The sequence below is a fragment of the Cervus canadensis genome, chromosome 30 (genome assembly GCF_019320065.1).
Source record: "Cervus canadensis isolate Bull #8, Minnesota chromosome 30, ASM1932006v1, whole genome shotgun sequence".
Taxonomy (NCBI): domain Eukaryota; kingdom Metazoa; phylum Chordata; class Mammalia; order Artiodactyla; family Cervidae; genus Cervus; species Cervus canadensis.
Genome location: NC_057415.1, coordinates 9,761,350 through 9,905,528, shown reverse-complemented (window position 1 = coordinate 9,905,528; position 144,179 = coordinate 9,761,350). Strand labels below are relative to the sequence as shown.

At 40.8% G+C, this 144,179-nt stretch overlaps 1 protein-coding gene across 2 annotated transcripts; it reads left to right on the top strand.

Moving 5' to 3' along the window:
* The first annotated feature begins 30,870 nt into the window (after nucleotides 1–30,870).
* RASEF (RAS and EF-hand domain containing) lies at nucleotides 30,871–124,755 on the top strand. Of its 2 annotated transcripts, XM_043453768.1 has the most exons (17): nucleotides 30,871–31,444; nucleotides 65,137–65,283; nucleotides 68,003–68,093; nucleotides 73,238–73,333; nucleotides 84,711–84,788; nucleotides 86,889–87,004; nucleotides 89,284–89,352; nucleotides 92,421–92,505; nucleotides 93,795–93,883; nucleotides 103,666–103,900; nucleotides 104,222–104,359; nucleotides 104,476–104,623; nucleotides 106,069–106,150; nucleotides 107,601–107,715; nucleotides 111,530–111,649; nucleotides 114,768–114,844; nucleotides 121,422–124,755. In XM_043453768.1, the coding sequence occupies exons 1-17, from the start codon at nucleotides 31,014–31,016 to the stop codon at nucleotides 121,525–121,527; spliced, it is 2,223 nt and encodes a 740-aa protein (XP_043309703.1). In that variant the 5' UTR covers nucleotides 30,871–31,013; the 3' UTR covers nucleotides 121,528–124,755. The 2 variants fall into 2 exon arrangements, with proteins under 2 accessions (XP_043309703.1, XP_043309704.1); XM_043453769.1 differs by lacking the exon at nucleotides 114,768–114,844 and having other exon boundaries at nucleotides 121,422–121,592.
* The last annotated feature ends 19,424 nt before the right edge of the window (nucleotides 124,756–144,179 follow it).

The window sequence follows — 144,179 nt, the reverse complement described above, 5'->3', positions numbered from 1 at the left end:
CTTTCCTTTTCAAGTACTTTTATTATGTTTTGGTCACATTAACTATCAAGATTCTTTAAAAAGAAATCTCAGTATTAAGGAAATATAATGACTCACTATTTTCCTTTTATACTGTCTATATCTAACTTTAACAGCTAAAATAAACCTGTAACTTCCCAGACTGATAAACAAGCTCAGTTTGATCACTCAGTTGTGTCTGACTCTGCGACCCCATGAACTCCAGCACGCCAGGCCTCCCTGTCCATCACCAACTCCTGGAGTCCACCCAAACCCATGTCCAGTGAATCGGTGATGCCATCCAACCATCTCACCCTCTGTCGTCCCCTTCTCCTCCTGCCCTCAATCTTTCCCAGCATCAGGGTCTTTTCTAATGAGTCAGCTCTTCGCATCAGGTGGCCAAAGTATTGGAGTTTCAGCTTCAACATCAGTCCTTCCAATGAACACCCAGGACTGATCTCCTTCAGGATGGACTGGGTGGATTCTCCTTGCAGTCCAAGGGGACTCTCAAGAGTCTTCTCCAGCACCACAGTTCAAAAGCATCAATTCTTCTGCACTCAGCTTTCTTTACAGCCCACTTTCACATCCATCCACGTGATCCCTGGAAAAACCATAGCCTTGACTAGATGAACCTTTTTGACAAAGTAATGTCTCTGTTTTTTTATGCTGTCTAGGTTGGTCATAACTTTCCTTCCAAGGAGTAAGTGTCTTTAATTTCATGGCTGCAGTCACCATCTGCAGTGATTTTGGAGCCCCGAAAAATAAAAGGTCTGCACTTTGTCACTTCCCCAATCTATTTGCCAGATAGGACCAGATGCCATGATCTTACCTTTCTGAATGTTGAGCTTTAAGCCAACTTTTTCACTCTCCTCTTTCACTTTCATCAAGAGGCTCTTTAGTCCTTCTTCACTTTCTGCCATAAGGGTGGTGTCATCTGCATATCTGAGGTTATTGATATTTCTCCCAGCAATCTTGATTCCAGCTTGTGCTTCTTCCGGCCCAGCATTTCTCATGATGTACTCTACATATAAGTTAGATAAAGGTTTATAAACTGGTTTCAGATAATGACATTTCTAGGAAGGGTCTAGATGCTTTCCAACAGATTTAGAAACCAATTCACATGTATAATTTTTAATTTTCTAGTAGCTGCATTAAAAAAGTATAACTAAATAGGTAAAATAATTTAATATTAATTTTATTTAAAGTAAATATATTCAAAATATTATATAAGCACATAATCAATTATAATACTTTTATTCTGTCTTTAAAATCCAGTATTTTATACTTACAGCACATTTTAATTCAGACCAGCCACATTTTAAGTGATTAAGAGCCACATATGGCTAATGCCTGTGATATTGCATGCTCAGTCACTCTATCGCATCTGACTCTTTGCGACCCTATGGACTGTACTCACCAGGATCCTTCTGTCCATGGGATTATCCTGGCAAGAATTTTGGAGTGGTTGCCATTTCCTCTCCCAGGGGATGTTCCCGACCCAGGGATCGAAAATGTGTCTCCTGCAGCTCCTGCATTAGCAGGCAGTTCTTTATCACTGAGCCACCTGGAAAGCCTGCCTGTGATAGTAAATGATACAAATCTAGACTACAGAATCTTAGAGGACAGGACTAACATCTCAGACAGTGTGTTTTAATTCTTCTTTGGAACTCTAGTCCCACAAAGCACCTGTGGGGAAAATACTTTATTTTTAAGCACATTCAAAAAATGTAGCACATTATCTTCTGCATAGAGATTTATGATAAATGACTTGCATATCCCTGAGATGTTCTACAGTGAGGATATTTACTAAATATTGCCCAACCTAGGGTTATACAACTTACTTGATTATGAGACTTTTGGGGGTAAAACATCAGTTAACATTCATGGAGTTATCAGCATGTAGATGTGCTTTCAAAATGCCATCTCATGCTAGTAACATCTTATTATCTGGCATTTTGAGGGAAATAGTTTGTTCCACATTTGAAGATTTTCATAACTTGAGTTTCCAAGATGTACAAGTGAAAATGACAGAGTAAAGACCTTCAAATGTGCCCCTCCATCAAGGCAAGGAAAAAAACTGGCAACAACTGTCAGAATCAACTTTTTCAGAACTCTAACTTGAAGCAACCCTGGACACATTTATACAAAACAAAACAGCTGAATCTCTATAGGAACAGTGAGCTTTGTAGTGTTTTTTAACCTACCCAAGTCTAATTCCCCACCCCCAGCCTAGTGATCACCTGGAAAATAACAGTCCACATTCCTGATACTAGAAAGAGCAGACATGAGTTTATTACCAAAGAATTGTCATTATTTCACCTATCCAGTGATTCCCTGTAAGACCTCAATCAAAAGTTTTGTTTTTATTTGGCCTCATTCAAACTTGGGTACCAAAAGCATCTCCTGAGAGAGCATTTGGTAAATATTTTTATAGTACAGCTGCTTGAGGCAGTGGAGAACAGCTGACACAAATAATACACTAACCAAAAAGCTCAAAATGAAAGAGATGTACATGTGCAAAGCTATGTTAATACTCAAAAAATACCTGAGAAGGCCCATAATACAGACCTTGAGGCTCTGTGAAAATATGAAGTAAAAGCTAAGGCAGAGTTACCTACCTGACTGAATATTGAAGGCATGCTTCAACACACACAGGGAGTCCCCTGGAGAATGTAACGGCTCCAGACGTTTGGGAAACATTCTGTGAGGTCATAGGCTAACCACTAAACTAACTGAGCAGAGATTTCAGCAGCTGCAAATGATAAAGAATACAGAATTTAAAAAATTATTTCATAGAAGTCACTAAACAACAAACACCAACAAGAATTATAAATAGCAACAACAACAGACTCTGGGGAGGGGGAGAATCTGAATTTTAAAGTTGCCTTATTATATTATTTTAAATGTCCAGTTGTTAACCAAAATTATGTGACATGTAAAGAAACAAAAAAGTAATTCCCATACAAAGGGAATTAAATCAACTAGTAAAAACTGTTCTGGAGGAATCTCAGCCATTGGGTTTCCTAGACAAAGACTTTAAATCAGCCATTTTAAATATACTCAAAGACCATGCCTAAAGAATTAAGGGAACAGTCTGATGACAATGTGTATATCAATAGAAAATATTCATATCAATTAGAAAATACCAAGGGAAGTATAAAAAGAAACCAAATAGAAACTATGCAATAGATAAGTATAATAATTGAAATGCAAAATTAACAGCATATTTGACCAGGCAGAAGAAAGGATCAATGAATATGAAGATAGGTTAACTAATAGTATCTAGTCTGAGGAAAACAGTGAAAAGAGAATGAAGGAAAATGAACAGAGCCTGAGAAACCTGAGGGGAATCTTAAAGCAGATCAATATGCACATAATGGGGGTTACAGAAGGAAAGGAACAGAAAGTATATTTGAAGAACTAATGTCCCATAATTTCTAAAATGTGATGAAAAATATTAATCTATACATCCAAGAAACTCAATAAATTCCAGTAAGTATAAACTCAAACAGATCCATATCTGGATAAATCATCATTCAGTTCTTTAAAGACTAGGACAAAGAGAAATGCTTGAAGCCAACAAGAGAGAAACTCATGATCTATAAATGATGTTCCTTAAGTTTAAATGAGCATCAGAGCTGATTTTGCACCAAAAACTCTGAAGGCCAGAAGTTAGTAGGGTGACATATTCAAAGTAATGACACACACAAAACTCAACCAAAAATTCTAAATCCAGTAAAAACTATCCTTCAAAAATGAAGGCAAAATTAGAAATTATTACTTTACAAGAAATAATAAAAGAGTTCTTTGAGCTAAATGAAAAGACAATAAAGAGTAATGTGAATCAACAGAAACAAATAAAGAGCACTGGTAGTTAAGTAAATATTTACTACTAGGTAAATTTAATGGGGTTTCCCTGGTGGCTCAGAAGGCCAATGGGTACATGAAAAGGAGTTCAGCACACTAATTATTAGAGAAATGCAAATCAAAACCACAATGAGATATATCTCACACTTGTCAGAATGGCTATCATCAAAAGACCATAAATAACAAATGTTGGTGAGGATGTGGAGAAAAGGGAACCCTCATACACGGTTGGGAAAGTAAACTGCGCAGCCACTTTTGAAAACAGTATGGAGGTTCCCCAAAACCTAAAACTAGAGCTATCATATGATCCAGCAATTCCACTCCTGAATATACATCCAGAAAAAATGAAAACACTAATTCAGAAAGATATATGCACTTCAGTGTTCACAGCACTGTCATTTACTATAGCCAAGATATAGAAGCAACATAATTGTTCATAAACACATGGATGCGTGGTTGAGGCCTTGCAGGATATAAAGGTGCACAGGGTTCTTTGCCCCTTTATAAAATGACATAGCTGTGCATTTAGATTTAAACTTCCTTTTTTTGTATCTTCTTGGTAAACTATCATTTCTTATCACAGAAGAATGCCTCCTCTACAAACATGATGTTTTTATTCAGACACTGACTGGTGAAAGTGAAAGTGGCTCAGCCGTGTCTGACTCCTTGTGACCCCATGGACTATACAGTCCATGGAACTCTCCAGGCCAGAATACTGGAGCAGAAGGATCCCCTGGATCCTTCATCCAGGGGATCTTCCCAACCCAGGGATCAAACCCAGGTCTCCCGCATTGCAGGTGGATTCTTTACCAGCTGAGCCACAGGGGAAGCCCAAGAATACTGAAGTGGGTAGACTTTCCCTTCTCCAGCGGGTCTTCCCCATGAAGTAAAATCTTAATGTCCCCAACATTCTGCTAGCTCGTGTCTCCTGGGGAAGTTTACTTTAACTGACTGCCCCTGAATCTGCCAGATTTGTAATTCCCACTAGCCAAGTGGCTGCACTCCCACCCTTCTGTAGTTTGTGTCTCTCAAAGAAGACCCAGTGACGTGTCCGTCTGTCTGCAGAGTCCAGCAGCTGCCCTTGTCTCTGCTGTCTCTTTGCTCTGGCCGCTTACACCATTCCTCTGCTTTTCTCTCCTAGTTTCCACTTGCAATGGTGGTGGGACCACCACCCTGTCTCTTTGGACTCCCAAACTGTGAAGCTGAACTATTCCTGATTTCAGCCACTTTGCTATTCCTTGATACTATCTTTGGGGCCTCGGTCACTTGCTTCTTTCTCTAGGAGTTAGGGAAAGCCTTCTATTTCTTGGGCATAGCTTTTAAAAAGTCATTCCAAAAAAAAAAAAAAAAGTCATTCCATTTGGTTTCTTGAACTCCTAATGATATAGCTCTTTCAATTTTACCATCTCTTAGAGTTTCTAGAAATATATTCTTTTTGTTTTATTTCAAACCCTTCTCACCTCCAGAAAGCATATATCCAGAACCACTGCTCCCTGGCCTTATAACACAGAATGTGAATACTCTGCTCAGGCTGCTATAGCAAAATAGACTCAGTACAAGAAAATGATGAAATGTATTTCTCACAGTTTTAGAAGCTGGGAAGTTCAAGATCAGGGTGTCAGCAGTGTTGTGTTCCAGTGAGAGCTCTCTTTCTGGCTTGCAGATCGTTGCCTTTGTGCTACATTCTTAAAGGGGGTGTGAGAGGATAGGGGGACTGCAATGCTCTGGTGTCTCTTTTTATAAGGGCACCAATCCTATCAGGATGGTCCCACCTTCATGACCTCATCTAATGTTTATTACCCAAAGACCCCATCTTCAAATACTGTCTCATTGGGAATTAGGGCTTCAACATATGAATTTTCAGTTCAGTTCAGTCACTCAGTCATTTCCAATTCTCTGCGACCCCATGGACTGCAGCACACCAGGCTTCCCTGTTCATCACCAACTCCCAGAGCTTGCTCAAACTCATGTCCATCGAGTCAGTGATGCCATCCAACCATCTCATCCTCTGTCGTCCCCTTCTCCTCCTGCCTTCAACCTTCCCCAGCATCAGGGTCTTTTCCAATGAGTCAGCTCTTTGCATCAGGTGGCCAAAGTATAGAAGCTTCAGCATCAGTCCTTCTAATGAATATTCAGGACTGATTTCCTTTATGATGGACTGGTTGGATCTCCTTGTAGTCCAAGGGACTCTTCAAGTCTTCTCCAACATCAGAGTTCAAAAGCATCAATTCTTCAGTGCTCAGCTTTCTTTATAGTCCAACTCTCACATCCATACATGACTACTGTAAAAACCATAGCTTTGATTAGACAGACCTTTGCCAGCAAAGGTCTTTTTAATATGCTGTCTAGGTTTGTCATAACTTTTCTTCCAAGAGCAAGCATCTTTTAATTTCATGGCTGCAGTCAACATCTACAGTGATTTTGGAGCCCAAGAAAAGTCTGTCACTGTTTCCATTGTTTCCTCACCTATTTGCCATGAAGTGATGGGACCAGGTGCCATGATGTTAGTTTTTTGAATACTGAGTTTTAAGCCAGCTTTTTCACTCTCTTTCACTTTCATCAAGAGGCTCTTTAGTTCTTCTTCGCTTTCTGCCATAAGGGTGGTGTCATCTGCATATCTGAGGTTATTGATATTTCCAGGCAATCTTGATTCCAACTTGTGCTTCATCCAGCCCAGCATTTCGCATGATGTACTCTGCATATAAATTAAGTAAGCAGGGTGACAATATACAGCCTTGACATACTCCTTTCCCAATTTTGAACCAGTCCATTGTTCCATGTCCGGTTCTAACTGTTGCTTCTTGACCACATACAAGTTTCTCAGGAGGCAGGTAAGGTGGTCTGGTACTCCCATCTCTTTAAGAATTGTCCACAGTTTGTTGTGATCCACACAATCAAAGGCTTTAGCATAGTCAGGAAGCAGAAGTCTGTCTACTAATGTCTAGTAATGAAATAAGAAACATAGAAGAGGTGTTGGTTTGGAATGTGTGCAGTGTGAAGCGTCTCATGCACATTATTAATTACTGTTTGATGTTTTGCAGCTTCTTTTTAATGGTGCTTCAGTGATTTCATCTTGTGAAAATGGAGATTTTATATCTGTAAATGATACTAGTTTAGAATAGCTAAATATAGACAATCAACTCCATATAATTAAAAGAAGTCCATGGACTCCCTGGATTCCAGGTATTATCACAATTACTACTTTTTAGTTTTCAGTGAAGTAGGAGGGCAAGGTGGTAGCTGTGAGTTACTGGAGGCAGTTTTGCTCTCTGGAAAGTTAAATGATGTTCTTGTATCTATTTGTTGTTACAATTTTTAAAATTTCAAATAAAAGACTGCATTTGTGGAATCACAAAGCTGAGTATGCTGAAACAGATGCAATAGTACAGTTCCTGTCATTTCATTTAACTGATATGTTTTAAATATATAATAAATTCAAAATAATTATGATGAGCTATTTGTAGTGAGGGATAGAAAACAACATCCAAGACAAGTCCTTCCCTCAAGGTACTTGTCATCTAATTTGAGAAAAAAAAATCACACACACCTACAGAAATCTAAATGGCATGCACATCCTTTGAAGAAAAAAAGAGATTGTTAGAGCTTCAGGAGTGGAGGTGGCTTTTTGGGAAAGGGTTTAACCTTAAAGTACTGGCAGGATTTAGGTAGGCAGAAAAAAGGAAAAGAAACTCCAGAAGAGAGAAAATTCTTCTACACACACACACACACACACACACACAAAAGTGTGTGTATTAGAGTTTACATTTGCCAAAAGCTTCCCTATACATCAGATTCTTGGCACAGTCCTACGAAGTGCATCGCGCAGGTATTAATATTCCCACCTACTGAATAGGACATTTTAAACCAGAAAGCAACTTGAGAGCTTACCAAGTTAGTTACTAATGGATAGGAATGGAAAATTGTAGTCAGCTGCCTGTTATTTCACATGGCCTACAAGCTAAAAATGGTTTTTACAACTTTAAATGGTTGTAATTTAAATGGTTGTATAAAAGTATGAAAACCTCTATTGTACCTTTGCTGTTTTCCCTCTTAGCCTGTGATCAAATACAAATTAAATCCCACAAAGCCTAAACTATTTACAATGTGGCCTTTTAAGAAAGTGTGTCGACCACTGATTTAGGATTTTCATAATCAAATAAAACATTTTTAGGTTATTGTAATGAAATTAAGATATGGAATTATTACAATATACTTAAGTATGTGTCATGCTGTAAATACAGTTTTGTATCTCTCTCTTTCCATCTGAACTTGTGCCATGTTCTTATTATTTTTTCAAAAACATTGTTTTGATGCTTGCTTGCTATTCCATTATAGAAATTTGATATTATTTATTTAAATATTATCCTATTGTTGAACATAGAGAACATACAAATTGCTTCTGATTTCACTCATGAAAAATATAACAGTAAAAAATACCCTTGTACGTTTAAATTTTATTATTTAATTGGTAAAAAGCCCTAGAAACAAAATTACTAGTTCAAAAGTTACAAAATGAACAGCTTAAAGGATTTCAAATGAATATTACTATGTTGTCCTCAGAAAGGCTATACATTTTATTCTTCTTTTTAAAAAAAACTTCTTTAGTAAAATTTTTTATTAAAAACTTAACAAAAATTTTAATTTTTAGAAGAACAGAAAAGTTGCAATACTCCCATACACTCTTCACAGTTTTACCTAACATTTTTACAATGCTAATAAATTTGCCAATTTGTTTTATTGCTGTCTATCAAAATACATAAAGATACTTTTTCTTTTGATGAACAGTTTCAGAGTAAGTTGCAGACATGGTGACTGTTTACCTCTTAACACTTCAGCATATATCTCCTGAGAACAAGGACTTAAAAAAACTACAATTTAATTACTGAATTCAGGAAACTTAACACTGAGATAATCTTATCTTCTATGCACAGTGCAATAATGTTCTTTATAAATTTTTTGTCCAGGAGCCAGTCCAATATTATGTATCTCACTGAATTGTCGTGTTGCTTTAGTCTCCTTTACTATGAAACAGGTCCTTAATCTTTGCCTTTCTTGATATTGATCTGTTTTGAAAAGCACAACCCCATTGTTTATAGAATTTTTCTCAGTTTAGGTTTGTCTGATGCTTCCCCATAACCCAAGTTAGGTTATGCATTTGGGGCAGGAATACTACACAGGTGACCATATTTCCTTTTCAAGGCCCCACATCGGGGAGCAAGTGATATCAGTTTCTCTCTTTACTGGTACGTTGATCACTTGGTCAAGGTGCTGTCCACCAGATTTCTCCATGTAGAGATCTTTTTCCCTTTTGTAATTAATAGGTAATCTGTGGGGAGAGACTTTGAAATTTGTAAATATTCTGCCTTCATCAGACCTTTATTCAGCAGTTTTAATGTATCTATTGATGATTCTTCCCTGAATTAGTTATTATTACTCTGGGTTCAAAATGGTGATTTTTCAGATTTCTGTATTTACTAGCTGGCATTCTACTTTAAGGATGAGTTTTGTCCAGGATTTTTTCCCTTTATTTAATATCAGTCTAGATTTATGGATTATTAGTAAATGTTTTATTTATTTATTTTTGGCTGTGCTGGCTCTTCGCCACTACACTCAGGCTTTCTCTAGTTGCAGCGAGCAGGGGCTTCTCTCCCTTATGGAGCACAGGCTCCAAGGTGCACAGGCTTCAGCAGCTGCACACACAGATTTAGGTGGTCCATAGCGACAGGTGGGATCTTGCTGGACCACAGGTCAAGCCCACATCCCCTGTATTGGCAGATGGATTCTTAACCACTGTACCACCAGGGAAGTCCTCCCTTAAGAAATTTTAATGTAATTGTTAGCAACTTATCTATATTTGGAATCCATCCCTTAGATAAATTACTTTTCCATTTTTTAGGTCAACCTAATTGCCAGCGGATCTCTTTTTTATGCGAACTTGAACATTTAATCTACACCCCAATATCCGCAAAGGTGAACAGGAAGTAGAAAACGTTTATGGCACTTTTAAGCTTAAACACATAGGTGACTGAAGTGTTTTGAATAGCTGTCTGGGAGGCCTTTTTGAAAAAAGAAGGAAAGGGGTTCCACAGATAGGTGAGAGAAGGCATAATCAATGTCTTTCAGGCTAGACACAGAGAAAGGGACTCCGCAGAAATGTTGAGGATGGGGGAAGGGCAGGGAAAGAACCCCAGGTGGAATTAATATGACCAGTCTGTGGGTAGAGTGTGCAGAAGAGCAAGGGAGGTCAAGGGAGTAAGGTGGAAAGGTATGTGAAGTAGTTAAGAGTTCTATTCGATGACTTTGGGTAAGAATACTGAGCAGCAGGGAATGACAGATTCCCGAAATCCCCACGAGGAAGATGTTAATGGTTTCATTTTATTTATAAGAAAACTAAGTTACAGAGAATTTAATTTTCCCAATGTCCCCAAAATACTAAGTTTAAAGCCAAGATTTAAACACAAATCTATCTAACTTCAAAGCCCACACTGTCAAAAGAAAGAGACACATCTGTAGTGGAAGAACAGTGATAGAATTAGGGCTCTCTATATAAAAACAGATAGGTTCCTATGTGCCAGTCATAACATATTCTTCTAATAGTGATGCATGAAAGTGCTGAGTTTGCCACACCTTTGGACTTCAGTGCTGTCAAATATTTAGCCAACATTATGTCAAGAGTGTCTTATTTTAATTTGTTTTGCTGATGATTCTTGACATTAATTTTTTAATATTGTTATTGGCCCTTTGTATTTCTTGATTTGTTTTTAATTTGTGTGTGTATATGGATGGATTTTTTTTGGCCCCTTTAACTATTCAAACATATACCTTATTTCATAGATTTGTATTTTTCAAAAAATATTAGGCAAACTGGTATATATAATAGAGTGGACAAACAATAAGGTCCTACTGAATAGCACAGGAAACTAGATCCAATATCCTGTGATAAACTATTTATGGAAAAGAATATGAAAAAGAATGAGTCACTTTGCTATACACTAGAGGTTAACATATTGTAAGTCAACTGTACTTCAATAAAATAATTTTTAAAAAAAAATGTTAGAGTATTACTGCTTGGTCTTTAAAATATTTTGTAGGTATTTGTCCATGTATATCATTTATGAAAAGCTTTTCAGCTAATTCTCTTGGGTTTTCTTTATATATTGAGTGTATTTTAAGGTAGAATATATGAGTATAAAGTATACATGCTTTTAGATATGTCAAAATGATAAAAACATAAAGCTCTTAAACTTGAAAATCTCTAATTAAAGATAATATGTGAGATAATCATTTATCAATTCAAGAGTCACAGACAAAGCTCTTACAGAACTCACCTGCTCTAAGATGGCATTTAAGTTGTGACCCACTGATGTTCCGGAAGAAAGAAAATGATTGTACTTAGTTTCTTCCTGTGGAACTGTGTTTAATTAGATATAGGGTCCAGGAATGGATCTGAATGGGGAAAAAAATTGGGCCATATTGGAGAGGCATGAACAAACTACTCAGGTATTTTTCACTCATTTACCATAGATGCATTTACTGTACACACATAGCACTGTACTTGCTCAATAGTATGCCCACAATACCCTGCTGGGTTTACAAAATTGATATGCTTCCCCTGCTGTTTACAGGGCTAATGCTGGTGTTAGTCACTCAGTCATGTCCAACCCTTTGTGACCCCATGGACTGCAGCCCGCAAGGCTTCTCTCTGTCCATGAAATTCTCCAGGCAAAAATACTGGAGTGGGTAGCCATGCCCTTCTCCAGGGGATCTTTCTGAACCAGGGATTGAACCCCAGTCTCCCACACTGCAGGCAGATTCTTTACTCTCTGAGCCACCAGGGAAGCCCTTCTTTCTAGTTATACTTCCATCCATGGTCTCCATCATTTATGCAGCAGGTGGTAGATGGAGTAAACTTCTGAGTCCTACAAACATTTATATGAGAAAAATCAAAGTAAATAGAAAGAAAGATATAGTAAATTTACTGTGGTTCAGTGGGTAAAGAGTCCGCCTGCAATGCAGAAGATTCCGAAGATGTGGGTTCGATTCCTGGGTCGGGAAGATCCCCTGGAGGACAGCATGGCAACTTGCTCCAGTATTCTTGCTTGGAGAATCCCATGGACAGAGGAGCCTGGTGGGCTTTAGTCCATAGGGTCGCAAAGAGTCAGACACGCTGAAGCGACTAAGCATGCATGCACACAATGATAGCTCTGAAGCCTCATTTTAATTTAGGCCCAACTTGTTATTTATGTTTAAGCCCTATTACAGATGGAAATTCTCTCTCTGCATTTCTTTTTGTCTTTCATCTGTGAATATCTGGATAAAGACTGCAGTTATGATCCCTTTGATGAACTTGTTATACATTCTTGCATTTCACTTATAAATATCTTATGAATATAATGAAGAAAAAAGCGAATATGGGGTATGCTGGGGCTAACGATAAGCCACTGTTAGATTTTTAACTACTGATTTTGTCTCTGAGATAAAGTAGCTTCCTTGGGTGATGGAGAACTAACAAAAGGGCAATTCAGCTAGAACCACAGTTTCCTGGGTTACAGACAGTGCTGAGCTTTGAAGCTCAGGTCAGTTCCCTCATTAGGAAATCATCTTCATTTTAGAAGGAGGTTGTGTCTCTCATTACACAGCAGAAGCTCCAAAGAGAGATTCATAAGGATAGAAGGTTGCCAACAGGCAGAATTAAAGACACTGTTTTTTGTTTTTTCATTATGGCTTTTCTCCAAAGGCCAAGATCACACTAATTAAAGGACAGAGGAGAGAATAACCCCTAACTTAAGAGCTCATTATGCCGCATTTTCAGTTTCCTTCTGACACTGAGATTTTAGGCAGTGTGTGTTTCCTGGAAACTATGGCAACATCCCCATTTTTGTTGGCTTTCCAGGCACTCTCTCAGAGTATTTCGGGCCTCCTTGTTATCTTGCATTTATATTGCCTTGGACAGAAAGTTCATTCGTGGTTTTCTGTCAGATGCAATGGAAAATTCCAAATGAACTTTCTGGCCAACCCAATATTTTACTCACATGTCTTATTCTGTTGATTCAAATGTTCATTCAAAACAAATACACTGTATTGTTTACTGCACCCAAGTCAGTACTTCAGTAGTTTAATTTACAGAGCGGTGACTGAGTAGATAAATGTATGCCAGGCACTCAGCAACATCAGTGTCTCATTGCTTTATTACAACTCTTGGAGCAATGATACCTCTTGAGCAGAGCCTGGCTAATTTTAGCAGGATTTACTCAGTGATGAGAGAAAAGAATGCTTTGTTCTAAAAGTGATAGTGATGGGAACTTCCAGTGGCCATTAAATAATGTGAGAAAAAGTGTTACAGCAGTATAAAACCTGTCCTTTCATTGCATTTCTCACATTAGCGAATTTGTTTTCCAGAAGCACCAGTCTTGTGCTCATGAAAACACTCAGCAGAAATCTGTCTGCACTCTGTGGGGGCAATAATGAGGTTTTATGTTAACATCTAGGTTAGGCCCAGATGAATAAGAACAGTTATACAAAAACAGAGTCATGTCTATTCATTTACTAATAGACTACCAGGAATGAGAGGCAGATTCAGTTCAGTTCAGTTCCGTTGCTCAGTCGTGTCCAACTCTTTCAACCCCATGAACCACAGCACGCCAGGCCTCCCTGTCCATCACCAACACCCGGAGTTCACCCAAATTCATGTCCATTGAGTCAGTGATGCCATCCGACCATCTCATTCTCTGTTGTCCCCTTCTCCTCCTGCCCTCAATCTTTCCCAGCATCAGGGTCTTTTCAAAAGAGTCAACTCTTCACATCAGGTGGCCAAAGTATTGGAGTTTCAGCTTCAACATCAGTCCTTCCAATGAACACCCAGGACTGATCTCCTTTAGGATGGACTGGGTGGATCTCCTTGCAGTCCAAGGGACTCTCAAGAGTCTTCTCCAACACCACAGTTCAAAAGCATCAATTCTTCGATGCTCAGCTTTCTTTATAGTCCAACTCTCACATCCATACATGACTACTGGAAAAACCATAGCCTTGACTAGACAGACCTTTGTTGACAAAGTAATATCTCTGCTTTCTAATATGCTGTCTAGGGTGGTCATAACTTTCCTTCCAAGGAGTGAGCGTCTTTTATGATTTCATGGCTGCAATCACCATCTGCAGTGATTTTGGAGCCCAAAAAAACAGTCTGACACTGTTTCCACTGTTTCCCCATCTATTTGCCATGAAGTGATGGGACCGGATGCCATGATCTTCGTTTTCTGAATGTTGAGCTTTAAGCCAACTTTTTCACTCTCCTCTTTCACTTTCATCCAGAAGCTCTTTAGTTCTTCTTCACTTTCTGCCATAAGGGTGGTGTCATCTGCATATCTGAGATTATTGATATTTCTCCCAGCAATCTTGATTCCAGCTTGTGCTTCATCCAGTCCAGCGTTTCTCATGATGTACTCTGCATATAAGTTAAATAAGCAGGGTGACAATATACAGCCTTGACATACTCCTTTTCCTATTTGGAACCAGTCTGTTTTTCCATGTCCAGTTCTAACTGGTGCTTCCTGACCTGCATACAGGTTTCTCAAGAGGCAGATCAGGTGGTCTGGTATTCCCATCTCTTTCAGAATGTTCCACAGCAGATTACTTGTAATCTTTTCTGTGAAGCAATATGATTTCTAGATAAAATGTTTAGGAAAGGATTCATTTCATTCTTGTGAAAATAATGTGAATCATTTGATCCATTTGAGAGGCAGGAAGTTGGTTTAGAGTGTGGACTCTGGAGTCCAATTCCCTGGTCCAAACCCCAGCTCTTGTATCAGCTGTGTGCCCTTGGGTAAGTCACTTAAATCTCTCTGTGATTTAGTTTCTTCATCAGTAACATGACGATGAAAATAACAGCAGCTACTTTAGGATCATTATAGGGATTAAGTGAGTTATCACCGATTTAGGGTCCTGGCACAAAGTCAGCACTCCGTATTAGGCATTATTACTTGTTTACAATAGTAAGTTTTCCTTCACTCCAAATAATAAGTATTATTCATTCACTGTACATAAAAGCTCAGGCTACTGGTTTAAGGAAAGGTATTAGTTCTTCTTTTAATAAGCATATTTTTGAAGAGAAAGAACAAACTTATCAGAATTATGCAGCTTGAGTAAACTCATTATGAAGAATTTTGGATTTCTTCAGTGGCACAAGTTTAATCCCTCACCGAAACCCAATGAGATTACAGAATTTCTGTATTTCTGGGTGTTACCTTGAAATTTAAGTAACTCAAATTTTTTTGTTGTTAATTTTTGAAATCAGAGAAAATGTGGATTTTAGAGAAGACAGAAATGAGTGTTTTGTGTATATATAATGTGTCTTAACATTGAAAGGCAAATATTTCTCACTATATACGTGTGCTCTCAGCATTATGGAACTTGGAGAATTATTTGAGGAAAAGTCTGTGGAAGCTTCTTCTTACCCTTGTTAACATTAAGAAGCACCTTCTATGGTGTTTGCATGTACATATGTGTTAAGCCGATTCAGTCGTGTCCAACTCTTTGAGACCCCATGGACTGTAGCCTGCCAGGCTCCTCTGTCCATGGGATTCTCCAGGCAAGAATACTGGTGTGGGCTACCATGCCCTCCTGCAGGGGACCTTCCCAACCCAGGGATCAGACCTGTGTCTCCTTCAACTCCTTCACTGCAGGCGGACTGTTTACCACTGAGCCACTGGAGAAGCCCCCCTCCGTGGTATGCTATGTGAAATGTTCAAAATCTCTAACCTGGATCATCTTTGATAAAGTGCATAGGCCACATATACTTAACTGGGTCTATCATCTGGAGAGCAAAAACGATAATATTTAGGATTTAAAATTGAAAGTTATTTTGCTTTTAATATTGGTATGGCCTTATCTCTATGGGACAGTCTTATGTTTCTGTTTACACTCTTCTGAGATTGGTGACTGTCCAGTTTATGCAGTAGTTCTGGGGAAGTTCATGGAAACATGTTTGCTGCAAGACTACTTCCTCTAATTTCTTTACTTTTTCTTTTTAAATAGACTTTTTAATTAATTATTTATTTGGCTGTGTCTTAGCTGTGGCATGTGGGATTATTTTTTTCAGCATGCAGGATCTTTAGCTGATTTAGTTCCCTGATCAGGGATAGAACCTAGGCTCCCTCCATTGGGAGTGTGGAGTCTTAGCCACTGGACCACCAGGGAAGTCCCTAATTTTTCCATCTTCTTGCTGTTCTCCTGTCTCACCTGTTTTCCTACAGCCCCCCAGTTTTTGTACTGAAACCTAACAACTAGCCTAACAGAAGAGTTTGAAATGGGCAGAAGAATTAAGGCTTTTGGAAGTGAAAGTGTTAGTCGCTCAGCTGTGTCCGACTCTTTGTGACCCCATGGACTGTAGCCTGCTAGGCTCCTCCATCCATGGAATTCTCCAGGCAAGAATATTGGAGTGGGTTGCCATTTCCTTCTCCAGAAGATCTTCCCAACCCAGCAACTGAACCCGGTTTTGGAGGGCATACATATAATATTGAACATGGGTTTTGCTAAGCCAAAATAGTTACTTTTAAGAAATCCAGCCAGAAAGCCAATTAAAAATGTTGCTTAGTAGAGATTTTTGATGTTTCTGCTGATAGACTTGTTTTCAGGAACTGTCTCTTTGAAGTGTAGTTTGTTTATATTGGTGGAATCATTGAGAATGGCTCTCTGGCATCAGCGTTTTTTTAATCAACATGTCACAGGTGAAACTAAGCTGTGGCCAAGCTGTGAACCATTTTTCTAGGTCAGCAGCACTCAGATTTTACATGCATTGGGCCCAGCTGGAATACTTCTTCGACTGGTGAGCCCCACCCCTGGAGTTGCTGATTGATGAGCCAGGGGTGAAGTTCTAACAGTTTCCCAGGTGATGCTGATGCTGCTGGTCTGGGAGCCATCCTTTGAGAACTAGTGATTTATGGGATACAGAGATTCCTGGTCCTGGAACAGGCTGTTTGCCTCCGGAGGTCTAGGTAAACATTTACTTAGGGAATACCAGACCACCTGACCTGCCTCTTGAGAAACCTGTATGCAGGTCAGGAAGCAACAGTTAGAACTGGACATGGAACAATAGACTGGTTCCAAATAGGAAAAGGAGTACATCAAGGCTGTATATTGTCACCCTGCTTATTTTTTTTTTCACCCTGCTTATTTAACTTATATGCAGAGTACATCATGAGAAACACTGGGCTGGAGGAAGCACAAGCTGGAATCAAGATTGCTGGGAGAAATATCAATAATCTCAGATATGCAGATGACACCACCCTTATGGTAGAAAGTGAAGAAGAACTAAAGAGCTTCTGGGTGAAAGTGAAAGAGGAGAGTGAAAAAGTTGGCTTAAAGCTCAACATTCAGAAAACTAAGATCATGGCATCTGATCCCATCACTTCATGGCAAATAGATGGGGAAACAGTGGAAACAGTAACAGACTTTATTTTGGGGGGCTCTAAAATCACTGCAGATGGTGACTGCAGCCATGAAATCATAAGACACTTACTCCTTGGAAGGAAAGTTATGACCAACCTAGACAGCATATTAAAAAGCAGAGACATTACTTTGTCAACAAAGGTCTGTCTAGTCAAGGCTATGGTTTTTCCAGTAGTCATGTATGGATGTGAGAGTTGGACTATAAAGAAAGCTGAGCACAGAAGAAGTGATGCTTTTGAACTGTGGTGTTGGAGAAGACTCTTGAGAGTCCCTTGGACTGCAAGGAGATCCACCCAGTCCATCCTCAAGGAGATCAGTCCTGGGTGTTCATTGGAAGGACTGATGTTGAAGCTGAAACTCCAATACTTTGGCCACCGGATGCAAAGAGCTGACTCATTAGAAAGGACCCTGATGCTGGGAAAGATTGAGGGCAGGCGGAGAAGGGGACGACAGAGGGTGAGATGGTTGGATGGCATCACCAACTCAATGGACATGGGTTTGGGTGGACTCCGGGTGTTGGTGATGGACAGGGAGGCCTGGCGTGCTGTGGTTCATGGGGTCGCAAAGAGTCAGACAGGACTGAGTGACTGAACTGAACTGAAGGTTGTCAAAATTCCATGCCCACAGTTTGGACAAAGTCTGGGGTGGGACTTAATGCTCTTGTATTCCCTCCTGTCTTCTCTTGTCTCCTGAGCTCCTATTCCCTCTCACACAGTCAATGTTAACTCAGCCTCTTCTACTAGTTTGTTTGCAAGCAAAATAAACTTCAGTAAAATGTTTCAGGGAACCCAAGGAAGGCCTTACAGCACTTTCACAAGTCCCGCCACTGCCTCCCCAATAGCCTTCAGTTTGCTGGCTCCAGCCTCTGTCCATTGTTCTATCTCTCTCCTCTTTGCTGTCTTCCTCATTCACCTATCAGAAGGAAGAAAAATCCATCTTTTTCCATGGAAAGTATCAGAACTATGTTATTCCACATATTATTCCACAGATTGTTTTCTCCTGCAAAAGTCTACCAAGGCTTTATCCCAAAAAAAGATGGTTCCCTTTTGGGGGTAAATTCTGATGCCAGATGTTAAGATAATGATCACTTTTACCTTGTTGTTATTAAATACACATACAATGATAACACTAAAATAATTACCTGGATTTATGTGCTACTACCATTTCTCAAAGAATCTCTGGATTCTTTGAGACTGGAACTTTGGCATCTTAGATCTTTGCCCCTGTCGCCCTTTTTTTGCTTGATTTTTATGGTCTGGAAATTTTATTAGGTATGTTCATTGTGTGTTTTGGGAAGTTCCATTGGCAGTTTCAGCCTGGTTATGGGGCAGGACACATAGGTGAGGAGGGATGGGGTGGGGTTAGTGGTTATGCAGGGCCAAGGTAAATTTAAGGGTATAATTTTTAAAAACTTTAAAAGAAGTATACATTTCACAACCTAGTCTAATAACTTTTTGTTCTTTTTCTCCTTTCCAGAATTTGTTCATTGGCTAATTATTGTCATATTAGTTTGGAATGTGTGAAATTCAGTACCTGCATGAATGTCACTCTACTGCTACTGCTGCTAAGTCACTTCAGTCATGTCCGACTCTGTGTGACCCCATCCCTGGGATTCTCCAGGCAAGAACACTGGAGTGGGTTGCCATTTCCTTCTCCAATGCATAAAAGTGAAAAGTGAAAGTGATGCCGCTCAGTCACATCCGACCCTTCGTGACCCCATGGACTACAGCCTACCAGGCCCCTCTGTCCATGGGATTTTCCAGGCAAGAGTACTGGAGTGGGGTGCCATTGCCTTCTCTAGAATGTCACTCTGGATGTGGTTAAAAAACTTCGTAAAAGCTGTGGATGGTAAGAGAATGTTGATGGTGCCCCACTTGTGTCTCTTTCAGTCTTAAATGCCATCATGAAATGAAGAGGAAACTTGATATTAGCTGTGCATTGGTTTGTGCTTCTTTATAAATCCTCAAGGTTGTTTCCATTTTATTAAGAGAGTTCTAACAATCATTCCTTGTAAAAACAAACGAAAAGACTAAATCAAGTTATTATGACCTCTCAAATAGCAGAAAATATATTAGTTCCTTTGTACTTTAGAATTCATTTTAAAAGTTCAGAAAAAATATTTGGAAAAACTTAAATGAAATACCTTTCAATTTTTTTGGCCTCTATCCTTGGAACATTTACTGGAATTATACAAGTTAAGGAAACAGAAACATTCCAGAATACCAAAGCTGAAGTTACCGCTTCAAGTTTTCCATATTTCAAGAATTATTTTATTAGTCCTGGGGGATATCTGAGCTCTTTGAATGAAATCTAAGATTTTGTAATAATCTTTCATGAAACGGGGGAATCCATAGAACAAATGGGGACTACAAATATTTCTCCATGGGTCCCTGGAGTTTTTTGGGTTTCAAAGCAACAAATATTGGAATAGTTTGTGGAAATTCCTTTTGCCAATGTAAATATTTTTGTAAGATATTTATAAATCATAGTTTGTTATAATTATTATTGTTAATATAATTGTTATTGTTCTAATAGTTATAAACTGATAATTTATTACTGGAAGAAACGAATTAAGAGCATAAAAGACATAATGAAATCTACATTGTTTTTAAAAATCGTCTCTAAAGCCATGGCATTCTCAACAAATGTGTTGATGGGCAAGAATTTTATCTCACTGTATAGTGCAAATGTGACCTATTACTTTTTAAAGCTAATTTTTCATTTTATTCACTTATCTTCTATAACATTAAAGATGTACAAATTAAGGAACACATGTGATAATATTAGAAATCCTGATTCTGTATTTCCAGTTACTACACTAGTAAAAACTGAGTGTCCTAATTCATTGTTATACTGAGGCTCTTGGTTATTGGTGAAAAGAGCCTTATTCGAATATCTCATCCTTTCAATATTGAATTATGTAATGCTTTTAGGTGGTGCTAGTTGTAAAGAGCCCACCTGCCAACACAGGAAACATAAGAGACATGAGTTCAATCCCTGGGTCAGGAATATCCCCTGGAGGAGGGCATGGCAACCCATTACAAATTTTTTGCCTGGGGAATCTCATGGACAGAGGAGCCTGGTGGGCTGCAGTCCATGGGGTCACAAAGAGTCAGACATGACTGAAGTAACTTATCACTGCATACTGCACTTCCAGAGGAATAGGAATGGTTTTAAAATTTTATAGATCTCTTTCTGACTGATCTGGTTTGTCTCATTTTGAACCTCTGGGAATAGGAGATTTAATCTTGTTTTGTTTTTGAAAAAAGGGATTCATATTTTAATATCACCTCATATTACAGAATTGGGAATGACTCTCATGCCACACAGAGATGTACATTTCTCCATTATTTTGGATGAGTAGAGTGTGATATGAAGCCAACAGCTGAGATGTGGTGACTATTTACTCTCCCCTTGAGCTGCACTGGCCTTGCTAACTAGCTTGACCAATGGAAGGTGGCTAACCTAACAGTGTGGGACTCAGGAAGGTAGGTTGTAAGAAGTCTTGTAGCTTTGACCTAAGACTTTTTGAACTTTCACTCTTGGAATCCTATCTTGAGGAACAGACCACGTGAAGAAGCTCTGAGACCACATGGAAAGTGAAACTTGGATTAAATTTTGAATATTCATCAACATAATTTACCACATTAACAGAATAAGGGAAGAAAAAAAACATCATCTAAATAAATGCTGGAAGCACCTAACAAACTGCAAAGTCCATCCATGTTAAATATTCTCCACAATGGAGGAACAGAGGAGAACTTCCTAAAACTAATAAAAGGCTTCTACAAAAACCTATAGTTTACATCAGAGGTAATGATGAAAGTAAATGACTTCCCTGTGTGATTAGGAACAAAGCAAGACATCTGTTCTTATCACTGTAATTCTATGTTATATTAGAAGTCCAAACCAATGCAATAAAGCAAGAAAATGTATATATAAATAGAGTTCTTTTTCTTGCTTTATTGAAATGATAAGTTAAACTATCCTTTATCCCCCCTTTATCCCCCCACAGACAATGACAGTATATAAAGAAAATCCCAAGAATTATATTGGTCACTAAAACTAATAAGTGAGTTTAGCAAGGTCTCAGGATACAAGTTAATCATAATACCAAAATTGATTGTATATGTTGGCAACAAATAAACAAGAGATATAACCTGTTCACTGATAGGCAGACTTTAAATATTAAAATAACAATTCTACCAAAATTGATTTATATAATTCAACACAATCACAGTGCCAGGATATTTTTTTATAAACTGAAATTGATCTTAAAATTTATATGGAAATACCCAGGACCAGGACTATCCAAAATAATTTTGAAAAAGAACAACAAAGTTGGAGGACTTAAACTACTTGATTTTGAGACTTATTACCAATGAAATCAAGACTATATTGTATTGGTGAAAGGACAGACATACAAATCAATAAGACAGAATAGAGAGTCCGGAAACAGACTTACACATATCTGGTCATTTGATTTCTGACAAAGGGTATTCAGTGGGAGAGGACTTTTATTTTATAAGTAGTGCTAGAAGTGGCTATGGGGCTTCCCCAATGGCTCAGTAGGTAAAGAATCCACCTGCAATGCAGGAGACACAGGAGACATTGCTTTGATCCCTGGGTGGGGAAGATCCCCTGGACTAGGAAATGGCAACCCGTTCCAGTATTCTTGCCTGAATAATTCCATGGACAGAAGAAACTGGTGGGCTACAATCCAAAGCACTGCAAAGAGTCAGACACTACCAAGTGACTAAGCACACACACACAGAAGTGGCTACAGAACAAATTAACTTCAACTTTTAAGTTACCCAACACATAAAATTAACTCAAAATGGATCATAGATACAATCAGTTCAGTTCAATTCAGTTGCTCAGTCATGTCCAACTCTTTACGACCCCATGAACCACAGCACGCCAGGCCTCCCTGTCCATCACTAACTCCTGGAGTTTACTCAAACTCATGTCCACTGAGTCAGTGATGCCATCCAACCATCTCACCCTCTGTCGTCCCCTTCTCCTCCTGAATTCAATCTTTCCCAGCACCAGGGTCTTTTCCAATGAGTCCACTCTTCACATCAGGTGGCCAAAGTATTGGAGTTTCAGCTTCAACATCAGTCCTTCCAATGAACACCCAGGACTGATCTCCTTTAGGATGGACCGGGTGGATCTCCTTGCAGTCCAAGGGACTCTCAAGAGTCTTCTCCAACACCACAGTTCAAAAGCATCAATTCTTCTGTGCTCAGCTTTCTTTATAGTCCAACTCTCACATCCATACATGACTACTGGAAAAACCATAGCCTTGGACTAGACGGACCTTTGTTGACAAAGTAATGTCTCTGCTTTTTAATATGTTGTCTAGGGTTTGGTCATAACTTTCCTTTCAAGGAAGAAAAGGGTCTTTTAATTTTTCATGGCTGCAGTCACCATCTGCAGTGATTTTGAGCCCAAAAAAATATAAGTTCTGACACTGTTTTTTCCAAACTGTTTCCCCATCTACTTTGCCTGAAGTTTGATGGGACCGGAATGCCATGATCTTTCGTTTTCTGAGCTGAGTTGGTTTTTTTTTTTTATTATTTTTTTTTATTTTATTAAGTTTGGAAGGTAATTACTTTAACAAATATTGTAGTTTGGTTTTTGTCATACATTAACATGAATCAGCCATGGATTTAAACATGTTTCCATCCCGATCCCCCCTCCCAGCTCCCTCTCCACCCGATTCCTCTGGGTCTTCCCAGTGCACCAGGCCCGAGCACTTGTCTCATGCATCCCACCTGGGCTGGTGACCTGTTTCACCATAGATAATATACATGCTGTTCTTTCGAAACATCCCTCCCTCACCTTCTCCCACAGAGTTCAAAAGTCTGTTCTGTACTTCTGTGTCTCTTTTTCTGTTTGCATATAGGGTTGTCATTACCATCTTTTCTAAATTCCATAATATATGTGTTAGTATACCTGTAATGGTCTTTATCTTTCTGGCTTACTTCACTCTGTATAAATGGGCTCCAGTTTTCCATCCACCTCATTCAGAACTGAATTCAAATTAATTCTTTTTAATGGCTGAGTAATATTCCATGGTGTGTATGTACCATAGCTTCTTTATCCATTCGTCTGGTGATGGGCATCTAGGTTGCTTCCATGTCCTGGCTATTATAAACAGTGCTGCGATGAACATTGGGGTGCACGTGTCTCTTTCAGATCTGGTTTCCTCAGTGTGTATGACCAGAAGTGGGATTGCTGGGTCATATGGCAGTTCTATTTCCATTTTTTTAAGAAATCTCCACACTGTTCTCCATAGTGGCTGTACTAGTTTGCATTCCCACCAACAGTGTAAGAGGGTTCCCTTTTCTCCACACCCTCTCCAGCATTTATTGCTTGTAGACTTTTGGATAGCAGTCATCCTGACTGGCATGTAATGGTACCTCATTGTGGTTTTGATTTGCATTTCTCTGATAATGAGTGATGTTGAGCATCTTTTCATGTGTTTTTTAGCCATCTGTGTGTCTTCTTTGGAGAAATGTCTGTTTAGTTCTTTGACCCATTTTTTGATTGGGTCATTTATTTTTCTGGAGTTGAGCTGCAGGAGTTGCTTGTATATTTTTGAGATTAATCCTTTGTCTGTTGCTTCGTTTGCTATTATTTTCTCCCAATCTGAGGGCTGTCTTTTCACCTTGCTTGTAGTTTCCTTTGTTGTGCAAAAGCTTTTAAGTTTCATTAGGTCCCATTTGTTGTTTATTTTTGCTTTTGTTTCTAATATTCTGGGAGGTGGGTCATAGAGGATCTTGCTGTGATTTATGTCAGATAGTGTTTTGCCTATGTTCTCCTCTAGGAGTTTTATAGTTTATGGTCTTACATTTAGATCTTTAATCCATTTTGAGTTTATTTTTGTGAATGCTCAGTTTTAAGCCAACTTTTTCACTCTCCTTTTTCACTTTGATCAAGAGGCTCTTTAGTTTTTCTTCACTTTCTGCCATAAGTGTGGTGTCATAGCAAATGACAAATCTTTATTTCTAGAAAAAAGAAAAAACAGAAGGAATATCTTTGCAACTCTGGGTAGACAGAGACTTCCTAGGTGGGTCACAAAAATATAAACCATAAAATAAAACATTAAGTTGGATTTCATCAAAACTAAATCCATGGGCTCTTCAAAAGACACCAGTAAGAAAAGAAAAAGGCAAAGTATAGAATGGGAGAAAAATTTCAAAGTATAGAGATGACAGAAGACCTATTTCTAGAATATATGAGGAATGCTCACAACTTATTAGGATGGCAGCTCAATAAAAAAATGGGCACATAATTTGAACAGACATTCCCTTCAAGAAGATACAAGAATAGGCTAAGCATATGAAAAGTGTACATCAGTAGCCATCAGGGAAATGCAAATTAAGACCACAGTGGGATATGAGTCCACACTTACTCTTTACACTTTGAGTAAATTTGAGTAAATCACTGTGTTGTAAACTTGCTGACACAGTCTTTGTAAACTTTTCAGAATTCCCTTATGACTTCCTTAGGAATAGGAAGCCTTGAGTAGATACTCATGTGAAAACAGAAGTTCTTGCAGGCCTATGTTTGTTTAGGAGAGTTCCTAAACCTACTAATTGGCCCCTCAATGGTATGCCATTACTTGGATATCTAGTTCCATCTTAATAGGCTTATCAGATCTTTCTGGGGCAGAGTAACTTCAGAGTTAAGTCAAGCTCTGAGGAAGGGTCTTGTACCCGCAAGGAGTTCTTGCAGGTCGATTACAACAGGCTTCCAACAAAAGCCTCTCCCATTTACTGGGTGAAAAAGAGGTTAAGGGGTAGTGCTCATTCCCTGTTATAGGAAGCTGGGTCTATTTAGGATGTAGTGGCAAAGGATAATTTCTCATGACTCATTATGCTTGCCATTGTCTATCATGAGATTTCCCAAAGTATGTTCTCAAGAGCACTAATTCTGTGGCTAGCCAACAGAAATTGAAAAAAAAAAAAAACCCAAACCTAAAAGCTTCCATAGTCAATACATTTAGGAAATATTAAACAAGTATAAACGGCATTCTTTATCTTAGAAGGGATATGGTAGGATTCTTTTCCAAATGTATTTGTGTTTTAGAAACGTATTTGATCACAATAGTATCTTTCACTCTTTTGAGAAACATGCTCTAACAAGATTATCTCTGATTTTTAAAATCCTTGAGCAGCCACAAAGCAAGATGATCTTTCTAAAAAGTCGTGCTGATAGCTACAAGCAAGCTCTCCTTACCTACCAATTCACTGGCTTTCAAAGGCTGCTCTGTTATCTCCAATTCCTCACTAGTGGTTTCTGGACACTAAAACTGAAAAGAAATACCTCCTATTTCTTTCTTCTCCTCTCTTTCCCCTAATTCTTAAAAAAAAAAAAAAAAAAGAGAGACAGATTATATAACCTTTGCCTTCCCCTGAGTATATTGCTAGAAATATTCAAAAGCATTCCTAAGTACCTCGTGAGGTACTTTAAACACTTAAAAATACAAAAGGCAACTCAATAGGGCTCCTTTAGGAATCTTTTTATAAGCTCAAGATGTGAATGATTCCTCAACAAATGGACTAGAAAGTCTAGAAACAAACTCCAATATGTACAGGAATTTAGTATATGCTAAAGATGGTATTTAAATCCATGAATAAGAGATTGTTAAATAAACAGTGTAGAAATAAACTAGGTAGAAAGTCAGGAAACAACCAAGTTGAACCTACAATTCACACCTGACACAAAATAAATTCCAGATGAATCAGTTTTAAAATGAAAAATAAAACTGTGAAAAAGACTAAAAAGAAAAGGAAAAAGCATTTCTGTGGCCTGAGCTGACATAATACATGCTCATCAGCGTCCTTATAAGTGACAGGTCACAATGATACTATAGAAACTCTGGTAGGAAAAGCAGGATCCAACCCTTCCCCTGAGGCTGAGATATGGTTTGATTTGGCGGAAGAGAAAAAAACTAAAAGGTGTTTGATATTTTCATTTTGTCATGACAATGAGAATCTATTAAGTTAATCTTATGATCAAGTGTGGCATATCTAGGGGACAGTAGGAGCCCTGATGGAGATTAAAGGGAAAGATGTTTGGCTATGTAAGGGGCCAGATTGTAGAGGATTTGGAATGTCCAGATGAAGAGATTACCTTGGATTCTCTTTTTATTGGGAGAACCCCTTCTAGGGGTTGATGAGCTAGGGTGCAGGCTTTCTCAACCTCAGGACTACTGATATTTTCAACCAGATTATTTTTTTGTTATGGGTGGCTGAGCCTGTGCATCCTAGGATGTTTAGCAGCATCCCTGGCCCCTACCTACTAGATACTAGCTGGATCTCCCACATTTTGAATTGCGACAACCAAAAATATCTCCAAATATTGCCAAATGTTTCCTGGAGAACAAAATTATCACTAATTCAGAACCAGTGAGCTCCAGAATACAGAATAACTGGCATTTTAGAAGGACTGTCCCTCTGTGTTTGTACTGGGTTGGCCAAAAAGGTCGTTTGGGTTTTTCCATAATATCTTACAAAAACCTGAACAAACTTTTTGGTCAACCCAATAGAATGAAGAGAGAGACCAGCAGGACAAGAGCCTGAGAGAATGTATCAGAGGCTGGGCATGGTATATTGTTATAGTAAGGCCCCTGATAAAGTACATCTCCCTGCCCCCATGACCTTGTATAATTTCCTCCTCTAATGACTTAGGGCTTGGCCATGTGACTAGTTTTGATCAATGGAATATCAACAAACATGATACAAGCTGAGGCTTGAAAAGCAGTTGTGCATTGGGACTTAACCCTCTTAAGACACTGCCACCATGTGACAAAGCTGGAGCCAGCCTCCTGCAGACGTATGTCCAGCTAATAGCCAGCACCAACTTCAGACATATGAATGAGGCACTCAAAGACCATGCAATCATGGTAAACCTACCAGGACTACATGATTCTAGGCAGGCCAGCAGTAAAACCACCTACACTGAAGCCCTGCTCAAGTTGAGGGCAATAAAATTATGAACAAATAAAATGGCTGATATTTTAAATTACTAGGTGTTTGTTGTGCTGTTATGTCGTGAGGGATAACTGTTATAGTAGGTCTGGAATAGATTTGAATCAGTGGAAATGAGACGATGTACACACTTGTAATAATCCCTGTTTCTTGATGACTTTTCAATGAAGGGGTTAACTGGAAGGACAGAACAGGACAAAGAATACAAGAATTCAGAACTGACTGCCAAGATCAGAGTGAGGTAAGGAAGGAAGTTGCATGAACAGTCTTTAAAAAAGACTTCTGCCTAAGCAGTAAAAAAGATCATTAACTTATCTATTTTGAAAAATACAGATATTTATTTAACAGGATAATGATAATATTTCAAACATTCAACTTAGGTATATTTATAAAGCTTTAAAGTCATTACCAAGCTAGCCATTTCTTAACAGGGAAAAAAATATCAACCTTTAGAATAAGCAAGAAAGCACATAAACTCAAAATCAATAACAATCTATATTGAACTAACAATAAAACTCATTTCAGTGTACTACCATATACTTGTATAGAACTATATTCACTTAGTGATTAGATTGCTAAGGCCAGGGCTTCTAATGGAACGCCTCTCAGGTGGCACTAGTGGTTAAGAATCTGCCTGCCAATGCAGGAGACTTAAGAGATGCAGGTTTGATCCCTGGGTCAGAAAGATCCCCTATAGGAGGGCATGGCCACCCACTCCAGTATTCTTGCCTGGAGAATCCCATGGACAGAGGAGCCTGGCGGGCTACAGTCTATAGGGTCGCACAGAGTCAGACACGACTGAAGCAATGCATGCACACGCAATTTACCAGTTAAATTTACAGATGGCAATTATCAGTGGTAATTACAGCTTGACAGATGTTGTGAGTTGACTTTATCTATTGTACTATTCAAGAAGAAACAGTTCCTCAGATGTTTAGCACTTAACTTTCTGTTTAAGAACATCTGCTTGAGGAAGTGTCAGTCAAATTCTCTATTTTTATTATATTGAAAACAATCAAAGTGATAAGAATAAAGAGAATCCAGAATGAAAAGAAAAGAAAATGAAAAGGCAGAAGAACCAGAGATCAAATTGCCAACATCTGCTGGATCATCGAAAAAGCAAGAGAATCCAGAAAAGCATCTACTTCTGCTTTATTGACTAAGCCAAAGCCTTTGACTATGTGGAATCACAACAAACTGTGGAAAATGCTTCAAAGGATGGGAATACCAGACCACCTGACCTGCCTCCTGAGAAATCTGTATGCAGGTCAAGAAGCAACAGTTAGAACTGGACATGGAACAACACTGGTTCCAAATCGGGAAAGGAGCATGTCAAGACTGTATATTGTCACCCTGCTTACTTAACTTATACTCAGAGTACATCATGAGAAACACTGGGTTGGAGGAAGCACGAGCTGGAATCAAGATTGCCAGGAGAAATATCAATAACCTCAGATATGCAGATGACACCACCCTTATGGCAGAAAGTGAAGAAGAACTAAAGAGCCTCTTGATCAAAGTGAAAGAGGAGAGTGAAAAAGTTGGCTTAAAACTCAGCATTCAGAAAACGAAGATCATGGCATCTGATCCCATCACTTCATGGCAAATTGATGGGGAAACAGTGGAAACAGTGACAGACTTTATTTTGGGGGGCTCCAAAATCACTGCAGATGGTGATTGCACCCATGAAATTAAAAGACACTTACTCCTTGGAAGAAAAGTTATGACCAACCTAGATAGCATATTAAAAAGCAGAGACATTACTTTGCCAACAAAGGTCTGTCTAGTCAAAGCTACGGTTTTTCCAGTAGCTCTCACATCCATGTATGGATGTGAGAGTTGGACTATAAAGAAAGCTGAGTGCCGAAGAATTGATGCTTTTGAACTGTGGTGTTGGAGAAGACTCTTGAGAGTCCCTTGTACTGCAACGAGATCCACCCAGTCCATCCTAAAGGAAATCAGTCCTGAATATTCATTGGAAGGACTGATGCTGAAGCTGAAACTCCAATATTTTGGCCACCTGATGCGAAGAACTGACTAATTGGAAAAGACACTGATGCTGGGAAAGATTGAAGGCAGGAGGAGAAAGGGATGACAGAGGATGAGATGGTTATAGCATCACTGACTCAGTGGACATGAGTTTGAGTAAACTCCGGGAGTTGGTGATGGACAGGGAAGCCTGGCATGCTGCAGTCCGTGGGGTCGCAAAGAGTTGGACACGAATGAGTGACTGAACTGAACTGAGAATGAAAAGAAATTAACTACAGAGTCATAACTAAAAGAAGTGAAAGTAAATAAAAGAAAGTCTTAAGAGTGGAGGGACTTTATATGAATAAAGTAAAAATTATCCAAATGCATTTTCACAGGCTGTGAGAAAACATACACATAAAGGAAACATACACATAAGTCATATGACAAAGTGAGGGTCTCTCAGAAATAAGACAAGATTTTTTTAAAAGGATAAAAATAGATGAGTTTTAAAGATCTGATACCCAGGAAGCAGCCAATATCAAAGACATAATAGTACTGTTGAAATAAATGTTTAAGATCAAAGGATAACATACAACTGCCTAATTTACATAAGATTTGTTTAAAGAAAAAAAAGCTATTAATAGCTCAGTCCTTGTTTAAATATTGCTGCCTGAAAGATTTTGGTTATTAATTTTCTCTCAGGTTGAGGAGACAAGGACTGAGAAAAATTACTTGGATTTGAGGATCTGGAAGATCTATGTGATTCCTAATGTGCATTAAGTTGGACCACAACGTTGGACCGACATGCATTAAAGAAAGGCCATGGGACTTCCCTGGTGGCCCGGTGGTTGAGAAGCCGCCTGCCAAGGCACGGGTTCCATGCCTGGTCCAGGAAGATCCCACATGCACAGGGCAACTAAGCCTCCATCCTAGAGCCCGTTCTCCGCAAGAAGAGCAGCCAGGGCAATGAGAAACCCCCATCTCCTGGCAAGAAAGCCAGCACACAGCAACGAAGACCCAGCGCAGTCAAAAATAAATGTTTTTTAAAAAGAAAGCCCGTAACATCAGAGAACGGGGTCTTCTGGTAAATCTCACACTTTGGTTTGGGATATGCAGATGTTTACCGATTTTCCAGAATCAGAAAATAGTAAGATACACATAACGTTAACTAATTTGCAATCCTACCCCTAACTTTCCTTTCCTCTTTCTATCCAGTAGTTAGCTCCTCATACCAGCGCTCCATTTACCCGAGCAAACACTGTTTACGCTAAGGGCCTGGCAACGCTACTGCCTCTCCCCAGTTCCAACCGGGTCCCCCAACTCCAAGAGCCCCAAACCCAGGCTCCAGAGCACCGCACACCAAAGCGTGGGAACTGGAGCCGGGCGCTCCTCCTCCCTGGCGGGGCGGAGCCGGGCGCTCTCGTGCCAGTGCGTGCGGCCGCGCAGGGCTCTCAGTCGCGGCAGGCGCTGCTGAGCGGGCCAAGAGTGGCCAGAGGCGCGTTCGCACAGCTCTGGGACTGGCAGAGCCGGCTCAGGTCGGCGCGCGAAGCCGCGTCGGAGCGCACAGTACCGACCCACTCAGGCGCTTCGCCCCGCCCCGACGTCCGCGCCAGTGGCCTAACCTGCCCGACTCGCCGAACTCGCCTCAGCTCCCGGCGGCAGCAGGTGGCCCCGGACTCCCCGCCGTTGCCGCAGCCGAGGTGGGCCACGGGCCCCGGAGCCCTCGCGAGCGGGATGGAGGCGGATGGGGACCTGGAGGAGCTGGCTCGGCTGCGCTCCGTCTTCGCCGCCTGCGACGCGAACCGCTCCGGGCGCCTGGAGCGTGAGGAGTTCCGCGCGTTGTGCGCGGAGTTGCGCGTGCGGCCGGCCGACGCCGAGGCCGTGTTCCAGCGGCTTGACGCCGATCGCGACGGTGCCATCACCTTCCAGGACTTCGCGCGCGGCTTTCGCGGGGCCCGCCGCGGGGGTCCGCCCCGGCGCTGGGGACCGCGGGAGCCCGCGCCCGCCGCGGCCCGGGTGGGGTCCGACCCCGGGTCAGGCGAGCAGGACGAGGGCGACGAGGTCGCGGCGGCGGCTCTGGCCCCTCCCTGGGACCCGGCGAGCTCCGGCCAGGCTTGGCAGGACTTCCAGGAGCGACTCGGGGACGAGGTCAAGTTCATCCCCAGGTAGAGTGTGGTTTGGAGGGCTGGAGGTGGTGGTGGTGTTTCCTGTCCTTCCCGGGACCCTGCCATCTCTCCCCGTTACCTTCGGAGTGTGCAGACCCCGTGGATCCTCAGGCTCTCTCTTGTCTCCATTTATTGATTCATTTTAACTTTTCCCAGATGAGACCCTTTAACGAACGAGAATCCGCTCAGCTGCAAAGGGCACTTTGTTAGTTACACAGGCCAGAGTGTAACCCACAGCGTCCGGAGATCTTCCGGGACACTGGTTTAGGAGTGCTCCCCAAACCTCAGCGACTTGATTATATCGTCTCCTACTCCTGGCATCCAGGTTGCACCCGCAAGGGCAACCCAGAGCGGTGACCCGGGCCGCTAGCCAATTTGGCATTCTCTATAATAGTTTTTGGTATTTTCTCCTGCTACGTAGAAAACAAAACCTTGGTGTGCATTTATTTTGATGCACACAAATATTCATCGCTGCTGCATGCTGAGCATTTTACAAGTTCATTCGTTTAATATTCAGAATAACTTTGGGTGTGGACTTTCTTATCTTTTAATTGATGGAGCAATTTCAACCTAAAGACGTTAAGGGACTTGTCCAGTTGCTGAAAGAGCAGTATTTGATCCCGGATGTTGTGAACTGAAAAACTCCCACTTTTTATACCACAGAATAAAATGATATAATCACACAATAAGCTACTCTTGTGGCTCTGACAGAAATTGCACAGGATCAAGTTACTTTTCAGGCAAAAGGGGGATGCCTGCAGATTCAGGACTTGGTGGGAAAGATACTCAGGTTTTATTGAGATTAATTTGCATCTGTCTCTGCTTGGAGTCATTGTATGTCTTGAGTCATTCTCACATCTTCCTCGGGCGCTACAAACATCTTACTACTATAAAATGTTTTTCTGCTTTCTGGATTTTCATTGAAATTGTATGGGTCTCTGGCTGTCATTGTTGGGAAGATCTGAAAGGCATCATTTTGGTTGGCAGTTCACATATCTGAGAAGAAGACAGAGAAAAGGAAATAGCCCTGGAAGGCAGCAGTGACCTGGCTCACCCGTTCACAGCTTACACCTGCAGGGCTAGGAGTTCTCACTTCCTCCCCCGCCCAGCTCCTTCTCCCTCCAGTTTGAAAAGTTCAGGCAATACTGGGCATGGAAAGTGACTCACTGCAGTATAAGAGGGATTGTGTAGAGAAAGTGGGTGTGATACCCATCTTTCCCATTATGTACAAATGAGTGAAAATGCAGTGTCTCCATTCAGGGAAGTTAAAAAAAATCTTTGAATTAAAAAAAAAAATATATATATATATATATATATATATATATACTTTGAATCAGCTTCCATCTGTAACTTGGTTTGGGTCCAGCTAGGTAAAAAAGGTAACAATATTAAGAATAAGAAAAGGTACACCCACACCATATTTTGTACACACACACGCACACACCAAACTACTTTTCAGAGTTGTCAAGTCTCAGCAGCAGATATTTGACTCAGCCTCTAAATGATCAAAATTATTTTGTTAAGGTCAGCATACAACCAGGACTTAATATTATTGGTGGCATTATTCTTATCACAGTGCCTTTCCAATTCTTGAGAACCTATTAAATTTAATGGCACCAGTGTCACCTGATAGTCTTGTGTCCTAAGCCCCACCCCCACCTTCTGTGAGATTAACAAGTACAATATTTGCCTTCCTGTACTTGTTGAAGAACTAAACTGAGTCGCTTCATCTGATTGTTTCTATGGCAGCCATTAGCTGTTTGGGTAAATTGGGTTCCTTCTATTCCACTTCCTCACATAGCTATTCACCTTCTCTTTCTCCCATCCAAACTTGATAAAAATCTATTGTTATTGACAATGCCATTGTCATTATTTTAGCCAAATTAATTCTGCAAACATTATTGAGTGCCTCCTTTGTGCCAACCACTGTCTTAGGTACTGTCCTAGGTCCTTGGAGACAAAGAGCAGGAGACTGTGGTTCATGCCCTCAGGAAGTTCATAGTGTGAGTAAAATGTTTCTCAAAAATTTCCTTAGAGGGCACGTAAAAGCGGAAAAATTATTTGCAGGAAACTCCATGTATTGTGGGCTTCCCCGGTGGCTCAGTGGTTAAGAATCCGTCTGCAGTGTAGGAGTTGCACAAGACTGGGGTTGGATCCCTGGGTCGGGAATATCTCCTGGAGGAGGGCATGGCAACCACTCAAGTATAACTGCCTAGAGAATCCCATGGACAGAGGAGCCTGGCAGGCTACAGTCCAAAGGGTTGCAAAGAGTCAGACGTGACTGAAGCGACTTAGCACGCTACGAATTGTGGGCATAGCCCAATAGACTGCCAGCAAGCAGGAACTTTCTTTGAAGTTTTGAATTTTTATATCAAAAGAGAAGTCATGCATTTGTTCATTTTACTGTATAATATCTTGGGACTTGGTTTAACATAAAATATTATATTTTCTTCCAGAGAAAAAACTGTCTCTGGGAAGGTGTGCCATTTCGCCTGGTGCTTTAATTTCCCTCCTGGCACTCCATCTTCCTCTGGATGGCACCCTGTCCCATGCTTGTCTTTGGGGAGTATTCATGTACAATTTGAGAACAGATATCAGATATAAGAATGTTTGGCTCCTATAGAGGCAAAGCTGGTGGTGGTGATTTCCATTTCAAAGATCATTCAAGCTCTTAGATCAAAATGTTAAGCAAATTTGGGTTAAACTCCTCAGTCATTGATAATTGTGATATTAGAGAAAAATAATTTGTACTGTGAAAGAATAAAAATGGTCTCTGGAATATGTGTTAATACCCTCATCAGTTGGTTTTCTCTTAGAAAACTGAGGGAGTCCTTGTCTTGAAGCCTGGGGAGGGAAGCGTCCTGAGTAGCCACGTGACCTGTTAACCTGAGATGGACATATGTCAATGGTCCAGAGGGTTGGGATGGGCCATTGCCACTTCCTGGTAAGCTGGGAGAAGGTCAGCCGGCAGGTGAAACCAGAATGGGCAAGGCAGTGTAGTTATGTAAGAGAATTCCAGAAGGAGGATTGCATCAGGCCAAGAAAAATTCATGAAGTGGGGAGAGAATGTCTGGGGAGAAATAGAGAGCAGACTTGTAACCACCTAGTGGAGCCAATTTCTGGGGCCACAGGCATTATCTTGGTGAAAGGAAGGTTTTTACACAGTGGGTACTCAATAAATATTTGTTCAGTGTTCTTTAATTCCTTGCTTCATATCCAGAGAATGCAGTTAGTTCATTTTGTATGCATTCTCTTCATTTCTTTTGTTGGTTCCCTCCCTGTATTTGCAAGTTCCTGATGAGAGCTCATATGTCCAGAGATTGGCAAGGGGAGAAGGATACAAGGTGCGCACACGTGTGTGTGTGTGTGCGTGCGTGCATGCATTGACCATTTGACCGAGGAGGGGGCATGGCAGGAATTCATCTCTCTTGTCTAGTCAGAGCCAGAACTTTTCAGAGTGTTCTCAGTTCCATCTGTAGAAATTTTGAGTGTCATTTGTGGACTGATTAACTTTAATAATTTAGAACCCCACATTCTCATAAACAGAAGCACGAGGGTTCAGCTGGCACCAGAACCACAGTGGACTTGTGTACAGGCACGAGTTTTGGCAGTTGTTTTGCAACTTGTTGGCACAAGTTTTGCCATAGTATTATTTTTTTTTCTATTTTTTTTCATTTATTTTTATTCGTTGGAGGCTAATTACTTTACAATATTGTAGTGGTTTTTGCCGTACATTGACATGAATCAGCCATGGATTTACATGTGTTCCCCATCCCGGTCCCCACTCCCGCCTCCCTCTCCATCCCATCCCTTTAGGTCTTCCCAGTGCACCAGCCCTGAGCACCTGTCCATGCATCCAACCTGGGCTGGTGATCTGTTTCACCCTTGATAGTATACTTGTTTCAATGCTGTTCTCTCAGAATATCCCACCCTTGTCTTCTCCCACAGAGTCTGAAAGTCTGTTGTGTACATCTGTGTCTCTTTTTCTGTTTTGCATATAGGGTTATCGTTACCATCTTTTTATTTTATTTTTATTTTTTAATCTTTTTTAATTAATTTATTTTTTAATTGAGGGATAATGGCTTTATAGAATTTTGCTGTTTTCTGTCAAACCTCAACATGAATCAGCCATCAGTAGAAGCATATCTTTAATGAAGCAGTAAGAATTTTTAATTTTATTTAACTCTCATTCAATTTAAGTGCATTTTACCTAAAATGCCTATAGACCAATGATTTTATTTTATTTTATTTTTTCTGTTTGTTTAAATCAAGTATTCTTTTTTTTTCATTTATTTTTATTTGTTAGAGGCTAATTACTTTACAATATTGTAGTGGTTTTTGCCATACAGTGACATGAATCAGCCATGGATTTACATGTGTTCCCCATCCCGATCCCCCCTCCCACCTCCCTCTCCATCCCATCCCCCTGGGTCTTCGCAGTGCACCAGCCCTGAGCACCTGTCTCATTCAACCAACCTGGGCTGGTGATCTGTTTCACCCTTGATAGTGTACTTGTTTCAATGCTGTTCTCTCTGAACATCCCACCCTCACCTTCTCCCACAGAGTCTAAAATCTGTTCTGTACATCTGTGTCTCTTTTTCTGTTTTGCATATAGGGTTATCGTTACCATCTTTTTAAATTCCACATATATGCGTTAGTATACTGTATTGGTCTTTATCTTTCTGGCTTACTTCACTCTGTATAATGGGCTCCAGTTTCATCCATCTCATTAGAACTGATTCAAATGAATTCTTTTTAATGGTTGAGTAATATTCCATGGTGTATATGTACCACAGCTTCCTTATCCATTCATCTGCTGATGGGCATCTAGGTTGCTTCCATGTCCTGGCTATTATAAACAGTGCTGCCATGAACATTGGGGTGCACGTGTCTCTTTCAGATCTGGTTTCCTCAGAGTGTATGCCCAGAAGTGGGATTGCTGGGTCATATGGCAGTTCTATTTCCAGTTTTTTAAGGAATCTCCACACTGTTCTCCATAGTGGCTGTACTAGTTTGCATTCCCACCAACAGTGTAAGAGGGTTCCCTTTTCTCCACACCCTCTCCAGCATTTATTGCTTGTAGACTTTTGGATAGCGGCCATCCTGACTGGCGTGTAATGGTACCTCATTGTGGTTTTGATTTGCATTTCTCTAATAATGAGTGATGTTGAGCATCTTTTCATGTGTTTGTTAACCATCTGTATGTCTTCTTTGGAGAAATGTCTGTTTAGTTCTTTGGCCCATTTTTTGATTGGGTCATTTATTTTTCTGGAATTGAGCTGCAGGAGTTGCTTGTATATTTTTGAGATTAATCCTTTGTCTGTTTCTTCATTTGCTATTATTTTCTCCCAATCTGAGGGCTGTCTTTTCACCTTACTTATAGTTTCCTTTGTAGTGCAAAAGCTTTTAAGTTTCATTAGGTCCCATTTGTTTAGTTTTGCTTTTATTTCCAATATTCTGGGAGGTGGGTCACAGAGGATCTTGCTGTGATTTATGTCGGAGAGTGTTTTGCCTATGTTCTCCTCTAGGAGTTTTATAGTTTCTGGTCTTATATTTAGATCTTTAATCCATTTTGAGTTTATTTTTGTGTATGGTGTTAGAAAGTGTTCTAGTTTCATTCTTCTACAAGTGGTTGACCAGTTTTCCCAGCACCACTTGTTAAAGAGGTTGTCTTTTTTCCATGGTATATCCTTGCCTCCTTTGTCAAAGATCATGTGTCCATAGGTACGTGGATTTATCTCTGGGCTTTCTGTTTTGTCCCACTGATCTATATTTCTGTCTTTGTGCCAGTACCATCTGTCTTGATGACTGTATTGCCACAGTATTTAGAGCAGACCCAGAGTGGGTGCCTCTGGTGTAATAGGGTTTTGCACAGCTGATGACCTGCCAGACAGGGTTAGGCTGGGATTTGTTCAGGCACCAAAATTATACCCACGTGGTCAGTTGTTTCACATGGTCTGTGCCCTTTCTACATGCACAGTGTTGAAGAAGTCTTTTGTCGAATGATTTAGAAACAAGAAATTTAATTGAGAAGAACCAAAACTACCCACATGTGAACTGTTACGTGGATCATCAAAACAGTTTGCTTCAGCATGTCTGTATAACTATGAGGATGACAACTAAAATGGAGTGGAAATACAACAGCTGACGCCAATCCCATTTGACTTGTAGGACAAAGCTACAGCAGGCAGAGGCATACTTTTCTTTATATTTCCCTTTCTTGGGGTCCACTTTAGGGCTGTGATCATCTTCTTTTGTAACAGTGCAGTTGCCTCCTAAGCCCACTTCACCACTTCATGATATGATGCTTGGCAAGATGGAAATGGGAGAGGAGAGAGGGATGCCCAGAGAGAGGTAAACCCAGGGAGAGGGCTGGAGACCCAGCATGAGGAGGGCAGGGTGACTGGAGGCAGGAGACCAGCAGACAGATGGAGAGACAGTTATTGATTAGATTGATTAGATGACTGATTAGAGAGTGCCTCAGTTTCCCCTCTCTTTCCACTCAGTGTGCTTCTGGCCCTGAGTCAGCTTGAGGTGCGAGAGTTAAATTAGCTCTTCTCTGCTTGAGCGCAGCTCTTAAAAGTATCTTCCATATGTGAGCATCTGGTGCTTTGGATGGCGTTTGTAGTGTTTAAAGATAAACATATTTGTCACTCATGTGACCAATCATGTCTGGTGTTCATCCAGAAGTAAAGATTTGCTCTAGCCTTGAGGTACCAGACTGGGTTGGACCTCAGTCCTGGAAGACGTTCAGAGATATTTTTGACTGTGTGTGATGCTTACCTTTGGCACTAACTTTGGGGACTGTCAGTGCTAGCCACAAGCTTTCCAGAGGTTTTCTGACTTTTCTTCATTCAGAACTGGGAGAGTGTGTGTGTGTGTGTGTGTGTGTGTGTGTGTGTGTGTGTGTGTGTGTGTGTGTGTGTGTGGTGTTGTTTCTGTTTAGACACTAAGTCATATCTGACTCTTCTGCGACCCCATAGTCTGTAGCCCTGCCAGGCTCCTCTGTCCATGGGGTTTCCCAGGCAAGAATACTGGGGTGAGTTTTCATTTCCTTCTCCAGGGGTCTTCCCAACTCAGGGATCAAACTGGCATCTCCTGCATTGGCAGGCAAATTCTTTACCACTGAGCCACCTGGGAAGCCCGTGTGTGTGTGTGTGTATAATACATATATTTTATATATTTTATGTGCCTGTATGTCTCTATATAGATTATATATGTCTTTATTTCTAACTGTTGCTTGTCTGTTGCTTTTTGTTTTTTCTCTTCACAATTATCTGTGTTATTACCCTACTACTGAGTGGGAGAAACCTGTCTGTTACAACCACAGCCCTTCATTGAACCTTCCAAACCTTACTCCTGGGCCCGGCAGGTGTCTCTGTGTGGCTTACCTTTTATGATCTCTGCTTGCTGGTGGTGGCCCCTTCTGGTTCTGATATTGGAATTTCATCTCAGGGTAGTTTCTTTTTGGCCTCCTGGCCCCAGAAAGGTATTCTGGCCTTCCCAGCCTTAGAGGACGGCCAGCTTTGGCCATATGGACAGGGGGCTGCTCTGAACCTCAGCTCTCACTGACTGTTCAAAGCACTACTGTCAGGTTTTGAGGAGAGATTGTTTGCTCTGCCCTTATGATGTAGGTACTAAGTAAAATGCCTGAGACGGGATACCATTGGAAGACTACTCTCCAAGAACTACAGACTCTCTCTAGCTTGTCTTTTAGCCTGAATTTTTCATTTACTCCTCTCCTAAATCATTGTTGAAATTCAGTCATGCTACTCCTATCACTTTGAATGTGTAAAACCTGTTTCTGGATTTCTTCCCAGGCTATATGATTTGATTTTATTTGTAAAACAGAAGTAGCCAAATTTGGCTAATCTTCCTGGAATGGAAGCATAGAGGCCGATGGCAGAGCCTTTAGATGATGGTGAGGTTAGGGTGCCAAGGTGATTCCGATGTCTGCATTTTTCTCCTAAGAGGATATACACAAGATACTTTCTTGCTTCCCGTATAGCTTGTTAAAGCTTAATTGTACCTGACTGCAGTCTATTGTTGGAGGGAAGAAATGGGAAGAGACGATTTATCATGGGTATTTGGGCTGCTCCTATCTAACTCTCTTTGTCTCATATCAGGTTTTAAAATGGGAAGTAAACACTGTTTCCCAGAGGAAAGTTGTAATGACGGAATGACATGTATGATTTCTTTGATATTAGTTCCTCAAAAAAAAAGTTTCATTGCTTCAACTGGTAAATATGTGGGGTCTTCAAAATTATAATTGCTTCTGTCAGAGTAATTATAAAAAGAGAAAGGTGAATTTTAACTCTTGAGGCCTTCGTCTATATGCCTTATAAAAGCAAGACATATAGATGCAGTAGCTCAGGCATGTTTCTTTCATTCTTTCTCTAATTCCCCCAGTATTCATGTGCTTGCCAGTGTCCCAGGCACTAGAGAGACTCCCTTGCAGACCTGACCCTGATCTTCAAGGAGCTTATTGTCTCACCTTTTTGAATACCTAGGAGTTTCTGACACCCAAAGGAGCTGAGATGCAGTATAATAAATGCAGAAAAATGCCTCTGGGCACATCTCCAAAATGTAGACATTTCATGGCAAGAGTGTTTCTCAAATTGGGGGCCCTTTGGGTCTTTACATGTGTGCTTGGAAATCTTAGAAGACTAAACAGTTTTGTTTTCATTTTATGTTATCATCATCTGATAATATAAAACAAATTAAGTTGAGCCGGTTTGGAATCACCTAGATGACTGTGACGTGACAGATTTGACTGTTTCAGAACCTGCCTCTGTGGCGTTTAGGGTTGTATGGCATCCACACCACTCTGTTCCTTGTCTTGGGCTGGTGAGGCAGGCACAGCTGTGGGCCTAGTGTAGATGATGTGTCCGTGTAAATTGAAAGTGACCAGCAACACAGAGGGCTGGGTTGTCTGCGTTCTCAGTCAAAAAGTGATTGGGGAACAGGGTTTTGATCCTGTGAGTGTGGCCGGAGAGTGCCCCACGCAGGCTTCCAGGGCCATAATGCTAGTGGCTTTGGGGCTGTGGTTTCAGTAGTGGAGTGTCCCTTGTCAGGTTAAATAAATGTTACTCATTCTTACTCCCTTGATTTTCCAAACATGTGTTGGTCACATAAATGCTTGGGAGCTGTAAGGATAAGGAGTTTATATCTGGTTCATGTTTGTTCATAGTTAAGTAACATGATATAAACAACATTTATGTCACCTATAGAATCCATAGGAGACATTTTCTTTAGTAAGGCCTACATGTTTATCAAGTGGGAGAAATACTGTTCCAAAAGGACTTGAAATCCTCAAGAACTTTACAAGGTGGAAAACATTAGCTTCCCTGGTTTTCATTGCATATCAATCTTGTCCGTCATTTAAATTGAAGGCATAATACAAACCAGCAATCCCACTGCTGGGCATACACACCGAGGAAACCAGAACTGAAAGAGACACGTGCACCCCAGTGTTCATCGCAGCACTGTTTACAATAGCCAGGGCATGGAAGCAACCTAGATGTCCATCAGCAGATGAATGGATAGGAAAGCTGTGGTACCTATACACAATGGAATATTACTCAGCCATTAGAAAGAATGCATTTGAATCAGTTCTAATGAGGTGGATGAAACTGGAGCCTATTATACAGACTGAAGTAAGTCAGCAAGAAAAACACCAATACAGTATACTAACGCATATATGTGGAATTTAGAAAGATGGTAACAATAACCCTATATGCGAGACAGAAAAAGAGACACAGATGTAAACAACAGGCTTTTGGACTCTATGGGAGAAGGCGAGGGTGGGATGATTTGAGAGAATAGCATTGAAACATGTATATTATCATGTGTGAAATAGATCGCCAGGTCAGGTTCAATGCATGAGACAGGGTGCTCAGGGCTGGTGCACTGGGATGACCCAGCGGGGTGGGATGGGGAGGGAGGTGGGAGGGGGGTTCAGGATGGGGCACACGTGTACACCCATGGCTGATTCATGTCAGTGTATGACAAAAACTACTACAATATTGTAATTAGCCTCCAATTAAAATAAATTAAATAATTAAAAAATAATAAATTGAAGGCATAATATCAGTACTGTGGAAGAAGTTCAACTTAAATTGCTCTCAGTCTTAAGGATCATCTTTGTTATTTGCCCAAAGAAGAAACTCTTCTTGCCTTTTTCCTATGTCATTCATTCACTGTTTCATTTAAAACACTTTTGTAATCCATGTGTGCCTGGGACTGCACTAGAAACTGGGTGCTTTAAAATTGTATCCAGTCAAAAAATCAGAGTTTCTTGGCCAGTTGCTCTCTCTCCAGAGGTGATGGCACCAGGGAATGTAATGAAGAGGGAAAATCACAAAGTCTGGGTCCAGCTCTCAGTGGGAGTCAGGAAACAAGCAGATGAACCAAATTCAGGGAGTTTATTCTTCTCTTTAGTAGAGCAGTTATCTTGTGTGTTAGTGTTACAGTTCCAACAAGAGAGACTCTCGGCTCTGATCAGATTATCTCCTCAGTCCCTCTGGTGGACTGTGGCTGATGTGATGGACTGGGAGCTCACAGACACCAAGGCCTCCGGGGTTAGGCAGGTAACATTGCCCCGTGGAATGGAGTTGGGGCCCAGTACCCACCTCTGCATCATCTGCCAGGAGTACAGACACACATGCTGCCATGCAGGAGATAGGCCTGGTGTTGTCACTGATGCCAACTTACAAAGGATGGTAAGATATCCAGATTTTATGTAGGAATTTCCAATTTTGTGTTCTCTGTGAAGGACAGAGCGCAAAAGTGGGGAAGATACTTTTCCTAGTTTGCAGCCCCTGTTTCCTACCTGAGAACGTGCACTGGTAAGTTCAAGTGTCAGATGTCATCTTTGCTTTGAAGGTCGTGTTGACGTGAACGTGTGGTTCCATGGCGTTCTAACTTAGAACCTTAGCCATGGCTACTTCTTCCCTGTCCAAGTTTGTGGGATAGTGTTTTGACCCAAAGGTAGCCTATCTTTATTCTCTTTTTTGTTCTTGCGTGTTCTTGTACTTTCCTGAGTTACCAGGTTCAGGCTTATCAGATGTTACTGTGCAGTATTTTCTATCTCCTGATTATGCTGCTCTGTAAGTGTGTCCCTGGGGGAGGAGGGCTGAGCTCTAAAAGCACTGAGATGTCCAAAACACCTTTTACCCTGATGTCTTTCCTTCTCGTCATTTGAAGCTGAAAGTGTTTGTCACAAATTTAAGACATGAAAAAAAATCAATTGGCATGGAATAAAAATAAGGGAATTTAGTGATAAGAGGTTATATTTTCTAGTAACACAGTGGTATTTCCTTTCATTATTGGAATATTTTGTCCTTCAGTCAAAAAAGATTTTTGTGAGGATGAAAAGGTGCTCATCACTAATCATCAGAGAAATGCAGATCAAAACTGCAATAGATCATGTTGATGTTTGATAGAAACCAGCACAGTACTGTAAATCAATTATCCATCAATTAAAAATAAGTTTTTTTTAATTGTAATGGAATATTGCCACTTATTGGCTGTTATCAAAAAAACAAAATTATAAGTGCTAGTGAGAATGTAGAGAAATTGCGACCCTTGTATATTGTTGGTGGGAATGTAAATTGGTGCAGCCACTATGGAAAATGGTATGAAGGTTCCTCAGAAAAGTACAAATAGAACTGCCATATGGTCCAGCAATCTCATTTCTGCATGTATATCCAAAAAAATTGAAATCAGAATCTTGACGAGATATCCGCACTCCTGTGATCATTGCAGCACTAGTGACAATAGCCAGCAGGTGCAAATAGCTCACATGCCCATTGACAGATGAATGAATAAAGAAAATGTGGTGTATACTTACAATGGAAAATTACTCAGCTATACATAAAGAAGGAATTTCTGCAGTATGTGATAATCCAGATGGACCTGAGGACACTATGCTGAGTGAAGTAAGCCAGTCACAGAAGGACAAATAATGTACAGTTCCACTTATCTGAGGTATCTAAAGTAGACAACTTTTAGAAAGTAGAATGGTGATTGCCAGGGGCTGGGGGATTAGGAAATGAAGAGCTGCTGTTCAGTGGGTTATGGAACTTCAGTCCTTCAACATGGAAAAGGCTCTACAGATCTGCATGAAAATAGGCATGTAGGCAACAACACTGTACACTTAAAGTTTGTGAAGAACGTAGATTTATGTTATATGCTTCTTAACCACAAGAAAAGCAAACATGTAGAATGTAAAACTTCTTTTTTTACAGAGGTAAGAGATCTGGATAGCTACAAAGGCTCTATGTCTCATATCTACTTGGATCAGTCCTGAATATAGTCTCCCTCAAGGGTTGCCCCTTAAATGTACTCACACCTGTCATTTTTAGGTAACCGAGCAGAAACATTTGTGATAATGATGCATTCTGAGTGCTCCTTCCCACCACACATACTGAAAGCAACCACTCTCTTCAATTTTAGTTTTGGGGGACATTTTATGGGAATGTTAAGCCATGATACCCCTTCGTGAGCATTACAATTATGGAGCATGCTCAAGCGACCATTTTCTTATAATGGTGCCTCTAACCTAGAGTGTTTTTTTGTTTTTTTGTTTTTTTTTTAATGTCTGGTTAGAAAACAAACAAGCATAAATCAGTTCTTTATTCTGAATCCAGATGCAGTGGTGGAAGTCTCACCTGCTATAAGCCTCCTGTGACTGCCTGGTCCCAAAGTGGAGGAGTGGTGGGAGGTTGTGGCAGGAGGTGCCGGCCTGTTGCTCATCTCCTTGGGCATGATGGCTGTGGTTTTGTCTCCTGGTGTGACCTCATACTTCTTGCTTCTGTAGAACAGAGTGACATTCTGCCCTGGCTGAGGTGGAAGACTTCTTGAGGAGTCAACCAACGTTTGCTTAGAAACTCCATGTTTTTATGATTCAGCAATCCCACTGCTGGGTATACACACCAAGGAAACCAGAATTGAAAGAGACACATGTACGCTAGTGTTCATCACAGTACTGTTTACAATAGCTAGGACATGGAAGCAACCTAGATGTCCATCAGCAGACGAATGGATAAGAAAGTTGTGATGCATATACACAGTGGAATATTACTCAGATATTAAAAAGAATGCATTTGAATCAGTTCTAATGAGGTGGATGAAACTGGAGCCTATTATACAGAGTGAAGTAAGTCAGAAAGAAAAACACCAATACAGTGTACTAAAGCATATATATGGAATTTAGAAAGATGGTAACAACGACCCTATATGCAAGACAGGAAAAGAGACACAGATATAAAGAACAGAGTTTTGAACTCTGGGGGAAGGCAAGGTGGGATGATTTGATAGAATAGCATTGAAACACATATGTTACCATATGTGACATAGGTGACCAGTCCAAGTTCTATGCATGAAACGGGGCACTCAAAGCCAGTGCTCTGGGATGGCCCAGAAGGATGGGATAGGGAAGGAGGTGGGAGGGGGGTTCAGGATGGGAGACACATGTACACCTGAGGCTGATTCTTGTCATTGTATGGCAAAAATTACCACAATATTGTAAAGTAATTAGCCTCCAATTAAATAAATTAATTAAAAAAAATACAGATTCCTGGATCTCCTCTCAGACTTGACAATATAAATATCTAAAGACAAAAAAAAAAGAAAATCCATGTTTTAAGACATTCGTATGCCATGTTTTGTAACGGACTTGCCATAAACTAGTGTTCATGTTTGTGATCCAGATATGTTTTCTTTTCCTCCTTGGCAATCTGTTGGCATGGCATGTACTTCAGTCTGGCATATATAGTTAGATTGGGGATGTTAATGAATGAAGTATAGTCACGCATTTCTGCTCTAGCAGAGTATCTGTATTTCAGAAGAACCTGATGTTCTGCAAACACACAAAGGATGTGTGAGGGAGAAAATAGGGTTGGGGCCAGTCTCTCCTTATCTATACAGATTTGCATCCATAAAACTCAAAAAAATAAAATAATAGCACAATTTTTAAAAGTCACAGTAGATGCCTAGTAGAAACATGCAACAGTCCAGAATATCAATACAGAAAAACTGTTAATGTTTTAAACAATGAAAGTATAGCATTTTGCAGTTTATTTTTTTAGGTGAAGGTAGCTTCATTGATGGAGGTATATGGGTTGTGGTTGCTGAGTTATGGGGACAAGACAAAATGCAGAAAGCAAGTGGACAGTTTGTGCCAAGAAGACCCCAGGGAGTGGGCATCGTGTCTAACACCATGTCCACTTGCAGCCAGCTGCCTTCAGCTGCGGTAATGGGCTTGCATTGGGTGGCTGTTACCCGGGCACAGAGCATTGACGTGCTGGGAAATGCAACTTCCGGTTCTGCATCATTCACCTACTAATGTAGGGGAGAGCTAATTGATGCTGTAGGAACATGCACTGTGTCTGAGCAGTCCTAGTCGTGAGTACAACTTCATGGGAGACTAAAGCAAGGCACCAAGCCAAAAATGGGGGTTAGATTGATTCTGTGTGTATGAGTCCAGAGGTTTTACATTGGTCTAAAAGGATTCGACTGAGCAACTGAACTGAACTGAACTGAAAAGGATAATGCATTGCCTGTCTGCCGAAAGGTTACAGTGAATAAGCTGTCATCAGGCGAATAGATATCAGTCCACAAAAGTCCACAGATCTATTAGATAGGCTGTTACAATCCTAATGAACCCTGATGAGAATTTTTGTAATATTATGTTGTAGGTGAGCATTTGGATCATTAAAAAGTGACCTATTCTGTTGAGTAATATTTAAAATTAAGGTTCTTATTCAACAACTGAATAATAATTCAGTTCTTATTGAATTCAATTTTGATTCAACTGTTTTAAGCAATGCTAGCATATATTCACTGTGAAGCTGGTACATTTGTTTATGTGATTAACCCCAGTGAAAGTACAGTGGTATAAGCCACTGTGTTAGTAGGCTTCACCAAAGGAATAGAGCCAATAAGATGTAGTGGCTAGGGGACAGTATGGGGAGTGTGGGGGGAGCAAGAGGGGCAGGGTTGGATTTGTTTTGAGGAATTGGCTCACACCAGTGTGGAGGCTGGCAGGTCTATAATCTGCAGGGTAGACCAGCAGACGGGAGCCCTAGAGACAAGCTGATACAACAGCCCAAGGCAGTGGGCTGGCAGAGTTACCTCTTCCTTGGGGGTACTCAGTCTTCATTTAAAGGTCTTCAACTCATTGGATGAAGCCTGCCCACATTCTGGAGGGTAATCTACTGTACTCAAAGTCTTAACAGATTGAAATGTTAATCTCGTGTACAAAACACCTTCATGAAGCAATTATCCTTCAATTAAAAATAAATTTAATTTAAAAAGGACCTTCATAGCAACATCCAGACATGTATAACCAAGTATTTAAGCACTGCAGCCTAACCAAGTTGCCACATAAAATTAACCATTGTAGCTACTAAAAAAAAGTTCTCCGGATACTCTGTTTTTGCGATCCCCTGTTTTATGGGAATCACCTCTGGAGAGATCAGAGAGCCTTTTTTATTGCTTCCAACTTATAAAATGTGCGAAATTTTCAAATATTTGTTTAAATCTGAAAAAAAATCCCACATACATTATATTCCCCTCGTACTGTTTCCAAATGCCTAAACACTTCCAATTTTCTGGGGCAGCTTTAAAATTTATTAACATTTTTCTATCTGCCAAGGAAAGGCTTTGCCTCCTTGTGTTCATGGCTCCCAGATGACCCCCTGGGAGAAGAGGGTTTATTCACCCTGGTGTCTACCCCTCCATGCTCACCCTCCAGTCTCACTCATTAAAATGTCCGTAACCTCACTGAGCCCCTCATGGAAGACACATCTTGAATTTAAGCAGCCTCAGTCGTCTGGCAAGTCACAGCAGCACTTCCCATTGCTACACTTCCCCAGGCAAATGAACTGCCTGCTCCCTTCCTTTATTCCCTTCCCTCCTCCCTCCCTTCTGCATAAACTGTGGGAAAAGCACTGTGCTCCAAAGTCCAAAGATGATGTTTGAATGAGTAACAGTACAAAACTCTGTAGGGTAGGAGCAGTTCTTACTTTACTGTCCCCAACTACTAGTTCATGTCCCTGAGTTGGTAGCTTAATAACAGGGGTGCAATCCGAGAGGCATAGGGAAGCCCAGAATGTTCCACCAGATCTAGGTCCTAAAATTCAACCATAAGAAAGCGATGAGCTCCATGCTCAGATTCCCAGGACCAGGCACTATTCCACTCCCAGGAGCTTGGCAGACACTGATTTTTAAATCATGTCTTTTCTCTGCAGCTTGAGGCCTCAGACCAGGGGCATTGGCCACCCCTGGGAGCTTCTCTAGCAATGCAGACACTAGGTCCCACCACAGACTTACTGAAGCATCTGTGCTTTAACAAGGTCCCTGGGTGATCGGTATGTCTTAAACTCTGATAAAGAAATGAGAAGTGAGAGTGTGGAATTTGGTCAAGAATTCCTGTTAAAAAGATAAAGGGGCTTCCCTGGTGGTCCAGTTAAGAGTCCACTTTCAATACAGGGGACATTGGTTTGATCCCTGGTCTGGGAGGATCCCCGATGCCATGGAGCAACTAAGCCCATGTGCCACAACTACTGAGCCCATGCTTTAGTGCCATTAGATGCAACTACTGAAACCTGCATGCCCTAGAGCCTGTGCTCCACAACAATGAGAAACCCATGCATCACAGCTAGAGGGTAGCACCCACTCTCTGCAACTTGAGAAAGCCTGCATGCAGCAGTGAAGACCCAGCACAACCCCAGAAAAGTAAAAATAATTAAAAAAAACAAAAAACAAAAAAACAGAAAAGCCCCAGAAAGAGAATGTGGAACTGAGGTAGAAAAGATAAACATCACCTGCTTCAAAATATTTGCCTTGGGTTGCCTCTGAACTTGAAATCTGAATTGTGACATGGTAGTGATTGAATTCCCCATGAAGGTAAGAAATTTATACTTCATCAAGTCTGTTGTGTATTATTTTGGCAATGGGTTCTTGAGAGACAAATAAACCTACAGAAAAGTGCACGGAGCTTGGTGTACAGCTTGCTGACTGCATGCTGACAGCATCCAGATCAAGAAACAGCATGTTGTAACAACAGCGTGAATCAGTTTTATGTATACATACATCGCCTCCCTCCAGAAAGTAACACACCATTGTAGCGCAATTATACTCCAATTAAAAATAAATAATAATGTTTAAAAAGAACTTTAAAAAGAAGCAGCATGTTACCTAGAAGCCTCTGTGCTCCCTTCCAATCACTACGGTCCCTCCCTGACCTCCAGGCCTGATTCCCTGTGTGTTTTTTCCCTACTACATGGTTCGGCTTCTTGCACTCAACATTATGCTTGTAGCTGTGTCATTTCCCCTGCTGTAGAGTATTCATTGTGTGAAGATACAACTTATTTATCCACTTCACAGCTCATGGCCGTTTGAGTCATTTCTACTTTGTAGCTATTACATATCGTGCTGCAATGGGCCAGCTGTCACGCATCTTTTGGTCAGCATATGGGCTCACCCAATGCCTTGCTTTCTTTTTTCCTTTTTTAAAAAGACATTTATTTTTTATTTTGGCTGTGGTTAGTCTTCACTACTGCACGTGGGCCTTCTCTAGTTGCAGAGAGTGGGGTCCACTCTCTAGTTATGGTGCGGTGGCTTCTCTTGTGGTGGAGCACAGGCTCTCGGGCACGTGGGCTCTGTCATTGCAGCTCACGGGTTTAGAGCAACAGGCTGAGTGGCTGTGGTGCATCACTTGAGTTGCTCCATGGCATGTGGGATCTTCCCAGACCAGGGATCAAGCCAGCGTCCCTTGCGGATTCTTAACCACTGGATCACCAGGGAAACCCCACCCAATGCCTTGCTTTTAATAACTGTTTACAAAATAACTTCAGCTTTCCTTGCTAACTCAGGGTCATCATTATGCAGTCGAGTTTCATCCTGGACTATGGTGTAGCGCATCCCCAGCATTTGTGGGGATGGTAGTCCAGCTTGGCTTTTTGAGTTCCTGGGTGCATTTTCTGTTCTTGCTGTCAGGCTGCCAGGTTACAGTTTACTATTATCAGTTCCTCCTTCCTCCCTCCCTCCCTCCCTCCCACCTACCTACCTACCTACCTTAGTATGCTGAAGATGCAGAAATCAAAATGATCAGATATACTAGAATTGTGTTTTTAAACCCCCTTTTGAATTCAGGTTATTCCTGTGCCCAGGCGAGGTGGCTCACAGGCTGCTGTTCATGGTTTCTTGATTTTCAGTCTTGTTTTGAATTCTTTATGGTGCCAGATACCTGAGTTTCAGATAGCTGGAATGCTGCCCTTGTTTTAAAATTATTATTTGCAGTGTTCCTTTTCCATTTTTATTTATATTTTAACTACTTGCCCCCTTTTGTTCATTCTAAAAGTTCCCCACGGTAGACACTGCAATTCTAAATTGTCTTTGTAAAAGTTATACCATCTAGAAAAGTAAGCACAAAATGTGCATTTATATTATTATGAATACATGTGAGAGCTGAGATGAATCCACAGGAGTCTGACAGGATGTGAGCTTGCACCTGGATCTTGGGCCCCTAGCCCGAAGGTTGGTTATTGAAATTATTTTTAATGTTTTTTTTTGAGTGTTGAGAAATGCTACAGAAACTGTACATGGAGGTAAACAGATACTACTGCTGTCTGAGTTCCTCTTGGCCACTCGTGGATTACCGTAATAACCTTTTTACAGCTCCTTCTTTAGTACCACTTGTATTTAAAGCAAACATTCGGCATTTATTTCCATTTTGTTTCATAGCTATTAGGCCATTTGTACTGCTCAGAAGGGATGTTGCCCACGTAGGTGAGAGAGGGTAGCTCATACCTCAGGAACAAGACCTGGAAAACAGGGAAGGATAAAAGTTTGGGGTGAAAAATGTAAACTGAAATAAATGTAAATGCACAACTGACTGATATTGCTTTTTATGATCTAATGAACCAGTGAATTAAGATGATGACTCAGTTAAGACTGGTTTTTCTTTGCATGGCTCTCCTGAGTGGTTGAGGTCAGATTCCATCAGGAGACAGGATTTGTAGATCTGCAGGACATTTGCTCTTTTCATGGGCTGTGGCTCTGGGAGCACAAAAGTGGACTCTTTTTAGCATAACCGATCCTGTTATAATGTGAGAAAGTCACACTTCAACAGGATTTTGGGCTACCATTTTTTTAAATCACATTTCAGAAAATCACCCTATAGTTCTTCAGAAAACCAGCTGGAAAGTAATTAAACTTTCCTGCAGTTTGCTAGGGAAGGAATAAAGGGCAAAGTTGATGAGCAGTGGACTCTTTTATCTCAGGAAACTTCCACCTTGTGGAGAATACACCCCAGGCATTGTTGAATGAGACCAGGAGTCTCTCAAAGGGTTTTAACTGTTGGAATGTTGAAATTGAAGATGTCAGCATTTTATGTTAAGGTTTTTTGATGTGGACAATTTTTAGAGTCTGTTGAATTTGTTGCGTTACTTCTGTCTTATGTTTTGGTTTTTTGGCTGCAAGGCATGTGAGATCTTAGCTCCCCAACCAGGGATTGAACCTATACCCCCTGCGTTGAAAGAGGGAGTCTTAACCACTGGAGCACCAGGGAAGTCCCAACAACATTTTATTTTAAAGGGGAAGTGTGTTCAAGAAGATTTGTAAGAAAATCTCTACAACTGATTTTGTTTTAGTTTAATATTTCTTGGTCCATCTCTGCACAGAGAGACTGAAAGACCATTATTGGTTTATCTTTGTGTTTGATGGTTAGGTAACAAGGTAGGTAGGTAAAGGCAATGATTTTAAAAGTTGGTTAAAAATTCTTCTGTGATATTTTTATGCAACTAAAAAAATACTAAATGTTTACAAATAGTTTTAAGATAGTTCAAAGATGCCATGTTAATAGAAAAGAAATTCTCATTTAATTACATGATTTTCAGAGCAAATTCTTATAACCTGTGAGAAAAACTTTAAAGAAGGCCAGAGCAGTTCGTGTGTAATCTCCAACAGATCTTCTTGCCAGTATGATGTATACTCAAGCCTAAGGTCGAGATTTAACTGTTGAAGAAAATGTGACTATAGCTTATGCACCTAACTGGTGCATATCAGTAATATGCACAATATAAGTAATAATTTAGAGTGAAATGCCACTCATTCAGTAGTTAGTAGGAGGTATTCAATGTATGTTAAAGTACAAATTCAAGAAATAAATTTACTTCTGAGGTAACAGAATACACTTATATCCCAGAAAATGCCAATTTTAGGAGAGAAAATGAGTTCTTTCTTGGAACTCATGATTCTGGAGTATGTTAAAAAGTTTGGGAGATTTTAGAAAGACAAGCAAATCCTTATCTTCTATAGAAGCTGGTGATGAGTTCTCTATGTAATACAATATTTTAAGTCTGTGTTGATCTTCATTAAATTATGTGATTTAATACGTGTTTTTTTGAAATTCACATATATATGTAATAGTATTTATAAACTTAAGTATAAATATTACTTTGTTTAAGATGCATCCTAGTTTAATTTCTTGAAATATATTTGGAATTCACAGCATTGTTGTAGCCAACCCAGCTTGGAGTTGTGATTTCAGCATCCTCAACCCACAAAAACACAAGTCCAAGGTGGAGGAAAATGAAGGGGCCTGTATATCAGAAATATTAGAAATCCTCCCAGGACAGTTTCTCCAGATGGCCTTTTCTGACTCTTTTCAGCTTTCTTAATAAATGTTACATAGCAAATATTGGACACTTTCCCTGCTAGAAACAATGTGAAAAGAAAAAGGTGAAAATCAAATCAAGGCAAAAGGCAGCCAGCAGGTTGAAAAGGAGTGTAGATTTTGAAATCTCTCGCCTGTAGATTTCGGATGCAGTCTGGTGTGTTTTCTAGAATCTCTCCTTTCTCACCGTGTTCAGAAGGGGATTGACCTGTTTCAGCTTGGCAGTCAGATTCGCCACAGTGTGTCTCCTCCCTGATCCTGTGCCCGAAGTCCCTTCCGATCCCTCCTCACCACTGTCTTCTTTTACCCTCCGTGAGACAGAGTCCTTCCCCTGCCTCAGATCCAAACAAAGCTCCGCCTTCTTCACTTCACCTTCCACTGTGTCTGCCTTCCCCAGGCTCCAGCCTCATTCACTCATTCACACAGGATCTGTTGCTGGTCAGATCTTTGAGTGCTTCAAGAGATATGGAAAGATATAAGACTTCCACAAAAAACTCAGTACATAGAGTTTCAGATGAAATGTGGCAGGGGAAGAGTATTCTTGTGGTTGAATCAGTCAGGGCATGCTTCATGGAAGAGGTGACTTTTGGGAGAGCCTTGACTGATAAGCAGGGTTTGGTTTCTAGGCAGGAAATGCAAAAAGTTTGGGTTTTGGTCAGAGAGTAATATTAAAAGATAAAGCTGTTTCCCAACTCTTTTCAGTCTCAAAAATTGAAAAAAAAAAATTAGTTAAGGGACGGGATGATGTGAAATCAACCTAGATAATGTATTTGTCTCCTTTGTTGAAAATTTATGTATTGCGTGTTGGACATAGTGCAAAATACTTGGGACTGTGAGCACCTAAGAGTGTTTAGAAAATGGGAAAGTTGAAGGAGATGAGATAGGCAAGTGGAGTGGCCATAAAATGAGTTTCCAAACCAGAATTTTCCTATGAATAAAATGAGAAGGACTAATATACTTAAAATTATCTAATATTATCTAAATATTATATTATTGTCTGACAAATTGTTTTTATTATATATGTTGTCCTTTAAAAGAGTACTGTATAAAAAGTTTTTTAAATAAATAAAAAATAAAGTTATTTCTAAAACATAAAAGAAAATCTTTTGTTAATTCCATGAATATTTTAAAATTACATAAGCAGAATAGTTAGTTTTGGAAAATAAGTAAGTGTGTTAATCAGTTACTTTTTCATGTGTACCTTTAATACTTTTTTTTCACTGTGACCTTATTATGCTTTTTCCCCCCGTAAAATTGCTTGTAATCTTTTTTAGAGTTATATTTTATGATTATTAAACTTGAAATTGTTGGAATCAGCAACTGACTCTTCTCTATAGGTCATAATAGTTTAAGAAAATTATTCTCTGTACAAGGACTGGAGAGCACTTTAAGAGCAAATTATGTGATAAGCTTAGAGCAAATTCTACAAAATAGAAGATATTCTCAATTCTATTTTTCTTTTGATATTGACATGTATAAATATTGACTTCTGTAAATATTTCAGCTCTTGATTGTCGCAAATTCTATTTTTGCCTCCCTTCAAAGTACTGTCTTTGACAAATATCTTGACAAGTTTCTTAGCTTTTATGAGACAAGACTTATCAAATAAGTTGTCTCCGTTGAAGACCCTTGAATGTTTTCCCATACGTAGATGCTTCAAAATTATAGGCCTTTTCAAATTCATTTTGTTTTGATACACGATGTAAGTTTAAAAGAGGTTGATGTTGATGCTTCTTCAGATTTGTGTCTCCTGGTTCAGATGGAGAATAAGTGTTGACAGACTTTTTTATAAGCTTATTTTTTTCATGTTTTATCTAGTTTTGGTTGTGCTGGGTCTTTGTTATTGCACAGGCTTTTCTGTAGTTGAGGCAAGCGAGGGCTGCTCTCTAGCTGCGTTGTGTAGACGTCTCATTGTGTGGCTTGTCTTGTAGAGCACAGGCTCGCGGGTGCTCAGGCTTCAGTAGTTACACCGTGCAGGCTCAGTAGTTACGGCCACGGGCTTAGTTGCCCTGTGGCATGTGGGATCTTCCCGAATCGGGGATCAAACCTGCGTCTCCTGCATTGACAAGTGGATTCTTTACCACTGCACCATCAGGGAAGCCCCTATAAGCTTATTTTTAAGCTTGCTGCTGCTGGTGCTGCTGCTGCTAAATCACTTCAGTCGTGTCTGCCTCTGTGCGACCCCATAGAGGGCAGCCCACCAGGCTCCCCTGTCCCCGGGATTCTCCAGGCAAGAATACTGGAGTGGGTTGCCATTCCCTTCTCCATTTTTTTTTAAGCTTATAGAATCTTAAAGAAGCTTATAAGAATCTTTTCAGATTTACAGAAAAATTGTGAAGACAGTACAGAGAGTTCGTATGTAACCTGTACCCACGTTCCCCCATAATTAACATCTTGCATTGGTGTAGTACGTTTGTTAAAGTTCTTGAAATGTTATTGACACATCATTAGCAAATAAAGTCCATACTTTATCCAGATTTCCTCACTTTTTCCCTGGTGTCCTTTTTTAGTTCCATCATTCCATCCAGGGCACCACATTATACTTAGTTATCATATCTCCTTGGGCCCCTCTTGGCCATCTCGGACAGTTAAATATTTCAAGCAGATTACACATTTATCACCATCTTTATGAAGGACAGGAAATTTGGTGCATGCACTTTTGTTTTCTGAAGTCGTTGCTTCTAAAAGGATTTATTTCCAAACATAAAAAGCATTACCAATACAATTCAGCCATGCTAAAAATGGTTAAATCACAGTAGCAAGGACACTCTAGTTACTCTCTATTGCTCTGTAGCAGGACTCTCCACCTTCTGTTTGCTATACCCGTTTCACATACACTGTGCCTGTAATTTCCTAATTTCCCGTCAGTTTGGCTGAAAGGCAGCCCTGCAGCACGGTGCATCTGCAGGGAGCAGCACAACCGGCGGGTTCTCGCGGTGGCCTGCAGGGCAACCCTGCATCGTTCTCCGTCAGCATCGAGACCAACAGGAGTGATCTGTCTCCAGCTTCTCTTGCCTATGCTTAATTTGTTTTATCAGTGAGTATTCCTGTTTCCCCATTCCTAAAAGGAAAACCTTAGTTATATTGTGTCTGGAGAGAGTCATGAAAGGAGAGATGAGTCATCACTAATTGTCTTCTGATTTGGCTGCACGTTAATGAGAATGTTTCCAACCGCACGGATGTCTCACTACCAGCTGAATGCCAAAGGTGAAAAGCACACATCCACCAACTCATCTTGGCTTATTTTAACACAGCTGTTAATGCCTTTAACGCACAGTATAATAACAGTTACTGTTAATGTAATTTTTTGATTACCGTAAAGAAAAAATGATAAATGCTAAAGCGGACTGAATACAGGACCACAGGCTTAAACTGGAATTGTTCCTGGCAAACTTGAGAAGGTGATAGATGTCATCTGAAGGAAAAATTAAGCATAGAAAATGACATGACACTCTTTAGTTTCTTCCCAATCCCTCTCTTTCTTGCCAAAATAGACATTTTCAGTGAAAAACAACTATAATACACCTAATTGCACTAACATTACTAAATTATGCCTACATTTGACTTGACTTGAAGTAAATTGATAGAAGAGAAATATTGGGAGAGTGGATGTGCATTATAAGTTAAGAATTCTGAAATAAAGAGGTGCATATTCCCACATATACCTATTTACTGTCTGCATATATAAGCACATTGATAATGTGATGCCCATAAATGAAAAAATTTGGTATGGACCTAGGGGCAAGATGTGAGCAAAGGGTTATTTTCCTGGGCATTGCCCCATTCCCATTCCTGTGCTCAGGGCCTTATGCTAATAGACTATAACAGGAATCAAAGTAAGGCCTATTTGGCCCTTTGCCTGTTAGTATAAATAAAGTTTTATTGGTGCACAACCAAGCTCATTCATTGATTGTTGTTTATGGCTGCTTTCATGCTACAATGGCAGTTAAGTAGTAACAATAGAGATGGTAATGTTTTAGATCTGGTGCTGTGAAGAAAAGGTTTAATGCCCCCTGGACTATATACGCTTTGCAGACTGACCTCAAGTGTGACCCAGTTCTCATTTGTCAGTTTCCCTTGCACTGGTCCCAGAAGACATTTCTGTCCAAGGGGCTTTCATACCACACAACTTTATTCCCTTCAGCCTTTTTCCAAAACACAATGTATTGATAGAAGCAGACAGGAAATTACCACCTACTTCTGTCTAACTTATTTGAATAGAAGAGTCAAAAAGAATAACAGATTGTGACAATGGCTAACATTTATCAATTACCTACAGCATGCCTTGTGTTGTTGAGCGTACTTCAGTACAGTTAATCCTCGTTTTCGTGGTAGGTTCCAGTACTATACCCACATTGTACCTGAGGACACTGGAGCTCAAGAGATTAAGTGTTTGCCCTGGGTCAAGAAGCCAGGACGTGCTGAGGAAGCATTTGAGTTTAGCCAGGCTGTCAGGCATACCCCATGCGCTTTTCCTTGCTGATTTCAGAAGCCCTCAGCTGTTGGATGTGGGCCGTTTCTAATCCTTCAGCACAGTGCCTCTTGCTGGCTCCGTCTTCCTCCCTCCATTGGCAAACTCCCAGTGAAACTAAATTTCAGTGATTTTAAATAGAAAGCAATTTTCAATTTGAAATGTTTCTAGACTTTTAGTACACCTCGTTAACATGCTCATCTTCCAGGAAGTTTCCATTTTAAGCCTTTATGAGGAATTGTTACCCAAATAAGTACTTGTGAATGCATGCTCACTCGCTTCAGTGTCCAACTCTGTGTGACCCCATGGACTGTAGCCCGCAAGTCTCCTCTGTCCATGGGATTCTCCAGGCAAGAATACTGGAGTGGGTTGCTATGCCCTCCTCCAGGGACCTTCCACTGCCCATAAGTACTTTGGCAAGTAAGATATTTTGAGGGTGGCATGAACCCAGGAGGAATTTTACCTGCAGGAGGGTATTTGGACTGGGGGAACTGGGGGATTCAACAGTGGTTGAATACCTGGACCAGGTCATGCTCTGACTCCGCAGCATCAAAACAGCTGGAAAAAGCCCAGGCCAGTGGACTGGATGTCTTTCCCAGTCTGGGGGGAGCAGCACCAGGTTGAATAGACCATTGTTCGTTTTCTGTAGAAGGAAGAACCAGTCACAGTTCTGTAACTGAGTTAATGAAGATCCAAACCTATTGTGAGAACATAGACTCAAATCACTTCCAGTTACAGGCGGCCAGCCTGAGCCTATTAGCAGGCAGAGGCACATCCTGTCTGGAAAGCAAGCCTTGAACTAATGCTGCCCTGTTCTAGCAGTGCTGCTGGGGAGTTTGGCTGTTGGAATCTGTTTTCCACTTAGTTGGGACTTAGTCTGAAAGTATGTGTACTATGTAATGAAAATACATTTTGAAATCATTCATTTTCATTTAACTTTTATTTCATTTAACTCAATTGACATATGACAGTCTGGTTTGTTCAAGGCAACTAAAAACATCTGCTGGTGTTACCTGAATAGGAATATATTTATTATTCTTATTCCCAAAGAGAAATAGCAATCAGATTTTTTTTAAGTCTTTATTTTAGAGCAGTTCTAAGTTCACAGCAAAATTAAGAGGAAGGTACAGAGATCTCCTGTATATTCCACTGCTCCCACACATACACAGCCTCCCCCATTAGCAACAACTCCCACCAGAGTGGTACAGTTGTTATAGTTGATGAACCTATATTTATACATCATCACCCAGTTCCTTATTTTAGATTAGGGTTCAGTCTTGCTGTTGTACATTCTGTGTCTTTGGACAAATGTACGATGATATGTAACCTTCTTTATGGTCTTATACAAAGTATCTTCAATGCCTTAAAAATCCTTTGTGCTTCACCTATTCATCTACCTCCCTGCTCTCCAACCACTGACAACCACTGATACTTTTACTGCCTCGAAATGCTCCCTTTTTGACAATGTCTGTAGTTGAACTTTGACCACCTGATGCAAAGAACTGACTCATTGGAAAAGACACTGATGCTGGGAAAGATTAAGAGTAGGAGGAGAAGGGGGCGACCAAGGGTGAGATGGTTGGATGGCATCACTGACTCAATGGACATGAGTTTGAGCAAGCTCTGGGAGATGGTGAAGGACAGGGAAGCTTGGCATGCTGCAGTCCATGGGGTCACAAAGAGTTGGACACAACTTAGGAACTGAACAACAATAATTTAGTAATATATATTTAAAGTTCCTCCATGTCTTTTCATGACTTGATAGCTTATTTATTTTTGATGCTGAAAAATACTCTGTTGTCTGGCTGCTGAATAATATTCCATTGTCTGGATGTACAACAGTTTATTAATTCATTCACCTACTAAGGGACATCTTGGTCACTTCTAAATTTTTACAATTATGAATAAATCTGCTGTAAGAATAAACCTGTGTGGACATATGTTTTCATCTCCTTTGGATAAAAACCAAGGAAATCGATTGCTGGATTATATGATAAAAGAGTATTTAGTTTTATCACAATTTGCCAAATTGTCTTCATAATGGCTATACCATTTTGCATGCCCAGTAGCAGCAAATGAGAGTTCCTGTTGCTCCACATCCTCGGTAACATTTAGTGCTGTCAGTGATCTGGATTTTGGCCATTGTAATATATGTATAGTTATAGTTGATTGTTATCATTTGTATTTCCCTGATGACATATGATGTGGAGTATCTTTTTCATATTCATTAGTCTTCTGTATATCTTCTTTGATGAGGTATCAACTAAGGTATTTGACCAATTTTATAATCAGGTCGTTTTTCTTATTATTGAGTTTTAAGAATTCTTTTTATATATTGGATAACAGTCCTTTATCAGATGTTTCTTTTACAAATATATTCTCCCAGCTTTTGACTTATCCTCTTATTCTCTTGACTTTGTCTTTTGCAGAGCAGTTTATTTTAATGAAGGCTAGGTCATTGATTACATCTTCTTGACTCATGCCTTTGGTGTTAATCTAAAATGGCATCGCTATGTCCAAGCCTATTCTGATTTTCTCCTAGGCTTCTCTTCTAAGAGTATGATAACTTTGCAGTTTACATTCAGATCTGTGATCCACTTTAAGCTAGTTTTTATGAAGATTATAAAATCTGTGTCTAGGTTCATGATTTTTCATGTGGATGTCCAGTTTTGCCAGCATGATTTGTTGAAAGACTATCTTTGCTTCTTTGCGTTTTCCTTGCTCCTTTGTTAAAGTTCAGCTGACTGTACTTACGTGGGTCTACTATCTGGGCTGTCTCTTCTGTTCCATTGATGTGTTTGTCTATACAATCAGATTTTAGTTGTCTATAATTTTACATGTTCTATTAGAAGCTCATGAAAATTCTTGAGGCCCCACATTGCTGGATAAAATTACAGTAGGCTGAGGTTTACCTTTATATCTGTAAACTTGTTTCACAATCCTTTGCTTAATTCTCTGCTTCAGCCAGAACTTTGTGAAGATGGGAATAATTAAGATGTAAACTTGATCATGTCATCTCTTCCTTTAAACCTTCCAGCGTCTTACCACCCTCTCAGGATAATTGCCCCCTTGCATTTCTTATCTTTATCATGCTTTCAGGCTCTGTACAGTCATCTTGCTCCTGTTAATACCTCTCCCAATATAATGCTGCTGGCCCCTCCCCCACTCCAAGCTCTCCAGCCTGTTCCATTTATAAGAACTTCTGCTGGCCCTTCCCTTGCTTCCAGACCCCTCAGCCTATGGTTATCGGTTCCTGGGAGAGGTCACCCGTACCCCACTTCTGCCTCATTTGCATCTAATCATGTTTCAGGTCATCATCCCCCAAGGCTTGATCTCGTTCACCTGCTCTGGGCTGTCAGAGCATCTTATACTTAATCTTCATGGTGAGCCCCATAAGGAAAGGTACTCAGTCTGTTTCTTAGTATTTTATTTCCAGGATCTAATATAGTGCCCTTTGGATTGTGTGGGTATTTCATTTCCCATGCTCAGATGTTAAGGTCATAGCATCAGTCTTCTGGCCATCCCTAATGTAGAATGATGTAGACATTGCCATTGAATACTCTTTGCTTTTGTCTACAGAAAGTCATTTAAAGTTTTAAATATATATAACTTATAGTTTAAATAAGTAGTTTAGCTCTGTATTTCAATGCTTAAAACAGCAAGATGTGGAATCTAAGGGCCAGCTTTTCCTACCAACCTTACTGGTTCACCATGTTCTTTAGGCTGGAGTGGTGTTGCCTGTACTTGACTATTTCCCAGGGTTGTCCTGAGGCTAGAGAGGTCCAGGCATTCTAAATACTGGCCTTACTACATTGTGTGTTAGTCTCTCAGTCTTGTCCAACTCTGTGTGACCCCATGGACTGTGTGTAGTCCACCAGGCTCCTCTGTCCATGGGATTCTCCAGGCAAGAATACTGGAGTGGGTTGCCGTGCCCTTCTCTAGGGGATCTTCCCAAGCCAGGAATCAAACCCAGGTCTCCTGCATTGCAAGCAGATTCTTCACCGTCTGAGGCCTTACTACATTACCAGTATATAAACATAGACAAATATGTGCTCTTCTAAGTAAAATGTTAATCCTGTGGAAGTGTGTGACCTTTAAATTTTTTTTACCCATCTTAATGATACCTATTTTTTTCTCCTAAATTCAGATAATTTCCCTCTCAGCTTTAATGGAAATATTTACAATTTGCAATGTCTATTTCCCAGGGATAATTTTACATTTTTAAGTTGTGACTTTTTCACCAGCAGTTTGCCTCTAGCATTGTCTTTCATACAAAGTCTTGTAATTTATCAAACAAGAAGATGAAAAGGCTCAGATTTTAGACATCTAAAACCAGTTGGTAATCCAGGGCGTGTTTTTCTCACTTCATCTGATCTCTTTCCTTAACATACAAATTAGATAATTTTTAGTGTGAGTAACTCTCTCTGAACAGAAGGAAAAACTGTTTTTCGTCTTGGCTGACTAACACATACAACCCAACCCTGAATTTTTACCCAGTATTTGTCCAGTACACCTGTAAACAGGTCTACATGGTGTTTGTGAACCCAAGCCCAGTTATCTTATGTGAGACCCTGGATTTAATTAATTCAGAATGTTCAGAGCCTTGTCACTACCGGGCACCCTTCTTAGCACCCAGAGGTACCAACCACCCTGGGTCAGGGCCAGGAGAAAACAAGAGCTATGTGTACACTGTCGTGCAGTCTGCTTGTCTAACCTTTGACAAGGAGTGGGGACACTGGGAGAGGCCGGTGACTCCTGTTCTCTTGGGAGCAGAACAAAAGACTGTCTTGGCACCAAGTAATGGCACCCAGCCTGTTGAGCTGAAGAATCCATAGGTGTTTAGCTGCCTGTACAGGGTCTTACATAGAGGGACCAGGTATCATCTTTTGTTCAGGTAGAGTATTTTTTGGTTTTTGTCTTCCTTTTTGCATCAGGTGTGAAAATCTCCAACTGCACTGCGTTCCGGTCTCTTGGCATAATGCCAGTGGTTCTCTAGTTTCACAGATACGGACTAGATGAAGCAAGTGGGCAGAAGGAGTACAGTACAGTAGTGCTTTCCCAAATAGCTTTAGGTAAATAAGAATTGATAAGGTTATCTCAGCTTAGTCTTAGTCATGCCTTCATTCTTTAAAGGAGTCCCTTTGTGATATAGATGGTCCTTATAGTAGTAATACCTATCCTCCTCTAAAATAATTTTCAAAACATCTTGGTACATCAGGTTTTTTTTTTTTTATTGGAAGTATGCCCTTCGGACCCTTGAACAGCACATTAGTGCTTACTCTAGGCCTAGAGATAGTTCTTCCTGAGAGCTAGACTCTGGAGCCAGATGGGGTGAATTGGAATCCTGGCTCTGAGACCAGGATGGTACTTAGCTCCTTTCCTCTGTGGTGAATAGCATACAAGTGATAATGTCTTCATAGAGTTGTCATGAATGTTAAGTGACTAGTACATGTAAATGCTGAGATCACCCCTGGGACTACATATGCTTAATAAATGTCTGCTTCACTATATAAATGCTTCAAATAGTCTTTTATTCCCTTGAAAGAGAGTAGATGGTGGCAGTAAAGATTTACCTTCGTCATAGAAGTTTTATTGTCTAGTTAATATGAAGCTATCAAGGAAGGAAGAAAGTAATTTAATCTGGAAGATGATGACTAGAAAAACAAAATAGGAAAGTGTAATGCCAACTTTTTAAGTCCAAGTTGACCTTTTCAAAGAACTTCCAAGTCTTAAGCTCTACAAAATACTAACTTCTTTCTCTCATGTTGGGAAGATTGATGTGGTCAGGCAGTGTCTTTCAGTGTGGTGATCCAAACACATTTCATCATGTGTTTAGCCATGCTAGAGATTTTCACTTCAGCTGCGAGGGTGAGGAAAGGAGGAGAGAAGGCAGAAGAGGAGACAGGTAGTGGCAGGGGTGGGGAGGAGAGAGAGCAGGGGTGTGAGAGTGTGAGCAAAACAGATACAAGAAAGAGATAATGAGAATGAATATCAGCTAGCTTCGAGCTAGCATCTTACAAAGGATTTTAGCAGCCAAGCACAGAAGTGGCAAACACATCATTTCTGTTCCCATTCCATGGGCCACAACTGGTCACATGGCTCCAGCCTACCTGCCCAGGGTTCTGAAGAGTCAGTTCTCCCCTATAAAAAGAAGCAGGGTCATCATTACCATCTTTCTAAATTCTATATATATGCATTAATATACTGTATTGGTGTTTTTCTTTCTGACTTACTTCACTCTGTAAAATAGACTCCAGTTTCATCCACCTCATTAGAACTGAAATAGATCACCAGTCCAGGTTCGATGCATGAGACAAGGTGCTCGGGGCTGGTGCACTGGGATGACTCAGAGGGATGGGATGGGGAGGGAGGTGGGAGGGGGGTTCAGGATGGGGAACACATGTACACCCATGGTGGATTCATATCAATGTATGGCAAAAACCACTACAATATTGTAAAGTAATTAGCCTCCAATTAAAATAAATAAATTAATTTTTTTAAAAAAGACCAAAAAAAAAAAGAAGAAGAAGCAGGATAGATCCCAGCTAGTCCCTGATACAACAGTTAACCATGTAACATATTTCCTGCTGATGGCAGACATTTCCTACAATTAACCTATTTGTATGCTTCACTGTAAACTATTCCTGACATTCTGTATAATACCAGGACCAGCGAAGGACACAAGAGAATGTGCATACATTATGCTTCTTTCTTATTTTAGAAATTTTCAGAAATTCAGGGAATCTTCTGAGACATCTACTTCTGAACATTTTATTGCTGTGCAGTTAGCCAAGAGGTAAGGACTCTTGGTGACTATCTATTTTTTTATTTTATTTTTAATTGGAGAATAATTACAATATTGTGATGGTTTCTGCCATACATCAACATGAATCAGCCATAGGTATACATATGTCCCCTCCCTCTTGAACCTCCTTCTCCATCCCAACCCTCTAAGGTTGTCACAGAGCACCGTCTTAATGGCCATCCTTGACAGGCAGTTTCCTATTAACAAGAAAGTTGTTATGCTTTGTATACCACTGGTAGTCAGTAAATGACAAAAGGTAAAGAAGTTAGTGATCCATTGAAGTTACACGGGACAATCCAAAAGTAGACTTTTTTTTTTTTACTGCCTTTTAATATAAGGCTTACTACTGTGGGCAGTGTTTGTACTCAGCTCTGATAGGAGGAATGGGTACCTTGTATCACCAAATAAACTGACATATTCCTGCAGATTTATTAATAATACTTCACATGAGCCATTCTTTTGGATCTACACACATTCTTTTGGATCCACATCTTTTGGATTTAATTGGCCTCTATACACACCAAGCAGTTTATTTTTAAGAGCAAACCCTGGGAGAGTTTATAGCTACATGGACACACCTCAGGGCCATGCTTAACTAAGCTTTGGGTTAATGTGTACCTGACACTTTGCAGTGTTTCATAGTTATGTGGAGCGAGCTTGAACCCATTTCTTCTGCCAAGTTTCAGGTATTTGACACCACTAGGAAGCAATATAATGTAATGGTTGGCCATGTGATCTACAGTATCAAATTTAGTTTGAATCCCAACTCCACCTCAGTCAGTATATGACCTTGGAAACTTTCACTGTTTGCTATGGTTGCCTAGGTATTTCTGATAGCAAATATCTGACTGGGTGGCCTCAACAAGAAAGATTTATTTTCTCACACTTCTGAAGCCTGGAAGTTTAAGATCAAAGCATTGGAGGGTTGGAGGTGAGAGCCTCTCCCCTTGGCTGGTCACTGGCTGTCTAACCGTGTCTTCACACGGTCTTCCCTCAGTATCACTCAGCATGTGAGCGCCCAGACGTGGGTCAAGGACACCACTAGCCTCACTGACTCAGGCCTCTGTCCCCTAGCAGGTCAGCTGCCCAGTCTTGCCAGTTTTTCTTTTGAAATGACCCCGAAATATTTGTCTGTTACAAATAATAACAAGTATGAGGATTGTCACATATAAATAAATGAAATAATTTTTAACTGACTATAAAATGATCGGTATATGTACTTTTATGATCATAAAGTCTGAAATATGTCTTGTAGGGGTTGGTGGAACATGTTATAAGTAATTAGTTGGTTGCCTGATTTTTTTCTACAAATCTCTGTACCTTTCTGTGAAAGAAAGGAAATACCCAGCAGTGACAAAAAATATCCTTCCCTATCAGACCTTCCCTGGGAAGAAGGCCTCCATCTTCTAATATTAAATCACCACTTTGTATACATTGTACGTCTTTTATAATCATATTGTACAACCTAAATATATACAATTTTTATTTGTCAATCATATCTCAATAAAGCCAGAAAAAAATGAAGTTGCTGTTCACTGTTAAAAAATAATAATAATATGTAGAATAATGCATTAGCATCTCTGACTTCTGTTTTCCCTCCATTCTGGCCATTCTGTTGTTACATCTTTCTTCCTTGGTTCTTATATATCTCTCTTTCTGAAACATATTCTGAAAATTTGAATTTTTTTATTACTTGGCTTTATTTAGTTTTTAATTTAATTTTTTTTGGACAGAAAAGAGCAAGTTAGTACCTTATATCAAAACATCAACCTCGTGGAGCCACGACTGATTCAACCATATGAACATGTTATAAAGAACTTTATCCGTGAGATCAAACTTCAGAGCACAGAAATGGAAAACCTGGCCTTTGCAGTGAAGAGGTACTGAAGTCTTTCCTCTCTCCATGGCAGAAGGGGTCCTTTAAGTGGCTCTCTAACTGAATGGCACAAAGATGAAACACATTATCACATTATGATATGGGGGGACTGCCCAAATCTGAGGAATCTGGAGCCTTCTGAACTAAGCCAGCACAAGGGAAGCCGAGTCTGGCAGTACTTTGTAGGGTCAGCCAGCAGTCCATCAGCGTGTCCCCATGATCCTATCGTATAAACCTTTCAAGGGCTGTGATCCATACAGAACTGTTCAGAGAGTTTCATTATCTTATATCCAGCCACTTGAAACCTACAGGAAACTTTTCATCCAGAGAGAGGCAGGCAGAGACTCCATTTGAAGCCTGACCTTGTCACTGACAGAAAATGACTCTGGGTGGGTTACTTACTCTCCCTGAGTCTCAGGTTCTGCATCTGCAAAGTGAGGCTATAAATTTTCACATCCTCAGGGTGTGGAGACTTCATGGGTGAGTCATGGGTGATGCCCTTGGCACTGGGCTTACCACATGGTGAGTGCTCAGTGGGGCTCTTTTCCCTCTCTCTAGCCCTCCTCACCAGCTTAAACTGAAAGTCTGAAAACCTCTAGTCCCTGAATCTCATCAGACAGTTTATGAAAGCCACAGCTGGCTCACACAGACTTTCTTAATAGTTTTAACAGCAATGCAGTGCCAAAGAAAAATTTATATTTGCAATGTAAATATAATTTATATGTTACAATCCAAACATCAGTGAAAACACACTCACTCCCTGAATACACATGGACCCACACAGATACATGGGACACACATAGATATACACACATTCACACAGGTGACCTGTAAGGACAGTCCTGTATAAACCCATCGGGAAGAAAGAATGGCGTTCTCTCCACTCTGTTCTCCTTCCCAGCCAGGCTGCTCTCCGCTGTGGAGGGAATGGAACTCTTGGTGCATCTCTCCCCTCTACTTCTGTGGGTGGGATCCAAAGTCAGGCTCTGGTATAAGCACAAGGCCTCTTAAAGGCCACTTCTCTGAGCTGACAGAAACCTCACTGAGGTGTTTAGGCGATTCCTGTAAACATTCTCTTACCTTCTTGACTAAGGACCATCCATCCTCATGTGTTTTGGGTTGGGGGAGAGCCTCAGTCTTTTCACTCCACTCTTGCATCTGAATAAGGGATTCCCACTGTCCTAGTAGGAGCCCTGGACTAAGGTTAAAGTGGGCATTCCCAACATGCTGGACACATCACTGGGAGCTGAGTCTTACTGCCATGGTGTCGCAAAGAGTCGGACATGACTGAGCAACTAAACTGACTGACTAACTAAGTCTTCCTGGGGCAAACAATGTGTCATTATAGACTACCCTGATTTAACCCTCCAAAACAAAAAAATGAAAGAAAGAAAAAAAGAGTTGTTCAGAAGTGAAGAAGGCAGAGAGGACACATTTGGGAGCAGTCCTGAATGCCCAGATGTTTGGCGCTGGATGTCTAGAAGGAATGGCTGAGGAAAATGAACATATAAAGGGAGAAACAAATGTGTAGCTTAGCTACTTATAGTCCCAGAGCTGACCAATAAAACCTGAAAATTTCTGTGGAGATACATGGTGCCTGCATTTGAAATAGCAAGTGTTTGCAAACAGACTAAAACTAGATGACAGTCAGACGTGGTTAACATAACCTCAGCAGGCTGTAAGGTGAGAAGGAAGTTAACGGGAGCAGAAAACAGTGATAAGTCACCCAGAATTTTACTTTGGGGTCTTCCCTCCACCCATCAATGCTTGTTTGGAACCTTATGTAGAAATTAAACTAATGAGCAAATTGTATGAGAGGGAGTAAATGAATTAAAAGCAGGTAGGATGGTGTGGTGGAAACCATTAGACTGGAAGATGAAGGCCTTCTACTGAATCCTGTTTCTCATCAACACCATATCACTGGGGCAAGTAAATTGACTCTAAGTCTCATGGTGGCTGCTTTCAAGTCACAGTCTGATTGAGTAGGCAAGACACATGCATGTGAAAATTTAGATAATTGGATACCGAGCTGAGATTGAACAAAAAGAGATTTTAGGGCTTAATCTGAAGCCTCAATTATTGTAAAGTGACAGATGTCTTCATACTGGACAATTATTAAATAAAACTATCTGAACATCATCTCAAAGAAATTTCCTGTTTCTAACTTTTTGGCAATTCAGTATGCTCTGCCCCCATAAAAATATGATTTATTGATTATATTCATAAAAGAAACAGGAGTTTTTCTAAAGGGCAACAATATCTACATTGCAAAACTTTAGGAAACTGACTAGAAATAATTTTTGAGATCTTTTTTCCCATTTAACTATAACATATAGCATTGTGTGTTTCATGTAATAAAATTTCAGAGTTGTATCTATCCATGGAGGTTTTTTTGTTTTAATCCAGTGCTGTAGCTCAGCAGCAAAAAAGATTTTCAGAATTTACTGAGAGCCTCTCAGTAACCTGGTATCTTTCTCTGTTCTTTGCTACAGTGTAGTTTAATACTATTTAATCTATTCTGTTCCATTTATTTAATATCTAGTTTCAATGTCCCTTTACACCCAGCTGGTCAAATTGCCAGTCTGGGGAATGGGGAATATTATTTTAAATGGTATCTTTCTCCTCTTCTATAAAATAGCTTGAAATAGCTGAGGTCAGAATTTTCTCTTCATGCTACAAGGCCAAGAGTATAATGAAAAGGTGTGTACCCTCTGGAATTTCAGAGCCCAGGACAAGGCAGCCATGCAGCTGAGTGAGCTGGAAGAGGAAATGGATCAGAGGATTCAGGCTGCAGAACAGAAGACACGGAAAGACGTGAGTTTGTGGGACTGGCCTGTTTATGCGATGCATCCTTGGACTACCTTTTATGTACAGGGCACAGGGCATTCTCTGGGTACCGCACGTCCAGGTTGCCACAGGCACTCTCAACAAGGGCTTTGTCAGTGGTGGTTTTGAGGGGGATAGATTAAGGAGAAAGAGACAGAGAGACAATAAGCAGTCAAATAAAGGGGCTAATTTCAGATGGCAACAAGCTCAGTAAAGAAGCATCATGTGTGGTAGACAGGCTGCTTCAGACTTGGAGGTCAGGGGCCTCCTTGAAGAGGGGACAGGAGAGCTGAGGCCTAAAGGAGAAGGCCAAACCCATCTTCGTAGAGGAGGTTGGCTTCACCCTTAATACCACTGTCTCTCAGCCCATGGCCACTACTGCTTTAAATCTAGATTACAAGGACTTCCTGGGGTCCAGTGACTAAGGCTACAAGCTTCCAATACAGAGGGCCCAGGTTCGATCCCTAGTGAGGGAACTAGATCCCACATGCTGCAACTAAGACCCGGGGAAGTCAAATAAATAAAGAATATAAAGTAAAGAAATCTAGATTACAGTGAAGTTAAAACACTCTGTTATGGTGGGATATGCTTTTACTTATCAATACAGGAACTCTCATAGTTGGAAGTTGGGTGTTACCTTTAGTGACTTCCATAGGAGAAATAATTGTCTTTCTTCCTTATAAAATATATTTGAATGATTACTATTTACTGAAAACAGAAAAGAGACATATTTCTTTGAGAAGCTAATGTTAGGTTGAACGTTCTCTTTTTTCTTTTCATTTTCCCCATTAACTCTGAGAAGGAGAAAATTGAGTGAGAAGGGCCTGGGTATTATGGGCCTCTGACAGACGTGCAATAGAGGAGACCTGGGTTCAATTCCTAAGCTGGGAAGATCCCCTGGAGGAATGCATGGCAACCCACTCCAGTATTCTTGCTTGGAGAATCCCATGGACAGAGAAACCTGGCGGGCTACAGTCCAGGAGTCATGAGAGTCAGACAGGACTTAGCAACTAAGCTGCAGGCCTTGGTGTGCCTCCTGGCTCTGGCGCTGGAAAACTCACCTAACCTCTGAGCCTTTGTTGTTCCAACTTTAGACAGGATAAGCCACCAACCTGCTTTAAGGAGGGTGGAGGCTGATGGTCTATATGCATGCCTAGCCCAGTGCTGAGGAGTGGTAGGGGCACCATGGCCGTTACCATTCTCCTCTTTCCCATTGCTCTGTGTACCTTATGACCCTTCAGATTCTTCACCCTGCTTTGCTTTACCACATATATGCCTTCAGGCCTCTTTGTTCTCCTATCTCTTAATAACATGTTTAATAACTGTTTGGATATCATGCAGATGGCTCAGAGTCTATGGTCCAGGGTTAATGTAATGGTTATCCCATTCTTTTGTTAGCCCTTTATCTTTCTAGTCTAAAAACAATAACATCCTAATTTTTCTGCCTTTCCCCTCTCCAGCCATTTAATCTGCACTCACTCATTCATCGCCCATATCAAGCACATGTTTTGTTCTGCAATAAATCTCTGCCTCATCCAGCTAAGCATTTCCCAGATTGGTTGTTGGTAATAGATACCCAAGCTTCCCAGGTGGCACAGTGGTAAAGAATCCTCCTGCCAGTGCAGGAGACAGAAGGGACGCTGGTTCGATCCCTGGGTGGGAATCGACAGAAGGGACGCTGGTTCGATTCCTGGGTGGGGAAGCTCCCCTGGAGTAGGAAATGGCAACCTGCTCCAGTATTCCTGTCTGGAAAATTCTATGGACAGAGGAGCTTGGTGGGCTACAGTCCATAGGGTCGCAAACAGTCAGACATGACTGAGCACACACTCTCACACCTGACCACAGACCGCCCCTTATAACTTCATGGTTTGTTCATTATAACATCTTCCTTGCTTTCCTTGGCTCTGGTATAGGGGTGGTGCATACGCGGCATCCACAGCAGCATTGCTGTGTTCCACAGAAATGGTATAAGCCTGTGAGTCACTGCACAGACACAGTCTCTGAAAACCTCAGCACACGCTGCCAACAGAGCACCTTTGACCCTGGGATGACCCCTGTTTGTCCCAGTCTCCTGGTCTGTCTGGAATAACATGTCTAGGCTGACTGAAGACTTTCCGTAACTTACCTCTACTAAGCAAGTCTCGCCTGGCTCTCCACGGCTCATTGCTCTGCTTTCACTCCAGCTGTTTTCTTGGCCTTGATGACTCCTTTCCACTTTCCTAAACTTTGCGAAGCTCAGAGAAAGCCTTCCGTTCTCCCCAGTGCCCTGCTGTAGTCCTCCAGCCACGTTCACCTCCTCCTGACCTTGACTCCTCTTGCACAGGTAGTGTTTATCCCATTGTGTCAGTTAGGGTTTTTAAAAAATTATGCTTTAACAGCTTTATGAAGGTTTAATGGGCAGGCAATAAACTGTATATATTCAAGGAGTAGAATGTGATGAGATTTATGTGTATACTGAGGAACCACCGTCACAGTCAAGGTAATGGCTGCATTCATATCCTACTGATTTCCATGCCCCTGTGGCATGCCTCCCTCTCGGCCCCTCCTTATTGGAACCATTTGGTGTCTTCTCCAGTGAAGCATCTGTCAGAATCTTTTGTTCATTTTTAAAACTCCGTTTGGTTGTCTTCTTTTTTTTTTTCACCACACCACAGGGCAAAATGTGTGGGTTCTTAAATCTCCAACCAGGGATCAAATCTGTGCCCCTTGCAGTGGAAGCATGAAGTGCTAACCACTGGGAACCAGGGAAGTCCCTGGTTGTTTTCTTATTATTGAGTTTTAGGAGTTGTTTATATATTCTTATCTGTAAATATTTCCTCCCAGACTGTTACTTATCTTTGCATTCTCTTAAACGTGTCTCTAAAAGAGTAGACTTTTTTTGTTTCTTTTTAGTCCAATGTGTCAGTTTTTTCTTTCATGTATCCTGCTTTTGATATTTAAGAAATTTTTGCCTAACCCAAGGTTGCAATGATTTTTCTCCCATGTTCCTTCTATGAGTTTTATTGTTTTAGGTTTCACATTTAGGATCCATTTTACAATGTATGAATCAAAGTTCGTACTTTTTTGCATGTGCATATCTAATTGTTCCAGCCCATTTGCTGAAAATACTATCTGTTCTCTGTTGAACTACCTTTGCACTTTGTCCAAAATCATTTTTCTTTATCTGTGTTGGGTTTATTTCTGGGCTTTCCATTCTGTTCCATGGGGTCGCAAAGAGTTGGACACGACTCGGCGACTGAACAACAATGGCAACAATGCTGGTATTGCGTTGTCTTGATGACTGTTGCTTCATATTAATAATTCTTTAAATCAAGTAAAATTAATTCTTCAACTTTGTTCTTTTTCAAAGTTTCTATTTTAGGTCCTCAATTTCCATAGAATCAGGTTGTTGTTTGTTGTTTAGTCCCTAAGTTGTGTCCAACTCTTTGCAACCCCACGGACCATAGCCTTCAAGGCTCCTCTGTTGATAGAATTCTCCAAGTAAGAATATTGGAGCGGGTTGCCATTTCCTTCTCCAAGACTCAGGTTGTCAATTTCTTAAAAAAAAAAAATAAAAAAACTCTCCTGGGGTTCAGCCGGACTTCATTGCGTCCATAGATTAATTGGAGGAGAATTGGCATCTTAATAATAATGAATGATCTGAAAACTTGATATATTCTCTGTTTATTTAGGTCTTACTACACTCAATTTTACGTTATAAACTTAAAACTTTATTTGAATACAGAACACAGGATATAAACTTCCATAATATGTTAAGAGAAAAAGGAAATTAAGAGATATTTAGGCTCATGAGTAGAGCAGGAAATGGCAACCCACTCCAATATTCTTGCCTGGAGAGTCCCAGGGACAGAGGAGCCTGGTGGACTGCCGGCTATGGGGTTGCACAGAGTCGGACATGACTGAAGCGACTTAGCAGCAGCAGCAGCAGCAGGCTCATGAGAGCTACAGCCCCTGACCTGCAAGGGTGCCCTTTTGTTATTCTCTGCACCAGGGGCAACACATATGAGAAGTACCAGCCTGTGAGCAGCACTTTGCAGGGAAATTTACAGTTGGTGTGGTTTGTATTTAGGTAAGGTATAGTAGTAGTGTTAGTCACTCAGCCGTATCCAGCTCTTTGTGACCCCATAGACTGTAGCCCACCAGGCTCCTCTGTCCATGGGATTCTCCAGGCAAGAATACTGGAGTGGGTAGCCATGCCCTCCTCCAGAGGATCTTCCCAACCCAGGGATCAAACCCGGGTCTCCTGCATTGCAGGTGGATTCTTTACCATCTGAGCCACCAGGGAAGCCCAGATAAGGTGTAAGCTCTCGAAAAAACAGTGAACCCACCAGGTCTTCCTGAGTCCTGATAACATGATGGGACTCAGGCAAGTGATGGGGCCCTTGGCTGAGCCAGAGCTTTTCATTAAACATAGCAGTGTTTAATCAGCTAGTTAATCGATGTACTATAGCCCTCTATCCCAATCAAGTAGTGGCCTTAGAGGTGTCACCCCAGGTAATGTGTGTATATAGGTTGTGGGATTCCGCAGTTCCTTTGCTCTTGTAGGTTTCCATTCTGGAAGTGCTGGGCATCTAAAGTTTGGTTACTTCCCTTATGCTTTCTCACCATCTCTGTGTAGAAGATTTGGGATCAGCCTTCAGTTCAGTTGCTCAGTCATGTCTGACTCTTTGCAACCCCATGGACTATAGCACACCAGGCCTCCCTGTCTATCACCAACTCCCAGAGTCCACCCAAACCCATGTCCATTGAGTCAGTGATGCCATCCAACCATCTCATCCTCTGTCGTCCCCTTTCTCCTTCCTTCAGTCTTTCCCAGCATCAGGGTCTTTTCCAATGAGTCAGCTCTTTGCATCAGCTGGCCAAAGTGTTGGAGTTTCAGCTTCAACATCAGTCCTTCCAATGAACATTCAGGACTGATTTCCTTTAGAATGGACTGGTTAGATCTCCTTGCAGTCCAAGGGACTCTCAAGAGTCTTCTCCAACACCACAAGTTCAAAAGCATCAATTCTTCAGCGCTCAGCTTTCTTTATAGTCCAACTGTCTCGGTTTGACACAAAGTGTTTCTCACCTATGGTATTTTAAAGAGCCTATTTAAATCAATAAGTTGGTTTCATTGTGTTTTTTTCCCCTAGGAAAAACGCAAAGCTGAGGAAGCCCTCAGTGACCTCAGGCGTCAATATGAAACAGAAGTGGGAGACCTACAGGTGACGATAAAGAAACTCAAGAAGGTAGGTATACGGCAGCTGACTGAGGGATAGCTTCGGTACCTCAGTGTGTCTAAATTTTTAGCAACTGAAAACATAGGGAATCATATTGAAGCTGTGGATGGATCAGATTTCAGAATCAAATTGGACTCCTTGGCAAGAATTTTTTTAAAGGCCTCAATTTCTTTTTCTAAGGGCAGCATATCTTTTGCATAGATCTAATGGATATTTCTGATCCCTTGAACAGTTGTCCATCAAGCCTCAGTTTTCTTTCCATGTCTTTAGCAAGTGCCCTCAAGTCCCACATGTCTGGTGGACTGTCTTCTCATGACAGCAGCAACAGTCTTTCCTGGTCTTGTAGTCCTTTACCCAGCTTACTACAGGTTACATGTGTTCACTGAATATTTATTAAATGAAATGAATATTTCTCTTCTCTGTAGCAAGTTCCAGATCTAGAGGACCCCTGATCAGAGGACAGGGTGGGAGAGAACCTGTTGAAGTGAAAGCAAAGGTGTGATTGGTTTTGGCACTTGTTTTATTTGTTTTCTAAAGATCAGGGTCCATTTTACTGTGTGGTGTGCTGGTAGGTGTTTAACAACAGACTCTGGAGGAATTCCCCTGTCGTCCAGTGGTTAGGACTCTGAGCTTCCACTGCAGGGGTCGTGGGTTAGATCCCTGATGGGGGTAAGATCCCACGTGCCACACCTGGCACAGCCTAAAAAAAAAAAAAAGCAAGCTCTGGAAAGGGGAGGAAAGAAGGAGGATTTCTGATATTTGCCAATTTCCATAATATAAATATTTCCACCATTACCAATTTCAAGCTGCCAAGTTGACATCACTGAATACAGGTTGGGAAGAGATGCTTAAAATAAATAGGCTCTCACCTGCTGATACACATTGTCTCCAGCACAGTATTGGATTCACTTCCTGCATGTGGATTGTCTCCATAACTAATAGAAATATCTTAGCTAAAATGAAAGTAGGTACTTAAAAAATAATCATCCCTGCAAGTGGCACTGTGAATGTGGGCACATCACTTTGCTTCTCTGATCAGTCATACTATAACCTTTAAATGCTCCTTTCAGTGTTCATACTGAATGACATTAAGTGACAACTGTATTTTGTGGATTATTGCAATTTAAACCTCTGACATATTAAGAATTCTCCCCAGCATTCTTCTTGGAAAAGTATTATCAATGTCAACCTTATATGTGATTTCCAGAGGTCATTAGAGCATAATACAATGCTTGTATTACAGAATTTGGATGGAACAATCCTTTGCTTTATGCCAGAGTCATTGGAGAAGGAAATGGCAACCCACTCCAGTATTCTTGCCTGGAGAATCCCAGGGACAGGGGAGCCTGGTGGGCTGCCGTCTGTGGGGTCGCACAGAGTCGGACATGACTGAAGCAACTTAGCAGCAGCAGCAGCAGAGTCATAGATTCTCCTAGTCCCTGTCCTTACTTATTTCCATGTCATCACAAATCATTATACTAAGATAATGCTTGCAAGAGGAGACACAGAGGGACTTCACTGGTGGTCCAGTGGTTAAGAATCTGTCTGCCATTGCAGGGGACACATGTTCAGTCCCTGGTCAGGGAACTAAGATCCCACATGCCATGAGGCAACTAAGCTTGCAGGCTGCAGCTGCTGAGCCCAAGCACTCTGGAGCCTACCCACCACAACAGAGATCCCACATGCACAGCTAAGACCTGACGCAGCCAAAAATAAATAAATAAATATTTTAATAAAAAAGAGGAGACACAAGAATTTCTTGCCCTCATAGAACATATGATGAAGACCAAAAAGGCACTGAACAGTAAGAATCAGGAGTGGTGAGACCTGAGTCTTTATCGAGGCTGTGCCAATTCCTTCCTGTAACACCTAGGACAATTGGCTTCATGATTCTGATGGTTAGCGTCTCATCTGTAAAATGGGATTAATAGTAAACTGTCTTGTCTAACCATAATAACTAACATTTTATTGACTGTGTAGCTTATTAACCTCTTCTTCATTATTTAAGAAAATCGAATTCTCAAATTTTCTCTGAGGAAAGTATAAGTTTCCCACTTTTACAGCTGAGGACGCTGAGTTCCAGGTTTAATGGCTTGTTCAAAGCCTAACCACAACTGCCAGTGGAGAAGTAGCCCAGACACCTGCGTCCACCACCAGTGAGCAGGGCACTGGTCAGGGAGATGCGGGCTGCCTCATCAGTGCTTAGAGTAGGAACTGGGCCTGAATGCTGTGAGGGCAATCTGAGGAAGCTAACGTGAGGCAGCAACCCGAACTGTGGGATCACCAGAGAGAAAAAAAAAAGAGCTTTCCCGCAAAAGCTCTAACGTTCGGCCTGGCCCACTCACAAAACAATGGATTGAACAAATACCAAAGGAGAGCTAGCTGGCCTGCACACAGGTCCCTTCCCCCCCACCCTCCTGGAGGTAGAGAGGCAGGCATGTGACAGCCAGAGCTGGAAGGCAAGGGGCTGCTGCAATCTCCGCCCCAGAGACCGCATCTTCCACCAAACTGAGCAGGCTTCCAGTTTCTAACCATGTCTTCCTGGGATCCTGGATGGTTGACATCCGCCAGGAGGGTCACAGCCTGAGATCAGCTCCCTAGAGGAGACACATGGCACACCTGAGATGCTGCTCTCACAGAGCCCCCTGAATGGCTGGGGCCAGGGAGGTGATTAAGATGCACGGTCCCCCGGGACAGTGAGCTCATCAAGCACCTGGTCACCTGAATTGCTCAGACCTGGGAAGGGCGCAGAACACGCACCAGTCTGTGTCTATGCCCTTGCAGAGTACATGAGAATCTGACTGACTTAGACCTGGGAAGTGCACGAAACGTAGGGCCCACTTCAGACAGTGCCCTTGCAGAGCACCCTGGAGCCTGAGCAGTGCAGACCTGGGAAGCACATGCCGCCTTGAGCTGTGGCAGACCCAGTGTGGTCCATACACTGCAAGCACTTCCCACACACGCCAGCTATATTTGTTTGCAGTGTCCCTCCCTCCCCACAAGACAACTGAACAAGTGAGCCTAAATAAGTGACCCCCTTTCCCACCTTGTGTCAGGGCGGAAATTAGACACTGAAGAGACTTGCAAACAGAGGAAGCCAAAATAAACAAACAAGAGGGAACTGCTCTGGAAGTGACAGGTGCAACAGATTAAAACCCTGTAGTTAACATTGACTGTGCATTGGAGGGGGCCTATAGACCTTGAGAACAAGTAAAAGCTGGAACAAGGAACTATCTTAAACTGAACTGACCCCACACTGCCCATAACAGCTCCAGAGAAATTTCTAGATATATTTTTACTGTTATCACTTTTTAATTTTTTTTAATTTAAGTTCTTTTTTTTTAATCCTCACAACTGTTTTATTGCTTATTTTTCTCAACATTTATTAAATAACCCCAATGTGTTAAGCTTTGTTTTTTGAGATTTTCTATGTAAGGGATCATATCATCTGCAAAATAATGAAAGTTTTTGTTTCTTTTTTCCTAGTCCTTTAACTTTCCTTTTTCTTGTTTTTTTATGTTTTTTTTTTCCATTTATTTTTATTAGTTGGAGGCTAATTACTTTACAATATTGTAGTGGTTTTTTGTCATACATTGACATGAATCAGCCATGGATTTACATGTATTGCCCATCCTGATCCCCCCTCCCACCTCCCTCTCTACCCAATCTCTCTGGGTCTTCCCAGTGCACCAGGCCTGAGCACTTGTCTCATGCATCCAACCTGGGCTGGTGATCTGTTTCACCCTAGATAATATACATGTTTCGATGCTGTTCTCTCGAAACATCCCACCCTCGCCTTCTCCCACAGAGTCCAAAAGTCTGTTCTGTACCTCTGTGTCTCTTTTTCTGTTTTGCATATAGGGTTATCATTACCATCTTTCTTTTTTTTTTTTTTCTCCTTTATTTATTTATTTTTTCTTTCAGTGGGTTTTGTCATACATTGATATGAATCAGCCATAGATTTACACGTATTCCCCATCCCGATACCCCCTCCCACCTCCCTCTCCACCCAATTCCTCTGGGTCTTCCCAGTGCACCAGGCCCGAGCACTTGTCTCAGGCATCTCACCTGGGCTAGTGATCTGTTTCACCCTAGATAATATACACATGCTGTTCTTCGAAACTTCCCACCCTCACCTTCTCCCACAGAGTCCAAAAGTCTGTTCTGTACATCTGTGTCTCTTTTTCTGTTTTGCATATAGGGTTATCATTACCATCTTTCTAAATTCCATATATATGTGTTAGTATACTGTAATGGTCTTTATTTTTCTGGCTTACTTCACTCTGTATAATGGGCTCCAGTTTCATCCATCTCATTAGAACTGATTCAAATGAATTCTTTTTTAATGGCTGAGTAATATTCCATGGTGTATATGTACCACAGCTTCCTTATCCATTCGTCTGCTGATGGGCATCTAGGTTGCTTCCATGTCCTGGCTATTATAAACAGTGCTTCGATGAACATTGGGGTGCACGTGTCTCTTTCAGATCTGGTTTCCTCAGTGTGTATGCCCAGAAGTGGGATTGCTGGGTCATATGGCAGTTCTATTTCCAGTTTTTTAAGGAATCTCCACACTGTTCTCCATAGCGGCTGTACTAGTTTGCATTCCCACCAACAGTGTAAGAGGGTTCCCTTTTCTCCACACCCTCTCCAGCATTTATTGCTTGTAGACTTTTGGAGAGTAGTCATCCTGACTGGAGTGTAATGGTACCTCATTGTGGTTTTGATTTGCATTTCTCTGATAATGAGTGATGCAATTCCTGCAGCTCAATTCCAGAAAAATAAATGACCCAATCAAAAAATGGGCCAAAGAACTAAACAGACATTTCTCCAAAGAAAACATACTGATGGCTAATTTAAGTTCTTTTATTATTCCTTTAATTTTCATCTTTATAACCTATTATTATTACCTTGCAAAAAAAAGACCCTATTTTCAAAGCAAATTTCATATATATATTTTTTATTTTTGGATTGATTTTCTTTTGTATTTTTTATATTGTATTTTTGAGAGTCTAACCTCTATTCTAGATTTTTAATCTTTGTGTTTTGGTTATGTGTTATCAATTTTATACCTTTAAGAATCTAATCTTCAGTATCCATTTTCACTTAGGGGTGTGATTACTGGCTTGATTGCCCTCTCCCCTTTTGACACTCCTTTTTCTCCCCAGGTCACCTCTAGCTCCTTCCTCCCTCTTCTCTTCTATACTTAACTCTATGAATCTCTCTGGGTGTTCTGGGCTGTGGAGAACACTTAGGGAACTGATTACTGACTAGATTGCTCTCTCCCCTTTTGATGCCCCCTTCTCCTCCTGGTCACCTCTATTTCCCTCCTCCCTCTTCTCTTCTCCATGTAATTCTGTGAGTCTCCCTAGATGTTCCTCGCTGTGTAGAATTGTTTCACTATTAACCTAGGTGTTTTATCATCTGTGCTGTATGGATGGAGAAGTCTTGAGGTTACTGTAAGAGAAGGACTGAAAGCCAGAGGCAGGAGGCTTAACTCGAAAATTGAGAACATCAGAGAACTCCTGATTCCAGGGAACATTAATAGACAAGAGCTCACCTGAAAGTCTCCATACCTGCACTGAAAACCAAGCTCCACCCAAGAGCCAACAAGTTCCAGTGCAAGACATACCATTCTGATTCTCCAGCAAAGCAGGAACATAGCCCTGAGCATTAAAAGACAGGCTGCCCAAAGCCATGCCAAACCCATAGACACCTCAAAACTCACTACTGGACACTTCATTGCACTCCAGAGATAAGAGACCCAGCTTCACCCACCAGAACATAGACGCAAGCTTCCCCAACCAGGAAACTTTGACAAGGCACTAGTCCAACCCCACCCACAGGGAGCAGGCTCCACAATAAAGAAGAACCACGAACTTCCAGCCTACGGAAAGGGCACCTGAAACACAGAAATCGAAACACCTGAAACACAGAAATCTAAACAAAATGAAAAGGCAGAGAAATATCCAGCAGGTAAAGGAACATGATAAATACCCACTAAACCAAACAAAAGAGGAGGAGATAGGGAGTCTACCTGAAAAAGAATTCAGAATAAAGATGATCCAAAATCTTGAAAACAAAATGGAGTTACAGATTATAGACTAGAGACAAGGATTGAAAAGATGCAAGAAATGTTTAACAAGGACCTAGAAGAAATAAAGAAGAGACAATAAAAAATGAATAATAAAATAACTGAGATCAAAAGCAGTCTGGAGGGAACCAATAGTAGAATAACTGAAGCAGAAGCTAGGATAAGTGAGGTGGAAGATAGAATGGTGGAAACAAATGAAGCAGAGAGGAAAAAAGAAAAAAATTAAAAGAAATGAGGACAACCTCAGAGACCTCTGGGACAATGTTAAATGCCCCAGCATTTGAATCACAAGTGTCCTAGAAGAAGAAGATAGAAAGGGCATGAGAAAATACTTGAGGAGATAACAGTTGAAAACTTCCCTAAAATGAGGAAGGAAATAGCCACCCAAGTCCAAGGAACCCAGAGAGTCCCAAAGAGGATAAACCCAAGGCAAAACACCTCAAGACACATATCAGTCAAACTAACGAAGATCAAACACAAAGAGCAAATATTAACAGCAGCAAGGGAAAAGTAACAAGTTAACACACAAGGGGATCCCCATAAGGATAACAACTGATCTTTCAATAGGAACTCTACAGGCCAGAAGGGAATGGCAGGACATACTTAAAGTGATGAAAGAGAAAAACCTACTATACTATAGTAATTACTACTATATAGTATAGCAGTACTATACTGTATGTAGTACTATATATAGTACTATAGTATATACAGTAGATTACTATACCCAGCAAGGATCTCATTAGATATGAAGAAGAATCAAAAGCTTTACAGACAAGCAAAAGCTGAGAGAATTCAGCACCACCAAACCAGCTCTCCAACAAATGGTAAAGGATCTTCTCTAGACAGGAAACACAGAAAAGGTTTATAAAATCGAACTCAAAACAACAAAGTAAATGACAGCAGGATCATACTTATCAGTAATTACCTTGAATGTAAATGGATTGAATGCCCCAACCAAAAGACAAAGACTGGCGGAGTGGATACAAAAATAAGACCCCTATATATGCTGTCTACAAGAGACCCACCTCAAACCAAGGGACACATACAGACTGAAAGGGAAGGGCTAGAAAAAGATATTTCATGGAAATGGAGACCAAAAGAAAGCAGGAGTAGCAATACTCATATCAGATTAAATAGACTTTGAAATAAAGACCATGAAAAGAAACAAGGGCACTACATAATGATCAAAGGATCAATCCAAGAAGAAGATATAACAATTATAAATATATATGCACCCAACGTAGGAGCACCTCAATATGTAAGGCAAATGCTAACAAGTATGAAAGGGGAAATTAACAGTAACGCACTAATAGTGGGAGACTTAAATGCCCCACTCACACCTATGGATGGATCAACCAAACATAAAATTAACAAGGAAACACAAGCTTTAAATGATACAGTGGGCCAGTTAGGCATAATTGATATCTATAGGACATTTCCCCCCAAAACAGTGAATTTCACCTTTTTCTCAAGTGCACACGGAACATTCTTCAAGATAGATTACACCCTGGGCCATAAATCTAGCCTTGGTAAATTCAAAAAAATGGAAATCATTTCAAGGAATCTTTTCTGATCACAATGTGGTAAGATTAGATGTCAAAGACAGGGAAAAAAATGTTAAAAATACAAACATAATGGAGGCTAAATACCATGCTCCTGAATAACCAAAAAATCATGAAACAAATCAAAAAGGAAATCAAAATATGCACAGAAAAAAATGAAAATGAAAACAAGACAACCCAAAACCTATGGGATTCAGTAAAAGCAGTGCTAAGAGGAAGATTCATAGCGATACAAGCTTACCTTAAGAAGCAAGAGAAAAGTCAAATAAATAACCTAACTTTACACCTAAAGCAGCTAGAAAAGGAAGAAATGAAGAACCTCAAAGTTAGTAGAAGGAAAGAAATCATAAAAATCATAGCAGAAATAAATGAAAAAGAAAGGAGACTATAGCAAAAATCAAAAAAACTAAAACCTGGTTCTTTGAGAAGATAAATAAAATAGACAAACCATTAGCCAGACTCATCAAGAAAAAAAGGGAAAAGAATCAAATCAATAAAATTCGGAATGAAACTGGAGAAATCAAAACAGAAAACACAGAAATGCAAGGATCGTAATAGACTACTATCCGCAACTATTTGCCAATAAAATGGACAACTTGGAAGAAATAGATGAATTCTTAGATAAGTATAACCTTCCATAACTGAACCAGGAAGAAATAGAAAATCTTAACAGACCCATCACATCCACAGAAATTGAAACTGTAATTAAAAATCTTCCAACAAACAAAAGCCCAGGACCAGATGGCTTCACAGCTGAATTCTACCAAAAATTTAGAGAAGAGCTAACACCTACCCTACTCAAACTCTTCCAGAAAATTGCAGAGGAAGGTAAACTCCCCAACTCATTCTATGAGGCCACCATCACCCTAAAACCAAAACCAGACAAAGATGCCACCAAAAAATGAAAACTACAGGCCAATATCACTGATGAACACAGATGCAGAAATCCTCAACAAAGTTCTAGCAAACAGAATCCAACACCATATTAAAAAGATCATACATCATGACCAAGTGGGATTTATCCCAGGTATGCAAGGATTCTTCAATATCTGCAAATCAATCAATGTGATACACCACATTAACAAATTGAAAGATAAAAGCCATATGATTATCTCAATAGATGCAGAGAAAGCCTTTGAAAAAATTCAACACCCATTTATGGTTTAAAAAAAAAAAAAAAAAAAAAACTCTCCAGAAAGCAGGCATAGAAGGAACATACCTCAAAATAATAAAAGCCATATATGATAAACCCACAGCATACATTATCCTCAGTGGTGAAAAAATTGAAAGCATTTCAAGACAAGCATGCCCACTCTCACAACTACTATTCAACATAGTTTTGGAAGTTTTAGCCACAGCAATTAGAGAAAAAAATGAAAAGGAATCCAGATTGGAAAAGAAGAAATAAAACTCTCACTGTTTGCAGATGACATGATCCTCTATGTAGAAAACCCTAAAGACATAACCAGAAAATTACTAGAGCTAATCAATGAATATGGTAAAGTCTCAGGATATAAAATTAATACACAGAAATCCCTTGCATTCCTATACACTAACAATGAGAAAACAGAAAGAGAAGAAAACAATCTCATTCACCATTGCAATGAAAAGAATAAAATACTTAGAAATAAATTTACCTAGAGAAACAAAAGACTTACATATAGAAAACTATAAAACACTGATGAAAGAAATCAAAGAGGACACAAATAGATGGGGAAACAGCATGTTCATGGATCAGAAGAATCAATATAGTGAAAATGAGTATACTACCCAAAGCAATCTATAGATTCAGTGCAATCCCTATCAAGCTACCAATGGTATTTTTCACAGAACTAGAACAAATAATTTCACAATTTGTAATTAAACAGAAAAAAACCTTGAATAGCCAAAGCGATCTTGAGAAAGAAGAATGGCACTGGAGGAATCAACCTGCCTGACTTCAGGCTCTACTGCAAAGCTACAGTCATCAAGATAGTGTGGTACTGGCACGAAGACAGAAATATAGATCAATGGAACAAAATAGAAAGCCCAGAGATAAATCCACAAACCTATGGACACCTTTTTTTTTTTTTTAACAAAAGAGGCAAAAATGTACAATGGAGAAAAGACAATTTCTTTAACAAGTGGTGCTGAGAAAACTGGTCATCCACTTATAAAAGAATGAAACTAGAACACTTTCTAACACCATCCGCAAAAATAAACTCAAAATGGATTAAAGATCTAAATGTAAGACCAGAAACTATAAAACTCCTAGAAGAAAACAAGCAGGACACTCTCTGACATAAATCACAGCAAGATCCTCTATGGCCCACCTCCCAGAATAATGGAAATAAAAGCAAAAATAAACAAATGGGACCCAATTAAACTTAAAAGCTTATGCACAATGAAGGAAACTATAAGCAAGGTGAAAAGACAGCCTTCAGAATGGGAGAAAATAATAGCAAATGAAGCAACTGATAGAGAATTAACCTCAAAAATATACAAGCAGCTCAATAAAAGAAGAATAAATGACCCAGTCAAAAAGTGGGCCAAAGAACTAAACAGACATTTCTCCAAAGAAGACATACAGATGGCTAACAAACGCATCAAAAAATGCTCAACATCACTCATTATCAGAGAAATGCAAATCAAAACCACAATGAGGTACCATTACACGCCAGTCAGAAGGGCTGCTATCCAGAAGTCTACAAGCAATAAATGCTGGAGAGGGTGTGGAGAAAAGGGAACCCTCTTACACTGTTGGTGGGAATGCAAACTAGTACAGCCACTATGGAGAACAGTGTGGAGATTCCTTAAAAAACTGGAAGTAGAACTGCCATACAACCCAGCAATCCCACTGCTGGGCATATACACCAAGGAGACCAGAGTTGAAAGAGACATATGCACCCCAGTGTTCACTGCAGCACTGTTTACAATAGCTAGGACATGGAAGCAACTTAGATGTCCATCAGCAGATGAATGGATAAGACAGTTGTGGTACATATACACAATGAAATATTACTCAGCTATTAAAAGAATGCATTTGAGTCATTTCTAATGAGGCAGATGAAACTGGAGCCTACTATACAGAGTGAAGTAAGTCAGAAAGAAAAACACCAATGCAGTATATTAATGCATATATATGGAATTTAGAAAGATGGTAACGACAACCCTATATGCAAGACAGCAAGAGAGACACAGATATAAAGAACAGAGTTTTGAACTCTGCGGGCGAAGGTGAGGGTGAGATGATTTGAGAGAATAGTATTGAAACACATATTACCATATATGAAATAGATGACCAGTCCAAGTTCGATGAGTGAAACAGGGCACTCAAAGCCAGTGCACTGGGACAACCCAGAGGGATGGGATGAGGAGGGAGGTGGGAGGGGGATTCGGAACAGGGGGACACGTGTACACCCATGGCTGATTCCTGTCAATGTATGGCAAAAACTACCGCAAAATTGTAAAGTAGTTAGCCTCCAATTAAAATAAATAAATAAAATTTTTTAAAGTAGGACCTGGACAAAAAAATAAATAAATAAACCCCCGTTTCAAACATTTTAATTAATTTAAAGCAAATTTTCAAATTCTTATGGATTACACCTAATTTAATGATTTATGTGGTTGTATAATGTTTAAAATTGAAGACATTTAGAATTCCCATATCTGAACATGAATATATTCCTGAATTTAGTGGAACCAACTGAAAGTGAGTTTGTAAATGCTCAATTTTAACTTGCTCTTTCAGCTAGAAGAACAATCAAAACACATAAGTCAGAAACAAGATGTGGCTGCATTAAAGAAACAAATTTATGACTTATCAATGGTAAGAATTACCTTTTCATTTTCAGTAATGTATTTCCTGTTAGACTTCTGTTTCTTAAATAAAATCATGCTATGGTTTCAGTGTTCCAGGAATAAAAACTTAAAGAGAAATTAATACTACAGTTAGAGAGTCTTTGAAATACCTCTGACTAAAGGTGTTACATTTTTGGCAGACTTTTCCCTTGGTCTATTACCTAATACCTATTGTAAATGCTTTGTTTATTTTTTACTCAGAGCAACGATTTTGTGGCCTTTAAACATTTATTAGTTAACCCCTGCATTCATATAACATCAACTCAGATCTGTTTCCCTAGCTTTGTAAGATGAGGTCTTATTGCCCTATCCTTCGTCTTGCTGTCCCTTTCCATCTTCTGCTGACAATATCTCTAGTATTTCTGTTGCCAGAACTGATAATATCTATATCTGTTTCATCATTGTCATTTTCTTTAGTTTCCAGGTTGACTCAAACACTGAAAGCCAATAATGAACATTTCCTTTATTATGAATCTAAATATTCTCCCCTGCAGAGCCAAGAAGTGAGCATGAATGATACTAGAATTGCATTTATTTCTCTCCAGTTCTTATCTCTGTGCCACTCAAAAAGAGAAGGTCCCCCGGCTTTGTGGTTAGGATCCACGTATTCACTACCAGTTCCAGGTTTTGCTACCTCTTGGTTGGTTTTGTGCTTGAATCATGACTTTAAAGAGTTGCTTACTTCTCTTGGATTCTCTTGGTGGGGTTTTTGGTTACTTATAAAAAGAAATTCTGCCATCTTCATATCCCTGATACTCTGCAACTTCTATCTATTCTTTCCAGTACATGGAATTTGTTTTTTCTTCTCCTGAAAATATTGGAGACGTTTTGGAGTCCAGGAGATTTCAGTTCTTATTGGATTGATTGCTTTTTAAGCTTGCTACCCAGATGTCACCTTGGAATTTCTGACCATTTCAGGTAGCCAATGTATGATTCCTGTGCAGCTAGGCAAATAGATGTGGTTACCTCAGGGCCTCTCTTCTGAAAGTCTCCTTGGAGCTCTGTGTGTGAAGCTGGCTGTCAGACATGGAACCCCAGTTACCATATGCATGAGGCATGGATATGTACAAAGAGAAGCCTTAGCTTTCCTTTGGGGAATCATTCAGTTATTTTTAAATAACTTGTTGCCTTTGGAATCAGTTTTGGCTTTCTGCTCTTTCCTAGAGTAAGAGCAGATATGGGCTTGAGAGGCAGCATGACTTAATATATAATTTTAATCTCTGGTTTCATCCCTCTTCTCACTCTCTGGGCTTCTGCCTGACCAGTTGCCTCTGCTCTGCACTACAGCAGAACCTTCAACACCTATCATCTGGACCTCCTTTTCCCCTTCTTGCTTCCCTTTGTCAGCACATTGCCATCCAGTTTCCTTTTTCCAGCAATGTTTTTAGATCACTTGACTGTTGACTGGCCCCTCTTCCATTCTTTTAACTTTTATTAGTTTATTTCCTTTGGTATTTCATGTTAATAGGGTCTCAAAAGGGAAAGAAGACTAATTCATGTGCCCAGTCTACCATATTTAACCAGAAACTTCCAGTGATCTTTTTTTGTTCTTTCTCTTTTGTTTTTAAGAAAAATATAGAAATTTTCTAACCACACAGGTGCATTTTTAAGTGTAAAACTTAACAATGTTAGGTGATAGGATTTATTATGAAAAGTAGCCAATCTACCTGGTAGTAGATACTGTCAATTCCACAGACTATCGGTAATTCCACAACTCTCATTAAGTAAAACAGATGTTTAAATGTTTGGTCTCCATTGTTTTACCAATAACATGTTAAAGTATCATAATGATAAACTCTTACTGTTGTAGTTTTGCACCAAATGCCCAAGTATTTAAAAAAGAAGAACAACAACAACAACAACATCAACTTAAATTTAATTTTGACATTTTAATACTTTATTAAAATTTAAAATTACCTTGAATTGGTAATTAGTTCTTTGAACACCAAGGTTTGAAGACTGTGGAGGGGTGAGAGTGACATGTGGGAAAGTTACACTGTACTTGACTTCACATCTCCCTGTGGAAGAAACTCTGAGTCTAATGACCTGCACTGTTCCTTTCCTCTAGGAAAATCAGAAAGTTAAGAAAGATCTTTTAGAAGCACAGACAAACATAGCCTTTCTTCAGAGTGAACTAGATTCTTTGAAAAGTGATTATGCTGATCAGAGTCTGAATTCTGAAAGGTATGAAACTTCACATTTTACTTTGTAGTTTGAATGGAATGTTTATTTGGGTGACATCCATGTGAATGAAGCTTAGCTATGTAGTAATAAGGGGTTATTTATTAACTTTGCTAATATTTTCTTTGTTTTCTAAAAATTTTATGTTTAATGTCAGATCTAGTGATTTTTGTGTTTTTAATTTTTAAAAACAAACTGATTAGCTAGTTTAATTATTGACTGCTCAGAACAGTGCAGAGCTTAGAAATGTTTGAATTAAATGGGAGCAGAAGAATATACCTAAAGTATCAAGAGGCAGTGCTAACTGAGGTGCTTTGAAGGTAGAAATTCCAGCCCAGCAACATAAAAATAATAGAAGACTAAACATCTTAGGCAAGTCATTTTATTTTACTATGCTTTAGTTTTGCAATATGGTGTTAATACAGGATCTAACACACACATGTACACACAAAGGCATGTAATTATACATAAGGAAGATACACATAGATATTTATATAGGAGTATTGTAAATATGAAAATGCATCTATATACATGACTATATGCATGTATCCCCTAGTACATGTACACTTGAGAAAAATACCTTGTGTTTTGTTTGTTGTTTCACCAACCTTATTCAGAATTAAGATCGCGTAATGAAAAGCTTCCTCAGGTGGCTCAGTGGTAAAAAATCCACCTGCCAATGCAGGAGATCTGAGTTCGGTCCCTGGGTCAGGAGGAGCCCCTGGAGTAGGAAATGGCAACCCACTTCAGTATTCTTGCCTGGGAAATTCCGTGGATAGAGGAGCCTGGTGAGCTACAGTCTATGAGGTTGCAAAGAATCGAACATGACTGAGCATGCACACGCACAGTGAAAAGCAGTCATACATTTATTAAGTGCTTACTATATACAGGTCCCTGAGCTAGATAAGGAGTTATGAGTGTGGAGTACATTTTAAAAAAAGAAAAGATGTGGCCTCTGCTCTTTGAGAACTTCAAATTTAGTTGGGAGACTTAAAAGCTAAAAGGTTACTGAGTTAAACAGCATAAGAACTCAACAATGTCAGAAACAATACCACCAGCAGTGTCACATGTTGGGTTTATTGCCATGAGATGGTAGACAAAGTGTTCTTTTAGTTCAGAAAGGTGGAGACTTTATTAAAGAAGAGACACTTGAGTTAGCTTGTCAACAAGTAACACAGGTCCCACCGACAACTGCCTGACACTGTCTTTAGTACTTCATTAACATTAACTCAGTCACAGTTTCCTATGCAATAGGAACTTTACTTATCCCCATTTTACAGATGGAAAAAGAGTCTCAGAGACATTCCGTATGTGGCAAAACCCAAAGCAGAGGCAAGGACATAAGGAGGGATATGACTGGTTTGGGGAACAGTGGTCAGGCCAGTGGACAGAAAAAGATATTTTGAATGGAAAGGCAAAAGTTTAAAAAAATTAAAAAGTTTTAAAACTAGTTTAAGGCTGTAATATAAGGTCCCAGAATTTTTGGCTAAGGAACTTAAATTCCTAGAGACAATTGGGAAACTTGTAGCCTTACCAAGAGTACAAATGGGCAAGTTAGTTGTTATGGACAAAATCTGACAGCCTGAGGGTCTGGGGAAGATAGTGATGGGGATTGTCTGCTTAGAAATGGGGCTGGGGTGGGATAGGGGCTGGAAGGAAGTGGCTGATGTTCTAAATGGACATTTTAAGGAGAAGGCCAGGACTGCTTTGTAATAAAGCAACAGAGGACTTGCTGAGCGTGAGTTTATAGTGAACAGAGAAAGCCCGGTTCTGTGGATCCCTCCGTGGCTTAGGGTGCAGAAGGGAGGGTCAGCAGGACTTGGAGCACAGAGATAAGAAAGGAGTATTAATATAGCTGGGATTGGGGTTGTGTAAGCCTTGGAATGAGCAGAGAAGAGTCAGAGGTGAGAGAGTGGGTTGGGCTGAATGGGTAATGTGAGCGCCTGTGGCGAGCAGGCTTAGTAGAAGGCCAGGGATTCAGTCCCAGTAAGGAACAGAGCCAGGGCAGTGGGCTGGGGTGGAGGAGCTGTGGATGCTTCAAGGGGGAATGGAGGAAGCAGAGCCTTGCAGGAGGAAGCAGAGGTGTGGGTATGCTTGTGGCTCACAGGGGAGAAGAGTCTGCTACTGGGCTCAGAGGACCTGAGCAGGAGCATGGAGAGATAGAAACCATGGTCAAGGACACAGGACTTTGGAAGAGGTGGAAAGGAATCTGGGAGAGTAGGTATAGGTAAGGCAGGACTGAACACCTAATGCTCATTCAAACATAAAATGTAATTTTACAGGGATCTGGAAATAATCCGAGAATACACAGAAGATCGAAATAGTCTTGAGAGGCAAATTGAAATACTCCAGTAAGTTCTCATATTTCTCATCACACTTACATTTAACTTATGTTTTGTTAGTAAAACACGTGCCACATATAACACGAGTTGCCATATATCAGAGGCTGGGTCAGGAGATCCACACATGTTCTTCTTGATGTGGTGACTTTAGCACATTAGTTTAGCTTTCTGATGCTGCTAATCCTGCATAAACTCCTCTAATCCAGGAACGAGATTATAATTCTCTAAAAATCCTCTTAAATCAGGTTGGTATGTCCAGCGTATCTTTATAATACATTTATTATACTGTAAAGAACCACAGCCCTGACCTCATCTGCTTTCTGTACAGCTCCGCACACAGAGGTTTTAGGCATCCCACACAGTTCATGTCACATCACTAGGCATACACGATCGTTCTCATGCAGTTTATTGTGCCTGGTTAGCAGTATGTTTTTCTTTTTTCAAAATCTCTTGGAAATAGTACACCTGCTCTGTCAGCTCTGCAACTAAGCTGCAGAATCCATTCTCTGAGGACCTCACTGACAAAACCTCCCTCTTCCCTGATGCCCTTTCACTCTTTTCTCCCAGGCAATATTTTCTTCTGGTTTTACTTCCCCCAGATAATGTCAGGTCAGGCTTGATGATTTTTTTCACCATTACAAATGCTTATTAAGCCTCACCTGTGGCGCTGATAGAATTGATACGTTACAAAAATCCTATTAATTCATCTATTAATTTATTCAGCAGGTTTTCATTTAGCACCTTTTATGGTTCAAATAAAAGGTAGACTCCGGGAGTGGGTGATGGACAGGGAGGCCTGGCATGCTGCGTTTCATGGGGTTGCAAAGAGTCAGACACGACTGAGCGACTGAACTGAACTGAACTGAACTGGTGGTTCAGGTATGCCAGGAGCTGACACTCAGAGAGGCACTCAGCCTCTCTCCTTATGGGCTAGTCTAGGGGAAGAAGATGGAACCTGATCAGTACGTCTAAATACAATGTGCCAAAGGAGAGAGGAGGGCCAAGGGGAGCCATGTATCTCAAGGGCATTCTCCTACCCAGGAAGGTCCAGGAAGTGTTTTTGGAGGAAGAAACAATTGAATTGAGTTCTGAAGGATGAATAAACCTGAAGCAGGGAAAGAGTAGCTGGTCTCTAAGGAAGAGACTATTTGATTTTAGAGGTTGCTGAGGCTCTGGCTATTTAAATGGCTTCTGTAAGATATATGGAAAGTAAGTGCCTGAGTTGGGGTTTGAACCCTGAGTCAATATTGGAGCTTTTTTTTTAAATTATTTTTTAATTGAAGGATAATTGCTTTACAGAATTTTGTTGTTTTCTGTCTAACCTCAACATGAGTCAGCCATAAGGTATACATGTGTCCCTTTCCTCTTGAACCACCCTCCCACCTCCCTCCCCATCCCACCCCTCTAGGTTGCTACAGAACCCTGTTTGAGAGCCATACAGCAAATTCCCATTGGCTATCTATTTTACGTATGGTAATGTAAGTCTCCATGTTACTCTCTCTATACATCTCGCCCTCTCCTGCCCTCTCCCCATGTCCTTAAGTCTGTTCTCTATGTCTTTCTCCATTGCTGCCCTGTAGATAAATTCTCTGGTACGGTCTTTCTAGATTCCACATATATGTGTTAGTAAACAATATTTAACTTTCTCTTTCTGACTTACTTCACACTGTATAATAGGCTCTAGCTTCATCCACCTCATTAGAACTGATTCAAATGTGTTCTTTTTTATGGCTGAGTAATATTCCATTGTGTATATGTACCAGAACTTCTTTATCCATTCATCTGTCGATGGACATCTAGGTTGCTTCTATGTTCTAGCTATTGTAAATAGTGCTGCAATGAACAATGGGATATATATGTCTTTTCCAGTTTTGGTTTCCTCCGGGTATATGCCTAGGAGTGGGCTTGCTGGTTCATATGATAGTTTTATTCCTAGTTTTCTTAAGAAATCACTATACCATCTTTCATAGTAGCCTTATCAATTTACATTCCCACCAACAGTGCAAGAGGGTTCCCTTTTTTTCCACACCCTCTCCAGCATTTATTGTTTGTAGACTTTTTGATGATGGCCATTCTGACCAGTTTGAGGTGATATCTCATTTAATTTTGATTTGCATTTCTCTAATAATGAGCGATGTTGAGCATCTTTTCATGTGTTTGTTAGCCATCTGTATGTCTTCTTTGGAGAAATGCCTGTTTAGGTCTTTTTCCCACTTTTTGATTGGGTTGTTTGTTTTTCTGGTATTGAGTTTTATGAGCTGCTTCTATGTTTTGGAAATTAATCCTTTGTCAGTTGTTTCCTTCGCTATTACTTTCTCCAATTCTGAGGGTTATCTTTTCACCTTGCTTATACTTTCCTTTGCTGTGCAAAAGCTTTCAAGTTTAATCAGGTCCCACTTGTTTACTTTTGTTTTTATTTCCATTATTCTAGGAAGTGGGTCATAGAGGAACTTGCTTTGATTTATGTCATCGAGTGTTCTGCGTATGTTTTCCTTTAAGAGTTTTATAGTTCCTGGTCTTACATTTAGGTCTTTAATCCATTTCAAGTTTCTCTTTGTGTATGGTATTAGGAGGTGTTCTAATTTCATTTTTTCACATGTAGCTGTAACATTGGAGCTTTTAACTGGTACATAACGTGCCTGGGAGTATAGCACCAGGCCACAAGTAGGAGGAGCCAGGAGAAAGAAGTGTGACAGAACACAGCAGATCTATCCCCCAGCATGGAGGAGAGAGAGAGTAGGTAGGGCGGGCTGGCTTTAGGCCTGTAGGGAACAGTAAGGCCTGCACCAAACCTGTCTTAACAGTGGAGCTCCCTGAAGGAGAAGCAGCTTCCACAGCATGACTGACTCACTCCTAAAATGCCTGGAGACCTTTAAAGAGGGTTGACACATTGTTAAGTTGCACTTCTAGTAATGAATTAATGATCTCAGTTTAGAAGATTTGAAGGGAAGTGGTAGAAAGTTACAAGAGGTAATAGGTCCACATTCTGAACATCACAGCCTGAAAAGAAAGTGGTGACAGTGATCCCACTAATACTTTCCTTATCTACTTATTTATTGTATGTATTTACTCTGTAGAACAGCTAACAGGAAACTGCATGACAGTAACGACGGCCTGAGGAGTGCCCTTGAAAACAGCTACAGCAAGTTCAACAGATCCTTGGTATGCAACAGGATTTTATAACGCCTTGTCTTCTTTCTTGTGGTATTTTGATTAAAAAATCGTGTATTTTCTTAGAACTTACAAGAATGAGAAAACAATTTCATATAATAAAAGGAGGCAAGATTTTCCCAAATTAAAAAATATGCCACTCCTCTGCATAAATAAATGTGTAGATGTTTGCCAACTCTTTGTTCAATGTTCCAGAAAACCAGAGAAAAGTGTAAAAGGTGTGGCCTGGGTGCTGGAAAAGTTTACAGTATGGTAAGGACTTGAGGGGGCTTCCCAGGTGGTGAGAGTATAAAGAACCCTCCTACCAATGCAGGACACATAAGGGACCTGGGTTCAATCACTGGGTCAGGAAGATCCCCTGGAGGAGGAAATGGCAACCCACTCCAGTATCCTTGCCTGGAGAATCCCTTGGACAGAGAAGCCTGGCGGGCTACAGTCCATGGGGCTGCAAAGAGTCGGACACAACTGAAGCAACTTTGCACGCATGCAGTGAGTTGGGATGTGCACAGGTACCACTAATATAAAAAGTGATATGTCTCAGTTCAGTTCAGTTCAGTTCAGTCATGTCTGACTCTTTGCAACCCCATGAATCACAGCTTACCAGGCCTCCCTGTCCATCACCAACTCCCGGAGTTTACTCAAACTCATGTCCATTGAGTCAGTGATGCCATCCAGCCATCTCATCCTTTGTCGTCCCCTTCTCCTCATGGAGATACAGATAACTATTTCCCTGTTGAGAGAAGAGGGAGAGTGCTTCTGGCCGAGGAGTTTATTTAGACTCTTTGGTTGTTCTTTGTGGTTATGAGATCACCAGAGTGGAGACCTTGGGCTTTTAAACCCTCCTACAGAAACAGGCTAAGGCCCATTTAGAATTTTGAGGACCTTTTCCAAACCAGAAAGCCTCTTCCCTGACTTTTGGAGGTTTCAAGATTGGGGTTCCAGTGCCACAGCTTTGGGTGTGGATGAGTCAGTCACTAAGTCAAATGATGATTAGAGAAGAGACTAATCCAAAGCTGGTACTGTTAGGGTCCTGAAAAATCCGGGAGCCAGGATGCCCCTTGAGGGCTTATATGGCAGGGTTTGGACTTCAGACATGAAGAGAGAGAGTCCTTTGGGCATTTGTTGCACTTTTTCCCTTAATATCTGTGCTTACATTTTCTCATGTAGGATACCAAATTCTCAATTACATTAGTAAATTAGTGTGCTACAGGTTTTTTCAATGTATATAAAATGTTTAAATGGAATGACAAAATATTATTTCTGTATTTTATGTATTACAGCGCATAAATAATATCTCACCAGGGAATACAATTTCTAGAAGCAGTCCTAAATTTAATCTTCATTCTCCTCAACCTCTGGGCTATGACAGGTATGTTAACACCTTTTAAACTTTTTGTTTGAATTCTGGATCAAAGTTAAAAGGAAAGTACGTTTCCTTAGAGGTGAATTAAAAGAATATATTTGGGGCACTAATTTTTATTTTCTACTATCTGTAAATTTCTGAAACATGTAAAGATTCAAGTGTTTTAAAATGTTTCAGAGAGGGCAAAGTGATTTCTTTAAGATGTTATCATGACTTGGTTTTGTGTATGCTCACCCTTACTTCATCCCTATCATTTCTATTGTTTCTTAGAAGTGCCCTTTGTAAGAGGTGTTTCAGGGAAGCCAGTGGAACTACCATATGTGATGTTGTAGTGTATGATGTTAAGACTCTTGGAACAATCTGTAAATGTTTAGCAGCTCAGTATATATTGTGCAAGCTATGTTCAAGGAAAGGGAAACTTTCAAAACAAATAGAAATGTAGAGAGTAGATGCTTATGAGTTAATGTACTAAAGGAGTCACAGAGGCTTTCCAGAAGTGAGAATTTAGCTCTATTTTTAATCAAATGAAGTGAAATATTGGCCCTGATATAACTTGAGATCTAGCAATGAAAACTGAAAGATTACATTTGTGTACACATGTGTGTATATATACAATAAATCCCCTATATACAAATGAGTTCCATTCCAAGAGCGCATTCACAAGTCCAGTTTGTTCATAAGTCTAACAAAGTTTGCATAGGTACCCAACTAATACAACCTGCTCTATGATACTATATTGTAATAGGTTTATAATATTTTCACACAAATAATACGCAAAAAGCAAACTCAAAAAATAAAGCAAACATGTTTAATCTTATGGTCCAGTTTGGAAAGTACAGTAGTAAGTCCAGCAGCTAGCATATAGCGGCTGGCAGTGAGTGAACAGGTAAGAAGAGTTACTGACTGGAGATAGGAGAGGAGGTGGGAGATGGTAGAGCTGAAGGATTGTCAGCAATGGGAGATGGAGGGCAATTTCACTCATGCCTGACATTGATGAAATGCATGTTCACATCTTTGAAAGTTCACAACTTGAAGGTTCATATGTAGGAGATTTACCATACGTGTCCAGTGTTGTTACTTAGAAGGCTCATTTTGTAGTGTATCAAAATTTGATGGTAGAAGTGAGTGCATAAACTGTAGCTCTCTGGCCCTCCATTTCTGATGCCACTTTCATATTATATGTTCCTTCCCTTTTCATTTGAGAACTTTTGGGCTAAAGAGTAATGCACTTAATATCTTGGCAATAGCAAAATGGCCAGATAGCTTTTCCAGAAGGTCTATTTTCAAAGGTTATTGGTGATCACTTTTAATAAAATGTTATCCAAATATCAGAATTTTTTCACTGATTTGTGAAATAAAAAATTTTAATGGTATCTCTAGGCATCTTGCTTTTCTGTTTTTGAGAAATAGATATTACTTTTTAAAATATATGGGTGTGATGCTGTTTTTCTTTACTAATGCTTAAGGTCAGTTCTAAGCAAATAAGGGAAAAGCTAGATTACTGAAAATTATTTCAGAAATTTCACCATGATTCATTTTTGAAAATAGTGGACACCATGAATAAGGCTGGTAGTACTAAACAAAGAGCTCCTTAGCAATATGACTAAGGGACAAAGTCATCACATCCCATTGCCTGGAAGTGATAGGGATGTAGCACTTCTGTGCTCATAACCTTGAACAGTCACTAGAGGGCCACCATGATCCAGACTGATGTTCCTTTTGGGGGGAGTTGCAGTCTGATATAGGAAGTTAATATTTTCTTTTCTTTTTGATGCTAATGTAAAACTTATTAGTCATCAGATCACAAGAGAAAAGAACAAAAGAGGAAGAAAGGGAAAAAAGACCTACAAAACAAGACAAAAATAATCTTGAAAATGACAATAAGATTGTTTTTGTTTGTTTGTTTAGTTACTAAGTCATGTCCCAGCTCTTTTGCAACCCCATGGTCTGTAGCCTGCCAGGCTCCATCATCCATGGGATTTCTGAGGCAAGAATCCTGGAATGGCATGCCATTTCCTTCTCCAGGGGATCTTCCTGACCCAGGAATTGAACCCATGTCTCCTGTTTGGCAGGAAGATTCTTCACATTGATAATTACTTTAACACATTATTAACCAGAGACATATTTATATGTCTTTTGTTACCCAAACATTACTGACAAGAGACATTTCGACGTTCACTTACAGAACAAATCCCCAGCCATAGACGTTAGTTTATGCTAAAATCACCCCGTCAATAATGTGGTAATGTAAATGGACTAAATATTTCAACCAAAAGACTTAGAGTGACTGAATGGATATAAAAACAGGACCCATGTACTTGCAGCCTGCAAGAGACTCACTTCAGATCTAGAGACACACACAGATTGAATGTGAAGGGATGGGAAAAGGATTTCCATGAATATGAAAATCCAAAGAAAAATATCAGACAAAATAGACTTTAAAATAAAGACTATAAGACAAAAAGGATACTACATAATGATCAAGGGATGAATCCAAGAAGATACAACAATTGTAAATTTATCTAAACCCAACATAGTGAAAGTGAAAGTGAAGTCGCTCAGTCGTGTCCGACTCTTTGCGACCCCATGGCCTGTAGCCTGCCAGGCTTCTCCGTCCATGGGATTTTCCAGGCAAGAATACTGGCGTGGGTTACCATTTCCTTCTCCAGGAGATCTTCCCGACCCAGGGATTGAACCCAGGTCTCCCACACTGTAGGCAGACGCTTTGCCGTCTGAGCCACCAGGGAAGTCCAACATAAAAGCACCTAAATGTATAAGCAAATATTAATGGACAAAAAAGGAAAAATCAACAGTAACACAATAGTAGTGGGGGACTTTAACTTGCATCAATGGACAGATCATTCAGATAGAAAATCGATAAGGAAACATAGGCCTTAAATGACACATTAGACCAGATGGCTTAATTGATATAGTGAGAATGTTCCATCCAAAAGTAGTAGCATACACATTCTTTAGCGTGTACATGGCACATTCGCCAGGATAGGTTATATGATAGGCCACAAAAACAAGCCTCAGTAAATTTAAGAAAACTGAAATCATATCAAGCATCTTTCCAACCACAACACAATGAGATGAAATCAACTATAAGAAAAAACTGTAAAGAAACACAAACACATGGGAGACTAAGCAATATGCTATGAAGGAACCAGTCAATCACTGAGAAAGTCAAAGAGGAAATAAAAAAAAATACCTAGAGGTAAATGAAAACTAAAAAATAATGATCCAAACTTATGGGACACAGCAAAAGGAATTCTAAGAGGAAAGTTTATACGATACAAGCTTACCTCAGGAAACAAAAATCACAAATAAACAACCTACCCTTATACCTAAAGCAATGAGAAGGAACAAACAAAATCCAAAGTTGGTAGAAGATAAGAAATTATAAAGATCAGAGCAGAAATAAATGAAATAGAAACTAAAAGATATAGAAAAGATCAGTGATACTAAAAGCTGATTCTTTGAAAAGATAAAATTGATAAACCTTTAGCCAGATTCATCAAAAAAAAAGAGGGTCCAAATCAATAAAGTCAGAAATGAAAAAGGAAAAGTTAGAGCCAATAACACAGAAATACAAAGGATTATGAGAGACTGCTACAAACAACTATATGCCAGTAATGTGAACAACCTAAAAGAAATGGACAGTTTCTTAGAGAGGTACAGTCTCCCAAGAATGAACTAGGAAGAAATAGAAAATATGAACATAACAATTACCAGTAATGAAATTGAATTCATAATTTTAAAACTCCCCCAACAAACAAAAGTCCAGGACCAGATAGCTTCAGAGGTGAATTCTGCCAATCATTTAGAGAAGAGTTAGCAATTATCTTTCTCAAATTAGTCCAAAAAATTGCAGAGGAGGGAATACTTCCAAACTCATCCTATGAGACCCCCATCACCCTGATACCAAAACCAGACAAAGGTATCACTAAAAAAAGAAAATTATAGGCCAATATCACTGATAAACATAGATGCAAAAAAATCAATAACAAAAAAAAATATTGGCAAACCAAATCCAACAATACATCATGATCATACGTGATCACACATCATGATCAAGTGGAATTTATCCTAGGGATGCAAGGATTTTTGTTTCAATATGATATAGCACATTAACAAGTTGAAGAATGAAAACCATATGATCATCTCAATAGGTGGAGAAAAAGCCTTTGACAAAATTCAGCATCCATTTATGATTCAAAAAACTTTCCAAAAAGTGGGCATAGAGGAAACATACCTCAAAATAATAAAGGCCATATATGATGGACCTACAGCTAATACCATACTCAACATGAAAAACTGAGAGCATTCCTCTAAAATCAGGAACAAGGCAAGGATGCCCACTCTTGCCACTTTTATTCAGCATGATCTTGGAAGTCCTATCCATAGCACTCAGAGAAGAGAAAGAAACAAAAGGATTTCAAATTGGAAAGAAAGAAGTGAAACTCACTGTTTGCAGATGACGTGAAACTATACATAGAAAATCCTGAAGATGCTACCAGAAAACTGTTAGGTTCATCAATGAATTGGTAAAGTTCCTGGATACAAAATTAATTTGTATATTAATTTAATGAATGTAATTTGTATATTACAAATGTATAATATTATGATAATATTACATAATATAAAAATTTGTATGTTTTGTAATTTGCATATTAATTTTGTATCAATTTAACAGAAATCTGTTGCATTTTATACACTAACAGTGAACTATCAGAAATTGAGATATTTTCATTTACCATCTCATAAAAAAGAATAAGAATACCTAGGAATAAACCTACATAAGGAAGTAAAAGACTTGTCTTGGAAAACTGTAAGACAGGGATCCCTAACCCCAGTCTGTAGCCTTTTAGGAACCGGGCTACACAAAAGGGGGTGAGTGGCAGGGGAGTGAGTGGGGCTTCATCTGTATTTATAGCCACTCCCCATCGCTCACAGTACTGCCTGAGCTCCGCCTCCTGGCAGATCAGCAGCAGCATTAGATTCTCATAGGAGTGTGAACCCTAACCTTAAAGTCAAGGCAAAATATCCTGAGGTTGCCACAAAATAGAAGTAAAGTGCACAGTAAATGTAATGTGTTTGAATCATCCTTAAACTATACCTCCCACTCTGGTCCATGGAAAACTTGTCTTCCAATGAAACCAGTCCCTGGTACCAAAAGGTTGGGGACTACTGCTATAAGACACCCATGAAGGAAATTGAGGATAACACAAATAGATGGAAATATATACTGTATTCTTGGATTGGAAGAATTAATTTTGTTAAAATGACCAGTGCAATCTACAGTCAATGTAATCCCTAACAGTGTAATCCTTAACAAAATACCAAAGGCACTTTTCACAGAACTAGAACAAATAATTTTAAAATTTGTGTAGAAAAAAAATAAATAAATAAAATAAAATTTGTGTAGAAACACAGGGCACCCTGAATAGTCAACATCATCTTGAAAAAGAATATCAGAGCTGGAGGAATCATACTCACAGACATCAGACTATGCTACAAAGCTGCAGTCATCAAAACAAACACATACATAGATCAGTGGAATAAGAGAATCCAGAAATAAATCCATGCACTTATGGTCAATAAATCTATTACAAGGAGGCAAGAATATACAACAAAGAAAACACAATATCTAAAGTAGCTGTCCTGGGAAGACCAGATAGCTTTATGTAAAAGAATGAAATTAGAACATTCTCTAAGACTATATACAAAAATAAACTCAAAATGGATTAAAGACCTAAGTGTAAGATCAGGAACCATAAAACTCATAGAGGAAAATGTAAGCAGAACACTCTGATATAAATCATAGAATAGATTTTTGGATCTATAGCATTTTGGATCTGTCTCCTAAAACAAAGGAAATAAAAGCAAAAACAAACAAATGGGGCCTAATTAAACCTACAAGCTTTTACACAGTGAAGGAAACTATCAGAAAATCAAAGACAACCCACTGAATGGCAGAAAATATTTGGAAATGATATGACCGATAAGGGGTTAATATCCAACATACATAAACAACTTATACAACTCAACATCAAAGAAGCAAAGAACTGAATTAAAAAATTGGCAGAAGAACTTAATAGACATTTTTCTAAAGAGGATGCTAGTGGCCAATAGGCATATGAGAAGATGCTCAACATCACTAATTATCAGGGAAATTCCAATCAAAAACACAATAAGATATCACCTCACACCTGTCAGAATGGGTATCATCAAAAAGAACACAAATAACAAATGTTGATGAGTATGCAAAGAAAAGGGAATTCTCTTACACTGTTAGTGGGAATGTAAATTAGTTGTAGCCACTGTGGAAAACAGTATAGAGGTTTTTCAGAAAACTAAAAATGGAACTATATTATGACCCAGCAATTCCACTTCTGGGTATGTATCTGAAAAAAAAAAAAAACAAATTCTAAAAGATACATGTAGCCCAGTGTTCATAGTAGCATTACAATAGCCACAATATGTAAGCAACCTAAGTGTCCATCAGCAGATGAATGGATAAAAAGGATGTAGTGCGTATATATACAGTGAAATTCAACTCATCCATTAAAAAAAGGAATGAAATTTTTTGCCATTTGCAGCAACATGGATAGACTTGGAGGGCATTATGCTAAATGAAATGTCAGACATAGAAAGACAAATACTGTATGATTTTTCTTATATGTTCAGTTCAGTCTCTCAGTTGTGTCCGACTCTTTGCGACCCCATGAACCACAGCACGCCAGGCCTCCCTGTCCATCACCAACTCCCAGAGTCCACCCAAACCCATGTCCGTTGAGTCAGTGATGCCATCCAACCATCTCATCCTCTGTCGTCCCCTTCTCCTCCTGCCCTCAATCTTTCCCAGCATCAGGGTCTTTTCAAATGAGTCAACTCTTTGCATCAGGTGGCCAAAGTATTGGAGTTTCAGCTTCAACATCAGTCCTTCCAATGAACACCCAGGACTGATCTCCTTTAGGATGGACTGGTTGGATCTCCTTGCAGTCCAAGGGACTCTCAAGAGTCTTCTCCAACACCACAGTTCAAAAGCATCAATTCTTTGGTGCTCAGCTTTCTTTATAGTCCCACTCTCACATCCATACGTGACCACTGGAAAAACCATAGCCTTGACTAGATGGACCTTTGTTGACAAAGTAATGTCTCTGCTTTTTAATATGCTGTCTAGGTTGGTCATAACTTTCCTTCCAAGGAGTAAGCATCTTTTAATTTCAGAGCTGCAGTGATTTTGAGAGTCCAGAAAAATAAGTCAGCCACTGTTTCCACTGTTTCCCCATCTATTTGCCATGAGGTGATGGGACCAGATGCCATGATCTTAGTTTTCTGAATGTTTGAGCTTTAAGCCAACTTTTTCACTCTCCTCTCTTTCACTTTCATCAAGAGGCTCTTTAGTTCTTCTTCACTTTCTGCCATAAGGGTGGTGTCATCTGCATATCTGAGGTTATTGATATTTCTCCTGGCAATCTTGATTCCAGCTTGTGCTTCCTCCAGCCCAGCATTTCTCATGATGTACTCTGCATATAAGTTAAATAAGCAGAGTGACAATATACAGCCTTGACGTATTCCTTTTCCTATTTGGAACCAGTCTGTTGTTCCACGTTCAGTTCTAACTGTTGCTTCCTGACCTGCATACAGGTTTCTCAAGAGGCAGGTCAGGTGGTCTGGTATTCCCATCTCTTTCAGAATTTTCCAGTTAATTGTGATCCACACAGTCAAAAGCTTTGGCATAGTCAATAAAGCAGAAATAGATGTTTTTCTGGAACTCTCTTGCTTTTTCGATGATCCAGTGGATGTTGGGACTTATGTGTGTCTAAAAAATGCAACAGACTAGTGAATATAACAAAAAAGAAGCAGGCTTAAAGATATAGAGGCCCAACTAATAGCTATTAGTGGGGAGGGGAGGAAGGAGCAATATAGGGGTAGGGTAGTAAAAGGTACAAACTATTAGGCATAAAAAAGCTATAAGGATATATTATACAACACAGGGAATATAGAAAATATTTTATAATAACTATAAATGGAGTATATAACCTTTAGAAATTGTGAATCACTATATTCTGTACCTATAATTTATATAATAGTATACATCAACTATACTTCAATTAAAATTTTTTAATCAAAGCATCCTGTAAATTTAGTTTTATTTATTGCTTTTGTGTTCTTATTTTAAGTTGTATATTTGTTTTAGTTTTGTGTTTTTTCTAGGAACTCTAAAATATATAATAACTTGTGTTATATTTTTACATATTTAATTGTAATGAAAATATTCTTCAGGCAGAAAGATTAGTTTACTTTTGAAAGCTTATGTATATTAGTTGAGTTTGAGAAAGTCTGATCTATACCTATATTTTTAATTTAGATTCTATATGAAGGTGTCTTTTCAATCAGGATTTTTTCCTCTGTCATTCCTAATCAGAAATACAAATAGGTTAAAAAAAAAATGTTCTGACTAATCATAACATGGAGCTGATTTTGTACTATATTATAATGAAATGGTTTCTTTAGGTTCCTTACAGCTTGACCCAAAATCAGTGTTAGAAGGAGAGTTTCATAAAAGATGAGACAAATTTAAAAAAATGTACACACATTTAGCTAAGCAGATTGAGATATGGTATGAAATTCCTGTCATGGGAGAAAGACTTTATAATTGAGCAACATATTTACAGAAAGTTAGGTTATTAAATTACCTTTTTAGTTAATTTTAAACATATGCTAATGATACCAAAATATTTTTGACTTCTCAGGTTTATATGGCTTATATTTCTGTAAAGATTACCCTTTCTTGTGTAAGAATATTCATCTGAGAATATTTCTCATATTTCACATGAGAATATTTCTCATATCTGGAGATCTATGTTTCCTTCCCATTTCCTCTTTCTGATGATATCATATATGCCAAGTGGCTAGTATGGTTCCCAATGTGTAGTAGGGACTACATAAGTTGTTACTCTTGTTTTATTTCAATATAAACTTAGATACTTATGGGAATCCAATGGAAAAGCAAAATAAAATGAGAAGATGAACATTTATAAAATATTGGCGTTACCCAAGTGGAAGGATGCATAGAAGTCGGGATTTCTAGTTTTTCTACGGTGCACCTTCCTAGGAAACTCCTCCGATCAGAGTCTTTCCAGAGCTGTCAGCACTTGGTGGCAGAAAACTCATCCCGTATGCCAAACCATTCCAGGGTCGTACATTTCTAACTGCCTGTCATTTTTCACCATGTTGATTAGAGATGTGACTCCCGGAAAAGTTTATCATTTGGCCCTTAGTGTCAACTCTTCCAAGTATTTGAGGAGATAAGAAACAATTACAACTTAAGCCAGTGCACTGAATCATTTCTCAGACTGAAGGGTTATAAGTCTCAAGTCACAATAGAGATATTATCCAGAAATGAACACACTGTTCAGAATATGGTCCAGCCACATTAGAATATAAAGGTTCCCATGTTCTTTTGTTAACACAACTTGAGATTGCATTTACATCCTGGACATTCTGATTCTTTTTGTATAAGGAAGGTGACTTTTTTTTAATGACTTCCTTTATTAAATGTTTGACTTGACTTAAATGTCTTTATCTTAATCAATTTTTGCATAGAATGAACTGTTTCTTTGAATTTTTTATTTCCCCTGATGCTTAATCATGGAATACATTATAGCTCTTGGTAAGAACAAAGATATTGGTCTTGATTCCATTGGTCTGATTCCATTGCTGTGTCTTCTTGAGCATCACCAGCCCTCAGGTAGAGCAGTCCTCTCCTTTATTACCAGGTCATCCCGCTCTTCCTACATGGATGAGGACTGTGATTCGCTGGCCCTCTGTGACCCCATGCAGAGGATGAATTATGATGTTGACAGCCTGCCTGAGAGCTGCTTCGACAGTGGCTTGTCTACCCTGCGAGATTCCAACGAGTATGACTCGGAGGTGGAGTACAAGCACCAGAGGGGATTCCAGAGGTCGCACGGCGTGCGAGAGAGCTTTGGGGGTGATGCTTCGGACACGGACGTAAGCCCTGAAGTCACTGCTTCAAGTCCTAGCCTGCTCTCCTTTCTTCCACAGAAATATATATCCCACCCTGTTTGAGCTTTACCTGTCATGGGCATTGTTTCAAAGGTTATACACGTGAAACATAGTTGGGAGAACATTTTTCTCTACCAAGTTAGGGAAAAAGGAAAACAGATTTCCTTTTGTGGCCACTCTGTTCCCTAACAGCATTGACTGTTGATTTAGCAGCGTACTTTTCTTCTTTTTATTTCACAATGTATGTGTGTAATGAAAGACTTTCTTTGTTTTTTAATGACCGACTTAAAAAACAAAAAAAAACAGGTTCCTGATATAAGGGATGAAGAGACTTATGGCTCAGAAGGCATGGTTTCCATCCTGGGCTGGAAGCCCCCAGGATCTGCTAGTGAAGGCAGCGTCACTAGCTCCTCAAGAAAGCCCATCTCCGCGCTTTCACCACAGGTACGTGGTTTCAGAGACACTTCTCTTCATGAACACTCTTCATTTTCATGTCATATAAGTTACTAGGAAGAAAGCGGGCACTGCCTTTGTCACCCACTGTGGCTTCCTTCCCCTAGACAGACATGGTGGATGAGAGCCATAAATCTTCCAGCTCGCAGAAAGCTTACAAGATTGTGCTGGCCGGGGATGCTGCAGTGGGGAAGTCGAGTTTCCTCATGAGACTTTGCAAGAATGAATTTCGAGGAAACACAAGTGCTACCCTGGGTACGGTTCTTTTTCAGAGGATAATGGGGAAATGACCTTCTTTAGGTTGATTCTATTTTCTTTAGGTATTATATGCACAGACCCACAGATCTCTCTCTTTTCCCTCCGTATGATACATATGTACATACATGTGTCAGTGCTCACGTGTCCTTCTCTATAGAATAGTCCTCTGCTTTGGCCAAGGACTAAATTTGGGAAAGGAAGACTAACAAGGGACTGAGGTATCTGCTTACCCAGTGAGATCAACCAAACCGAGTTTAATGCCAGAGATGACGGATTCAGCAAGCACTTCTGGAGTCCGACTGTTAGACACGTACTGTTACAGGCACTGCTTAGTCACTCAGTTGTATCCGACTCTTTGAGACTCCATGGACTGCAGCTGCCAGGCTCCTCTGTCCATGGGGATTCTCCAGGCAAGAGAATCCTGGAGTGGGTTGCCATGCCCTCCTCCAGGGGATCTTCCCAACCCAGGTCTCCTGCATTGCAGCCAGATTCTTCACCGACTGAGCCACCAGTGAAGCCCTACAGGCACTACAGATACACAGTAAACAAAGTCAACTAGATCCCAGCCCACAAAGAGGGAAATGGATGAGAAATGCATTTTAAAAAACAAGGTTTGGGAGAAGTGCCCTTTGGCACAGGATGCCCAGGGAAAGCCTTTCTGATCGGGTGTCACTTGATGTTGATAAAGTGATCTTACCGATGGCCAGTTTGTCATCATGGTCAGAATTATAGCCGAGTGCTTGTCCCTTCCGCTCCCTCACAATGGAACACATGAATGATACCTCTCAGAACAAGGAAAAGTAGTCTCCTCATTTCCACATTTGCATAATAATCAGTAAAAGGAGTTGAACATATGCAAATTATCATTTATTCTTCTTCTTTATCTAAAGAACTCTTATTTTCATAACCAGAAACCCTAAAACAGATTGGTTACCCTCTTCACAATGGATATCTTTGTAAATTTATGGCACTGTTATAACCCTTCAAGATAACAGAGCTGAAAGTTCACTTCAGTTTGAGTCATAAAAAGCCTAAAGTATTTGGTTAAGTTGCTAGAGCACCTGGCATATATACACACCATATACATGTACTTATATACATATGCATACACACATGGATATATCTGCATATATACATAGGCATATTTGTGTGCATGCACACACATAAAACTAAGTCCATCTAATTACTTGAACACAGAACATAGATTTTCCTTTTGTCCACAGATTAAATCCTTCCCCAAGCCAGCCAACCTGTGATGTGCATGTGTGGTCTGGCTTTTAATTAGTAGGTGAATGTCACTCTCATTGAAGGCCAGGTTCTTTCCTCTGTCTTGCTGAACTTCACTTTTTTGGCTTTTGTCTCATCTAAAGAGGGCTTGAAAAGTAAAATCCAATGGAATTATTTACATTGTGTTCTCCATGTTCTCTTATATTCTTTTTCAGGAGTTGATTTTCAAATGAAAATGCTCATCGTAGATGGAGAACGGACAATACTGCAGCTTTGGGATACAGCTGGCCAGGAGAGGCAAGTGCTTTCCCCAGTGCTTTGAATTCTGCCGGGGTTTGCATGCACAAGCCTTGTAAGACGTTCAGTGTCTTTTGTGTTCATGATAATATAGTTCTGATATAGTGTTAGAATTTTAAGAATGCTCGCTTTTTTCCACATCCTTTCCTTCTTCACTCATCCATCATCAGTCATGTGAGTCCCTCCAAGCTCCTTTTGAACTGGTGACCCATTGGGAAAAAGAGAGTGCCCTATCATAATGAGAGAATGTCGGTGAGGCAACACTCCTGAAAGTGGCAACAGTATGAGCAGCTGGGGAGCTGGGGCACCAGAGATGATGGAGAAGAGGGCCTGTCAGCTCCTCTGTTCAAGGGCAGAGACACAAACCAAACTGCAGAGTTGCACATGGCGACAGACAGTACCCTCTCTCTTTCATTGCTGATGGACAGAAGTGTGAGGCATAGGTCTTAATCTTAATCTAACTCTTTGGGAACAGACTGAACCTGGTTGTGCAGCAAAAAAGTTTGGGGGCACCTGTCAGCCTCTGTCACGGGGCACCAGTTAGGGTGTTCAGATTCAGCAGTGAACAGACGCACAAATACCTGCCCACACGGAGCTCATATTTTCTAGCAGCATTTAAAAAATGTGTGGTTGACAGGGCCCTATTTAAGATCTTGCAAAATATTATACTTGGTTGAGTTAGGACATATAGGTTGAGGTGTGCTCTTCCCCTGGGAAGCCCCCACACCCCCTGTGTGTACCCCGTGGTGTTCCACATGGTTGGGTCTTCTTCCAGCCACCCACAGGACTCCCTACCCACCACCCAAAAGATAATTTTGCTCGGATGTGCCTCTCCTTCCATATTTCTCTGTGTCCCACACCTGGGTTCCAGTAGCTTGTTGCAGAGGCTGACATTTTTAGAAGTTATGCTCTCAGCCTTGTCCTGACTATGTGCTGGGCTTTGTAGACTTTCTTGAGATTGTTTGGTGGAGAAAATGATTGAATTTTCTAAATCATTAGCACAGATTCTTCTCCTGTTACCTTTCACCAGGTCATTCTAGGGCTCTGGGATGACTATTTCACAGAAATACATTGCTGTTAGATTCTTCTCAATTGGGCTTAGTTTTTCTTTTTAATATTTTTATTTATTTATTTATTTGCTGCATCAGGTTTTAGTTGTGTCATGCAGGATCTTATGTTGCAGCACATAGACACTCTAGTTGTGGCACAAGGGGTTAGCAGTTTCACTCAGGCTTAGTCACTCTGAGGCATGTGGGATCTTAGTTCCCTGACTAGGGACCAAACCTGCGCCCCCTACATTGCAAAGCAGATTCTTAACCACTGGATCACCAGGGAAGTCCCAAGGCTTGCTTTAAAGATGAGGCGGGGAAAAAAGTGAGCATAAAAGAGATGAAGAATGAGGCAACACCAAACTGACTGATTAGAACTGTTACCTTCATGCTTTTTCCAGATTCAGAAGCATTGCGAAGTCTTACTTCAGAAGAGCAGATGGTGTCTTGCTGCTATATGATGTTACGTGTGAGCAAAGCTTTCTTAATGTACGAGAATGGGTAGATATGATTGAGGTAAGAAATCAAAACAGACAACAGAAAAATGACACGGGAGTGTTATAGGCTGGATCTCAGGAAATGCTGTTTCTCTTCTTTGTAAAAATGAACACAGAAACCATTGATCCAGGCTCTCAGAAAGAACTGGATATGGGAGGCAGGGTTCCTAATAGTACTTAGCAGCACTGATCTCCTCCTTAGTAGCAGGCCAGTTCCCACAGAACCAAGGACACTAATAACGTGAGCTTCTGAGTGGTGGTGGGAGAGGGGGAAGCTCTGGATTTTAATATGATCAGAACCCGATTGGCAGCAAGTGAAAATCCAGACAACCCAAGGAAAAGCAGCTCTCACAAACAAGAGGGTGAGGGAGCTGGGTGTGCAGTGTGACTGGAGGTGTAACAGGGGCTTCCACATGTGCTAGAAGTGTAGGTGAAATACCATCACCACCCAGCACCACCCGGTCCAAATTCTGTAGGAACCGTGTTCTCAGCCTTATTCTGAGAGATTTGGGTCTTTACATACCCAAGTGCTACTAACATACGAACTGGTATTTTAAACATGTGTGGTTACTATCTATGCTTTCTTTTGCTCAAATGAGATGGTGTCTTTCATCTGAGGAGCTTTCATATCCTTTGTTTCATGGTCAATAATTTTTTAAAGTAGGAAACTATTTTGACCATAGTTAATGTGCTACCAACATTATTAATGACCATAAAACTACAGTTCAAGCCATGATTCAGCATAGTCTCTTGGTGAAAAAAAAAATAAAACTAGTGGCTGATACAATTTTTCAAGTATGTCTATGATCTATAATTTTTAACAGGCATTAAGTGCAGTGGTGGCTGAACAGAGAACTGCTGCCTGATCTCAAGTCAGCCTCTAGATTCTTCAGTTGGGCCTGTTTCATACCCTGTAAATACCAAAATGTTCTCTTTCTAACTAAAGATGTAAGAAATGACTGACTGAAAAATGGCAATAAGACTCAATGATTGGAGAAGGAAATGGCAACCCACTCCAGTACTCTTGCCTGGAAAATCCCATGGATGGAGGAGCATGATAGGCTACAGTTCATGGGGTCCCAAAGAGTCAGACACGACTGAGGGACTTCACTTCACTTCAAAGGAAAAACCATCCCTCCAGTGGGATTTAGGGAGGTGTGGAATAGAAGCAAATACAACCAAAAGAAATTCCTTTAGGAACCTAAGACTTTCAGAGATCCCAACTGTTAATTAAAAAAAAAAAAAAGACTCAATGATAAATATGCATTTTGCCCAACTGAAAAATCCTGACTTAAAATTATATATACATCAAAAGTATGTTGACATTTATGTAGTATTTTTATTTCACAAAATTTTCTACATGTTATATTCACCTCTGTAACATATCTGAGAAAGGAAGTAAATGTAACGTTGTTCTCACTTTTTATGAGAAACCTGAGGCATAGAAAGTTCATGACACTGGCTTTTAGTCATTTAGAGGTTGGAGTGGAAGGGAGAATTAGACCTCCTGATTCAACACTGGTTGTTCTTTTGATGAAGCTCCAGAATGAGCAGCAGGTTAAGAAAAACTTCTCCAATATCAAGAAAGGATCTCCAGGGTAGTTAGTGCATAGAGAGGCATCTACTCAAGGGAACAGATGAAGCTCTGGGGCGACCAATGAGAGAAGAATGGATGATCCCAACTAACTCATACACACAGATATTTAAGATCTATAGCAAAACTGTTTGTATTGTTGAAACTTTTGGACTTGATCTCCCTTTTAAGACTTTGGATTATACTCGAGACACAAAAGGCAGGGTCAGCCATAGGGTTGAAAAAACCCTATGTGACTAGTTATGGCCTATGCCAGGGGCCCTGCTGCCATAATTTGCTAGATAAGTAAGCACCTACTTGCAGTAAGTGATTCATTTAGCTATTGGTGTTACCTTTCATAGGGTCGGAAAAGGGAGAAAAGTGTATTCAAGATGAAATATTGAATTTGTTACTGGAGAAAAAATGAGATGCCACTTGGCATTTGACTTTGACTTATCTCAGTGAGTCTTCACCATGGCTCACCTTTTCTCATTTGGGGAAATTCTGTTGGGACAGTATATATGGCCACTATAATATGGGTCAAAACTAACTATCTGAGATAGTTCAGATGCGTGAAAGGATTGGGAAGCAGTAGAGTGTCAGTGGTGAATGGACCCTCTGAATTAATAATTAATATACTTCAATTGAAAACCACTGGGTTAGAAAATCTTAAAATTATGGCTGTTTACCTGTCATGAGTAATTTGTTGATTAAATATTTGGGTAAAAGCTGAATGGAGACACTTGAGACATGAAATCTCTTTCTGACTTTTATACATTCAAAAATATTTTGGGCATCCCTGTTTTGTGCATGTATTGGCAGCATATCCATTAAAAAAAAAACGAAAGGCCCTACCCTTTGGAGCTTGTATTCTAGTTAGGGAGATGTAAAAGGCAACCAACATAAATAAATAAAATGAATGATAGGAAGTGCTAGATGTAGAAACAAAACAAGGCCAGGATAAACGGCCTTATGGTGGGGCCGAGTGCTGCAGGTAGTGCAGTCAGGCTGGTCAGACCAGGAGGTCATATTTGAGTCAAGACTTGAAGGAGGTGCCATTACTTACCCATGTGGCTTTCAGAAGTCTTGGCTGGCTTAAGTGAATATTTGATTAGTGGCTTCCATATGATCCTGAGCAGTTCCCCACAGAATGCATTTACTTAACACATTAATGGGTGGGGTGTCTAGTCTGGGGGAGGGCTTTTCATTTCCTTCTCCTCTTTGCTTTTACTTCACTCTGATGTATTCCATTGGAGGAAAGTGGTCAGAAGAGAAAGGAAGTATAATTTTAGTTTCAAGGCTCATTTTTGATGCTACGTCAGGTGTGGCACCAAAGTGGGTGAGCACCCGGCTGTGTGTTTAGGCACCGCAAACAGCCATCTCCCCATGCGTCAGTCACCACTGCTGCTTCGCTTGTTTAGGAGCCAAAAGGCTGATTTTCTAGTCACATAGTCTTCTGTTCTCGTCATAGCCTGCTGAGGGGGGCTTACTGACCCCTTCATTTCACAGACAGGGAAATGGAGTCAGAAGCAGGAAGAGACTTGCTGGATTTCATGCAGTCACAGCCGGTGAGCAGCCAGGTGGTGGGAGGGGTGGAGTCTCAAACTTACTTCTGCCTCTCACATCTTCCACTCAGCCAGCCAGCTCCTCTGTGAAGGCCGCGACAGTGTGCACATGCTGATTGGGGAGCATTTCTCAGGGAGTTCCTGAGAAACTGGTACTTTGAATGATTGCTCATCGACCCCTCACAGGAAATATGTTGATCTTTAGGGCCTTTGCATTTTGCTTTTGTCGTAAGCCAGATAGCAGTGAGTGTGGAACTTTCAGACTTCTTTTTCGTCCCCTCATAGCTGAGGGAATATTTATGTGTTTTGTACCTGGGATAATGAAGCCGGCTTGTTATCACCTCTGTTTGGAGTGAAAATTATAGCAAATTATGTGAGCACTACAGCTAAATGTAGCTCTAGGTCATGCGTCTTGAGTTTGTATCAGTTTCTGTAGTGGCAAGGATGATGGAGTCAGTTTGGACCTCGGCCCTCACCCTTACAACATCTTATTTAACCTCTCTGAATTTCAGTGTTCTGGTCTGGAAATGGGGAAAAGTTTGTCTCCTTTTAGTGATATTTTGAAGTTTAAAGATACTGTCTGTACACCATGTGGCATACAAGGGGCATTCAGAAATGGTAGCTGTTGTTGTCATCATCCTCATAACTTGTCCAATGTTTCATGTATGCACCATTTTCTCTTTTCTTCATGGTAGGATGCAGCCCATGAGAGCATTCCCATCATGTTGGTAGGAAACAAGGCTGATCTTCGTGACGCTGCTGAAGCAGAGGGACAAAAATGTGTCCCAGGGTACTTGGGAGAAAAACTGGCCATGGTAAGAGTAAGAGTGGGTCCAAACTGGAAGGGGTCTTTCACTTTTCTCTACGTGTGCTGAAAAGGGTGTTTGACAAACCTCCACTCTTTGATGGGTCTTCTGTCCTCACACGGACAGAATTCCCAGTGCCCCCTATCCACCCCATGAATGTAAATAATTAACGACAAGAATTAAATCCCTTGTGGGGGTAAAACAATCATGTGCTCATTTTCCCCACTGAGTACAAAGAAGAGGCAAAATTCTCCTGTCTTCTTCCTCACTCTTCCCCAGTTCCTGGAATCCTCCTCTAGTCCTGGGATCCAGGTAAAGGAAGAAGAATGGGTGTCCTGTTTTGAAAAGTTGACTTTGGTTCCAGAGGGTGACTATGCCAAGGGGCAGCAGATGATGCAGTATGTCACCGGGTGACAGGGTGAAGAGAACTGGTAGACATGTTCTTTTTTCTAAGATTTGTACTCAATTGGAATAGTATAAAATTATTCTTGGTTATGCATTTGTATAAGGAATGGCCCTCATTTCTGTTCAGATTACTGTTGTGGGGCAGTGCTTATTCTTTCATCACTGTCATTGTGTCAGACTGCTTCGTGGCCCTCTTAAGACTTGTTTTACCCAAACAAGGAATCAGATGGCCCTTGGGTCAAATAAATTCTTAACCATAACAGTCTGATTTGACATAGCTATCATTGTTGTCTGTCGTCATCAATAAAAGACTGCTTTATAACATAAACAAGTGAACTTTAAAAAGAAGTTTCAATTTCCCTATTTTAAGTTGGAACTGTTTCTTATTTTAAATGTTATAACTGTGAGCCAAATATGATAAACATTAAAACTAGGCAATGAAATGTAGACAAGATCCATTCAACACATATTTAATTGTATTTACCATGTGAAAAGTACTTTATTGTGAGCTGAGCAAAGGGTAGAGAACAAAAGAGACCATCCTTGCCCTCACATAGTTTACTGTCTAGGGAAGACAGACATTAAACCTGTGCAATCCACTCATCCCCCTAGAGAGCCATGACTCCTGGCCGCATGCCAACTTTATTCCTTCTCCACAATTTCTTATCTATTCCCCAAGGTTTGCTTACTTATTATGCATCTCATGTCTGCCACCCTCCTGCATCCTCAAAGGCCATCTCTATTTCACCTGATAACATCCTGACTATGAAATTCAGCAGCAGCACTGCCCATTTCTACTAGAAATAAGATTCATTTGGGGAATTATTCTAGCATTTCTGTGGATTGAGGGGGTCATGAGTAAACGTTTCACAGTAATCTTTCCCCATTGTTTGGTTGCTCCCTTTCTCCCTGCTCCAGAGTATCCATCACATCCTCTCCCAGTCCCACACAGGAACGAGGTAAACCACACCTGGCCGCACAGCACACACAGTCCTCCTTTCCTAAAGGAGTTGTTTCCAGCTTGTTAGACAAAGACACACTTCATCAATTACAATTGTGGCAAGTGCCGTGCTGGAAAAATACATGTCAAGAGGTTTTGTAATAGGAATTCCTAATGCTGACTTTTTCAGAGTTAGGAAACACTTAATCTTAACTTCAAGGAAGGATTACCTAAAAATCGAAAAGGTAGATAAAAGTCAGCCTGGTGAAGGGGGTTACTAAGGATATAGGATAACCTAGGTAGTGGTAACAACAGGTGCAAAGGTCCTGAAAGTGAAAGTCGCTCAGTTGTGTCCGACTCTTTGCGACCCCATGGACTGTATAGCCCATGGAATTCTCTAGGCCAGAATACTGGAGTGGGTAGCCTTCCCTTCTCCAGGGGATTTTCCCAACCCAGGTATCAAACCCAGGTGTCCCACATTGCAGTCAGATTCTTTACCCACTGAACCACAAGGGAAGCCCACAAAAGTCCTAAGGTGGGAGGAAATTTGCAGCATTGGAGAAACAGAGGGATGGCCAGGGTAACTTGAGTGTTGTGAGGGAGAGTGGCCACTGGTAGAACTGGGAGGTTGGCTGGGGCCCCATACAAGCATACCTAGGCCTTGTCAGCCAGGTTAGCGTTTCAATATTGCTTGTGAGGGATGGGAAACATCAGAAGGTCTGAAGCAGAAGAGTGATAACAATCAATGACTATATGTATAACCACTGGGAGGTTAAATAATAGAGGGCTAGAAAATGTCCATTGGTTTTAGCAACACAAAGGCTGCTGAATCTCAATAGAAAAGGATGATAGGGTGAAGAGGAGTGTGCTAGCTGCTGGCCTAAAGGAGACATACTTCTGATGAACATTTAATTCCTGTGTGGTTACCTTAAGCTATCATTTTTATCTCTCTCAAGTTATTTGATAGAGAACATTTGGTGGCATGTGTGACTCTTGGATGTAAGAACCTTAAACTATGAAATTTTGTATAGTGGGATGGGGTTTTTTTTGGGGGGGGTGCAAAATAAAAATTCTCTTATTGGGTGAAATATTATTCAGCCATTAAAAAGAATGAAATAATACCATTTGCAGCAACATGGATGGACCTAGAGAGCATCATACTGAGTGAAGTAAGTCAGACAGAGGAGAAAAATTGTATGATATCCCTTATATGTGGAATCTAAAAAGAAATTATACAAATGAACTTACTTAAAAAACAAAAACAGACACAAACTTTGAGAAGGAACTTATGGTTGCCAGGGGAAGGTTGGGGGAAAGGGATAGTTAGGGAGTTTGGGATGGACATGTACACACTGCTATATTTAAAATGGGTAACCAGCAAGAACCTACTGTATAGCACATGAAACTCTGCTCTGTGTTATGTGGCAGCCTGAATGAGACGGATTTGAGGGAGAGTGGATACATGTATATGTATGGCTGAGTTCCTTTGCTATTCAATTGAAACTATCACAACATTATTTGTTAACTGGATATACCCTAATAAAAAATAAAAAGTTTTTCTAAAAAATTATTTTGACTAGGAACTGTTACTGGAATAACTAGGCTCAAACGTGTTTTTTTTTAAAGTCTTGAAACTTTGAATCCAATTACTTAACTATTATTTTTAGCATACTCAACAGGGGAATATTTTTATTTTATTGATTTTAAAAGTGAACATTCCAGGAAACCTAATCAAAGCCTTCATTTAATTGTATATACATATATATATATGTTTTTTTACAGACCTATGGGGCATTATTTTGTGAAACAAGTGCCAAAGATGGTTCAAATATAGTGGAAGCTGTTCTCCATCTTGCTCGGTAAAGTTTTGCCTTATATTTGGAAAACTGAATGTAGGATTGAATTTTCACTTAGCTGCTGTATGTGTCAAATATATTGACCATAAAGTGAGTCTATATTGGGGAACACTGTCCTGTCTTTCAGTAGTGGTTGGAGAAACAGTTTCTGAAAAACTGGTAATGCCGCTTGTTCCCTGTGAATGTTGGGAAAATACCTCTACTGCCAAACAGAAGCAGGTGCATCTGAGGTGTCACTGACATTTCTGCAAAATGTCACCACAAAGCTAACAGCTGACGTGTATGAATCATTTCCAGGAACCAGATTTTAAACACAAGAGACCATTATGAATATAACTATCTATTATGACATTTTCCAAGGTAAAGGAAAAAAATTTCACAAAGCAAATTGTATATCATGCCAGTTGGAAGCACTTTGTTTACATTATTACCCATGTAATTTTAGAGCTTATACAATGGTGTTAATAATAAATAACATCTTGGGATGTGGATTAGAATGAAAACTGCATCATTGAGGAACTTGGATTTAACTGTATTTCAATCTTTGCAGTATTCTTAGGAAATAACAATGTTTTCTGTTAGACTTATTTCTTCTGCTAGTTTTCTGCCACAAGTGTAAAGATGATTCTTTACTGGTCTAATAGTTTAAATACTTTAAAAAAAAAAAAAGAAAGAAAGAAAGAAAAATATAGAAACGAGCGTTATTAAAATCCAGCCAATGAACTTTAATTGCTGACAAAGCAAAACCACTTTAGGCATGTAGTTCTTTTTCTGATCATTTGTGAGATTCTGGTTTTATAAGAATCTTAACTTTAGTAGAATAAAGGGCTCAGCACCACCTTCACCTCAGGTAGGAGGTGCTACATTGCTGCCCCAGCTGAGCAGGAAAGGAAGCTGCAGCTAAGGCGCTCTGCGTGGCTGAGGGCTTCTGCCCAGCATGCTGGAGGAGAGTAGTGTCAGGAGGCTCAAAGTCCAATCTTAAATCTGCCCCAAATAGCTGTGGAGTCTTGACTAAATTCGGCATTTCTAATCTGTAAAATGAGGGAAGGGGTTAAAGAAAATGATCCGTAAGGCTTTCTAGTCCTGACAGCCTGTGATTCCATAGATAAGTGTGTTGAGTCAGCCTAGCAACCACCCTGTTTACATGTAGCTTTACTTAAAACAGCTATGTGCAGATGCATTTTGATAACAAGTTCACTTCTTGTGAATCACTCATCAAAGAGCTTTTTAAATTGTTGTTGAGACCTCTAGGTTAGTTACATTAACAATATGTTAAATAGGAACATTATAAATAAAGCAGATTTGTAGAGCCTTTAATTTGCTTTATACCATGTCATCTGACGGTTTGTCAAAGTACCAAGTCTTAAATGAAAATGGTTTCGTTTCCACCAGTAAGATTACTTTAAAAAGTTTTACAGCCTTCAAAATGTTGCGTATAATGCAAAACATTAAATTCTTGACTTGATCTCATAAGATAGTTCCCCATGTCATGTCTTAAAACCTGAACTAGAAAAGTTTATGGATTTGCACTGTCTGAAACAGTGTTTGTTTTTAAAGGGAGGTCATAAGTGTTCGGTTAACAACCTGAATTCCTTTGCCTTTTCTTGAAAAACCTCTCAATCCCAGGAAAAGTCGTTCCTAGAAATTCTGTTTCCCTGTAGGGCTGACAGGACGTTCATTCCAACTACTGTCCATCAGTAGTTGGAAGTCAGTCTGCCACCACTAGAGCCACAGGCTTTAAACATTTTGCAATAGATTCAAGTACAACAGGCATCAAATTGTTCAATGGCCTGAAATTTGAGAAAAACATAAAAAGCTCAGGCTGATAATATCAGTTCAGCACTGTTGCTGAGCCCACTGGGTGTAAATCTGCCCATAAGACTGATTCATTTAAAATGCAGTTAAGCATATGGCAGTTTGGAGTGAGGTAATTTAGTTTTCCCAGCCTTAAACCTGTTTTAGATGTTTGAAATTGTATTTTCCTGATTCCCTTAAAGTGGGAGTGCCTGCATTTTGAGTAGATTTAAGGAAACTGAAGGCCAAGTGAAAAATACAGCCTGTTTTTCTCCCTTAATATTTGCTTTCATGGTTCAATAATATCTGCATTATTATGAGTGCTCAGCATGAAGGCCTTGTAGAGATATCAGGGTATGTAAGATAAGCTGTGTGATTTAAAATTAGAGAAAAAGAAGAAAAATATGACCAGGTAGCCATATGATACATAGCTGATAGGGGCCTGTTGGACCTCCCAGAAGAGAGAGATGTGAGTTGTCTTGTGAAGATGTTGTGTTTACTGTACCCATTGTACAGATAAGAAAACTGAGAATTAGAATGCTTTATCAGCTTGCTCAAAGTGACACAGATACTAAGTGGCAAAATTAGGCCTTTGCACTACTCTGAATCTCTGATTTGCCTTTTAAATGCTGGCAATGTGAGGATTCTACTCTGCACTGTCTTGCTCTTACTTTCTCTGCCTAATGTCTTCCATCCCCATGGTTCCTAAAACTGTGTCTAGAAGGTGACTTCCAATTTTTATATTTTTAACTCCCATCTTTTTAAAAATTCCATGTTCCCACCCACCAACAAATGGAAATTCCATAGGTCTGACTGACCCAACATAGCTAAATCCTAATGCGTTTTCTTGGGTGTTCATTGGAAGGACTGATGATGAAGCTGAAACTCCAGTACTTTGGCCGCCTCATGCGAACAGTTGACTTATTGGAGAAGACCCTGATGCTGGGAGGGACTGGGGGCAAGAGGAGAAGGGGATGGCAGAGGATAAGATGGCTGGATGGCATCACCAACTTGCTGGACATGGGTCTAAGTAAACTCCGGGAGTTGGTGATGGACAGGGAGGCCTGGAGTGCTGCGATTCATGGGGTCACAAAGAGTTGGGCATGACCGAGCGACTGAACTGAACTGAATGTGTTTTCTATAAAATTATTCTTCACTTTATACTCCCCTTTTCAGGAAGCTATTAACAGCATAATAAAAAAAAAAAAAAATAGTAACCTAGAGTCAGTCTTGACTCCTTCCTCTTTCTTCATCATCTGTCTCTAGGGGGTTCTGGGGCCCTAATGATTCAGTGACCTCTCTGCACTTTTTCTTCAGTCTGTCCATATTCTTTCTCTAATCAGGGTGATCTTTGTAAATAAAAATCCAGTTAATACTCTCCTGCTTGCACCCGACTGACCTACTACAAAGAACCCAGTCTCTTTTAGCAAGTGGCTATTTCTGCTTTATTGTCTATACCAAAGCCTTCGATTGTGTGGATCACAATAAACTGTGGAAAATTCTGAAAGAGATGGGAATACCAGACCACCTGACCTGCCTCTTGAGAAACCTGTATGCAGGTCAGGAAGCACCAGTTAGAACTGGATATGGAACAACAGACTGGTTCCAAATAGGAAAAGGAGTACGTCAAGGCTGTATATTGTCACCCTGCTTATTTAACTTATATGCAGAGTACATCATGAGAAACACTGGGCTGGAAGGAGCACAAGATGGAATTAAGATTGCCAGGAGAAATATCAATAACCTCAGATATGCAGATGACACCACCCTTATGGCAGAGAGGGAAGAGGAACTAAAAAGCCTCTTGATGAAAGTGAAAGAGGAGAGTGAAAAAGTTGGCTTAAAGCTTAACATTCAGAAAACTAAGATCATGGCATCCCGTCCCATCACCTCATGGGCAATAGATGGGGAAACAGTGGAAGCAGTGTCAGACTTCATTTTTTTGGGCTCCAAAATCACTGCAGATGGTGACTGCAGCCATGAAATTAAAAGACCCTTACACCCTGGAAGGAAAGTTATGACCAACCTAGACAGCATATTGAAAAGCAGAGACATTACTTTGCCAGCAAAAGTCCATCTGGTCAAGGCTATGGTTTTTCCAGTGGTCATATATGGATGTGAGAGTTGGACTATAAAGAAAGCTGAGCACCAAAGAATTGATGCTTTTGAACTGTGGTGTTGGAGAAGACTCTTGAGAGTTCCTTGGACTGCAAGGAGATCCAACCAGTCCATCCTAAAGGAGATCAGTCCTGGGTGTTCATTGGAAGGACTGATGCTGAAGCTGAAACTCCAGTACTTTGGCCACCTCATGTGAAGAGTTGACTCATTGGAAAAGACCCTGATGTTGGGAGGGATTGGGGGCAGGAGGAGAAGGGGACGACAGAGGATGAGATGGCTGGATGGCATCACCGACTCGATAGGCATGAGTTTGAGTAGACTTCAGGAGCTGGTGATGGACAGGGAGGCCTGGGGTGCTGCGATTCATGGGGTTGCAAACAGTAGGACACGACTGAGTGACTGAACTGAACTGAACAGTCCCCCAGAGCCAGATCTCACCTACCTTTCTGTTTGCATCTCTTCTTGATTCCCAAATGAATGATAATCTCTAGACACAGCAAACTTTTCCTCCAGTCATGTCCAGGTTCTTTTATTCCTCTTTGTCTCTATGCAAGCTGTTCCCTGAACCTGGAACCTCCCTTCCTCTTTAAATGAATTCCTATCCTGCCAGTAGGTCGGCTCCACTGTGCTTGTGTGTTAGCAGCTTTCAGGACCTAGTAACAATTTATTTAGAAGATATTTGGCTCTCTCTTTAGAGCTCACTAGTTGAGGATCCCAGAGCCTGGCATAAGTTGGACACTTGTTGAATGACCCAGTGGTCAAGATTTTGCATTTGGAAGCTGTATTAGTTTTCTCTTGTCACTGTAACAAATTCCTACTAACCTAGTGGTTTAAGCAATACAAATATAGTTCAGGAGGTCATAAATCTGAACCAGGTCTTATAGGGTGTTATGGGTTAAACTGTGTATCCTCCTTCTTTTCCTGAGTCTTTGTTTCCTCATCTGTGAAGACTGTGATGCTCACCTGTCACGTGACAGTGTGTATGTTGTGTGTAATAAGGACTACGTGAAAACGTGTAGCATAGCATTTATTAACTGGTCTTCAGCAAGAACTAGTTTCCCTTTTCTTTCCTACTCATGGTGCAGTGGTTTTCAAAGGTTAGCACATCAGCTCCTTCTGGGGCTGTGCTGACCAGTTTAGTGGCCACTATCCACTGGAAGTGTGGTTATCCAAGCTGAGATGTGCTAGGTGTATTAAATAAATACTGGGTTTTGAAGTCAGTATAAAAATTGTAAAATACCTCATGAATATTTTTATTGGTAACATGCTGAAGTGATAGTACTGTTGTAATACCAAGTTGATTAAAATATATTAATGAAATTAATTTCACCTATTTCTCTTTACACTTTTTACTGTGACTGCTAAAAATGTTTTAATTACATATATGAATCACATTCTATTAAATAGCACTGCTCTGCTGGGAACATGCCAGTTCCCAGGATCTGGGAACAGAGCACACAAAATGTAGTCCCCCGGAACAATCCCAACTTTTATTTTCTGAAATTACCAGAGGAGACTGGATCTCACTGGAGGGGCCTTGACTGCGCTCCCTCGGGTGTTTCATGCATTTGCGGTCATGGACACGGACTGTGGCTGGGTCTGCTGTGTGTCGCCCAGGTGCTCCTTCCTGTGGCACCTCAGCCCCCGGGACCTCTCTGCTGTTCTCTATCCAGTGAGGAGCCCTCGGCCTCTTACATGGGAGCTCAAGATGATCAGGCCTTATTCATGCCTCGTGTGGAAGTGCCAGCACACCATTCCCTCGCCCTTCCATTGGTCTGAGCGGTCAGAGCGCCGGTCCTGAGCACAGGGGAGCAGCACAAGCTTCATTCACCACTAGTGGGGGAATGGCAGACCCTGACAGGGAAGGTGGAATTCTCTGGGCCATCTTGGGGACAAGCTGTCACACACTCCTCACCACGTGATATTTCCTTTCAGCTTGTCTAAGGTGGGACTTCTGAATGTGTGTATTTCACAAGCATCCCCAGGGGTAGGAGACTTCCTTAGGGGGCTTTCACAGGATCATGGAGATCTTTGGTGCGGTGTTGCCTCTGTTAACTCTAAAAGAAATTTAGGAAGAGACAAAAGGATTTTTTGGATTTTAACCATCTGCTGTTATCTCCATGATTAAGTATTATTACAAAATGGTTATAAAGCCATCATTGCTTTTGTTAAGCATTAGCTGCCGGTGGAAGCTAGGTTCCAGAGTCCTAAGGAATGAGCTGTATGTGTGGCAGACTACACCATGCATAACCACAGGAGAGAGCAACAGTAGTCTGTGTGCCTGTGAGTGTGTGCACATGTGTGTATGCACCTGGGTATGTGTTTCTGTGTACATGCATGAGTGTGCAGCCTACTGTTCAGAATGCAGATGGCTGGAGTTCACCTGCATGGTTGCAATCCAAGTTCTGCCACTTCTTCAGCTATGTGACCTAAGGGAAATTTCTTAACATTTTTTGCCTTCTTTTTCTCACATATAAAATGGGACACAATAAAATCATATAGCTGTGAGGATTAAATGTCAACACCTACAAAGCATTTAGCACCCTGTCTGGATAGCAGACAGCAAGTGCTTAGCAGTGCAGTTTTATTTCTACCGAGTTGTTTATGGTTCTATTTTATACCTCAGTAATCTCCTTCTCTGTCTGTATGTCTCTCTTTCTCTCTCCAGGGAAGTGAAAAAGAGAACTGATGAGGATGACAGCAAATCCATTACCAATCTGAGTGGCACTAGTTCCAAAAAGTCAACCCAGATGAAGAACTGTTGCAATGGTTAATTCCAAAACATCCTCGGCCCACAAAACCTCCACTCCCAGGGTACTGAATATACGTGACTTACTTGCTTCTTACGTGAAGTGGTACATCCTACAGACACTTGGTGGAGAGTTACAGTGTGGGGAATCTGAACTGTGCTCTCGGGTCCCTCCAGAACCTCGGCTCTTTTTTGCTGTTTCAATGAGTGATTTGGGCCCCCTGGTTACATATGCCTGTCTTAAATTTAGAAAGTCTTTTTATGCTCAGATCAAAGCTATAAAAGAAATTCACTGATATAATTAGATTCATGTGGTAGATAACCAATGACATTTACTTCCCATATTCAGTACTATTGGGCTGGCCACAAAGTTTGTTCAGGTTTTTCTCAACTTTACAGGAAACCCCAAACAAACTTTTTGGCCAAGTCAACAGAAAACTAGTAAAGAGGGGTTAGCATCCTACCTTTGCTGTAAACTAGCCTTCTGGTCTTGAACCTATCACCAACCCACATTAGATCCATTTCCTCATCTGTAAACAAGCAGCTTGGCCTTTCAGGCCTCGGCTCTGTCAGCTCTGTAGCTCTTTGAGGAGTGAGAAGGAGAGTGTGATGGCCCACGGTTTATAAGGACTCTGGTCGTTCATCTTTTTAAATATTTAAGTATCAGTTTTTCTCACTTCTTGTATAGAATAGAATTTAATTGTGTAGAATAGAATTTAATTGAGAAAAAAATGGCAAAGTTTTATGTTCCAGTGCAGATAGAAAAATCTATTGCTTTATATATACAGAAAACATTTGGGGGACAAAAATAGTTTGTATATTAAAGAGGGTGTTTTATAATCTCAGAATACTTACAAAGACCATGGTTTGAATTCACTGCTAAAAACTCTAATGAAAAGTATAAAGCCACATGTTACTGAAAATACAATGCCCAGGAAAGTTGTCCCACTTCACTTAAAAAAAAAAGAAAAAAAAGAACAGCAAGAGACTGCAGGTGCTGGTAAAAGGGAATAACGGAGAGTGACTACTAATGGGTATATAGTTTCCTTGGGGATGATGAGAATGTTCTGGAATTATATTGTGCTAATGTTGCACAACTTTGTGAATATACTAAAATCCACTAAATTGTATACTTTAAATGGTGAATCTTATGGTATGTGAACTATATATATGTATATATATAGTTTTTAAAATATGCTATTTATCATTTTGCCAAATGAAAATATGCAACTTCAAACCTCCCCATGGCTTAAGAGCATAATCTCTTTTCTATAACAGATACCCTAACACCTTGGCTGCCAGCATTCACATCCTTAAATAATGAACAGTGAAAGAAATGTTATGTGTCATTTTGAAAAATCATCTCTTTTGAAGAGGAATTGTGGTTAGGGTACAGGTGAGTCAGCCCTTTGAGGTGACTCGGGACTCATCCTCACCAACAGCCTCAGGGGTTGCTCTCCTAGAAGCTGTGCTGCCTCCCCAACTTCCCCACTGAAATGTCTCCAAGAGCCAAAGGAGTCAATACCTGACCCCAGGGTGGGTCAGCGAGGCATGGTCTTTGGTTTCAATTTTCAGTGGCCAGAACCAGCTAAGTTACTCCCAACCAGAGACTTGAACTTAACGTGATTCATAGGTCCAGGCCCCAAGTAGCCTACTGAAAAAATAATAGCTCTTATTGTACTACGTAAGCTAAAAACATCCCTCTTATAGAATTAAAACAACTCTATTTACAATTTTTATGATCAGACCTTAAATTCTCCAAGGTTTTTTGTTGTTGTTTTTTTTTTTTTAATGACAATTGGGTAGTATGTTAACAAAGCTTATAAATAGCCACAACATCCATTTAGCTTTTCAAAGTGTGCCTTCTCTCTACTGGTGATATCTAATTGAGTTTTGTTCTTTTTCACTGGTTCTGTCTTCAACAACTCTACCATGGATTCCTGTTTCCTGGTTTTTGGTCTCAGAGGGGAAAAAAAAGTTTACATTTTTTACTAAAAAGAATACCTTGCTGGTGGGGAACTGTCAAACTGATCCAAGGAGGGATGGTTATTTTTGTGCCATGGTGCAATGAAAGTTTGACCACTGCTGTTTGCCTCGGTGGCATCTGTGGAGCCCCAGTTAGAACAGACCTAACAGACCTGTGTGTTGATATATGGTGTTCAAGTTTAGGAGTTTGATGCAGTTGCACAAAACTGTGTTAGTATACATGTTATTGTGTTGTCTTTATTTATTTTCCCCCAAAGTGTCTATATGTGTCTTATAATATGTATATAATAGTATATACCTTTGATACAGAAGTATTATCTTGCTCTTTGCTTCTGGACTATAGGGGCAGTAACCCAAACTGATTAGATTACATGGGTGCCTGTGATAAATGAAGCAAACATCTTTAACTATGTTAACGTGGATAAATATTTTTGTAACAAAATTCAAATTAGACTTACAGCTTTCAAATTAGACTTATAGCTCTGATTAGAGATCCTATTTAAAGAAAAGCTACTGATAGCTCTTTCACTGCCCTGCTAGGAAACTAAGTTTATTATCAACATTTGATTTTATGAAGCTGTTCCCAAATTTAGAGTTTATTTTTGGTAATAATAAAAACAGCTAGTGTTTTTAACTTGAACTTAATTTGCTACACTTTCTATTCATATTGTCTCAATTACTCCTTGGAGAGCTTTTAAAATCACAATTACACTATACTCTTTTTTATGTATCCTAACACTCTGGATATTATTTTAGTTTCAACATGAAAAGAACACTGGCTATAGAAACATTTTTCACTGTTAACTTTTAGCCTTGTGCATTTTCATAATTTATTTTTTTCCACTTGCTGTTTTATATGATATATGTGACATCTGATTATTTAATACTAAATGTGATCTGTATAAGGCCCAAACCACACAATTCTCTTGCTGAAGATAAAATTGAGCTTAAAGATAAAGATTTATTTTCATATTTGTACAGTGATTGGCTTCAGAGTCATGGTTTTCATGGGCTTTTATTGTATGTATGTGTAAGAAATTTCATACATATATATTAAGAAGACCTCTAAGTAATGAAATAATTATTTATGATTTTGATTTACATGGTTTACATTTTCATAATAGTGGCTGTATTTCATTTATACTGTTTCTCTTCAAACCATTAATAATTATCCCATAATGTGTAATTTATGGTAGTACAAATGTCTAAAAAATACATTATATTTTCTGCATTATAAATTCAGTTTAAAAAAAAACTCACTTGCTTTGGTCTTCTGGTGTTACCTCCAGCTTTGCTGCAGGCATTGCTGAAGTAGTTTTAGTTCTGGGATGTGCCTACATGAAACTGCGCCTCTAAAACCCTGGCCCGGGCAGCTAGCTGGGGAAGAAAAGGGTGGTGTGTGGTACTGTGGCACGTCTTGTCCTCTCGACCAGGGGGGTTACAAGTCGACCAGCTTTGGGTTGTGACATCCAGGAGTAGTGAGGCATTAGTAGAAAACCGGCAGGACGTACTCTGGCCATCCTCCTGACCTTGGGTTAGGCCCCTTCTCTGACACCCTCCGGCCCCACCCCCCCACCCACCCTGCCTAGCTAACTCCTGCTGTTCCTCTGCTTTAGCTTAAACGTCACTTCCTTCAGGAAGTCTCCCTGTGCATCCTGGTTTGGATGTGGCTGCCTGCTCTGCCTTGTTTAGTACCCTTTCTAACTGGTCAGCATCCTTACTGACTTCATACTTGTTTAACTAGACATATTCTTTGAGCTTTCTCCCTGTTGTTTGCTGCTGCCTCCCCTCTGCTGCACACAGTGCTTGAATGGGTGATCAAAGAAAACTGTTTAAATAAGGCAGGCTTTGCAGTTTCTGCAGACCCACATACACAGAGACATACACACACAACAGAATAAGAGGCAGTATATTTTAGTGGCCACAGGTCTGAGCTCTGTAGCCAGCCTGCTTGGGTTTGAACCTTGCCTCATGGACCTTCTAGTCAGTAACTATGAATAAGGAGCTTATTTAACCTTTGTGTACCCCAGTTTCTTCATCGGTAAAACAGAGATGATAACAGTACCTTTTTCATGGAGTGGTTATGAGGACTAAATAAGTCTATGTATGGAAAGTGCTGAGAATAGTGCCTGGCACTTTGATCAATTTAGTTCAGTCGCTCAGTCATGTCCAACTCTTTGTGACCCCATGGACTGCAGCACCCCAGGCTTCCCTGTCCTTCACAATCTCCCAGAGCTTGCTCAAACTCATGTCCATTGAGTCAGTGATGTCATCCAACCATCTCATCCTCTGTCATCCCCTTCTCCTCCTGCCTTCAATCTTTCTCAGCATCAGGGTCTTCTCCAATGAGTCAGCTCTTCACATCAGATGGCCAAAGTATTGGAGCTTCAGCTTCAGCATCAGTCCTTCCAATGAATATTCAGGGTTGGTTTCCTTTGGGATTGACTGGTTTGATCACCTTGCAGTCCAAAGAACTCTCAGGAGTCTTCTCCAACACCACAGTTCAAAAGCATCAATTCTTAGGTGCTTGGCCTTCTTTATGGTCCAACTCTCACATCCATACATGACTACTGGAAAAACAATAGCTTTGACTAGATGGACCTCTGTTGGCAAAGTGATGTCTCTGTTTTTTAATATGCTGTCTAGGTTTGTCATAGCTTTTCTTCCTAGGAGCAAGCATCCTTTAATTTCATGGCTGCAGTCACCATCCGCAGTCATTTTGGAGCCCAAGAAAATAAAGTCTGTCACTGTTTTCTGTTGTTTCCCCATCTGTTGCCATGAAGTGATGGGACCAGATGCCGTGATGTTAGTTTTTTGAATGTTGAGTTTTAAGCCAGCTTTTTCCACTCTCCTCTTTCACTTCACCGGGAGAGGCTCTTTAGTTCCTCTTGGCTTTCTGCCATGAAGGTGGAGTAGAGTAATTTCTGTCCTTTTGATTACCGTGAATCTCAGCACGTTCCTCTTAGGGTTTAACCTGCCGGGGACTCTCTATGTTTGGAGAGAGCAACGTAGACCTGGTTGACTATTTCCTTTTCCATGTTGGGATTTTCAGCTATTATCTCTTCAAATATTTTCTCAGATCCTTTTTTCTCCTTCTGGGACCCCCTATAATGCGAATGTTGATGAGTTTAATGTTGTCCCAGAGGGCTCTTAGACAGTCTCCGTTTTATTTCATTCTTTTTTTCTATAGTCTCTTCTGCAGCAGTGATTTCCACCATTTTGTCCTCCAGGTCACTTATCCATTCTTCTGCCTCAGTTATTCTGCTATTGATTACTTCTAGTATAATCATTTCATCTCTCTTTGTTCTTTAGTTCTTCTAGGTCTTTGGTAAACATTTCTTGCATCTTCTCCATTCTGTTTCCAAGATCCTGGATCAACTTCACTATCATCATTCTGAATTCTTTTTCTGGAAGCTTGCCTGTCTCCACTTCATTTAGTTGTTTTTCTTGTCCCTTCATCTGGGACATAACCTTCTGCTTTTTCATCCTGATTAACTTTCTTTAATGTGGTTTTGGTTTAGCCGTGAGATTGTGGTTCTTCTTGCTTCTTCTGTGTGCCCTTTGGTGGATGAGGCTAAGAAGCTTGTGTAAGCTTCCTGATGGGAGGGACTGGAGGTGAGTATTGGGTCTTGCTCTAGTAGGCAGGGTCATGCTCAGTAAAGCTTATCTGCTGATGGGTGGGGTTGCACTCTCTCCCTGTTAGTTGTTTAGCCTGGGGCGACCCAGCCCTAGCATCTGTGGGCTCTATGATAGGGTTATTGATGACCTCCAAGAGAACTTATGCCAAGGGGCACCTGCCAGGACTGCTGCTACCCCTGCCCCCAAGGTGAGCCCCTGCTGACCCACACCTCCACAGGAGACCCTCCAACTCTAGCAGGCAGGTCTGGCTCAGTCTTCTGTGGGGTTGCTGCTCCTTTCCGCTGTGTCTTGATGCGGACAAGATTTTGTTTGTACCCTCCAAGACTGCAGTCTCTGTGTCACCCAGTCATGTGGAAGTCCTATAATCAAATCCCACTGGCCCTCAAGGTTAGATTCCCTAGGGATTCTCAGTCTCTCTGCCAGATTCCCAGGCTGGGAAGCCTGACACAGGGCTCAGAACCTTCACAACAGTTGGAGAACTTCTTTGCTATTATTGTTCTCCAGTCTGTGGCTTGCCCACCCGCCAGGTATGGGATTTGATTTTATTTGATTGCACCCCTCCTATCATCTTATTGCCACTTCTTTGTCTTTAGACGTGCTGTTTTTTTTGTTTGTTTGTTTGGTTTTTTTTTTTTGGTGGGTTCCAGTGTCCTCCTATTGATAGCTGTTCAACAGCTAGTTGCAATTTTGGTTGCTGTCACAGAAGATGAGTGTATTTCTTTCTACTCCGTCATCTCGAACCAGAACCATAAAAGAGAAGTAAATCTTTTGAGAGAAAAATGAGGGTTAGGTCAGATATTTAGCAAATTTTCCAGCAGGCTATGAAAGGGATTCCTTGGCACGTTTTTCCCACTGCTTTTTCCTCCTGTCCTTCAGCCCTATCCCAGGACTCAAGCCCGAGCCCAGCCAAAAAGTAAGCGGTGGATTTGTTAAGATTCAGAGAGAAGCCATGCTTTAGGGTGTGGGCCATTGCCAAGGGCAAGGGCTGGGTCATCGAATGTGGTCTGGTTAGGTTAATTCATATGCTAATGAGTGGGAGGATCATCCCAGCCATTGGGGAACCACGCACTCCTCCATCTTTCCACAGTGCCTTAGAGCTGTCCTGCTACCTTTGGGTGTGTCTTTTGGCTTACAGATTGGGTATTAAGGTTTACTTGAATTTGACTTGACACCTTGGACCCAATTGATTCTAATTGGTTTATGTTATGCCCTTGTGCTCTGTCATTCTTTCATGCTCCTTTCCTCAGCCCCGTCCGGGCCCACAATGTTGCCTCTACAATCTTCTGGAGGGACAGCCAGAAAATAGCTAGCCTTGGGAGGGAAGTACTGTATTTAATATCCAACCCCTTAATCCTACCTAGCACTGGTCATGCTGGAGACCTTGGGGACGCCCAAACTCCAGTCTGGGGGTCCCAGGAGGTCATCATGCCTTGACCTGCCTAGGGATCTGGTCCTAGAAAGGTTGTCACGCCTCAACCTGCTGGGGGATCCGCCAGTCCCAGGGGTTCCAGGAGGTCGTCACACCTCGACCTGCCCAGAGACCCAATTCTCAGGAGGCCATCACACCTCAACCTGCCTGGGGATTCGATCTCTAGGAGGCTGTCATGCCTCAGCCTGCCTGGGGATCTGCACTCTAACCCGGGGACACCTGGCTCTCAGGTTGCAACAGTACTGGGTAGGAAAAGCTTCAGAAAGACTCACCCCTAAGGAAGTCCACCCATGGAAACAGAAAGAAGTCTATTATTTGTGGGACTGTACCCAGTCTCAACAATAATTCAGGAGCCCAGTGAGAACACCATTGCCTTTCTGGAAAGGCTAAAAGAAGCCCTCCAAAAGTTTACCAATTTGGACTTAGACTCTTATGAGAGACAGGTGATTTTAAAGGACAAATTCCTGTCCCAATGTGCATCAGATATCAGAATTAAGTTACAACAGCTACAGCAGCAGAACCCTGCTGCCTCTTTAGATGAGATGATCCAGACAGCCACCAATACCTTTTATAACAGAGAACAGGAGAAGGAGGCCAAGGCCCAGGAGAAGGGAGAGAAGGAAAGAGACAAGCCATGCCCAGATGCTGGCCGCCCTCCAGGGCAGCCCTATGGCAAACCCTGAGTCCTTGAAGGACAATGCATGAGGCAAATGCCTAATCTGTAGACAGGCGGGGCATTGGGCCAAAGTGTCCAAACCATGACAAGTCTCCTAGAAAGGCTTGCCATAGATGCCATCAACTGGGACAGTGGGCAGCACTCTACCCTCGGGACCCAAGAGCCTCAAGGTCAAGTGCCAAGCCTTCCCTCATGATGGTTCAAGAGGACTGAAGCCGCCCGTTCCAGCCAGCCTGCCTGTCACAGATAACCATCACAGGGCTGGAGCTAAGGGTGCAACTGGATGTGGCAGGTAGATCCGAGAATTTCTTGGTTGACACAGGGGCTACCTACTCTGTCTTGATCTCCTACTCCAGAGCCTTCTCCTCCCAAACCTGTACGATTTTGGGTGCTACAGGAAAAACAACTACTAAAAGATTCACCCAAGCACTTCTTTATTACTGAGATGGACAAATATTTTCCCATCAGTTTCTGGTGGTCCCTAAGTGTTCTACTCCCTTAATGGGAAGAGACATACTCACTAAACTGGGGACCACCCTTGCGATGGGAAGCTTTTCAGCCTAGAACTCTACAGCTCCTGGTTACTACTGAAGAACCCATTACACCTTCTCCAATAGAGAGGGACCAAAAACTATGGGAAGACAAAATTAACCCCCAGGTGTGGGACCAGGGAATTCCTGGACGAGCCCACCAAGCTGAACCAGTCCCACTCTGAGCTCCCACTTGGTTTCCCAACTGGAAAAAATATCCCCTCAAAAGAGAGGCTCGAGAAGGATCACAGTCTTTAATAAATAAATTCCTTGCTTATGGGCTATTGGTCCCCACCAGCTCACCATGTAACATCCCAATCCTCTCAGTAAAGAAACTGGACGGAACCTGGCGAATGGTTCAAGATCTCCAGATCATAAATGAAGCTGTAGTCCCCCTCCATCCCACAGTACCCAATCCCTATGTAATCTTGGGAGAAATCCCACCCAGTGCCAAGTGGTTCACGGTCTTGGATCTCAAAGATGCATTTTTTTGCATACCACTAGCTAAAGAATCCCAATATCTTTTTGCCTTTGAGTGGGAGGCCCCAGGAGAAAAACACCAACAGATGACTTGGACAGTATTACCTCAGGGGTTCAGAGATAGCCCCCACTTGTATGGACAGGCCCTTTGCTGGGATCTCCTAGATCTGGACCTGGGACCTAATGGGAAGATTACAATATGTAGATGACCTACTAATCTGCTCTCCAGATGAGAAAAATGCCCAACAACATGCAATTCAGGTTCTAAACTTTGTGGCAGAAAGGGGATATAAAGTCTCCCGTGCTAAGGCACAGATGGTCGAGACAAAGGTCACTTACCTGGGAGTTCAGATTACACATGGGTCCGTGAGGCTGTCCTCTGATCGGGTAGAAGCAATCCTCCAGTTGCCCTCCCCCACAACTCGAAAACAATTGCGAGCTTTCCTGGGGCTAACTAGGTATTGTATAATCTGGACACCCAACTATGGTCTAATTACCCAGCCCTTATATGAAAGCTTAAAGGGACAGGATGATTCAATCCCACTGATGTGGGGCACTCCTCAAAAGAAGGCAGAGGCTACACTAAAACAGGCCTTAACTCAGGCACCTGCCTTGAGGTTACCAGACCCAAAAAAAGCATTCCAACTTTATGTCCATGAAAGACAGGGAATATTGTAAAGTAATTAGCCTCCAACTAATATAAATAAATGAAAAAAAAAAAAAAAGGAATAGCCTTGGGAGTGTTAACTCAAAGGTTGGGATCTGAGCCCCAGCCTGTAGCTTATTATCCAAGAGACTCGATCCAATCATCCAAGGCTGGCCCCCCTGCCTTCGAAATCTTGCAGCTATTGCAATCATGATAGAAGATGCTTTAAAACTCTCCTTTGGGGGCAAACTATTTTTACCAGCCACCAAGTAAAACAACTCCTAATTGGGAAAGGCCATTTATGGATATCTGATCAAAGAATCCTCAGATATCAAGTAATGCTGATGAAAAATCCAGGCCTCACTATATCCCCTTGTGAGGTTCTTAACCCAGCCACCCTCCTGCCTACCCCCAAGAGCTCTCTCCCCTTTCACTCTTGTCTAGAAACCTTGGGCCACTGGACAAAACCCCGAGAGGGATTGTCAGAAGATCCTCTGACCAATCCTGAGGAAATCTGGTACACTGATGGAAGCAGCTTTGTCTTAGATGGAAAAAGGAGAGCCAGGTATGCAGTAGTCTCCAATTTTGAGACCACAGAGGCTAAACTTCTGCCACCAGGTACTTCAGCCCAATTAGCTGAGCTCATAGCCCTGACTCGAGCTTTAGAGCTGGGAAAAGGAAAAAAGAATAGCCATTTACACCAACTCCAAGTATGCCTTTCTGGTATTACATGCACATGCCAGCTATTTGGAAAGAAAGGGGCCACTTGACCACCCAAGGGTCCCCAATCAAATATGGTGATCAAATTCTTAGACTCTTGGAGGTAGTCCATCTGCCCACTGAGGTTTCAGTCTCCCACTGTAAAAGACACCAAAAAGGGAGCATGGAAGTGGCACGAGGGAACCAAGCAGTTGATCAGGCAGCTAAGAGAGCAGGGTTACGGAACCATGACCTCACAGGGGATGCCACCCTAGTTCCACAGACTAATTTGCCTGAAACTCCTTCCTATACTGAAGGTGAGACTCTTAAAGCTAAGAGTGAGGGCTTTCAGGAAGACCATATGAGGTGGTTTCAAAAGGAGGGACTCCTTTTTCTGCCTGGGAACCTCCAATGGAAGTTGGTTAACTCCTTACATGCCACCACTCATTTAGGGGAAAAGGCCCTCCAAAAATTACTAGAAAGGTCCTTCAGAGGAACAGGCCTCCAAACAACTATTAGGCAAGTAGTCTACTCTTGTCCCACTTGCCAATTAAACAACCCCCAAGGAGCCAAAGACCCCAGCTGGCCTAGCCCTTCCAACAACGTGGGGCCTATCCAGGAGAGGACTGGCAGATGGACTTCACCCAGATGCCAGTTTCTCAAGGGTACAAATACCTATTAGTCATGATAGATACAGGATGGATTGAAGGCTTTCCGACCCGGACTGAGAAGGCTGAGGAGGTAGTAAAAAACTACTCCATGAAATCATTCCAAGATTTGGTCTACCCAGGTCATTACAAAGTGACAATGGGACATCATTTACTTATAAGGTCACCCAAGGGGTCTCTAAAGCATTGGGCATTAATTATTATCTCCATTGTGCCTGGAGGCCTCAGTCTTCAGGAAAAGTAGAAAGAGCCAACCAATTCTTAAAATCAGCGATAAAAAATATAACCCAGGAGACCTCCCTGGGATGGAAGGAGGCTTTACTAATAGCCCTCCTCCACACCCATATGGCCCCTAAGGAACAGGTTGGTCTTAGTCCTTATGAGATGCTATATGAGAGAACTTTTGTTTATGTCAGTGACCTCTTCCTAGATCCAGAGGTTCAGAACCTCCACTCTTATACCATGGCCATGGGGCAATTCCAACAGGATATACACTTGTGGGGTATGAACCAGGACCCGAAAGACTCTAAGGAGTCACCACTATATGCTCCAGGGACTCAAGTCCTAATTAAAGTCTGGAAAGATGGGTCCCCAAAGGCTCAACTCCAACCCACATGGAAGGGCCCCTACCCTGTAATACCTTCTACCCTCACAGCAGTCAAGGTACCAGGACATGACTCCTGGATTCATTACTCACGAGTCAAGCCATGGAAGAAAACAGAAGAGGACACTCAATACACCTGTGAGCCCCTGAGAGATCTCAGATACCTATTCAGAACTACAAATGAGTGCCATTCTAATGAACACACCCAAAATCTGGTTTCTGGGGACAAGATTTCTCAGGATATCTCTAAAGAGCCAACACAGCTTGGCAGAGATTGTACTCTAAAACAGGCAGGAGATAAATCTTCTGATCCCTGAACACAGAGGGATTTAAGCCATCCTGGCAATGTGAATTTGGAATTGGCTAATGCCCCTACTAGTCCTTGTTACACCATACTGATGCTGCTTATGATTGTTGCATGCATTATCAATTGTCTAACCTGTTTTGTTTCTGCTCAGGTCAACAAGCTACAACATGCAGTGCCAGTTCAACAAAGGTACAAAACTACAGCTGACCATGGAAAATATCACTCACCCTTAGATGGACACTGCTATAAGGACTCTGAGGCCTGAGACTAGCAAGAGGGGGAGGCCCAATACTCCTTGCTGTCCCAGTTCAGCAGGAAGTAACCAGAGAGACCTCAATGCCCCTATTCCCAAAGAATTGGGCCTCCCATCTCTTGAGGGGGGAATGTTAGGTAGGTAGAATAGAAAACAGGAGTCCAAAATGGCGGTGGCTAAAAGACAAGGAAGGGAAAAGCCCATGAAAATAGAACAAAGGAAGGTCCGAGGACCGAAGTGAGGACTTCAGGTAGAACAGCACTCCTGGCCAAGCCCAATTTGCATAGGGCAGGCCCAGGGGAGGAAAAAAAACATATAAAAAGAGGAGCCAAAGGGCTCTCTCTCTCTCTCCCGCGTGCGTACGATCTTTCTCTCTCTACCCCACCTCCCAATGCTGGCACGCTCCCCACTCTTTTCTCTGCTTCAAGGATGGATTCTCCTGCTATCTTCTAAATAAAATAGAGCTGTAACACTGATTTGTCTAAGAGCTATGACATGGTTTGTCCAAGACCCAAGAGCTGTGACACGCCGAGCACTTTAATGTCCATCGCTCCAAATCATTGTTGTGATGAGACAAGAAACGAGGAGCATACACTCGCCTTGACAGCCTGAAAACTAGAATGGAATCCTTATAAATGCAGACTCTCCATTTATTAAGGGGTGACTGGATGAAGTAGTTAAAAGGAAGAAGAGCTCCAACTGAGATTTCAAATCTACATGACAGTAAAAATGATGGTGGGTACTGGGGTTATTTAAATGGAAACCAACCTTTATGTTTATATACTATGAGTAGCCTGTTGACAAGGATTTCCAGTGTATATATCCAAAAGTTCACAGGATAGGAATGACTCACCAACAAAGCATATTTTGCAAGCCTTAAAATAATATCTTTTCTTTCCAGGTCTAGACAGTAAGATGTTTTCATAGCTGAAAATAGGAAATAGGCACAAATCTTTGCTTCAACTTGAAAATACAGAGTAAGATAAATTTTCAAATGCAAAACTTAGGAATAACTATCCAGTTCTAATTTTTTGTCTGCATTTGTTTATCAGGTTTATTTGAGAATTTATATTTCTTAACTTTCCAAACAGTGGGAATTTAGTTCCAAGGACCTTTAACTTGTGACCTCTCAGGCTGACAGTTCAGGAACCACATTTCATGGCATTTGGCATACACTTTATTTATAGAGTCCTTCACTGTCTTTAGGATTTTGACTTTCTGAAAATTTTTCAATTTCAGTTTTCTGGTACATCTTCCCATTGCTGTAAAGCAGGGTAGAACTCAAGAGCTGGATAAACATCTCTTCAAAGGGAGTTTTATGAGTTCGACTGTAGTTTTAGGAGTAAAATTAATGCTCTTTAATTCATCACAAATCTATTCTTGATCAGTCATTTCAGAAACAGATATATTTACTCTTAGATGAAATCCAAAAATTTCTTAACACGACCTCTAAGGCCCTCTTTGATCTGGCTCCTAGTTGTTCTCTCATTAATTCAGTTGTTTTTATTGAGCCTGACTGTGTCATGGGTGCAATTCTAGCAATTATAGATCTGGGGGAAGCAGAGTAAGACAGATCTTAAGCAGACTATATTCTGCTAGGGGTTGACAACAAACTTAATAAACAAGATCCACATTCTGCCTCCACCCCAAAGCCCCCAATCAGGCACAGGAAAACTTGTTCCTGTTGAGCCTTGTTCTCTCTCCTCCAGCCCTTTACTCAGCTCCACTCTCTGCACGGGACACCACTCTGTCTGTTCTTGGCATCAGCCTGCCCAACTCCTGTCTGTCCTGTACGTCTCAATTCAGAGACTCCCAGCAGCTATGCCCAACCCTGGGATCTGAGCAAGGGCCTCTCCCCCATGACTTCTACCCCAGTGTCCATCACAGCACCTGGCCAGACTGCATGTGATGAGCAGGTTACCTGCATACCTGACATGCTGGATGGCTTCTGTCTCCTGCAGCCCTTTAGAATTTAGTGAGTATGGGTAAAGATTTCCCCACCCTCAATGCACACTTCAGCAGCCTCATGACTTCATATTCCTCTGGATCAAGGTCTCAAGGATTTTTTATGTCACAGACTCCTCTGAAGCTCAGGATCCCCTTGGAATAATGTTTAAATAAAATAAAATAGATTATTAAAGAAGAAGCCAATGATATTGAAAGATTATTCCCAAGATATTTAAAATGTTGTGGGGAATTCTCTGGCTGTCAAGTGGTTAGAATTCTGTGCTATCACTGCCGAGGGCCTGGGTTCAATCCCTGGTCAGGGAACTAAAATCCCACAAACCTCATGACATGGCCAGAAAAAACAAGTGAAAAGAATGAAACAAGTTCAAAGAAATAAACAAATACTTTTTAAAATAAAAATGTTGTGATATTTGACATTTTATCAAAGTGAAAGTCGCTCAGTTGTGCCCAACTCTTTGTGACCCCATAGACTATACAGTAAATGGAATTCTCCAGGCCAGAATACTGGAGTGGATGGCCTTTCCCTTCTCCAGGGGATCTTCCCAACCCAGGGATTGAACCCAGGTCACCCACATTGCAGGCAGATCCTTTACCAACTGAGCCACCAGGGAAGCCCAAGAATACTGGAGTGGGCAGCCCATCCTTTCCAACAGATCTTCCCAACCCAGGAATGGAAGCAGGGTCTCCTGAATTGCAGGCAGATTCTTTACCAACTGAGCTATCACATATTGATGCTGCTTTATTGGCACATTAAATTACAAGAACTGATGGTACATGTATTAACAACCATAATTTTGACATCATGATGAAGGTAAATGGTATTCTGAGACATCTGCAAAGAATCTTAATATAAATTACAAATATCTGCGATTTCTATTGGTCACACAGTCACAGATACCAATGATCCTCCTGAGGTTTGGTGCTAGCATTTTATACTAAATGAAATGCTAAATTCCAGTTAGTTTAGTTAAACATTATTTTTTCCCATCCAATGTAGAAATACAGATTTTTTACCCATAGACCCAGTGGGTCCATGGCCCCAAGTAAAAACCCCTGTGCTGGGTGAGAAGTTGCAACCATAGAATATTTAGAAGAGAATTCTCACATAGTAATCAAAACTCAAAGCTGGACAGAGCAGTATCAATCCTCTCCCTGATCCAGTTCAGGCCTGCTTCAGCCTGGAAGCTTGCTGTGGGAAGGGGGCCGTGGGTCCCCCTGCTGTGTCCTGCACCCCTGACTACCACTTATTGCTGATATACTCCCCTCCAGGCTCCAAGCAGGGGAGCATGATACCAACATTATAAATGCCATTTATATGTAAGCAGGCCAAATCTCACAGAAGAAAAAGAATGTATGTAGCCAACTGTTCTTGACCATCAGGTGTGCTGAAGTTTAAGGATAAAAAGTTGTCCTTGCAGGAAGGTGTTGTAGCCTACCTCTTGCCTTTATAGCTGCAGCTCTGTGGAGGAAGGAAAGAGTGGGATGAATTGAGAAAGCAGCACTGACACATATATACTACCATGTGTAAAACAGATAACTAGTGGGACGCTACTATATAACACAGGGAGCCCAGCCTGGTGCTCTGAGACAACCTGGAGGGGTGAGGTGGGGTGGGAGGGAGGTTCAAGAGGGAGGGGATATACCTACAATTACGACTGATTCACGTTGTTATACGGCAGAAACCAACACATCGTAAAGCAGTTACCCTCTAATTAAAAAATTTAAATATTACAAATAGAATATAACTGAAAAATAACTGCAGCTCTGAAGCAAATCTGATTTAATCTATCTTATAGTCATTAACATGGGCTGAGGAAATTAAGAAAGGTATAAAGATTGGGGATAATTGAGCTGAGAAGCAGAAATATTGAATGTTTTCTGGGGTATGATGGCAATCATTTTTGTCCTCTAAAACTCCACTGAAACTAGAGTCAAATACATTTTTCTTTTAAAGAATCAAAGCCAGAAAGGCAGAATAGGGACAAAATTATGAAGCTGGAAAGTAGATGGAAAACTTGAAACTGAGTTAACAACCTAAGAAGGCTGAATCCTAAGCTAGTAGTGTGGGGAAACTGAGCAATCTAGGTTTACACTGCAGATTTCCCAAAAGACTCAAGAACTGGCAGAAGCAGGTACCCCTGGGTAGGGGTATCAGGGAAGGTGGGGTGAAAACAATTTGAGAAGCAATTTTATCCTTAAGTATTGTTCTCTCATGCTATGCCACTACTACTCTGACCTAAGTATGGAGATCTATTTTCTGCAGTAAAACAAGGATGCTAGATTGGGGGTTATACAAGGCATGGTTGAGTGTGCTGGTACTATTCAAAAAGTAGGGGAGTTAAATGACATGTCATCTCAGTGCTCAGTGCTAAAAGCTAGTACTACCCACTCAGCTTTCAGGACACTGATGCCTTTATTTTTCAGACTGAAAGACTTTCCCCTGGAATACTGACCAGATAAGAGGAAAGACCTTTGCAAGAAATGTACCCTGCCCCCATCACCCTACTGTAAAGTTCAAAATTGGTAAATAGCTCCCATCACTTGAGCTTTCAATTAGGATGTTAGCTACTCTGAACAATCAAAGGATCACTGGATTTTTATGGAAAGGTTCTAACATGGAAAATGGAGACCAAATAAAACAGGAAGGTATCAACTTGGGGAAATAGAGCTTATGCAGAGGAAAAAAATCTTTCACTAATATATCTTGAGAGACAGACAAAACTGCTGTAGCCATGAAACAAGAACAAGGTAGTTTCAATAAGGAATATTAATAGAGCAAAAAGTAAGATCTTAGAAATGAAAAACCTGACAGCGGAATTTTTTAAAAAGTAAACAATATAGAGTTTTGAAGACAGATTTGAGGAGTCTTCCAGAAAGAAAAGCGCAAAGAAAGAGAAACCAGGAGAGGAAGGAAGGAAGTCTAATAGCCAAAAATAGCTGTTCCAGAAGGAAACAACAGAAAAAGCAGGATAACATAATCAATCAGTAGTCATGTACGGAAGTGAGAGTTGGACCATAAAGAAGGCTGAGCACCGAAGAACTGATGCTTTTGAACTGTGGTGCTGGAGAAGACTCTTGAGAGTCCCTTGAACTGCAAGGAGATCAAACCAGTCAACCCTAAAGGAAATCAACCCTGAATACTCATTGGAAGGACTGATGCTGAAGCTGATGCTAAGAGCCAACTCATTGGAAAATACCCTGATGCTGGGAAGGATTAACAGCAGGAAGAGAAGAGGGCAACAAGAGGATGAGATGGTTGGATGGCACCATTGATTCAATGGACATGAGTCTGAGCAAACTCCAGGAGACTATGAAGGACAGGGAAGCCTGGTGTGCTGCAGTCCAGGGGGTCTCCTGGTTTCTCTTTCTTTGAACTTTTCTTTCTGGAAGACTCCTCAAATCTATCTTCAAAACTCTATATTGTTTCCTTTTTTAAAAAATTCTGCTGTCATGTCTTTCATTTCTAAGAGTCAGACATGACTGAGGGACTGAACAACAGTATAATCAAATGTCAAAGGCAAATGGTAGAGTCTCTTCTCTCTGCCCTTGTTGGTTATTGGTTACATATTTCTGGGCTTCCCAGGTAGTGCAGTGGTAAAGAACCTGTCTGCCAATGCAGGAGGTACAGGAGACGCAGGTTCAATACCTGTGTCAGGAAGATCCCATGAAGGACAGCATGGCAATCCACTCCAGGATTCTTGCCTGGAGAACCCCATGGACAGAGGAGCCTGGCAGGCTACAGTCCCTGGGGTCACAAGAGTTAGACACGACTGAAACAACTTAGCATGCACGCACACACCTGGGAGGCTGCTGCAGCTCTCTTGCCTGTATCCCACTCCCACTGCTTATCAGGGGCATGGAGGGAATGACACCTGGAGTGAAGATCATGGACATGGAAACTAGTCCATGGAAGCAGGATATGGGGAGGGGCTGGACCCTTCCCTTAAGGGTAGGCAGGAAGAGAAACAGAAAGAGAGATCATGTAGATGGGGGTCTGAGTACCTGGGATAGAAACTGACATGTCCCTGAAGACAGCAGGATAAGAGAAAAGGATGGTTTGCTATCTAAAACCAGCAAACCTTGGTTCAAAAGAACCTTGAGCCAGGAAGTCACCTCAAGGTCCTTCTTTTGGAAGAAGAAGGTAAGTAAATCTCAGCTTCAATGTTTTCCCAGTGTAATAAAGAGCAGTGAGTTTAGCACTGAAGCTTCTGGGAGAGTACCACAAACACAAGGTTTTCTAAACAGATCCTTGTGGTTGACTTAACTGCCAATTAACTGTGGTCAGTTAACTGAGCCTATACTCAGCCCTACTGCTGTCTCATTTCTACACCACCTACACCTGGGATCCTTCTCCACTTTCCTCCTTTCCACCAGCCTTGCCTCCCTGCATATTCATGAATATTTTTATATTTGTATATTATATGGTGCTAAACTCAAGTCAGCTGTGGCCCTTGCCAGGATTTGCCTGGTGCCTTCCTCTCAGAGGATGACTCCTGTCCTTTTCCCAGTCAAAGATTCATCATATAACCTTGCTAGCTCCAGCCCTTCACTCCTGTCATCCTTCCCCATTTCTTCATTTTGTCTTACTGCATTTCAGAAAGCACCAGAATGATTCACCTTGACTGTCAAAAGAAAACTTTTAAGGCTTTGGAAAGTGTCCGGTTCCATTAAACACACATGGAAAGTGGCCAGGAATCTAGAATTTAATGCCACACATGAATCTTCAAAAATCAGATAAAATGCTCAGAACAGAAGAGGGTCTATGGCCCCTTTACTTCTGACTATGTCCAATAATTGGATACTTTAGAGAAATATGTTTATCATTAATGTAATTACATGAAATTCTCTGAAACCCTTAGATTGAATGGAGAAAGCTAAGGGAGGAGGTCGGGGGTCTGAGAGGCAAGATGATGTCTGTAAGCAGCTGCTAAGAAATGTAAGCCCCTCCAAACTACATGTTTGCACAGACTCAATGGAGTTCCTCCTACATACTGTTACAGGAAGCCTCTTGAATAACTTGCCATACTGAGATATTCCTAGAGCTCTTTCCTGCTTCCTGTGCAGTCAGCCTGCATCCCACCCCCACATCCAGCACCACCACCCAATGCATGATCCACAACCACCAGGAGCCTGGCCACAGGATGGATCTCTTTTTAGAGACTGACCCTGGTCTCTAGCATTGCAGGCAATTCTTTACCATTTCAGCCACCAGGGAAGCCTATATATATATATTATTTTTGGCTGCGCTGGGTCTTCTTTGCTGCATACAGGCTTTTTCTAGTAGTTGCAAGTGGGGGCTACCCTCTAGTTGCAGTGTGTAGGCTTCCTGTTGCAGTGGCTTCTCTTGTTGCGGAGCTCAGGCTCCATCATGTGCAGGCTTCTTGTTGCAGTGGCTTCTCTTGTTGCGGAGCTCAGGCTCCATCATGTGCAGGCTTCCTGTTGCAGTGGCTTCTCTTGTTGCAGAGCTCAGGCTCCATCATGTGCAGGCTTCTTGTTGCAGTGGCTTCTCTTGTTGCGGAGCTCAGGCTCCATCATGTGCAGGCTTCTTGTTGCAGTGGCTTCTCTTGTTGCGGAGCTCAGGCTCCATCATGTGCAAGCTTCAGCAGTTGCCGCACTTAGCCTCAGTAGTTATGGTGCACTGGTTTAACTGCTCTGCAGCAGGTGGGAATCTTTCCTGACCAGAGACTGAACCAGTGTTCCCTGCATTTCAAGGCAGATTCTTAACCACTGGACCACCAAGGAAGCACCAGAATGGACCTCTTAATGGTGGCCATCATCTTTATATTCCCTTGACCTCCTGAGGAGGCGTAAGTGGACCCTGTCTAGCTTCTCCTCTTAACTGGTTGGAGCAGGAACTGGTCTCCCTGGAAGGAAGACTGGAACCACAGACCATTAAGGAGTTCAGGGCAGAACAGCATAGCTCAAGGCTGTACTTGTTCTACTCAATGTAAGGTTAAGTATAAGTAAAAGATTTGGATCACCCCTTTCCCTCTGGAAGGAAACTTCTGGCTAAAGTGGCCAGAGAATCATTTCAGACAACAATGATAAGCATGAACAAAGGGCAGCAAAATCACAACACAAGGAAAACATTACAAAATCCCTTGGCATGTGTTTTTGCAATTTTCAGGCCAAATGTGTGACCCCTGGAGAGGACACAGACTTTAAGGTCAAATTCACAAGAACGGAATGTGGAAAAAATCATCAGAGTCAGAATCTGACATTTGACAAGTTACTTAATATTTCTGAGCCCCTGTTTCTTAATCTGAGAAAGAGAGAATAACAGTATATCCAAACCCAAAACATAATTCACTATTAATGTGCTGCTAATTCCCAAAGCCACTTCTCTGCACTAGCCTTTCCTCTGAGCTCCAGTTGTACAGCCAATGGCCAGGCGAAGCTCTGTCTTGCTCCAAAGACAGTGCAAATTAAGTCAAATTTTCCAAACATCCTCCACACCACCAAACTGTTTTCTAATGTCAGGGAATGGATGCCACTATACATCTACTCAGACCATACCCCGAGTCAGTCACTCGGTTCTAATTTTGATATCAAGTTGCCCCCCTTTCCTCTATTTTTTACTCTCTCTGCTTATAGTTCAGTTTCTCACCCTTTCTTTCCTGAACAACTACAATATCCCCAGGGCTTAAAATAGTGGCTGGTACATGCATAGCAATACCTTAATAGTACTTGAATGCAAAGTCTGGACTGAGGGAGCATATAAATTAATACATCAATGTGATGAGTGCCATGGTATGTGTTGTCCTGCCACAGGAGGAAGTACTCAGCTGATGAGGATGACTGTAGGGCAGCATAAAGGGATCACAATAAAAATGACCTTGAGAGGCATCTTGCACTTAACAATTAAAATATCTGAGTACTTACTATGTGCGAGGAACTGTGTCAGACATAACAGTCACCAAGACACACACTTTGCCTCTACCAAGGTCATTATATTATGGGGTAGAAAGTCTCATATGCACAAACTGTCTAATCAAAATATCCTTGGATGTCCAATGTTTATCTCAAAAGTGAACTCCTAATTTCCTCCCCACCACCCCCACCACCCATTCACACATATTAAACCTATTCCAATCACAGTATTTGCCACGTTAGTTAATGGCACCTGTCTCTCGCCAGTTGCTCAGGCCAAAGATCCTGGTGTCATCCCTGACTTTTGTTTCTAACAATCAGCTTCCAATATATCAGTAAATGCTACTGTCCCTGCCTTCAAAATGAAACCAGAATATGACCCCTTCTTGCTTTCTCTGCTACGATGATTGCAGCAGTAGTTTCATAACTAATCACCCTGCTTCTTCCTGAGACCATACAGTCTATTCTCAACACAGAAGCCTTATGTGCTCAGGGAGGGTACTGGCTACAGATGATAGATGGATGGACAGATAGAGGAATATAAAACCATGAGACCAGATAAGGTCACCAAAGGAAAGAGTGTAAATGGAGAGATCTGAGGACTGGACTCTGGGACATTTTAACATTAAGAAGTTGGAAGGGAAAAGAAGAACCAGGAAGCAGAGGAGACTGAGAAGCAGTAACCAGGGAGGAAGAAGGAAATCCAGAAGAGTGTGGCATACTGGAAGTCAAGAGTGGGGAAAATGGCAAGGAGAAAGTTGGTCAACTGCACGAAAAGTTGTGAACTGGCCAAGTAAGATGAGGATGCAGAGTTGATCACTAGATTTAACAACACAGAGATCACTTGCGACTTTGAGAACACTCACACATGATGGAGATGAAGGCATGACTGGAGTGGATTCAAGAGAGAATGAAAGGAGAGCACTTGGTGATAGCAAGTGTAATCAATTCCTTCAAGGAGGTTTGTTCCACAGAGGTGCAGAAAAACAAGGATATAGCTATAAGAGGAAGTGCAACCAGGGAGGGTTTTTTAAAAGGGGGAGCAACACCCCCCGACCCCGATAGCTCAGATGGTAAAGATTCTGCCTGCAGTGTGGGAGACCTGGGTTCAATCCCTGGATTGGGAAGATCCCCAGGAAGAGGGCATGGCAACCCACCCCAATATTCTTGCCTGGAGAATCCCCATGGACAGAAGAGCCTGGAGGGCTACAGTCCATGGGGTCACAAAGAGTCGGACACAACTGAGCGACTAAGCACCCACAGACATAATGTGCTGGATGCTGGCATCAATGATGCAGTTGAGGAGTGATAACCTGATATCGCAGGAGAGGAAGGAAAGAAGGCTGGAGCCCTGTGGTGGTGTAGAGATGAGGAGATAGGAGCAAATATCCAAGTCCTGGAGCTGGTCTTGGAAAAAGCACAGACAGTTGGCTGGTGGTTAGTAGAGAGAAGAAACCATTAATGAGATAGACTTTGAATATTAGAAGAAAGGTTGCTCCCACATGTAAGACAGCCTGGGCAAAGACTCAAAGGGTAAATGAGGCACTCCCCTGGTGGTCCAGTGGTTAAGAATCCACCTGCCAACACAGGAGACAAGGGTTTGATCCCTGGTCTGAAGGGATTCCACATGCCACAAAACAACTAAGCCCATGTGCTGCAACTACTAGGCCCGCATGGAGCAAATACCAAAGTCCACAGTCTAAAGCCCATGCTCTTCAATAACAGAAGCCACCGCAATGAGAAGCCCACACACTGCAAAGAGAGAGTAGGCCCCCGTTCGCCAAAAATGAAGAAAGCCGAGTATAGCAATGAAGACCCAGCACAGCCAAATAAATAAATAAACTTTTTTTAAAGTTTTTTTTACAGTCTTAAAGGAGGAGCTGGGAAAGGACTATGGCTGAGGGTAGAGGATGGGAGTATGA

Coding starts and splice junctions, on each gene's coding strand:
- RASEF (XM_043453768.1), top strand. CDS start 31,014: ATGGAGGCGGATGGGGACCTGGAGGAGCTGGCTCGGCTGCGCTCCGTC. Junction 107,716..111,529: donor AATGGGTAGATATGATTGAG/GTAAGAAATCAA, acceptor TCTTCATGGTAG/GATGCAGCCCATGAGAGCAT. Junction 111,650..114,767: donor TGGGAGAAAAACTGGCCATG/GTAAGAGTAAGA, acceptor GTTTTTTTACAG/ACCTATGGGGCATTATTTTG.